The sequence below is a fragment of the Marmota monax genome, unplaced genomic scaffold, assembly GCF_021218885.2.
Source record: "Marmota monax isolate L192 unplaced genomic scaffold, Marmota_monax_Labrador192_F-V1.1 WCK01_AAM20220418_F8-fsc00015, whole genome shotgun sequence".
In the NCBI taxonomy this organism is placed as follows: Eukaryota; Metazoa; Chordata; class Mammalia; order Rodentia; family Sciuridae; genus Marmota; species Marmota monax.
In genome coordinates, this window is record NW_026692194.1 from 3,765,698 (window position 1) to 3,909,876 (window position 144,179).

The 144,179-nt window shown below is 40.8% G+C and overlaps 2 protein-coding genes, 1 long non-coding RNA gene and 1 pseudogene across 5 annotated transcripts; 3 read left to right on the forward strand and 1 right to left on the reverse strand.

Annotated features, from left to right (window-relative positions):
* Positions 1–13,630: 13,630 nt before the first annotated feature.
* On the forward strand, positions 13,631–15,788 carry LOC131423388 (uncharacterized). Its single transcript, XR_009224876.1, has 2 exons — positions 13,631–14,238; positions 14,589–15,788. It is a non-coding gene; the product is annotated as an uncharacterized LOC131423388 (long non-coding RNA).
* Positions 15,789–44,993: 29,205 nt separating this feature from the next.
* Positions 44,994–76,214, forward strand: Rab1a (RAB1A, member RAS oncogene family). Its single transcript, XM_046422843.2, is given in 7 exon segments — positions 44,994–45,234; positions 62,744–62,816; positions 65,860–65,955; positions 72,000–72,095; positions 73,987–74,118; positions 74,373–74,556; positions 74,559–76,214. Coding segments are annotated over 7 exon segments (648 nt in total). The 5' UTR covers positions 44,994–45,211; the 3' UTR covers positions 74,603–76,214.
* Positions 76,215–76,306: 92 nt separating this feature from the next.
* On the reverse strand, positions 76,307–105,991 carry Cep68 (centrosomal protein 68). Of its 3 annotated transcripts, none has more exons than XM_046422824.2 (7): positions 105,870–105,991; positions 95,432–95,804; positions 91,793–93,313; positions 89,901–90,023; positions 85,446–85,542; positions 79,769–79,942; positions 76,307–78,890 (listed from the first exon to the last, which is right to left on the reverse strand). In XM_046422824.2, exons 2-6 carry the CDS (start codon positions 95,759–95,761, stop codon positions 79,773–79,775), a joined length of 2,241 nt encoding a protein of 746 aa, XP_046278780.1. In that variant the 5' UTR covers positions 95,762–95,804; positions 105,870–105,991; the 3' UTR covers positions 76,307–78,890; positions 79,769–79,772. The 3 variants fall into 3 exon arrangements, with proteins under 3 accessions (XP_046278780.1, XP_046278787.1, XP_058428641.1); XM_046422831.2 differs by having other exon boundaries at positions 105,875–105,978; XM_058572658.1 differs by having other exon boundaries at positions 105,850–105,912.
* A 22,779-nt stretch (positions 105,992–128,770) lies between these two features.
* Positions 128,771–129,604, forward strand: LOC124077668 (ATP synthase subunit O, mitochondrial-like; annotated as a pseudogene).
* The last annotated feature ends 14,575 nt before the right edge of the window (positions 129,605–144,179 follow it).

The window sequence follows — 144,179 nt, forward strand, 5'->3', positions numbered from 1 at the left end:
AGGCTCTTTTATATACAGTCCCCTTTTAAGAACTGTTTGATTCTTTCCCTTTATTTATGAGTTTTCAGAATAATGAATTGGTTCTCTAGCATTCTCCAAAGATAACCAATGAATTTTTTTATTGGTACACTAAATTATACTCAATAGTGGGAATCATTAAGGCATTTTCTTTTTTTTTTCATTAAGGCATTTTCATATGTACACATAATTTGATCAGTCTCATTCCCTAGTATATTTAGTATATTCCCTTTCCCTTCCCTCTCTCTCCCTGATCTCTTTGTTTTACTCCACTGATATCCCTTCTGCTATTATTTTAATGAGTGCATTATAATTATATATGAAATCAGGATTCATTGTAGTATGTTCATATATAGACATAGCATAACTTGGTAGATTTCATTCCCCACTATTTCCCCATGCCCTCTCCTCCTTCCTCCTTCCTGACCCCCTTCCACTTCCACCCTACTCTATTGGTCTCCCTTCTATTTTCATGAGACCCCTTTCTTATTCCTTTTCTTTTTCTCTCCTTCTCTTCCCTCTATATATGAGATAAAACATTTGATGCTTGACTTTCTGAGTCTGGTTTATTTCACTTAGCATGATGCTCCTGATGAGATTTTTTTTTCAGGCACAATTTTGGGCTTAATATTTACACATACTAAATGCGTTTTAATTCATTATAGCTATTATTCTTATTGATGCTTAAATTGTCCCATCTTTGGCTAATGAGAACCCAATTTTCTCCTGAGTCATTCTGACATGACTTTGGAAACCTGTGATAAATTCATTGCTTTCTAGAATTCATCTTGGCTGGATACTGATGGTGCACACTGTTAACTCCAGCTAATTCAGGAGGCTGAGGCAGGAAGATTTCAAGTTCAAAGCCAGATTGGAAAATTTTATGAAACAGTCACAAAATAAAAAATTAAGGGCTGAGGATATAGCCCAGTTGGTAGAGTGCTTGCCTTGTATGCACAAGGCCCTGGGTTCAATCCCTAGCACCACAAAAATAAATAAATAGGGATGGGGATGTAGTTCAATGGTAGATTCCCATTGGGTTCAATTTCCATATTGAACTACAAAAAGGAAGGAAGGAGAGAGAAAGAAAGGATGGAGAAAAGAAAAAGAAATATTGTGGGTTGAGGGTATAGCTCAGTGGTAGAGCACTTGCCTAGCTGGTGAGAGGCCCTGAGTTCCATCCCTAGCACCAAAAGAATTATGATAGCTGCAGTGTCCATGATTACCAAAAGCTAGAAACTTCCCAAATTCCCATCAATGGTAGAAGGGATAATTCACGGCATGTGCACACGATGGAATGCTTTGTATCAATGAAAACAAACCAATGACAACTGCACACAACATGGATGAGCTTCACCCTTAAAGTTGAGAACTCAGATATCAAAATATATGATTCCTTTTATATAAAATTCCAAAATAGGCTAAATTGGGGCTTGGAATAAAGCTCAGTGATAGAGTGCTTGCCTAGAGACTCTGGGTGTGATCCCCAACACCACAGAAAAAGGCTGGGGATATAGTTCAATTGGTACAGTGTCTGCTTCACATGCACAAGGCCCTGGGTTCAATACCCAGCACCACACACATACACACACACACACACACACACCAAAAAAAAAAAAAGGAAAGAAAGAAAAGAAAAGGAGAAGATATGATTAACCTCAGGAGATTTTGTGACTGGTACAGATTCAGAGGGTTTCTGGGATTGGGATAATGTTCCATTTTATGATCTTGGAGCAGTACACTACAGTGTGTACTTGGTGGCAGTTCATTAAGCTGAACACCAATGATCTGTACAGTGCACTTCTCTGTATATACATAATACCTCAATCAACTGTCACTTTTAAAATGCCTTCAAATCTGAGATTCAATCTGACTTAAACGTTACCCAAATGCTATCTTGATTCTTTGGGTCACTTTTTCTTTTCAGGGTTATCAGAACAATCACAGCACTATCACGAAAGGAAATTCTCCTTCTCACTGAATGGTGAGAACATAATCTATATTTATATTCTAGAACAGTCTGGTGACAGAGCATTAAGCTACATCACCAGTGAGCAATAGCTTTGGAAAAATAGAATAAAATGCAGCTTGACAGTAGCAGATGGCTTTTACCCTGGTTAGATCAATCATTAACCCAGGAACTCTGCTGTACAAGGTATTTGACTAACCTTGTCAACCTAGTAGCCAGAGAGCAAAACTAAAGACTGTGACTGCCTTCTTTCCTGAAGGAACAAAAAAGGAGAATTTGGTGAGGAGTTCCAAGCTGCACGTGTCCCTAATCCAGCTTTTGGTTCTCCTCACTAAAAATATCTTTTCTCTGATCTATTTGAGAGAAAACACCTTCAAGAAACACTTTGGAGTGGCTGTAAAGAAAAATCCTTCCCCAACCTCCTTAGTTAACCTATAAGAATATTTCAGGGGATTGGAATGGGCTGTTGGTTTATCTACCAGCAAATGTTGAAAAAATAATCTAATGAACGTTCACATTTTATCCTTTTTCAAAATGAGTGTCCCCTCCTCCCTGCCATGGCTGACAGCAGCAATTTCTGCTCTTCTAGTCAGCTGCATTCTCAGCAGCTGCCAAGTAATAAAACAGAGCATTGTGAACAGAGCTTACTCAGCCAGAAGGAGGCTACTAGAAACAGCAACCCAAGACTCTCTGATATCTTGTTTCTATTCCATTTTTGACTGTCAGATTAAACTATCTGAAATAAGCTAGGGTGGGACTTCCTCAAAGACTATTTTTTGGGGCAGGAAGGGTGGTACTGGGGATTGAATCCAGGGGCACTTTATCACAGAGCTACATTTCAGCCCTTCTTATTTTTATTTCTTCCTGCCTTTTATTTCTGAGACAGGGTCTCATTAAGTTGCTTAGGGCCTAAGTTGCTGAGGCTGGCCTTGAATTTGCAATCTTCCTGCCTCAGGCTCCTGAGCCACTGGTATTACAGGCATGTGTCACTGTGTTCAGCCTCGAAGACTTTTAAGCATCTCTCCATCACTTTCTAAATTAAGTGCAAATTTCTTACTCTATAAATTCATGCTTAGCTCAAGATGACTGATTCAATTAAGGATGATGATGTATTTGATCTTTGTTGGAAAAGCCTGAAATAAGATACCATACATTGCAGGAGTGTGGGTAGTAGGAGCAACAACAACTTTTGTTTAGCAACCTCATGTCCTCCAATTTGTAGCTATTTACAAAAAGTGCAGGGCTGGGGATATGGCTCAAGAGGTAGCACGCTTGCCTGGCATGCGTGCGGCCCAGGTTCGATCCTCAGCACCACATACAAACAAAGATGTTGTGTCCGCCGAAAACTAAAAAATAAATATTAAAAAAGAAAAATTCTCTCTCTCTCTCTCTCTTTAAAAAAAAAAAAAAAAAGTGCAGTGCTCTTGAAGGAGGTTCTGATGAGAACAAAGCAAAGAGAGCTTTGCAACAAACACCAAAAATGGATTTTTCTCCTCCACCTCCTCCTGCTTTTCTTCTGTGTGTGTGGTGGTGGTGGGAGGGGTACTGGGGATCCAACCCAGGGCCTCTTGCATGTTATGTTAGGCAAGTGCTCTACCACAAGTCACACCCACAATCTTTTCAGTTTATTTTGATATAGGGTCTTGCTAAATTGCCCAGGTTGGCCTTGAATTTGTGATCTTCCTGCCTCAGCCTTCCTAGTCTCTGGAGATTGAACCATCACACTCAACCTCTTGTATTTTAATTTAAGCAATTATTTTCAGTATTCTCAACACTCATCCCTGAGTGTTGTCATTATCTGGAAAGAAACTAGAATATTTTCTAGGACTAATCACATTCTTTGAGTATCACTTGAAAAAAGAATTCATTTTACAAAATAGTTAATATTTTTGCATTTCCTGCTAACAAGATGTCAAATGGGCTAGCTGCTGGACTAATTATTTTTGTGGTATTCGTTTTTCTTTTTCATCAACTACACAGGAAAAGTTTGAAGACAAAACTGCCTCCAACTTATTTTCCAATTTCATCTTGTATAAATGGGAAAATCTCTCCCTATTCACTCCAGTGTATTCTTATGCATTCCAGGAAGTGTCTGATGTGGCACTTTGTGAATAAATCTAAACACAAAATAAAACATGGAAATAACATACAAGAGGAAATTTGCATATTGGGGGCATGGGGAGAGCTCCTTAAACAAGACAAAAACACAGAGAAGTTAAAGAAAAAAATAGGAGCTAAGGATGTAATTCAGTGTTAAAGCACTTTCCTAATGTGGGGGATCCTGTGTTCCATTCCCAATACCCACAACAAACAAACAAACAAAAAATAGAAATGTTTGACTACATTAAAATTTAAATTTTTTTGACAAAACGAAAGACACTACAAACAATGTGAAAAGAAAGAGTGGGGGAGGGGCTGGGGTTGTGGCTCAGTGGTAGATCACTCACCTAGCACATGTGAGGCGTTCCAGGCCTGGGTTCGATCCTCAGCACCACATAAAAATAAATACATAAAATAAAGATATTGTGTCAACTACAACTAAAAAAAAAGGAAAGAGTGAGGGAAAATATTTGCAATAAATATGAACAGAAATGTTTTGTAAATACCCTAATAAGTAATGCTTCTACAATTAATAAACAAACAACATCCAACAACAACAAAAAAACAGTACCATGACAAGAAAATTCTTAGAAGAGGAAATAGGAGAAGGTGCGCAGTCTCAAAGGGTAAGAAAAATGCAACAAATTCAACAAATACAAGTATTTTTATGTAAGGGTATGAAAACATACAATTTATGATTGGCTGAGAGGGTCTAAGGAAGGGTAATAGGACTGGGATTGGAAGGCAAAGGGGGTTTCAATTTCAACTGCAATGCTTTATTTTTTTATTAAAACATTTTAAGATTTAAAGTGAACATAAGATGGTTGAGAGTTCTCAAAGTTGAGTTGCATCTTTTAGTGAGCACATATTTGCATTTCTATGCAAGTTTTTAGGAGTAGAATTGCTAGGTCATAGAATATGCATATGTTCTAGTAATGTTCTGTTTCTTAATGTTAGGCTTCTAGATCAAGTGAGGTCCAAAGTTATTAAGTATCAGGAATTGTGATGCTGAGGCAGAAAATGGTAGTCAGGTTGGTAGGAAGGGAGCGAGGGTGAGAGAACTGCAATTCATGTTGGACCGAGTATTCCTGCAGGAAGGCTCACAAAATGCATGTGTGGGCTGGCTTTTACAAGAAACAGGTGTTGATGGGCAGAGTAGCACTTGCCTCTAATTCTAGCTACTTGGGAGACTGAGGCAGGAGGATTGCAAGCCTCAGCATTTTAACAAGACCATAAGAAACTTTTTTTTTTTTTTTTTTTTAAAGAAAGAGTGAGAGAGAGGGAGAGAATTTTAATATTTATTTTTTAGTATTTGGCGGACACAACATCTTTGTCTGTATGTGGTGCTGAGGATCGAACCCGGGCCGCACGCATGCCAGGCAAGCGCACCACCGCTTGAGCCACATCCCCAGCCCCCATAAGAAACTTAATGAGGCCCTGTCTTAAACAAAACAAAACAAAAAGTATGATGAAATGGTAAAAATTCAGGTTCAGATTGCCTGATTTCAACCTGGTTTTCCCACTTGCCATCTGAGTGAGCTCAAACAGGTCCTTTAATGTCTCTGTTCCTGTTTCCTCATCCACAAAATGAAGCAATGGTTATTTCATAAGGTTTTATTGTGAAAAATAAAGCAGTTAACATGGATAAAGCCCTTAAGCAGCATGTCACACATAAACAAACACCCTGTATGTTTGAGGAACCCTCTGCCACTGCTCCAGTCAGATAGGAATGCTTAATTCTCTCAGTTCCCTGCTGCAGCTCTGTGGGGAGCTACTGTGGGTAGCTCTTGGACAGAACTCAACATCCTCAATTTTCCAAGACTAACAATAATTCCTAATGACAACAGTTTAAGTTCAGATTAACTGGAAAAAGGAAGTTTGCGTCAAGGGAACAAATGTGCATAGGTTTCCCTGACCTGATTATAGATAATCTCTGAGGTCATTATACAAAGTGGTTCCATGCCTCTTTTCCAAACTTCCTGCTTCTAAGCTTGGCCTGGGGACCAACCGCTGCATAACAGAGCCCATTTCCGTGCCTTTCTTTTCAACAAGATATTTTTTGCTGGGCACAGCAGCACAAGTTTGTAATCCCAGCAAATCAGGTAGCTGAGGCAGAAGGATCTCAAGTTCAAAGCCAGCCTCAGCTATTAAGTGAAGCCCTAAGCAGTTTAGCGAGATCCTGTCTGAAAGAAATTGAAAAGGGTTGGAGATGTAGTTTCTGGTAAAGCATCCCTAGGTTCAATCTCTAGTATAAGAAAAACAGAAAAAAGATACATCCCTTGGTAATCCTCCTGGAATGTGGAATATTGCCCATTTTTATATAGGACAATTTTACTTTGGTCCTACTACATAAAGTGTGGGTATACTAAGTGGGAAAATAGTCATCATAATTAATTCTTCCATTTTCTTCCCTGTTGTCTGCTCCTTCTCTTTTCTTCTGGGTCTCATTTTTTTTTTCTACTTTTATTTATTTTTTCCCTCTGATGTTTAAAATACCTCCTTATGGCTCAGAATGGGGCTGATATTTTTCTGGATTTGATACTGTTCTGAAACTCATAGATTGAAGTCTGAAGTAGTCTTTTCTGAATTCTGTGCTTGGTTGAAAAATGAGACAGGAAAGGTTCTTGGCAGAAAACTAGAGGTATAGAGAGAAGCCCTGACTCCAGGAAAGGATTTAGAGACATCGCCCATTGGTGCTTTCCTGGAGCCTAACTCTGCTTCCCAGGAAGGGCCAGATTGTTTCTCTCAGAGTCAAATGAAATTCACAATTCACCCCAGCACCCTTTAGTCTTCAATCCAGAGTCTTTTATCTCTGGGTTTCTAGCTGTGGCCAATGTCAACTATTTTATTATTTATTATAAATAATACTGTTTGATTGTGACTGTTTGATCTTGGTTCCACACACGATTTATTTTGTTTGTTATTTCCTGATTCATGAAGGGAAGTGGCCCAATGTTCAGGAAGCCCAAGAAAGAATGAGATTTTCCTGACCACTTAGCAATCTCCAATGTAAAAGTTAATCTTTTCAGAATTAAGCCTAAAACCTAGTACAAGGTGTGAGTTTCCTTTATGGAATCCATGTCTTTGGGTTTATTAGGTTCACTTAAAACAATTTATAAGATAAGTACAGTGGTGCACACTTGTAATCCCAGTGACTGGGGAGATTAAGGCAGGAAGATCACAAGTTCCAGGCCAGCCTGAGAAATTTAAAGAGCCCCTGTCTCAAAATAAGAAATAAGTTTTTTAAAAAGCATTAGGGAGCCAGGCGCAGTGGCACACACCTGTAATCCCAGTGGCTCCGGAGGCTGAGGCAGGAGGATCACAAGAAACCCCTGGGTTTCATTTCCAGTGTTGGGGGCAGGGGGAAGAGTATTCAAGAATGAAGTAACAAGATGTTTCCAACTCTGAAATGGATCTGTTAAACCAACAAAGTAAAAGCATGCATAAATAGAAAAACATAGAGTTAATATGGCTAATTTTTGAATGGAGGTAGAAGATATATGTATAGGCTGGACATGGTGGTGTATGACTCTAGTTTTAGCCATCCAGAAGGCTGAGACAGAAGGATCACAAGTTCAAGGCCAGTCTGAGCAACCATAGTAAAATTCTCTCTCTCTTTTTTTTAACTAGGTGTTGACACCAAGGGTGCTTTACCAATAGTACCTTGCCCAGTACTTTTAATTTTTTTTACATTCCCAGTTCTTTTATTTTTTTATTTTGAGACAAGATCTTGCTAAGTTGCCCAGGCCAGCTTAGACCTTGAGATCCTCCTGCCTTAGCCTCCTGAGTCACTGACTGGGATTATACGAATGTACCACTGCACTCAGCATAAGGGGAAAAAAAAAAAAAAAATATATATATATATATATATATATATATATATATATAATGTTCATGCTGAGAGAATGATGATATATAAATATTATCCATATACTTACAACACCCAAACTGTGTCTCCTATCCCAAAATTCTTTTTTTTTTTTAAGAGAGAGAGAATTTTTAATATTTATTTTTTTTTGTTTTTGGTGGACAACATCTTTATTTTATTTTATTTTTTATGTGGTGCTGAGGATCGAACCCAGTGCCCCGCGCATGCCAGGAAAGCACGCTACCGCTTGAGCCACATTCCCCCGCCCCCCAGAATTCTTTCTTGAACTCCATACTCACACTTCAAACTGCCCACTGACTTCCCACTTGGATGTCAAAGTAATATATCCCCAACTCCTGACTCACCTCCTCTAAGCCCCTTTGGGAGCTCCCTCCCCTATGTTGATGACAACTCCACTTTTTGTAGTTGTTCAGGTAAAAACCTTGGGGTCACTCTCTTTCTCTCTCTTTTTTTTTTCCTCCAGACCCACATCTGATTTTTCTGGAAATCCTGTGCAGAACTCAACTGCTGGGAGCCATTAGCCAAGTAGGTATGACAATTTCCTTGCCAGCGTACCCCATGTTGCTGACATGTTGCAGTGACATTGAATGTACGTGACCTTGCTCAAGGACCAAGGCAGATTAGGGTGTTCCCGGTTTTAAGATAATCTTGTTTAGGGCATTCCCAGTTTAGGTTCCAGGTTTAAGGTTTAAGATTATTCCTGCTGGGAATAGGGCGTATCCTGCTGCCTGAGTTTCCCTTGAGTTCTCACGGGATTCAGACAATATATTTTGGAGATAGAAGCCCAGTGGAGGTGAATTTGGGAGAGAAGGTGGATTTGGGAAGAGAACGTGGATTTCCCCAGAACGTGATTGTAGACGGCTGGTGTGAGTTCGGGAATAAAGAGTTGCTGTTTGAATCTACAAGCTGTGTGGTGGCTCGTGACTGTGTGCCCAGCCAGACTGCGGCTTTTGTGCCCAGCCAGACTGCGGCATTTGGTGGCCCGTGCGGGGAACTTCTGAAGCTTAGAAGTAAGTGAAATTGCTCGCCCCTGAGGAAGAGCGAAAGAATGGGTGACCAACTCAAAAAACAATGTGTTATTGTTTTGATTTATCTTGTTTTTGTTTCAAGCTGCCTATCCCTAGAAATTTCTCAGGCAAACTGGAAAAAATGGTTGACTAAAGGTTTGAAGTTTGTCGGCCCTGAGGAAGAGAAAATTGATACAACGATTTTTTATTCCGTTTTTGTTTCATTCAGTTTCGGCTTTGTTTTGTGCTATCTTATTGGGTTGCGTTATCTTTATAGTAGATTAGAAATTAGTAAAAAACAAACCGAAAAGATGTTAAGTAAATTGTTAGAGGTTCAGACCATGGAGAAAGACATTTTAGATCAAGCAAAAGAGAAGGTCTCTCGAGCTAGTCAGACAGAGGAAGAAAATTTAAAGGAAAAGGGGTTGTTAGGAAAAAGGCCACAACAGGAGGCTGTTACTAACTCCATTTTATCACAAGAGGGCGTAATTCAACCAACAGCCCCACCGATGGAGACAGCTGAGTGGCCCTCAAACCCCGTAGTTGATAAATGGGATCCTGAGACAGGACCTCAAAGATTAGCATGCCCTGTACTTGAACAGGCAGGAGGGCAGCGAATTCACCGTGCTTTAGATTTTAAAACAGTGAAGCAGTTGAAGGAGGCTGTAACAACCTATGGTCCCCAAGCTCCCTTCACGGTAAGCATGGTTGAGTCCATTACTAACTTGGACATGACGCCAGCAGATTGGGCTAGCATGTGTAAATCTGTACTAAATGGAGGACAATATTTGTTATGGAAGGTTGCCAATGAGGAATTTTGCACGGAGACAGCTAGGCGAAATGCAGCAGCCGGTTACCCTCAAAGAAATCTAGATATGTTTTTAGGAAAAGGACCTTATGAGGGTCAACGGCAACAAATTGAATATGATCCTGCTATATATGCACAAATTGCTGCAGACGCAGTTAGGGCATGGAAGACTTTACAAGGACATGGAGATTTACAAGGTCAGCTATCTAAGGTAATACAGAGAGCTAATGAACCTTACGCTGACTTTGTAGATAGGCTAATTCAAACGGCTGCCAAAATTTTTGGGGATACAGAACAAGCAATGCCATTAATAAAACAACTGGCTTATGACCAAGCAAATCGTTGCTGCAGAGAGGTTATTAGACCATGGAGACATGAAGATTTAAACACATATATTAAATTATGTAGAGATATTAATGAACAAGGGCAAGTCTTGGCAGCTGCAGTACAACAGGCTTTAGATGCCAGGCCAAAAACATGCTATGATTGTGAACAAACAGGACATTTTAAAAGGAATTGCCCCATAGGAGGAGGGTTTAACAAAAGTAGGTATCAAAGGAATAGAATACCGGGTATTTGCCCACGATGCCGTAGAGGGAGACATTGGGCTAATGAATGCCGTTCTCAAACCACCATAGAAGGTACTCCCTTATCAAAAAACGGACAAAGACCAGGTATTTATCCAAGATATCGTGGAGAAAGGCATCAGGCTCCATTGCCAAAAAACGGACAGGGGGGCCCAATGCTCCGGGGCCCACAACCACAAATATACGGGGCAGTGGAGGATCCCAGCAACACCATGAGGGTAGTGCCCAGGACACATTGTCCATTAAATCCCTCATCAGACAAACCTGAGGGAGCGCAGGGTTGGACATCTGTGCCTCTGCCAGAGCAGTATTAACTCCAGAGATGGGAGTTCAAATCATTCCCACAGGAGTAAAAGGACCTCTTCCCCAAGGAACAGTAGGCTTATTATTGGGACGTAGTTCATCTACATTAAAAGGACTTATGATAAGTCCTGGGGTAATTGATCCTGATTATGTAGGTGAAATAAAAATTATAGCTAGTTCTCCAAGAGGTATATCAGTAATTTCACCTGGAGATAGAATAGCACAGTTGTTAATAATACCCAGCCTACATAATAAATTTCCTAGTCATAGTGTAGAAAGAGGTTCCAGGGGATTAGGCTCCACAGGTGTAGATTGGGCTATGTTGTCTTTAAATTTAGATTCTCGCCCAATGCTAAAACTAAATATTCAAGGTCATGAGTTTAATGGGCTACTGGACACAGGAGCTGACCTTAGCATCATATCTCGTCAAGAATGGCCAAAACATTGGCCATTACAACAAGCCACTCAAACGCTTCGAGGCCTAGGAGTGGCGACTAATCCCCATAGAAGTGCAATGGTATTAGATTGGAAGGATCCTGAAGGATGTGAAGGAACTATACAGCCATATGTATTGGATCATCTTCCTATAAATTTGTGGGGACGAGATGTCCTAGATCAATTAGGTTTGACGTTAACAAATAACATCAATCCTAATGCGCCCACTACTAGGGCTAGACAAGGCTTTAGGAAAGAAAAAAGATTAGGAAAACAAGGGCAAGGTATAGCAGCACCAGTACAAATAGATCAAGGAACAGACAGACATGGGTTGGATTTTCAGAAAGGGCCACTGAGACAATCAAAATTACTTGGAAATCAGAAAGACCAGTGTGGGTTCCTCAGTGGCCCCTGACTAAAGAAAAGATACAAGTAGCCCATGATCTGGTCAAACAACAATTAGTGGAAGGACATATACAACCTTCCATATCTCCCCATAATACTCCCATTTTTGTCATCAAAAAGAAATCTGGTAAATGGAGATTGTTGCAAGATTTAAGAGCCATTAATAATGAGATGGTTATTATGGGACCTGCTCAATCAGGGATTCCTCAATTGTCTGCTTTGCCAAAAACCTGGCATGTTTTAGCTATAGATATTAAAGATTGTTTTTTTTTCAATTCCAATTCATCCCGAGGATAGTCCACGTTTTGCATTTACTATCCCTGCATTAAATCATGAAGGTCCTGATCAGAGATATGAATGGAAAGTACTCCCTCAAGGGATGGCTAACAGTCCAACTATGTGTCAAATATATGTTAACAAAGCAATCCAGCCACTTAGAAATCAAAATCCTGAACTACAAATATTTCACTATATGGATGATGTATTATTGGCACATAAAGATAAAAACATATTGCTGGAATGTTATGCCACACTTACAAACTTATTAAAAAATTATAATCTAGAGATAGCAATAGATAAAGTACAATTAAATTTTCCAATTAATTATTTAGGAGTTCTATTATCCTCAACCATGGTCCGTCCACCAAAAATTCAAATACGAGTAGATCAACTCAAATCACTTAACGACTTTCAAAAGTTATTGGGAGACATAAATTGGATAAGGCCTTATCTAGGTATACCAACAGGAGAATTGGGACCTTTATTTGATATTCTAAAAGGTCCATCAGATCCAAATTCACCCCGCATGTTAACTCCTAAAGCAAGAAAGGCATTAAAAATTATTGAAACATATATGGAAAACATACATTTGGATAGAATTGATATAAGTTTGCCTTTATTATTTATTGTACTACCAACAAAAAATATTCCTACAGGAGTATTTTGGCAAGAAGGTCCATTATTGTGGATACATTTATCTTATTCTCCTAACACTATTCTTACTAGGTATCCTGAGGCTGTAGGACAATTAATACTCAAAGGAATAAAAGCAGCGAAGGGAGTGTTTGGAATTTCTCCCAATAAAATTATTACTCCATATACTATGGATCAAATTGATGAGTTAGCTAATGAGTTAAATACTTGGGCAATAATCATGTGTAAATCTAATGTTTCATTTGATAATCATTTACCATCTAATCCTTTGTTGTCTTTTTGGTCTAAGCATCCTGTAGTTTTTCCTAAAATGACAAGAAAAACACCTATCATGAATGCTCCAAATATATTCACTGATGGGTCAAATAATGGTACAGCAGCAGTAGTTACCCCTGATCAAACTTTTACATTTTTAGTACCCAAACAATCAGCTCAAAAGGTAGAGCTTAATGCAGTTTTACAAGCTTTTGTGATGTTTAAAGATTCTGTATTTAATTTATTTTCTGATAGTCAGTATGTAGTTAATGCTATAGTATCTCTTGAAGATGCTGGTAGGATTTCCCCTTCTTCTACTGTTTTCTCTTTGTTTTCCACTATACAAAGTCTAATCTGGGACAGAAAAGATCCATTCTTTATAGGACATATTAGGGCACATACAGGATTGCCTGGAGCCCTTAGTTTAGGCAATGATTTAGCAGATAAAACTACACATGACATACATATTTTCTCTACATTTGAAGAAGCTACAAATTTTCATAAAAGGTTTCATGTTAATGCTAATACTTTACAAAAGCGTTTTAAAATAACTAAGGAACAAGCCAGACATATAATAAAACAATGTCAAAATTGTGTGACATTTTTACCACAAGTTAATCTTGGAGTCAATCCTAGAGGACTGATACCTAACCATATTTGGCAGATGGACGTCACACACTTGCCAGAATTTGGAAAATTAAAATATTTACATGTTACAGTTGATACTTCTTCTGGATTTTTGATGGGCTCCCTTCATGCCGGAGAAAAAACTAAAGATGTTATAGCTCATTGCTTACAAAATTTTGCCACTGTGGGCGTTCCTAAACAGTTAAAAACCGATAATGGTCCTGGCTATACCTCTACCTCTTTTAAACAATTTTGCTCATCATTTGGTATTACTCATATAACAGGAATCCCATACAATCCACAGGGACAAGGCATAGTTGAAAGAGCTCATCAAACTATTAAAACATACTTATTAAAGCAAAATGAGGGAATTGGAAGGGGGTATATATCCCCCAAAGATAAACTTAAAATAACGCTTTTTACTCTAAACTTTTTAAATTTGGATTCATCAGGACTTAGTGCTGCGGAAAGGCATATGTATCCAAAAAATGTACATAAGCCTAAAGTACTTTGGAAAGATATTCTAACAGGAAAATGGAAAGGTCCTGACCCAGTGATTGTCTGGAGTCGGGGGTCTGTTTGTGTTTTTCCACAGGGAGAACAGCAGCCAATTTGGATTCCAGAGAGATTAACTAAAACAGTTTCTACAGATCGAAAAGAAGATGATTTGACTCAAATCCATAACAGTTGATATCCAGAACTCCAGCTTGGCCATTCTTACATCTGCGACAGTGATTAACCAGGATGCTTTTTTCAATAGCTATTTTATTATTGCATTTTTCCACATCATAAGGTTCTATTTTTATTTTTTGAGCTCATACAAACCTAGGTTAATGTTTTTCTGATCAGTTTTATTTTTTGACTGTGGAGTTTTTAAACATTGCAATGGAGATTTCACCCAGGTAAAGCTACAAGGCCTTTACTATTTTCTTATGTGTTGTACGTTTGTGTACACTCTTGTGTTTTGTGTTGTATGTCTGTATGTGCGTATGTCCATATTTCTTATATGAGGAGCGCTCATGAAAAAATGGATCCGAATTGTTATTATTTTTTTATTCACGTGATTTAAATGGTTTAATTTAAATTATGTAAACAGCTGTTAAGGATTGTTTTTAAGGGTGGTTAACAGATCTGTTTGTTTACTAGTTTAAATTAGGTAAAAGGCTGTTAAGCATTGTTTTTAAAGTAGGTTAACAGATCTGTTTGTTTACTTTCACCTTTCCTTTTCATTATATTTAATAATTCTTTTCAGGATAATGTCTCTTTAGCATCATTGCCAGAATTCCTATCTCCATCCCAGTGCCAGTGAAGAACTCAACAAGTAATGCTCAATCAAAGAGTCAACTTACTTTGGGAGGAAACGGATTTTGGGAGGAAATGGACATATTGATAGATTCCTCTGCTTTGAACTGCTTGCAGAACTTGCCTGGACTATGTAACTATCGTTTGGTGCAGCGAATTGTGGTAATGGTGGCATATCTTTGCTGATGGTGTCACCAGTGATGCAATTTTTCCCAAGGAGCCGTCAATTGGCTTGGTGTCGTGGCATTTCTGTATCCTCCTCCCTTCTGCTAGTGATGGTCTAAAATTTGGGGGCCAATGGCTTATGCTGGACCGGTAGTCAGTGACGGGTGTGATCCAATTGCAGTGGTATCAACCTAAGACAGGAGGCTGACGCCTAAAGGTCAGTTTTCCGATGACGGGTAAGAACCATATGTTGAATTGGACAACCTACCAGGCACGGTCCATAAGCCACATTAACCTCACTCCCCCACTGGCACCAAGGCCAAATTTGGGGGCCAACAGAGGTGAGGCAAAGAACCTCACCCCCCCACTGGTGCATAGACCTATCCACAAGTATGGCTGTATGCTGGACCGGTAGTCAGTGACGGGTATGATTCAATTGCAGTGGTATCAACCTAAGACAGGAGGCTGACGCCTAAAGGTCAGTTTTCCGATGACGGGTAAGAACCATATGTTGAATTGGACAACCTACCAGGCACGGTCCTTAAGCCACATTGCTTGTTGTTTAATTAATCAGAAGGGGGGAGATGCTGGGAGCCATTAGCCAAGTAGGTATGACAATTTCCTTGCCAGCGTACCCCATGTTGCTGACATGTTGCAGTGACATTGAATGTACGTGACCTTGCTCAAGGACCAAGGCAGATTAGGGTGTTCCCGGTTTTAAGATAATCTTGTTTAGGGCATTCCCAGTTTAGGTTCCAGGTTTAAGGTTTAAGATTATTCCTGCTGGGAATAGGGCGTATCCTGCTGCCTGAGTTCCCCTTGAGTTCTCACGGGATTCAGACAATATATTTTGGAGATAGAAGCCCAGTGGAGGTGAATTTGGGAGAGAAGGTGGATTTGGGAAGAGAACGTGGATTTCCCCAGAACGTGATTGTAGACGGCTGGTGTGAGTTCGGGAATAAAGAGTTGCTGTTTGAATCTACAAGCTGTGTGGTGGCTCGTGACTGTGTGCCCAGCCAGACTGCGGCTTTTGTGCCCAGCCAGACTGCGGCACTCAACCATAATGTGATCGATTTTCTCCACTGCCACTGTGCACCTGGCCTGAGTCACCTCCAGCCCTTGCTGGGATTATTGCAGTGGTCTCCCACTGGTCTCTGAGCTTTGTGGCCTTCAGTCTATTCTCAACAGAGAAGCCAAAAAGACTGTTTTAATATGAAAGTTAAATTGAATTTCTTCTCTGTTCAAAAGCAAAGTTTAGAATAAATAAGGAAAATGGAAGCAGAAACCTTGCAACAGCTCCAGGCCCTCTGAGATCTCCTTCCACTTCCCTCCTGGCCCACTATGCTCCTTTCACTCTTGGTCACCTTGATGTTTCTGGGAAAAGTCAAGATGTTCCTGCTTTCTTGGGACTCTGTACCAGCTGTTACCTCTTCCTGAAATGCTTTTCTCCCAAATATTCACATCTTTTTCAACTCTTCTTTTAAAGTCACTTCTCAAGGTAGGCATGATGGCAGACTCTTGTAATTCCAAGGAGATTGAGGTAGGAAGGAAGATCACAAGTTCAAAACCAGCCTTGGCAATGTAGTGAGACCTTGTCTCAAAAAATAAAGAGGGCTGGGGAGCTACTGGTACAGTGCTCCTGGGTTCAATTCCTAGTACCTAAACAAATAACTAATTTCTCATCAAAGCCTACCGTTTAAGATCCCAGCCTGCACCTCCACATATGCTGGATCCATCTAACTTTGCCCTTATGTCCCTATAGCAGTTACTGCCTTCTAACACATTACCTAACTTCTTTACGCATGATGTTTATCATCTAAATGTCAGCTGGGGTGAGGATAGGGATGTTTTGCTTGCTATTATATGCTACGTGTCTACAACAGTACCTTGCCCAGTATGACGTGTGCCATGCAATAAATATTTGTGCAATGAATAAACTGAATGGTCATACTCTGGTTGCATTTCTTCAGCAAAAGAAACTATGATGTGTGGGGTGCAATGGTGCACATCTGCAAGCCTAGCAACTTGGGAAGCTGTGGCAGGAGAATGGCAAGTTCGATCTCAGCTTCAGCAATTTAGCAAGACACTGTCTCAAAATTAAAAAAAAAAAAAAAGAAAATCTTTTAAAGGATTGGGGATGTAGATCAGTGGTAAAGCACCTTTGAGTTCAATCCCCAGTACTAAAACAAAACAAAACAGGAAAAAAAAAAAACCCTACAATGTGAATTCCATTAGGCCATAAATTAAAAATAATTAAAACCTCTTTTAAATAGAGAATCCTGAGTGACACTTTTTCTTTCTACTTCTGTTTTGTTCTGTTTCTTGCTGTATTAGGATGGAACCCAGGGTCTCATGCATGCTAAGCAAGTGCTCTATTACTGGGCTACACCCCCAGCCCTGTTCCTTATTTTCTTATTACAGTGGTACTAGGCTGTTTTTGAATGGCTTCTTCTATGAATGATTTCATTGTTCTCTATGTTGCAATTCTTGGAACTCATATCAATTCAGCTGTTTCATTGATTTCACTTTGCACTTCCCTTAAAGTGAAAAGAAATGACTCAAAAGACATGACTCAATACAGGACAATTGGTGTGGGTTAAAGTCAGTTTAAGAATAATCTCCTGCTGCGCACAGTGGTGTACTCCTGTAATCCCAGCTACTCAGGAGGCTGGGGCTAGCCCCAGCAATTTATTTTATTTATTTATTTATTTATTTAAATTTAGTTGTAGATGGACACTGTATCTTTATTTTATTTATTTATTTTTATGTGGTGCTGAGGATCGAACCGAGTGCCTCACGCCTTCACAGCAAGCGCTCTACCACTGAGCTACAACCCCAGCCCCTAGCCCCAGCAATTTAGTGAGACCCTATCTCAAAGTAAAAAATAAAAGGGACTAGGGACAGTGATAAATAAATAAATAGTTCAGTGATAAATAGCCCTTGGGTTCAATCACTGGTACCAAACAAACAAACAAACACCAAAAAAAAAATGGCTGCGGATGTGGCTTAGTGGTACAGGGCTTGTCTAGCATGAGCAAGGGCCTCTGTTCAATTCCCAGCACCAAAGCAAAGAAAACCCTTTTTGTCTTCAATCGTCTGGATTCTTTTTTTTTTTTAAACAATCATTTTTTAATTTTCTTTCTTTTTTCTTTTTTAATGGACACCATATCTTTATTTTACATTTATGTGGTGCTGAGGATGGAACCCAGTGCCTCGTGCGTGCCAGGTGAGCCCTCTACCACTAAGCCACAACCCCACCCCAATCATCTGGATTCTACTCCATTTCATCCCCAAACCCTATAACTTTTGATGGTTTACTCACTATAATAAAATAATACCAGCTTAAAAAAAATTGTTTAATTTTGAGAATTCAACTTCATATATAACACTCCTAAATTAATGCTATTCAACAAAATTAATTGCACCAAGTGGTGTTGAGCAGTGTGGTCAGTTTCTGCACAGCAGTTCTACTGTGCTTCACACTGTGGTCTAGCTGATTTATTTGTTGTCATGCATTTCACAATTATTTAAGAAATACTTGTTGATTATTATATGTAGGAGATGTGAGGTTGGAAGACTTGATCATCAGCACTACAGGGCAAAATCATGTGTTTTATTTTATGCTGTAGTTGTAGCAGATGACCCAGTTACTGTTTCCTGATTTTCAAGTTTTTTTTTTTTATTTTATTGAGTATTGAACCCAGGGGCTCTTAACCACTGATCCACATCCCCAGCTCTTTTTTTTTTTTTTTAATTTTTTAATTTCCCTAAGTTGCTGAAGGCCTTGATAAATTGTTGAGGCTGGCCTTGAACTTTTGATCCTCCTCCCTCAGCCTTCTGAGCTTCTGGAATTATGGCATGTACCACCACACCACCATATAGAGCTTTCAAAGTTTTAAAGTAATTATATGCTGGTATCAGAACTATTGTGATATCTACTTCTGGAAGTTCTATGAGGCAGAAGTTGTGGTGGACTTGGAGCTAGCATACTTGAATTCCAGTTTTCTTACTGGCTCAATTTTTCACATATTTTACACCAAAAAAAAAAAAAAAGCTAGATGACATTTAGGATTCCTCCCAGTTCCCAAATCTTCATATAAATACATGTATCTATATGGGGGGGGGTAGTGGGGATTGAACTCAGTAGTGCTCTGCCACTGAGCTATATCTCCAGCCCTTTTAAGTTTTTAATAAAAAATAAACTTAGGGGCTGGGGTTGTGGCTCAGTGGTAGAACCCTTGCCTTGCATAAGTAAGGCACTGGGTTCCATCCTCAGCACCACATAAAATAAACAAGTAAAACAAAGGTATTGTGTCCATGCTCAACTAAAAAAATAAAAATAAAAATAAACTTAGCCAGAGACAACTTAGCGAGACCCTGTCTCAAAATAAAAACTTAAAAAGGCTGAGATATAACTCATTGGCAGAGCTCCCCTGCATTCAATCCCCAGTGCCAGGCAGGGGAAAAAAAAAAAGATAAATGAAAAGGAAATGGAATTTGACTGATAATATAAAATGATGGTACAATAAGTAGTGATGGGGAAAAAATAGGGGATGAAGGAGCATTTATGGCTGCTGACGTTTTGGGAGGCTGACACTGACAATTAAACGCACCATGTTTTCACGAATGGCAGTTTATTCTGTTGCAACAGCATTTGGCTATTTTTATTATAGAATTTTTCAAAAGTCTGGGAAAAGATATGACCATAAAAAAAATCTGAACTCTTAAAGGGTTAGGGATGTACCTCAGTGATAGAGTGCTTGCTTAGCATGTGATCCCAGTACCGCAAAATAATAATGATGATGATGATGATGATAAAAAAATTTTACTCAAAATGAATTCTCCAAGCCAAAAAAATTAACAATAAAACCTCACATATATATTTCCTTGTAGTATTTTGTATGCCTTGCATATTTTTAAAAACTATAATTTCATTTCATTTATTTATTTATTTTCCAGAGGAGGTTTTTCTTCAGTCCTTAAGGATCCTTCCTGGAGGTCATGGGGCAGCACCAGCTGGTCTAAATCCAGTGGGGGCTGGGTCCTTCCAGGCTTCATGACCTGGATTCCTGGCCACCTTGCTGGGAATGGCACCTCTCATGCAGAAATGCAGCCTCACACCAAGCTTGGAAAGTATGTAGTAAGAGTCTAAAACATTCACTGTGACCTCTTTTAAGTTGCAAATGAAGAACTTCTTCATGGCCTTGTCCTTGGGCACAGGCACAGGGTGCACTGCACTGGGCACAGCTTGTGCAGAGACTAGGATGGCTGCACATGGCCTTTGTGGGTTTTTTTGGTACCAGGGATACTGGGGATTGAACCCAGGGGCCCTTAACTCCTGAGCCACATCCCCAGCTACCCCCCACGAGATAAGGTCTCACTGAATTGCTTAGGGCTGAAACTGGCTTTGAACTTGAGATCTTTCTGTCTCAGCCTCTGAAGCCACTAGGATTATAGGTATGCTCCAATACAGCCCTTTTTAGAATTATTATTATTATTTTTTTCAACTTGGAAGTGAGAACCTGAAACTGCCTTGCTATGTACAATTGCATATGATGATTACATTAATTAAAGAGATTAAAACTAGGAATTATTGCATTGTGTATATTTCCAGAAAAAAATCACTCGGTTGCCTCTGGCTTTCATTGAGTAGATTCCAATCAATTAAGAGTCTGAAGCTAATTTTTAATAAGTGTGGCAATATAAGATGCCCTATTATCCATCATAAGAAAATATAAGTTAATGAATAATTTAGGTAAGGTATCTTTCCTTTGTTTCTGTGGGCTTTGGTGTCAAGCTAACTTGGCTTCAGATGACAGCTTGGACAATTTCTGCTTTATTTTCTGAACCTGCTATTGAGTAGTTTTTACTTTTTGATTTCCAGGACTATTGTTGGAATACTGTTTTTTGTTTGTTTTTGGCTTTCCCACCAGTTGTACTCTGTTGTTATTTCATGGTTATTGATCGCCTTCTCCCTGTAGCGTCTCTGTTTCCTACACAATGTTTTCCCCCATTTACTTGTCCTGGTCCACATCGTTAAAAACTTCATTGATATTAGAAACTTCCCTCTGTTGATCCTTAGGTATCTGCTCTTATTTGATTGGGCTTTTTGTTGTTGATTTATAGTTTTTTACAAAAATCCTTGATATGGATGTTTCTCAGCTGATTTACAAATCTTTTCCCCATTTTGTAGGTTACCTTCTCACTTTTTTTTTGTGGGACTGAGAATTGAACCCCGGACCTTGGGAATGCTAGGTAAGCACTGAGCTATATTCCTAGCCCACCTTTTATATTAGTGTCCTTTAATATACAAAATATGTTAATTTGAAGACTGGGGTTGTAGCTCAGTGGCAGAGCGCTTGCCGAGAACATATGAGGCACTGTGTTTGATCCTTAGCGCCGCATAAAAATAAACAAATAAAATAAATACATGCTGTCCATCTACAACTAAAAAAAAAAAAAAAAGATTTAAAAAAAAAGATATTCATTTTGATGAAGTTCAATTTACCTGTTTTTTCTCTGATTGTGGTTTTGGTGTTTCTAATAAATCTGTGCCTAATCCATGGTCATAAAAACTTCCTTCAATGTTTTCTTCCATGAGTGTTATATTTTTAGCTCTTATATTTTGGCCTTTGACCTATTTTGAGTTTATCTTTGTATATGGTGTGAATTGTGTCCACATTCTTTTACATGTGGACACAGAGTTGTCCTATCACCATGTGTTAAGAGATTATTCTTTCTTTATTAAATAGTCTTGGGACTATTTTTGGAAATCATTTGAAACCCCTGTTGAAAATCAATTGTATAGGTTTATTTCTAGAACGATTCTATTCCATCAATCTATATGTCTGTCTTTATTGCTGTCTTATTAGTTTTGTAGAAATTTTTGAAACCGGAAGTGTGAGCGATTCTGTATGAGTTTTTGTATTAGCTTTTCCATTTGTGCAAAAAAGATTAGTGAGATTTTGATAGGGATTGCATTGAATTCTAGATCACTTTTGGTAGTATTGCCATCTTAATACTGTTTTCCAGTCCATAAACATAGAATGTCTCTTCATTTACTCAGATCTCCTTTAATTTCAAAAATATTTTCTAGAAAAAGATATTTTGTAGTTTTCAGTCTATAAATCTTGTACTTTCTTGGTTAAATTTATTCCTAAGCATTTTATTTTATTTTTTTCTGATTCTATTGTAAATATAATTGTTTTCTTAATCTTGGGATTGTTCCTTGCTAGCTTAGGGAAATACAACTCACACTTTTATGTTAGTTTTCTGTTGCTAGGACAAAATATCTGAGAAAAACAGGTAGAAGAGGAAGAATTTATTTGGACTCACGGTTTCAGAAGTTTCTGTCCATGGTTGCCTGACTCCATTGCTTTGGGCATGAGGTGAAGCAGAGCATCATAGTTAGATATAGTAGAGGACATAGTAGAGGAAAGTTGCTCACCTCACCAGTCAGGAAGCAGAGCAGAGAGAGAAAGGCCAAGGACATGATATACCCTGTCAGAGCACACCCCCAGTGACCTAATTTCTCCAAGTAGCCTCCCCTTTTTAGTTTCCACCACATTCCAGGATTGCCATCAAATTATTAATTTCTTGATGAGGTCAGAGTCCTTATGATCCAATCACTTCCCAAAAGCTCCACCTGTGAACATTGTTGCCTTGGGCACCAAGTCTTCAACACATGAGCCTTTGGGGAACATTTAGATTCAAACTGTAACAATCTGTGTTGATCTTATGTCATGATATTTTGTTAAATTCATTTATTAGCTCTGTGTGTGTGTGTGTGTGTGTGTGTGTTAGGATTTTCTATATATCAGTTATGTCATCTGCAAAAAAGATAATTTTACCCCTTTATTGCCACATAAATGCTTTATGTTTCTGTTTCTTTGTCTTACCTAATTGCTCTGGCTAAAACTTCCAGTACCACATTGATTAGAACTGGTATAAGTGGGTATCCTTATTTGATTCCTCATCTTATAATACTCATTTGAAAATGTGGTGTGGGGAGGCTAAAAATCTGATTTGAAGCTTTGGGTGCACATGCAGATCCTGCCTGAGAGTCTGTATTAATCTAATTAGGCTGTTTACCTGGGAGCCTTCTTTTGGGTTTATGCCTTTAAAAAAAGAAAAAACTCCCTTTACTTTATATACTGTTGTTTTAATGGACAAAACTATTTGCTATCTTTCCCAGAAATGCTAGGACTGAAATTAATAGCATTTTACCACTTGTTATTCATTGTTCCTAACTCAAATACTAAGTTCCATTAATAAAATATACTTTTCACTTCTCAAGACCTTCGGGATTTGGAATAGCATAAATTTTCTCTTTAGCTCTTTACTGACCCAGCCACATTATGAGCATGTCCTGAGGCCCTGCCATGTGCAGCGGGCATGCTCTCTCCTAGAGACTCCAGAGCTACCCAGCCGTATAGAAAGAGTTCATCCTCATTAGCCAGCGGGAGCCCAGGATGGCTTCCATTCTCACTCATTATTTCTTGTGTTCCTTTGCTGTGTTCTTCACCACAAAATAAATTCTAGGGCTGGGATTGTGGCTCAGCGGGCGGGACCCGGGTTCAATCCTCAGCACCACATAAAAATAAAGGCATTGTGTTGTGTCCATCTACACCTAAGAAATAAATATTTTTTAAAAAATGAAATAAAAAATAAATTCTAATTACAGAACTGCTTGTTAATTGGCCTTGTATCACATCAGGAAAAAGTCCTTTACTGATCTAGTTTATGGAACGCTGAGGCACCTGGTATCCACTTACAGAATTTTTACAGCATTTTGTAGAGCTATATTCAGACCTTTCACTTGGACCTAGGGACCACTGGTTTCACTGGTCTTAGGGTACAGGCTCTGAATCCTGATTGCATTTGAGAATTATCTACAGATACAAAAGAAAGAAAGAAACAACAATGATCCTCAGCCCTCACTTCACACCAATTAATTCAGAATAACTGGGGATGGAGCGCAGATTATGGTATTTTTAAGCTCCCCTGGTGATTCTCAAGTGTGCCAGAATCAAGAGCCCTGATTTAGAAGAGGTTCTGGAGGGAAGCACTTGGCTGAAGCTTTTGTTTCCTCTCTGGAGCTTGTTAAGGTAGCACATCTCTAGGTAGGACAAAACAGCCAGAACCTAGGCTGCCTCACATCAACTCCAAGAACCTGAAAATGAAGAAACAAAATCTACTGATATTTTTCCTTCTGAGGAAATTGACATATGCTTATATTTTAAGGACTTACCTTTTGAATGTGGCAAAGAATGCTCAGGAATTATGCAGCAGCACTGGCTTTATGCTTACAACCTTGAGCAGATGTGTAATATTGCAGCCTCAGTTTCCTCATCTATAAAGAAAGGGGATAAAGGCGGTGCACACCTGTAATCCCAGTGGCTTGGAAGGCTGAGACAGAATAGCGAGTTTAAAGCCAGCCTCAGTAACAGAGAGGCACTAAGCAACTCAGTGACACCCTGTCTCTAAATAAAATACAAAATAGCGCTAGGGTTGTTGCTCAGTGGTCGAGTGCCCCTGAGTTCAATTCCTGGATTAAAAAAGAAAGAAAGAAAGAAAGAAAGGAGATAAAAAGATTATAGTGGTCAATAAATAATAATTGAGGCCTAGGAATAGAAGCTCAGTAGTAGAATACTGGTCTTGTATGCACGAAGCCCTGAGTTTGATCCCCAAGTTTGACATAAATAAATATGAAATAAATAAATAAATAGCAGCTCTTCTAGTTTTTAAATAATAAAAATAAATTAAGAGGCAAAATAACCCTCTCCCCAGTCTATACCCAAAGGATTTTAAAACAGCATACTACAGGGACACAGCCATATCAATGTTTATAGCATCAAAATTCACAATAGCTAAATTGTGGAACCAACCTAGAAGCCCTTCAATAGATGAATGGGTAAAAAAAGGTGGTATATATACACAATGGAATATTACTCAGCAATAAAAGAGAATAAAATCATGGCATTTGCAAGTAAATGGATGGAGTTAGAGAAGATAATGCTAAGTGAAGTTAGCCAATCCCAAAAAAACAAATGCCGAATGTTTTCTCCGATATAAGGAGGCTGATTCATAGTGGGGTTGGGAGGGGGAGCATGGGAGGAATAGACAAACTCTAGATAGGGCAGGAGGGTGGGAGGGGAAGGGAGGGGGCATGGGGTTATAAATGATGGTGGAATGTGATGATCATTATTATCCAAAGTACATGTATAAAGATACGAATTGGTGTGAATATACTTTGTATACAACCAGAGAAATGAAAAATTGTGCTCTGTGTAATAAGATTATAATGCATTCCGCTGTCATATATTAATAAAAATTTTAAATTTTTTTTAAAGAGGCAAAATAAAGAGTCCCAAAACAGTGCTACCAAGGTAAGAATAAATAAATATAGAAGAGCTGCATGGTGACTAACAGGAGTGCAACACGAATGGCCTAGAATAACAGTGCTTCACAAACTTCAATGTTCCCATAATTCTCCTGGGATTGTGTTAGGATAAAGATTCTTTGTTTGATACTGGGGGTTGAACTCAGGGGTGCTTTACCACTAAGTTACATCCCCAACCTTTTTTAATTTTTACTTTGAGACAGGGTCTTGCTGAGTTGCCCAGGTCTCTCTAAGTTGCCCAGTTTGGCCTCAAATTTGCAATCCTCCTGCCTCCGCCTCCCAGGTAGCTGGGGTTACAATATGCACCTATGTTCGGTGAGAGTCTGTTTCTAATAAGCTCTTGGATGATGTCAGTGCTGCTGGTTCCAGGGACCACAATAAACAGCAAAGTACAGGCCACATCAACCACAGTACCTGCCTTACCCAATGACCCCTCTTAGCTAAACTAGCTGTCCTCCGCTCCTGTCATCCATGCAGGACTTTTTTAAGGAGGTGAGAGGAGAGGATATTGATAACTCATGAAGGAGAGATCATCCATAGGCTGGGGTTTGAAACACGAGGTTAGGGGAAGGTACATAGGGAACTGTGGTCCAGGAATTTAGGGGAAGGTACAAAGAGGACTGTGGTCCAGGAATTTGTATAAGCATAGGCCATGCTCCAAAGGAGGTGCCTTAACTCTCAAGAGGTCAGATAGGTTCTGTAGTTCCATTTTCTGGATGTCCAAAACACCGCTCCCCTTTTCTTCACATAGTCTGGCATTATAGTTAAAATATATATATATATTTGCAGATCTTAGTTGGCTTTATTTGTCATTCTTTAATCAGACAGCAGTGCAGACCCAAGATTGTGTAAAATGCTTCAACCCACCACATGGGCTCAGATAAAAGGAAGTGACATGGAGGAAAGAAAGTCAGATGCAGAAGCATCCTGATTGGTTGGAGCTCCATATGTCTTATTTGAATGCTTTGAACCCTTGGTCTCTTATGATTGGCTGAGACTCAGTTAACTTGTTGCAAGCATGAGTTACAGATTGTTTTTACACATCAAGTTGAAGGGCTCTCAGGGAGAGAAAGAAATCCTTACTAGATGGAGACCGAGATCTATGAGCATGACCAGCCATGCTTGTCTCTTTAGTCAGATGAACAAAACTCCAGCATATGCTTGAATCAGATCAACTAGAATAAAAACATAATCAACTTAAATGTTACCAGATTCAAAGACCTACACAATGGGCTCACAACTGATTTATGGCTAGACTGCTTAACCAAGAAGAAACATTCTAAACCTCAAATATCAAATGATTGACTGCAATTTGATTTTCACAAAAGCTTTCCTGGGAACCTGCACATTTCTTTTTCTTTTTTTCTTTTCTTTTTTTTTTTTTTTTTGGACATTTCTTCCGAGGAAAATAATTTATAGTCAGAGAGCTCAAACCTAGGTGCTCATCTTCTCTTCTGTGAGAGGCAAAGGGCATATACTTTGCTTTGCTCTCCTTTTAAAAATCTTTGCTTGTATTTTTATTTCAAGACATCCTGAAATTCTTTTCAGTGACACATAAATTGAGAACTCGTTCAGGCAGAATCGAAGTCCCACTGCCCCCTTGGAGGAACCTCCTCAGAACCCTGTCCCATGATGCACTTAGGTTACAATTCACTGTGTATGGAGAAACCTTTGAACTAACTCAAATTCTTATGTATGAAGGCAGCTTTAGGTCAAACTTACTGGATACATTCACTTATTTACTCATTCAACACCTACTCTACTCTGTTCCTATGGTTCTGGTGTCCAGATACATGGCAGAGTACAAAATAAGGGCCCTGACCTCCAGAAGTTTCCATTCTAGGGGTTTCTTTGTAACCAAATAGGCAGCTAAGTTAAACACAAAAGAGATCCCACTAGAGGGCGTCCAGGATCACTCTGCCATGTTCTGCTAAATAAACTCTTGCAATGTGTTAACCAAGTCAGAGGAATTTGTTCTGGAAGACATTGTGTAAGCCAGAAGTATCAGCATGTATCAGAAGGGTCAGACAAAATAACAAACCTTGAAATCTTTGCTTTTTTCTTTCTTTTTTTGTTGTGCTGGGGTTTGAGCCCAAGATCTCAATCATGCTAGGCAAGTGCTCAACCACTGATCTTCATCCCAATCCCATAACTGTCTTTTATGAGTTATATATACATCTATATTGCAAAGAAAGTGGTAGATATGGGTGGAAGTTTTTAATTTTTTTTTACAATTATACTTTAGAGAATGTCTATTTTTGCACGGCTTTATCTGAAAATGTTTGGAATTGTTTACTGACCCCCACTCTTATTATGACCCTTTTAAAAGTCACTATTGTAGCAAACAAAAGATGCTTAAGGTAATCTCAGTGACTCCAGAGACTGAGGCAGGAGAATGATAAGTTTGAGGCCACCTTTAGCAATTTACAGAGGCCTAAGCAACTTAGTGAGACCCTGTCTCAAAATAAAAAATAAAAAGAGCTGGGGATGTAGCTCAGTAGTAAAGCACCCCTGGGTTTGATTCCCAGTATGCAAAAAAAAAAAAAAAAAAAGAAAGAAAACCCCACAGATTTTAGAGTCAAATCTACTTTGGTTCTAATCCCAGCTTTGCCTCTTAGGACCCATGTAGCATTTGGAAAGTTATTTAACCTCTGTGAGCCTCAGTTTCCTTATCTATAAAATCAGAATAAAAATAATCCCACCTCTCAGAATTATTATAGGAGTTAATAAAACAACCTATGTGCCATTCAATATCTACATTTTATGCATTGCTGTACTCATAAAAAGAAACCCCTGGGGCTGGGGTTTGGCTCAGCGGTAGAGCGCTTACCTAGCATGTACAAGGCCCTGGGTTTGATCATTAGCACCACATATAAATAAATAAATTAAATAAAGATATTGTGTCCAACTACAACTAAAAAATAAATATTAAAAAAAAGAATAAAAATAAAAAGAGACTCCCATCCCCTACCTCAGAGTGACCCTGCAATACTATTGGGAGCAACCAAAGGTATGCTCTGATTGTGCCTGTCATGACGCCCCCGCTACCCACATCTTCTCCAGATCCCTTTGGTCCACAGCTGTTGACTGTGGCCTGATGGTGGTAACCCCTGATTCCTTATCCCTAAGCTAGAGTCTCTGGTCTCACAGTGCTTCCAGGTCTCAGAATCTGAGAATAGACTCTCCTTATTTAAATAAAAAACAAAAAATAGAGCTCAACATGATTTTGAAAAAATAAGAAGAAGCCAAGAACAGGTGGGGATCATCAAAAATGAAAGAACAGAGCTTCCTCTTCCTTCCCTGTTACTTATTTATTGTCAATAGACCTTCATTTAATTAATTAATTAATTTATATGTGTGCTGAGAATCGAACCCAGTGCCTCATACATGCTAAGTGAGTGCTTTACCACTGAGCCCAACCCATTCCTCCTCTGCTATTGACAGGTCTAAGATGGTCTTGAATAGCCCATCAATTTCTGCCTCTCACCCTCAATAATGAGCTCAAAACCAGTTCAAAGAATGAGGTAGATGCTGGAATCCTTTCTATCTCCTTCCTTTCTCCAATTCCTTAACCTCAGCCTCTCCCCCTTCCCCAGACTTCCTTTCTGCATTCTTAGTAACAAAATAAAAACTGACTTACATATAATCACATCCAGGCCAACTGATGGGGACCTGGGTTGGGGAGTGCAAGAAGATTGTCTACACTGTTTACAGTAACCAGACAAAAAATGCCCTATTTTATGAATGTTTAGATATTGGTTGCCCTTCATTGCACACATGACAACTTTTCCCCAACTTTTAATTTAATCAACTATCATAAATTTATTACGACATATTCTACTATAGACACTCAATTTTTTTCTATTATCAATAGAACAAGTCAATTTCAGAGATATAGTGTCAAATTTGTATTCATAGGGTTTTTTGCAAAGAAAAGGAACGGATGCTGAGGCTGGCTTTGAACTCCCAATCCTCCTGCCTCAGCTTCCTGAGCCACTGAGATTACAGGGAGTACCTAGCTCCCTTTTAATTTTTTTTCCAGACTCTTTTTTTTTAGATTATTTATTTATTCATTGGGATTAAACCCAGGGAGCTTAGCCACTTATCGACATCCCCAGCCCTTTTAATTTCATCGTTATTATTATTATTAATTTTTTGGGGTTTTTTTTTTTTTTTTGAGGCAGGTTTTCACTAAGTTGCTTAGGGCCTCGCTAAATTGCTGAAGCTGGCCTCAGATTTGCAATCCTCTTGCCTCAGCCTCCTGAGTTGCTGGGATTACAAATGGTCACTATTGGGCTGGGGATGTGGCTCAAGCGGTAGCGCCCTCGCCTGGCATGCGTGCGGCCCGGGTTCGATCCTCAGCACCACATACAAACAAAGATGTTGTGTCCGCCAAAAACTAAAAAATAAATATTTAAAAAAAAAAACAAAACAAATGGTCACTATTGCAAATGGCACTTCATCATCCCAGAAAGAGAAATTCTGGCTGGGTGACCTGGCACATGCCTGTAATCTCAGTGGATCAGGTGGCTGAGGGAGGAGGATTGCGAGTTCAAAGCCAGCCTCAGCAAAAGCGAGGCACTCATCAACTCAGTGAGACCCTGTCTCTAAATAAAATACAAAATAGGACTGGGGATGTGGCTCAATGGCCGAGGGCCTCTAAATTCAATCCCCAGGACCAAAAAAAAAAGGGGGGGGTGGTGGAGAGAGAGAGAGAAATTCTGTACCTATTAATTGAGAGAACCCTTCATTCCCCTCTCCCTCTGGCCCTTGGTAATCACCATTCAACTTAAGTCTCTATGAACTTCACTATTTCAGGTAATTCATGTAAGTGGAATCATCTGGACTCATACAATGTTTGTTCAATGTAACTGCTTTACTTCACTTGGCGTAAAGTCTTCAAGGTTCATTCATGTGACAGCATGTGGCAGAATTTCATTCCTCCTCGAGGGTGAATAATATTGTATCATATGTACAGACCATATCTTCTTTGTCCATTCGTCTGTTAGCTATACGCTCAGGTTGACCCTACTTCTGCCTATGGTGACTAATGCTGCTATGAAACATGAGCATAGGTCAAGCTCAAAAGGTACATTTCAGACTCATGGAGCACTTTTCAGTTGTCTAAGCACTTTGGAAATAACTTTTGTAAGAGGAAATGCAAAATAATTTAAATAAACTTCCCAAGATAATGTGGAGTTATTATAATTAAAGGAAAAAGTAAAGATGATATAACTCTAAAATAAACACAAGATATGTAAACCAGGCAGAGTGACATGTACCTGTTATCCCAGGTACTCAGGAGACTAAGACAGGAGTATCACAAGTTCAAGGCCAGCCTGAGCAACTTAAGGAGAACCTGTCTCAAAATAAAATAGAGGGAGGGGCTAGGGAGATGTAGCTCAGTGGTAGAGCTCTTGCCTAGCATGTATAAAGCTCTGAGTTCAATCCCCCATCCCATGAAAAAAGAAAGAAATTATTGGATGTGTTAGAAAAATATCAAGAAATGGATTATATGTATTATAAATTGTTAGATAATGTAAATCTGGCTGTACAGGTGGCACATACCTATAATCCATGTTACTTGGAATGCTGAGGCAGGAAAATACTAGTTCAAGGCCAGCCTGGCCAACTTAGTGGGGCCTCATCTCAAAATAAAAAAGGTTGGACTATAGCTCAGTGGTAGAGTTCATGTCTAGCATATGCGGGGCCCTGGGATTCAATCATTAGTAATGAAAAAAAAAATGCAAATATGTTGTTATGTCTATACATCATAAAATTCAAAGATGTCTGCTACTGGAACTTAGCTGATTTAATAATTCCATCTGTATCCAAAATTTTGTCAAAACGAACCTAGTAAACCAGTGTTTTCCATTTTGTTTCACAGGGTTTTTTTTTTTTTTTTGGTACTAGGGGGTTTAATCCATTGGCATTTTACTGCTAAGCTACATCCCCAGCGCTTTTTATTTCTATTTTGAAATGGTCTTGCTAAGTTGCTTAAGACCTTGCTAAATTGCTGAGGCTGACCTCAAACTTCTGATCCTTCCGTCTTAGCCTGCACAGTCAGTGGGATTACAGGCATGCTCCACCATGCCCAGCAAACCAGTGGTTTTTACCTGGAGAACTATCTGAAACATTTGGCCATGTCAGAAGACAGTTTTTGGTTGTCTCAACTAGGACAGTGCTACTGGCATCTAGTGCATAGAAGCCAGGATGCTGCTGAACATCTAATAATCTGTAGGACAGCACCTGCAAGAAAGATTTATTCAGGGGCTGGTGGTGTAGCCCAGTGGTAAAGAGCTTGCTTAGCTTGCAGGAGATCTGGTGTTCATATCCCTCACATGGCATACAGAAGAAGAAAAGAAAGAAGAGTTATTCAGCCCAAGATGTCAATAATGCTATTGTTGAAAAATGCAGAACTAAATGAGCAAATATACCAAACAAATATAACAACCCAGAAATGGTATTTGAGACAGAAGGACCACAATTTAGTGAAGCCCTAATTAACTTAGTGAGACTCTATCTCAAAATAAAAAGGAAAAGGCCTGGGGAGGTAGCTAAGTGGTAAAGTACTTCTGGGTTAAATCCCCGGTATCCCTGCCCCCTGTAAAAACAAAGAACAAAAAAAAATTGGTATTTAAAAACAGTTGATCACAATGAGGCTATACTTCCAGTGCTCATAAGGTGTGCATGAATATTGAATATTGATAGTGAGGCTCTACTATTTCTCTCTCCCATCCCCCCTTTTTTCTTTCTTTCTTTCCCTAAAATATATATATTTTAGATGTTGGTAGACCTTTATTTTATTTATTTATATGTAGTGCTGAGAATTGAACCCAGTGCCTTACACATGCCAGGCAAGTGCACTACTGCTGAGACCCAGCCCCAGCCCACCTTTTTTTTTTTTTTTCTTTTTCTTTTTTTTTTTTTTTTTTTTGATACTAGGGATTGAACCCAGTACCACTGAGCTACATCCCCAGTCCTTTTTATTTTTTATTCTGAGACTGGGTTTCCCTAAATTGCTTAGGGCTTCACTAAGTTGTTGAGGCTGGCCTCGACTTGTGATCTTCCTGCCTCAGCCTCCGGAGTTGCTGAGATTACAGGTGTGCACCACCACATCTGGCTGCTTTCTTTTTGTAGTGGCCTGAGGAAAAACTTCTTTACTCATTTGGAATTCCATCATTCTTTTAAAGTGGTTAAGGGCTGGGGGGGTGATTTCAGATTGGAAATCAGGTAGCCTGGAACCAGTCCTGCTTCCTTGAAGTAGAGAATATTGAGCATGCGACCTCAGGCATAGTTTTCCTGACCATCCATCTCCTCCTCCTACAAATGGGCAGGGCTAGTTTTTCTTGTGGGCTCCTCCCTTGCTTTACTGAGAGCTCAACACTGATTGGTTCATGCCTCATTGGCCTGGTGGGTGCCCCAGCCAAATATTTTATTATCGCCATAGAAAGTGGATGTAGCTCACTCCAAGGGGTTTGGAAGGATGTTGTACAGTAACTGAAAACACTTTCCAAAGAAAAACCACCACATACATGTAAGGGCTAAGGAAATGGAAGGATATGAAAATACTAAGGATGAAACTTTGGTAATCAAAATCCCAAAATGTGCATGGTCCCATCTGGGAGTTTATGGTAAGGTTATTTATATTTATATTTTATTTTTTTAAAGCTAAGTCTTTGTTTCTGTTTCCATGTAATTTCAGAGAAAACAAAGGCCATTATGGCCTTGCATTTTATCTCAGAGTAGTTCAAATCCTTTTCTGGTCACTGGAAAACAGATTATGACAAATAAGGGGAAAAAAATCTTCTAAATAATTGGGTCATTGTGGCTTAGATCCATGTGAGTTCTTTTGGGACAAGATTTAATCACTTCATAAATTACATATGGTGATTGTGTTATAAATAATAATCCTTTGTGTCTCATTAAGCCATAAATACACGTTCTGTGTGACACTCATTCCTTTTCTTGCCAGCTTGACTAGATGCATTGTCTCTGGAGTTCTCTTGAAAAACAGGTGCACCTGGTTCAATATTAGGCAGGTGACAGGTGTCACAAGAACAGTGAATTTATATGCTCATCAGTTTTGACAATCTACGTTCTAGATTAACTCTCAAGGCTTTTCTTCTTCTTCTTTTTTTCTCTCCTTAACTGTTGGATCCATTAATAAAAATTGCCAGTTAGAAAAAAATAATTTGGTTCCTGAGACTTGAGGCAGACTACCTTAGTCTAATAACTTAAGATACCTGTCCTAATTTATTCTACCCAAAACTACTTTTTTAAAAAAAAATTTTTGGAGTACTTGAGGTTGAACTCAGAGACAATTAACCACTGAATCATATCCCCAGCTCTATTTTGCATTTTATTTAGAGAGAGGGTCTCACTGAGTTGCTTAGTGCCTGGCTTTTGCTAAGGCTGGCTTTGAACTCTTGATCTTCCTGTCCCAGTCTCCTAAGCCACTAGGATTACAGGTGTATGCTGCCATACCTGGCCCCAAACCACTTTAAATGCACTTACTTATCATGAGCCAATCTTCTTCTTCTTATTATTATTATTAATGCAGCAATAGAAAATAAATCAAAGGCTGGGAGTGGTGGTGCATGCCTGTAGTCCCAGCGGCTAGGAAGGATTGAGTTCAAAGCCAGCTTCAGCAACAGCAAGGCACTAAGCAACTCAGCAAGACCCTGTCTCTAAATAAAATGGGGCTGGGGATGTGGCTCAGTGGTCGAGTGTCCCTGAGTTCAATCCCTGGTATTAAAAAAAAAAAAAAAGAAGAAGGAAGGAAGAAAATAAATCAAAGGAGATGGTTGCATTTTCTTTCTTTCTTTCTTTTCTTTTCTTTTCTTTTTGTACTAGGTATTGAACCCATGGGTGCTTTACTACTGAGCTACAACCCCAGCCCTTTTTATTTTTTATTTTGAGACATTGTCTCTCTAAATTGTTTAGGGCCTCACTAAGTTGGTGAGGCTGGCCTCCAATGTGCCCTTCTCCTGCACCTCTTCTAGTTTCCTTAATCCTTTCCAGATAGGACTCATTTCCTGCCATGATTTGCAACATAGAAGCATGCCCTGCCTAAGGCATTTGTGATATTTTGGCTGTGCCCCTGTGTGGATCAGTGTGCTGAGGAGTACCTTCCCCTTCTGGTGCCTCCACATTCATCCCTCCCATTCAAGGAGGCTTTAGTGTGTCACTATCATTCTTGCATCAGAGATGCCTTAGGTCCCTTGAGACCTAGGATAGGAGGTGACTTTCCTTCTTCACCGTGGGCCATAGTGGTTTTTTTTTTTTAATTTTGGAGGGGGGTACTGGGGATTAAACTCAGGGGCACTCAACCACAGAGCCACATCCCCAGCCTTGTTTTGTATTTTGCTTAGAAACAGGGTCTCACTGAGTTGTTTAGTGCCTCGATTTTGCTGAGGCTGACTTTGAACTTGTGATCCTCCTGTCTCAGCCACTGGGATTACAGGTGTGCACCACTGTGCCCAGTTCAGATTTTGTTTGTATTTAAAGAACTAACACATTGAGGCCTCTCTGGCCTCCAACTTCTCTCCTCTATTCCAAGATGCCTTTACTTTCATGAAACTGGCAGGTATACTTCCTGTCTCTGTTTTTGCACTTATTTTAACAAATGCTTAGGGCTGGGGGTGGGTAGCTCAGTGGCAGAGAACTTGCATATGGCCCTAGCTTTGATCCCCAACACTGAAACACACACACACACATACACATACACACACACAAATGCTCACGTAGCCAACCCACTATGTAGAGCAACCATTTCATTCCCTGATCCTACTACATTCCTCCTCACTCCCTCAGATGGCCAGAGCAACTTCACAGCAAAATCATAAGTCATCAGAGAATTTCCTCATCTTCTTATGACCCAACCTGCAAATTCACGTGTTCCACAACCTGCCTTTTTCCATCTCTCTCATTTGACCAAAGGAAATATCCCCCATGCTGTCAGATTATACCAGTTCCCTGGACTGGCCCTGCTCTTCACTACCTCGATTTAGCAATAATCTCTCTTCTGTCTTTCCAACTTCTCACTCTCTATGAACATCTTTATTCTGTTATCTTCAGTCTTAAAAAATATTATTCAAAACTGCATCTACCATATACAGGTCCTTTGCCCTTCCTTCACAGCTGAACTTTGTGAAAAAAATTCATTAAACTCATCTCTCCTGCATCTCCCACTTCTGCATTCTTCTCCTTTTGCTTTTTCTGAGCATTTGACATTACTAACCACACCATTCTTTTTTTTTTTTTTTTTTTTTTTGTCAGGGGTTATTGGAGATTGAACCCAGGGGCACTTTACTACTATTCTACATCCTCAATTCTTTTATTTATTTTTATTTTATTTTGAGACAGGGCCTCACTAAATTGCTGAGGCTGGCCTTGAACTTGTGAGCCTCCTGCCTCAGCCTCCCGAGCTGCTGCGATTACAGTCGTGTGACACCATGCCTGCCGTTTCTGAATTTTTGACTCATGCCATCTTAATGGGCATGAAGTAGTATTTTGTTGTAATTCATCATTCTTCTTGAATCTAAAGGATTCTTTTGGTGTCCATGAGGCTGCACTTCTAGGAACAATGTATAAGTTTCAAAAATGTTTCAAACCATAATTTATGCATATAAAATAACATGTCAAAGATTTCACTCACCTTATTTATAATGAGGAAAGCAATAAGGTGGTAAAGCTGGTATAAAGAACATTATTAGTCTATAATCCCAGTAGCTCAGAAGGTTGAGGCAGGAGAATTGCAAGTTCAAAGCTAGCCTCAGCAATTTATCAAGGTCCTAAGCAATTTAGCAAGACCCTGTGTCAAAATAAAATATAGAAAAGGGGCTGGGGATGTGGCTCAGTAGTCAACTTAGTGAGACCCTGTCTCAAAAGCAAAAAAGTTTGGAGGTGTGGCTCAGTAGTTATATGCCTTTGGGGGTCATATAACTGGTAAACCCCACCCCCCAAAAAAATGCCCTTGCCTGGCATGGGTGTGGCCCTGGATTCAACTCCCAGTTCCACAAAAATAACAACTCTTTTTCCTTAATTTAAGTTTATCTAGTTACTCTTGACTTTCTTTTGGGCATGGCCAGACCTCCAGACCAGAATCCAGACAACCTGTTTGACCACAAGTTTGAACTCATGTAGGAGGATATTCTGGAACTGGTTTGGCTGTTGTTGGGCAACAGTTTGAATCTGATTTGATTATGGCAGCTCGGAATGGAGGCTTGTTCATCATGGTTTTTAGGATTTGAAAATGTTGATTATGACTCTGAGAATACAATCTTTAGATCTCAGAGTATAAAGTGTTTTGTTCTGGCTTTGTCTCAAAAATGGTTACTGTGGAACACAGAAAGGGGCAGCAATGCTCTCCTCCTCTAACAACTACACAGTGTATCTCTTTCATTCTGTGCTGTAGCTTTGCTGATATTCAAGTCCTTAAGTATACTATGTTCCTTTCTGCCACAGGACCTTTGCAGGTACTCTCTCATCTTCCCATTTCTCCATTCCTTCATTTAGTCAAACATCATTTTGCCTTAGTTCTAACTCAAGTTACTTAAAAAAAAAAAAAAGCTTTTTTGTTTTTAAAAAATGGGTAGTGGGAACTGAATTCAGGGGCACTCAACCACTAAGCCACATCCCTAGCCTATTTTGTATTTTGTTTAGAGACAGGGTCTCACTGAGTTGCTTAGTGCCTCATGGTTGCCTAGGTTGGCTTTGAACTGGCGAGATCCTCCTGCTTCTTGAACTGCTGGGATTACAGGCTGCATCACCATGCCTGTCCAAGTGCCCCATTTATATGCTCCCAAAGCACTCTATATTTCTCCACAATGTTATAATTACATGGACTTAATTGGGTAATCATTTCTCTTAAACGCATTTTTACATGCTTTTGAGACCATCTTCACTGTTTGCTTTTTAAAAAAATTTTTAGTTGTTGATGGACCTTTATTTTATTCATTTATTTACATGTAGTGCTGAGAATGGAACCCAGTGCCTCAGACATGCTAGGCAAGTGCTCTACCACTTAGCCACAAACCCAGCTCCATAGTTTACTCTTAATAACATGATTCTTATTCTTCTGCCTTCATCAAGATAAATACTATTCCAGGAAACTCTTATCCAGAAAGACAAAAGTTGTAAATAAATTTATTGTTGATTACAGGAACTTTCAGGAAGATCTATAAACTATTCAAAATAAGGAAATATATATTACAAATTCTTAAATTCCTGAGTCCACTAATCCTAAACTACTCCCCTCATTAAAAGACCCACCTTAAACCAGACTTTTCAAGTCCAATGAATAGCCCAACCTTGGCCTTATCTGACTCTGAGATATTGCAAAGATTGTCTAGATAGCATTCTGTCTTTCCACGTAAGCAATAAACTGAATTGTATCTTAGTAACATGTTGCTTTGGAGATATTTTAGGGGAGGCTTTTTTTTTGGGGGGGGGGGTTACCAGGTATTGACTACAGGGGCACTTAACTACTGAGCCACTTCCCCAGCACTTTTTTGTATTTTATATTGAGACAGGGTCTCACTGAGTTACTAAGGGCCTCGCTGAATTGCTGAGGCTGGCTTTGAACTCATGAACCTCCAGGCTCAGCCTCCTGAGCTGCTGAGATTACAGACATGTGCCATGGTGCTCAGTCGGAGGCATTTTTGATACTAACATCCAATAAATGTGTATATTTAGTATTGTAGAACTTCTTTTCTTTCCTGAAAAGCTGTTATTAGCTAGGCATGGTGACGTACACCTGTAATCCCAGTAGTTTGGGAGGCGGAGGCAGGATGATTCCAAGTTTAAAGCCAGCTTCAGCTGGCTAAACAATTCAAGGAGACTCTGTCTCAAAAAATAAAAAAAAATGAAAGGGGCTGGGGATGTGACTCAGTGGTTATGCACCTCTGGCCTCAATCTCTGGTTCTAAAAATAGATAAATAAATAAAGGAAAGAAAGGAAGAAAGAAGGAAGGAAAGCTGTTATTAACAAACCTATGATGGAAATCAATGATGCTTTAGATTTTTAGATTTCAGGAAATAGTAGTAGTTGACTGACAGATCTCTCTCATGAGAATTTACATTCTCCATGAGGGCACACACCTGGTCTGCTTTGATCACAGATATATCTCCATGTGAGAGCAAAATAGGTGCTTAACATAATTACCGAATGAATAACCAATGAAAACCAACCAGATGAAAGACCAAGATGGATTTCATGGAATACGCAAAGACAACTCTTCCTGATAAGACTTCATGGGTGAGTGTTTTGTGGCAAAGTAAGTAGGAAAAAGTAACTCCACTTTCTCACACCTCTCACCCAATTCCAGGGAATATCACCCAGCTGTGAAGGATTTTCTGTTTTATTTTTATTTTAATTTTTTTTGTTGTTGTTTTTGCAACATGGATACTGAATCCAGGGCCTTGCACATGCATTCTTCCGCCTCTACCACTGAGCTACATCACCAGTCCTTTTTATCTTTTTAATTTGAAATAGGTTCTTACTACCTTTTCCAGTCTTGTTTTGAACTTGTGATCCTTCTGCCTCAGCCTCCTGAGTTGCTGGGATTGCAGGTGTGCACCACCATGCCCAGCATCTATGTAGGATTTTGTTTTTTCTTTTCCTTATTGATCCTGGCAGTTGAACACAGGGGGCTTTACCACTGAACTACATCCCCAGTCCTTTTTACTTTTTATTTTGACACAAGGTCTTTCTGAATTGCTGAGGTTTGGCCTTGAATTTGTGATCTTCCTGTCTTAGCCCTCAAGTCGCTGGGATTTGTAGCACCATGCCTGGGTATATAGAATTTTGTAGCGCCATGTAGCACCATGCCTGGCTATATAGAATTTTGTCTGAAGCTTTGATGGTGACTTCATATTGTTATGTAGCTGCTTATCTACTAGTTCTGAGATTTTGATTTGCCCAGCTTAGTTATGTGGTATGGCCATTAGGTCAAATGGAGCTTATCTACCGTTTGCCATTGTTTGAGAGGGAATAAATGAATTCGTTAAAGCACCTAAGGCCTTGGCATGAGTTAGCTGATTGAAAAACAAATGACACCTGAGTAACCCCATGGGAATGGCTATGGTGCCACACCCAGGGTCATCTCCCATAACTAAAGCCATTATTGAGGTTTACCAATCAATGGTTTGATTGATAAAATGTTGTTATTGGTTTATACATATTAGAATACAAGTGACCAGATGGCTGAGACTTGCTTTTATATAAGGTTTATCTAGAAATTTCACTCAGAAAGTTTGTGGTTAGAATTTTTTTTTCAGTCCTTTGATGGTTTCTTCTAGGACTTGAGAGTCTCATTTGAAATGTAAACAAATGTTCAAGGAGATAACTCTCTCCCTCTCACTCACAGCCCAGGGAACCTGCTCTAACTTGTGGGAAAAAGATGCAAAAAGTTTGCTTCTGCTCCAGGTAAACACCAATGAAAAAACCCAGATGGCCTACTAGTGCCAGGAACCAACATTCTTGAGCTTTCTTCAAAGCCTTTCCAGGAGCATACCTCTACCTTTAAAAAGTCTCAGGTCTTGGGTGTGGTGGTGCATGCCTGTAATCCCAGCAGCTTGGAAGGCTGAGGCAGGAAGATTGTGAGTTCCAAGCCAGCCTCAGGAACAGTGAGGTGTTAAGTAACTCAGTGAGTCCCTGTATCTAAATAAAATACAAAATAGGGCTGGGGAGGTGGTTCAATGGTTGAATGTCCACGAGTTTAATCCCTGCTACCCCTCCCCCCAAAAAAACTCCTGTATTTTGCTGTCCCCTACTCTCCTGAAATTGAGCTCAGTTCCCATTGGGACCTCTTCCCCATTGCAATGGTTTATTCCTGAATGAAATTTATCTTACCATTTTAGTGCCTGTTACTGAAAGCGTGGTCCTTGTCCCCAAAGCCAATCCAATAAGGAGGACATGGTTTTGAGAGAAAGGAAAAAGTTTTTGTTACTTTTCTAGCAAAGGAGAATCACAGGAGACTCCTGTCCCTGAGGCTGTGTTTCTGCCCAGGAAGGGGAACAGGGGACTTTTAAAGAGGGGATTCAGAAGAATCCTGTTTTTCAAGAATAGGAAGAGGAGACAAGGAAGGAGAAAACCAAGAAGATCGGGGAGGAGAGGGTCATGGAGGAGAAGGTCAGAAAGGAGAAGATCAGGAAGGAGAAGGTCAGTGGGGAGAAGGTCAAGAAAGAGGAAAAAAACAGTTTTAGAGCAGTAGGGACATATTCGAAGCATAAAGTGGACCATGGTTACATAACCGTTTACCTTTGACAGATTTGAGTGTGTGTGTGTGTGTGTGTGTGCTCACACGCATGTGCGTGCGTACAAGCCAATTCAGAACAGTTTCTGGTAGTCGTGCCTCACCAGGGCAGCTCTATGTCTCACTTCCAATCACACCACTGGCCTGTCTTCTTCAATCTCGGCTCCACTGCATACATCCTCACCCAATTCTCTGACTAGTTCCTGCTGGTAGGTAAACTGGATATTTCTGAGTTGACATTAGTACCTCTCTTCTCTCCATGGCTTCAGATTCTATCTGTTCCTTTCTGGAATCTCCCTTCTTTTGCATTTTGATGCAACTGGCCTAGGCCAGGATATATCAGCTTTTGCCCAAAGGAATATAATTACCTTTTACTAATCTCCCTACCTCCAGGCTGCAAATAGCTCCAAAGTATTCCTAAAACACTGAGCTGCTCAGTTCACTTTTCTTGACATTTCACTCAAACCCAGGGCCTTTCACCTGCTAGGCAAGCACTACCACTGAGCCACATTCCTAGCCATGTTGCTGAAAGCTCTGTCCCTTGTTCCTGATGCCAATTCAATAACGAGGACATGGTTTTGACAAAAAGGAAAAAGAAGGTTTTTTGCTTTGCTAGCAAAGGAGAAACACAGGAGACTCCTGTCCCAAAGGCTGTGATTCTGACCATCATCAGGAACAGGGGAATTTTAAAGAAGTGACTCAAAGGCTACATTCCACATCTTTTCCTTCTAAAGTTGTAATTCACTTGTTAATTTGGGAGATAGTCATTTCTAAGATCTTCTGGTACCATCCCCAAAATCTGGATTACTTCCTTCCTATGTGTTTTTGGTGGGTATAGGGACAGATAACTCAGCCTAGGATGGGGAAGAAAGGTAATCCTGTTTCCCTGAGATTAGGGATGGGGAGAGATTAGAAAAAGAAACATGTCCATTTAAAAAATAAGTTGCAGTGGCAGAGCAGCAAGGGCTATATTCAAAGCATAAAGTGGACCACTGTTAGAGGCAGAGTCTAATTTTTTTTTTTTTTTTTGGTCCTGGGGATTGAAGCTTTACCACTGAGTTACATCCCCAGCCCTTTTCATTTTTTTTCTTTTAAGGCAGGGTTTTGCTAAATTGCTTAAGGCCTCACACTTGCAATCCTCTTGCCTTCCAAATCGCTGGGATTACAGGAGTGCACTACTTCGATAACCTAAATATTTTAACAGGCATCTGGGGATCCAGCAAGGTCTCACCTTAACCCAAACACCTTATCTCTTAAGGACCCTATGATCATATGTTGATCACTATTCCTTAAACTCATGTGCGTTTTCATACTTCCATGGCTTTGCTCACAGTCTCTTATTCTGGAATAAATGGATCCCTCCCTCCCATTTCTGTCAGTGATCAAAATTTTAATGGTTGTCAATTTTAATTAAATTGCCTAATTTCAATACCACCTCTTTCATAGAAATGTCCCCAGTTGTTTGACTTTGAATTGTTTCCTTCCTTTTATTTTCACTGCTTATTGTTTTAAAAATACATGGTTCATAATAGGTATAATTTATATACAATTAAAATTACTCCTGTACTTGAGTTTTTGGTTTTGAGGTACTGGGGATTGAACCCAGGGGCGCTCTACCACTGAACTACATCCCCTGTCTTTTAAATTTTTTGAGACAAGGTTTCACTAAGTTTCCCAGGTTGGTCTTGTGACCTTCCTACCTTAGCTTTCAAGTTGCTGAGAGAACAGGCTGTGTTCCACTGTGCTTTGCAGGACTGTAAGTTTTGACAAGCACATACAATTGAGTAATTATCACCACAATGAAGGTGTGTAATATTTCCATTAAATCAAAGAGTTCCTGTGCAACTTTTTGAAGCAATTCTCTCTTCCTTTTCCTAGTTCCTGGAAATCACTGATCTGATTTCTGTCCCTATACAGTTTATATTATTTTAACCTATTTTTGTATTATGCTCTTATAGATTTTGCCTGTGTTCTTTCTCTCTGGATGGTAATCTTGAAGACAGCTGTAATCATCTATCTTTGTATTGCTCAAAGATATTCAAACTTGGGCTGGGGATGTGGCTCAAGCGGTAGCGCGCTCGCCTGCCATGCGTGCGGCCTGGGTTCGATCCTCAGCACCACATACAAATAAAGATGTTGTGTCTGCCGAAAATTAAAAAATAAATATTAAAAAAAAGGATCTTTAAAAAAAAAAGATATTCAAACTGAAGTTCCAAATACATTTATCATGTGTCAAGTCATAAATACATGATGAAAGAAAGAGAGGAAAAGAAGGAAAAAAAGAAAAAGAAAGCCAACAAATGTTCAAATGTCTGAATGGCCCCAGGAAAAGGTCCTAGAAGAGTTTTGTTGCTGTTGTTGTCATTTTGTGGTGATTGAATTCAGGGCCTTGCTTTTGCTAAGCAAGTATTCTACCACCAAGCATACAATCCCAGCCCCCAGAAAGGTTCTGGTTCAACAGTGGGGTGGCCAGCAGAGCTCATGTTAGTTTAATAAATTATTCTTGGTATGAATCTGAACTATAAAAATGTAGTTGTTCCTAAACACCTAAACATGAAATATATTAAAGTCTGAATAAGCAAAACTTGTTAAAAATATGAGTTTAAGATACTTTGCTAGGGAGAGATGCACATTTGTAATTGAAGCTATTTAGGAGGCTGGGGCAGGAGTGCCACAAATTCGAGGACAGCCTCAGCAATTTACCACCATTTTGCCTCAAAATAAAAAAATAAAAAGGACTGGGGATGTACCTCAGTGGTAGAGAGCCCTCCCTTCAGTTCCCAGTAGGAGGGGAAAAAGGTCATCATGATGTAAAAGAACTGTTGTGTACTGTTTGATGTGGTTTTCAACTAAGGCATATGGAGGACTTGAAGGTAAGGGTATAGCTGGTATATTAGTAGAAATGAAAACCCATATTTTCCCCATATTTTGGTGTCATAGAAAACAATTTATTTTGGTACTAGGGATTAAACCCAGGGGCTCTCTATTGCTGAACTACAACACCAGTTCTTTTTGAGACAGGGTCTTGCTAAATTGCTGAGGCTAGCCCTCAAACTTGCAATCCTCCTGCCTCAGCCTTCTAAATTTTTCTACTTCAGCCTCCCCAGTTGCTGGAATTATATGCCTATGTCACTGCATCAGGCTTTATTTTTTACTTTGAGATTGGGTTTCATTAAACTGCCCAAATTGTCCTACAATTTGGTACTGCTGCTTCAGCCTACCTTATGGGTGGGATTACAGTCTAGAGCCACCACACCTGGTGTCTCAGAAATTTTAAGTGATTTTGTGATCAGTCTCAGGAGATAATTTTCTTGGTTCTTAGAGCAACTTGTAAGATAAACTTTGGACAAAGTATTATACTATGCCCTTTGTAATTTAATAACCCAAGATAATATGTTAAAGTTTAGTGGAGATTTAAATTCCTGAGCTGATTAGTTAAGACCATACTGCTTACAAATAAGGTGTTAATGTTACTTCTGGAGTTTGTAGGTCTATAACGTGATGAATTGCATGTTTTTATCACTTATTACTTTTCAAATTTCAGAACTAGAAAATAAGTAATAACTAACAAAAAAGCTGTACAATTCAACTTGAAGGCTAGTGCCAGAGCAGGAAGAGTGGAAATTTAGGATGACTCAGGACTGTGTCCCATCCAGAGTATGGAACCAGGGAAGGTTGTGGGGTTGTGATAGTGGTGGTTTCAGGGAAGATAAATCTGGCTACGTGTGCAAATGGGGTGGGGTGGAGAAGAGATAGAGGCAGAGTCCACTTGGTGGCTACTGCAATACGAAAGGTAAGAGAAAAAAAAAAAGTGTGTGAGGCCTTCACTGGAGATGATCCAACCTAGTAGGGGTCGAGTGAAAGAAAGGCTTCAAGCAGTCCAGAGAGCCAGAGTCTTTGGCAGAGGCCCCTTGACTTTCCTTCCGTCCTTTGATCCGACATTCTCAGATTAGCCGGGAGGGGCAGGCCTCAAGCTGGTCAAGCCAGCAGAAGCCGCACCAGTCAAGCTTGTCTCGGAGCCCCCTTCCCTCCCCGCCCCCACACTCGGGTCGTCCCTCTGGCTCTGACCCCCTCCCTCCTTTCCTCTCAGGTAGCCCATCTCCCCCCCACCCCCATCCTCTATCGCGGCGGGCACCGCCCTCCGCCCCTCCCTACCCCCCCCCCCCCCCCCCGGGTCCGGCACTGACTCGCCCGGCTGCCACGTCTCACTGATGACATCACCAGGGCCGCTCGGCCTTAGCCAATCCGCTAGGGGGAGTCCGAGCGGAGTCCTAGCCAGCGAGTCAGCGGGGAGGGGAGTAGGGAGGGGAGGAGATTAGTGGGTGAGGGAGTGGGGAATGGGGTGGGCTACAAGCCCTCAAAGTGCGCATGCGCCAGAACCGCAGGGCTTGGCGGGAAGCTGAGTGCTGATCGCGGAGTCGCACCGTCGGTCCTCAGCAAGCATAGGCGCGCTCTCGACTCTATTTCCCGGCGTGCCACTCGGTGCGGCCGCCCTCTGGGCTGTGTAAAGGCCCTTTGGTCTAAGGCTTCCCTATTTCCTGGTTCGCCGGCGGCCATTTTGGGTGGAAGCGATAGCTGAGTGGCGGCGGCTGCTGATTGTGTTCTAAGGGGACGGAGTGGGGGAAGACGTTTGCTCTCCCGGAACAACCTATCTCATTCCTTTCCTTCAATTACCCGTGGCGCGGAGAGTCAGGGCGGCGGCTGCAGCAGCAAGGGCGGCGGTGGCGGCGGCGGCAGCTGCAGTGACATGTCCAGCATGAATCCCGAATAGTGAGTGCTGGAGAGCACCGTTCGGCTGGGTCTTGGGCCAGCTTGGGGAAGCTTTTAAGCGGGCGAAGAGGTCTGGGGCCGGAGTGGGGCACTGGCCGGGGTGAGGAGAGGGTGTTGGGGCGGGAGAGGCTGGCGTCCGGGAGTCGGGCCCCATTGTCTGACGGCGGAGGGGCGGCCGGGGGGAGGGGTCGGGCCGGGCCGGAGGGGTGAGCCTCCCGGGCCTGGCCGGGGTCAGGTTGGAGGGCCTGGGTGCGCGGCCGCTGCGGAGGAACGGTGTACTGCGGGGTCGAGGCGTTTGGGCGTCGGGTGGAGGGCTGTCTGAAGGGGTAGCCTCTCCCGGAGGGCAGTGACTTTGGAAGAAGGACTTGTTTTTAAGGGGCGCGGGCAGGGTGGGGGCGCTTTCCTAGAGGGCACTGGCAGACCCTCCGCACGCACTCTGAGGAGCTGTCAGGATCGTCAGGGTGGAAACCAGCTTTACTTGTAAATCCTGAGCTTGTTGGCTCTCTCTTCTTCCACCCTCCCCGCCAGGTTTCAGGTAATATGGATGTTTCTCGGGACTGCGTGGGATTGAGGGGAATGAGTAGATGGTGAGGAGCGATTTAAAATGTTTAGTTCTCTTTTTGAGTTGTTTCTTGGAAGAGTTCGCGAAGAACTCGCCGGTCCATTGCCCTCCTAAACACCTGGGCATTTGTGAATTTTTTTTTTTTCCTGTTGTAGAGGACACTTAAGTCATTTTATTTTCTGTAGGTCAGCAACAACAACAAAACAACTGAAGCCAAGGAATGTCTTTCTGATACTACCAAATTAAAAGGAAGAGGTTGCTGTCAAGTTCAAAGTGGGGACCTATATAGATCTGTAGGTTTTAGATTACCTATTTGAATGCTTGCAGATAGGGAAAGAGGTTCCATGACGTGTCATGAAAAGTTAATGTATTCTTTTTTCTTGCTTACTCAAGAAGTCACCACAACAGATGTGACATACCTGGCACATTTCATGGGAACTGGTATTCACTTTCCTTTGGAAAGACTTTGTTAGGGGCTCCTCAATGACTCTTAAAATAAATCTTCCAGTTTACATAGGTATAAATTAATGAATAACTAGAGGAGATTTAGTTGGTATTTCTTTTTAGCCAGAAGCCTTTAGGGGTTAGGGGAAGTTTTTTAAAAGCACAAATCAGTATTTGTCTTGAAAGTTGAATTGTCCTTTAGTCAATTACTGCTAAAGATTTCCCCCTAAAAGGTCCACCCATTAGTTTAGCTGACTGTCATGTGTCTGTCACATGGCTCTTGCAAAATACATTCTGATTTCAAGTTTTGTAATACAGTGGTTTGATGCTGAAATGTCCCCTTTTGCACTCAACAGAAGTCATAGTATTTTATTGGAATTCTGTATACTTTAAGAAGTTGAGGATAGTGTTTTTACAGTGACATATTTGCTATGTTGGCAGTTTTTTTCTTTCTTTATCAAGGGCTCCAAGGACAGTGGGTTTGGCATGGTAGAGCGGAGAAGAACTTGGGGTTCCTAATTAGTAGTTTTCCCGGTAGTCAGAGGTATGGATTGACCATTTTATGGAGGTTTGTAAACCTCCGTTGTTTCTTGTACTTGTGAAATATATTGTACTTGTGAAATATATTTAGTACTCTAAATAAATCTTGAAGGTTAATTAGTTGAATAAAAATTTGATAAGTTACTCAGTTTCTGAATGTTTCTCTTTTTGTAAAATAGCATAGGACTCATTCCTATTAAGGTAGTGGTGAGATTTGAAAGTATGTAAACACATTTTGTTTTCCGTATTGAACTCAGGGACCACTGAGCCAAGTTCCCAGCCCTATTTTTGTATTTTATTTAGAGACAGGGTCTCACTGAGTTGCTTAGCACCTCAAGATTGCTGAGGCTGGCTTTGAGCTCATGATCCTCCTGAGCCCCTCATGCCACCGCATCCCACAAATACTCTTTAGGTGGTATAAATCATTCTATTAGTGCTAGGATTTAAGAATATGATTCTTAACTTCAAGGAGCTTGTAATGCAGTATGGAAAATAGATTTTATTCTTGTTAAATACCTATAAACCCATGAAGTTCCAGATGCTTGGGATATATCAGAGCAATAAAATTTCAGAAGAGGATAGTGGGTTGTGGTTGGCTGTTGAGTTTTGGAAAACTATAGAAAAGACACCTGTAAGAGAATTATTAGCAATTACATTTGTAGGAGATTAAGGAGAATTTTCCAAGACGGGGGAAGAAGAGAAACAACTAATAAATGGCAAGGACAATAATTCTTAAATATATGACTGTGCCAAATTATTCTTTTTTTTGAGGTCTCTAGTTTAATAATCTCAGTAGAATCAAACCCAGAAATTTTCAATTTTTTGGTTTTTTTTTTTTTTTTTTTTTTTTTTTTTTTTTTGAGGGTACAGGGGCTTAAACTCAGGAGCACCTTACCACTGAGCTAAATCCCTAGCTCTTTTTATTTTTATTTTATTTTTTTGAGACAGTATCTTGCTAGGTTGCACAGGCTTAGCCTGAAACCTCCTTCCTCAGCCTCCTGAGTTGTTGAGAGTATGGCCATGTACTACTGAGCCTGGCTCCAGGAATGGTGGTTATATTTTTTTTCCTAGAATTAAGTATTCTAATATTTGGCTTACTCTGTTGGTATTCTAGATTGCCTAATAAAATAATCCAGGAGTTTGGGAAAACCTTTGCAAAAGTGTTAATGAAAATTGCTTAAGGTGATATGAGGTGATGGATATTTTATAAGGTAACATCACTAGGAGAACAAGCCTTTTAACAACCTGTCTTCACCTGTTTTTTGTCTTTGAAATTTGTTTACCAATTTGGAAAACGAGAAAAGTTAATTTTAAGAGTTTTATTTATTTTTGTACTGGGGATTGAACTCAGGGGTCCTTAACCACTAAACCACATCCCCATATCTTTATTTTTTTGAGAGAGTCTCTCATTAAATTGCTGAGGCTGGACACCAACTGATGATCCTCATCCTTTAGCCTCCTGAGTAGCTGGAATTATAGGCATGCACCACTGTGCCTGGCTGTTATTAGGTTTTATCACCCAGATAGAAGTCTGTTTTCTTTACTATCTTATCTGAACTTTAAAATCTTTTCTTAAATTAAACTCTTGGTTGGAGCAGGGGCTTTTCCTGATTTCAGAATTTTGATTTAGTAACTAATGAATGGAGTAGTAGCTAATGCTTACAATTGTATCCCAAGTGTTCCTTTACTTGCTTTAGTTTATCAGCTAATAATTTGTCTCATTCTTTTTAGAAACTTAAAGGTGTACCGTATGGGTGCTGCTACGAATTTTGTGAGAAAATAGGATGTTGACAAAAGAAAAAATTTTCTTTAAGGAGGAGTAGGATTGTAGATTTATATTGGTTGACATGAGATTACTTCTTGCTAGTTTTATTACTGAATGCTCTTACTTTTATTATCCTTAAGTTGTAAGCTTTTGGTTTAGGGGTGAGGAGGAAAAAAATGTTGATGATAGAATTTTATTCTGGTACATGTCTATGATCCTAGCTGCTCAGGAGGCTGAGGCAGGAAGATTGCAAATTCAAGATCAGTCTGACCAGTTTAGGGAGACTTTGTCTCAAAATAAAAAAGGACTGGGATGTTGCTCGGTGGTGAAACATCCCTGAGTTCCGTCACCATTACTTAGCCCCAAAATAATGGTTGTATTTAATCTGTCCCTTTGACTGCTTTCTGTTTTATTAGATTGATTTGGGGATAAATTACAATCCAGGGTTGTCTTTAAGGTAGAAATTAAAGGTGATGACTGGCTTGTTAGCAATTTCAACTGCAAATAAGAAAAGCAACTGGAAGTGTAATCCTAACAGTGGAAAAGTAGGCAGAAAGGGTCAAAACTTTCCTTTTTCTTGAGGAAAAAAAATTTTGATTTTTCGAACCAGGTGATGAAGCAGTCAGTGATTATTTCAGTACACTAGTTAAGAAGTACTTCAAATTATTTTCATACCAGAAACATTTTTCATATTGCTTCTAGTGAATTTTTTTAGTGTCAAGAAAATAATTTTGTCTTAAAGAATATATTAGATACGTCTTAATAAATGTATTGAAAATAAAACGCGTGGACCCATCTTGGATGTATCAGTGAACTATAGTAGAAAAGTAGTAGTCTACTTCTATTGTAGTTTATTTTTAATTTTGGTTCTGGGATTGAACCCAGGTGTACTTAACCACTGAATCCCATCCTTACTCCTTTTTTTTTTTTTAATTTTATTTGTTTGTGATAGGATCTTGCTAAGTTGTTTAGAGCCTCACTAATTGCTGAGGCTGACTTTGAACTCAAGATCCTCCTGGCAGCCTCTTGAGCTGCTGGGATTACAGATGTGTGCTCTTGGGCCTGATTTATTTATTTTTTATTTTTTAAAGAGAGAGTGAGAGACAGAGAGAGAGATAGTGAGAGAGAATTTTTTTTTTTTAAATATTTTTTTTAGTTTTCGGCGGGCACAACATCCCCGTTTGTATGTGGTGCTAAGGATCGAACCCGGGCCGCACGCATGCCAGGCGAGCGCGCTACGCTTGAGCCACATCCCCAGCCCCTGATTTATTTATTTTTTAAATGGTAGTTTTTAAATACAGATTTTAAAGGGATTACTTTGTCTTTAGCTTTTCTTTTCCTCTTTAAAAATATGTCTCTGTCTCAATTTTGTCAGTTTTTCATTTGCTTTTCTGCAATGGTGGATTCAAGGAACATTTGACCTTTTTTTTTTTTTTAAACCAAACCTATTTCAAATAAGTCTTGTTTTTATTTTTTGCAGTACAGGGGGATTGAACCAGATCCTTGGGCTTGGTAGGCAAGTACTCTACCATTGAGCTACATTCCCAGCCCTCACATTATTTCCTTTAAGTATTTGAAAGTAAAAAGGAGGTCAGTTTTGTTATCTGACAGTATGATTTCATTAGTAATATTCCTGGCTTTTATACAGTTTTTTTTGTTAGTGATTTTTCATTTATTTATTTGTTTATTTTTGTGATGCTGGGGGATCAAACCCACAACTTGAACATGGTAGATAAAGCACTGTACCACTGAGCTATACACCTCTCCCCTCCAAAAAGTTTAAAGAAGAAAAATAACTATATTCTTTTTTAATAAAGTCATTTTTATAAGTTTATTTCATTTTTTTTTTTTTTTTTAATGTGGTGCTGAGGATCAAATCCAGTGCCTCACATGTGCTAGGCAAACGCTTTACCACTGAGCCACAATCACAGCCCAATAACTGTATTTTTATGGTCCAGAATATGATTTTTAAGTGTCAGCAAAGAATCAAATCTGTAATTCTTTGGGTTTATAATTCTATAAGTTTATAAGATCTCCACAAAATGTACTCACATTTTTTTTGTGTGTTTGTGAATGGGATGATCTTATGGGATCATTTATAGATAAGAACTGAAATCTTACATTTAAAAATTTACTTTTTGCTGGATGTGGTGATGCACACCTGTAATCCCAGCTACTCAGGAGGCTAAAGCAGGAGGATTGCAAATTCAAAGCCAGCCTTGGCAATTTAGCAAAACCGAGCCTCAAAATAAAAAGGGCTGGGAATGTTGCCCAGTGGTTAAGTGTCCCTGGGTTAAATCTCGGGTTCCAAATTTTTTTTTCTTTTTTATCATAATTAACTTAAAATAGGAAAGTTGACAGTTTTGTGCCATAAAATTTGTATATTAATTTTTTTTTGTTTTTGTTTTGTTTTGGTGGTGGTGGGAATTGAACCAGGCCAGGGCCTGGAGCATTCTACCGCTGAACCACAACCCCACACCCAATTAGCAGAAAAAGGGTTGCTTTAAAGATGAAAGAGCTTTGAAATAAAGTGTTACTATGGTAGTTTTCTAGTTTGGTGGTACTAAGGATTGAACCTTAGTGGATTTACCACTAAGCTGCATCCCCAGTGCTTTTTATTTTATTTTATTTTTAAAGATAGGGTTTCCATCAAACTTAGGATCCTTTTATCTCAGCCACCTGAGTAGCTGGGACTACAGCTTGTGCCAGCTAAATTCGATTCATTGATTGATTGATTGGATACTGGGGTTTGAACCCAGGGGCGCTTAACTCCACTGAGCCACATCTCCAGTGCTTTTATATTTATATTTTATTTAGAGACAAGGTCTTGCTGAGTTGCTTAGGACCTCACTAAATTGTTGAGGCTGGCTCTGAACTCTTTCTTTCTGCCTTAGCCTCCTGAGCTGCTAAGTTTTATTTCCAGTAGTAAAGAATAATTTCTTTTTGCAAATGCAGTCTACTTTTCCTTCTCTTCTGATAATTTGAAGATGTTTAGAGTAAAATAAAAGACTTTTTAAGGTGTTGAGATTTTTAAAGATTTGCTAATAATCAACTTAGAATGTCTTAAACCAAAATTGAGACTAGGGTTGCTAATGCATAAGATATTTTAGACATATAACTTATCAGCTTTTTATCATTCTTTGTCTAATTTCACTTAGGAGTTTTAGTAAGAGATTTGGGCAAAATGCCCAGATTTTTTTTTTTTCCCCCTCATTAGAGGGAGAGACTGGTCAGACTATTACTCTGTTTTCCTGTAGAAGGTGGGGCTGAGATTGCTGCTTTGATGTCAGGAATAGAATTTAGGGAAGAAAACCTAGGTCTTGGTTTTTCTTTGGCACCACCCTGGGAATGTTTCAAATTATAAAAGGATAATGGTGGAATGATATATGTAGATGGTGGTGGTGGGGTTCTGAGCCCCTGAGGAGCCAGAGAACAAAGTGTTTCTTGGTTTGTTGGCCAACTAAAGCATAAGAAATAGGGTTTGGAAGGAAAACTAGGAAATGAAGTTTTCCTTGTTACTTTGTGACTGGTTGGCTCAGTTGGCCAGAACATCCTGCCTTATTTAAATCTTAAGATTATGATAAAGTCCAATTAAGTTTATTTTGTTGTGTTTGCAGATTCTTAATTCTGACAAGTAATTATGTTGCATTTGCTCAGAGGTAAAACATCACCTTTTTAATTTTTTTTGGTAAAGAGATTCAGAGATTGAACCCAGGGACGCTTAATCACTGAGCCACATCCCCAGCCCTTTTTATTTTTTATTTTGAGATAGGGTCTCTCAAAGTTGGCCTAAAGGCTGGCCTCGAACTTGTGATTCTCCTGCCTCAGTCTCCCATGTGTGCGCCACATGTGTGTGCCACCATGCCCGGCCACCATCACTTTTTAATGACAAGTATTGTTTAAGAAGTATCCACTACTCTTTGTGCCAGCCACTTGACTAGGGTTGTTTTTTTCCTTCTTTTTTTGGTACTGGGGTTTGAACCCAGAGGCGCTCAACCACTGAGACACATCTCCAGCCCTGTTGTGTATTTTATTTAGAGACAGGGTCTCACTGAGTTGCTTAGGGCCTTGCTGTCGCTGAGGCTGGCTTTGAACTTGCCATCCTTCTGTCTCAGCCTCCTGAGCTGCTGGGATTACAGGTGTGTGCCACCACACCTGGCTGACTAGGGTTTTTATACAGGGCATTTAAGAGGGTCAGCCTCTCAAATTTACTTTAAAAATGAAACTGAGTGAATTATATAATTGAATTTTTCCAAGCACAAGAATCCATTTAACTTTTCTGAATGTGTTTCCTTGCATAATAATGGTACTTAAGTAGAAATATTTATTTTTTTCCTACTTTGCCTATAGATATTTTCCATTTTCTTGATTTTCGGACACATATTCTTGACCCATTTATAGATATGTACTCCTGTGACCTCTAGGAACATTTAAAAATACATATTTTACTTTTTTATGGTGTTGGTGAGCTATATTCCCGGTCCTCATTTGAGTTTTAAAATGTGGTGTTTGGGGGCATGATTTTATTTTGATGATCTGGTCCTCCCTTTCTCTGTCAAAAAAAAAAAAAAAAAAACTGGTTCTGTCCATATTTACTTATTTTCCTGACACTAGGGAATCAAACCCAGGGCCTTGTGAATGCCAGGCAAACGCTCTACCACAGGGCTACACCCCCTGTAACAGCCAACAAGTTAAATACTGTGATAAATTTAAAGAATAGGATAGTGAAATAGTGCAAAAAATTTGTAGAAGGGGCCCGAGAATTCTGTTATTACAGGAAGTTTGTTTTAAGTGGAGAGGAGCTCAACATTGAGGATTCTCTAGAAACCTTGATATGCTAGTTTTGGGGTGGAGACAATTTGAAAAAAAAATTGAGTTTCCTCCACTAGCCAGAAACTTTAAATATATACATTATTTCCTTTATCCTCATAATAAATTCTTTCAAAAAGTGTCCTAGGAGGGTTTTTGTATGGTTGTTTTGTGCTAGGGAATAAACCCCCTGGCCTCACAACATTCTAAGTAAGCATTTGCTCTACCATTCTGCTACACCTAGCCTTCATATTGTCCTAGTTTTAAAGATGAAGAAACAAAGATCAGACTAAAGAGTTAAAAAGACTTGCCCAGGGCATTTGGAGTTGTCAGCAGAATTGGAATTTTAATTTAAGGGCCTGTGATTTTAGTCCTGGTATGCGGTTTCTACTTTCCTACAGATGGTTACTTTTAGGAATTCAGTGTGTGTGTGTGTGTGTGTGTGTGTGTGTGTGTGTGTTTGTGTGTTGGGGTGGGTAGTCCTGGGGATTGAACCCAGGGCCTTTAGATGCTCAACCACTGAACTGTATCCCCAGCCCTGGGAAATTAAAATCCAAGTCAGGTAATTAGGCTCCTGCCATTTTTGTGGACTCTTGTTTTTTTTTTTTTTCAGGGGCACTCAACTACTGAGTCACATCCCCATCCTTTTTTTGTATTTTTATTTAGAGAGAGGGTCTCACTGAGTTGCTTAGGGCCTTGCAAAGTTGCTGAGGCTGGCTTTGAACTCGCAATTCTCCTGCCTTAGCCTCCCAAGCCACTGGGATTACAGGGATGCACCAACATGCCCAGTTTGTGGACTCTCTTTTTGGGATGAGGGGGCACGGTACCAGGGATTGAATCCAGGGGCACTCGGCTACTGAGCCACATCCCCAGCCCTATTTTGTATTTTATTTTGAAATAGGGTCTCACTGAGTTGTTTAGGGCCTTGCTAAGTTGCTGAGTCTGGCTTTGATTTTGAGATTTCCTGTCTCAGCTACCCTGCTCCTGGGATTACAGGCATGTACCACAGTGGCTGGTCCAGTTTGTGGACTTTTTTTTTTTTTTGGTGTGTGTGTGTGTGTGTGTGTATGTGTGTGTGTGTGTTGCTGGGGCTAGAACCCAGGGCCTGGTGCATACAAGGCAAGCACTTTACAAACTGAGCTATATCCCATATTCCCAGCCCAAGTTTGTGGCTCTTAATTTAAGAATTTATGATTAACTTTTTTGAATGTTTCCTCATATAACAACACTACAATAGAGAGGTCTCTTTAGAAATGTTAAGGGATGCCCAGCGCTGCTGTAATCCTAGCAATTTGGGAGGCTCAGGCACCGGTGATAACAAAAATCATATCCAGCTTCAACAGTTTAGCAAGGCCCTAAGCAACTTAGTAAGACCCTGTCTCAAAATAAAAATGTGAAGAAAGGGCTGGGGTTGTAGCTCAGTAATAAAGTACCCCTGGGTTCAGTCCTTAATTTGATTACCTAATTACCCCCCTCCTCCCACCCTTAAGGGTTCATTAGGAGAATACATGTTAGGTTTGAATGGACCTTTGACTTTGTCCTTCAAGTCTTGTGTTGGTTGATAATTATAATTTCTCCAGGGTTAAAGTTATTTGTATCCATTTTCATTTTTTTTGTGTGTGTGTGTGTGTGTGTGTGCTCTTGAGTGCTCTTGGATATTTATACTTGGGGTCCTTAGAAGTCATGGAAGTCTTTGTGATTAAAAAAGCAAGTGAGGGCTGGGGATGTGGCTCAAGTGGTAGCGTACTTGCCTGGCATGCGTGCGGCCTGGGTTTGATCCTCAGCACCACATACAAACAAAGATGTTGTCTCTGCCAAAAACTAAAATGTAAATAAAATATAAAAAAAAAAAAAAAAAGTGAGGCAGAGAACTGTCTTGTAGATGGCACATTTGCTGTAGACCATGTTAGTATTTTATGTTACTAGGCTTTGATAGTTATGCCTGATATGGTCTTACTACTTATATAACTATTAGCTAGTGATTTTTAAATTTTCCCTTTAAATTGGAAGACTCCTGTGATTGTTTTTCATTCTTCATTCATCTGAATAGAAGCTTTGAATAAAATAGCCTTAAAGTTTTTGTCTGTACCTTTGAAAGTTTTTAGTAAGTTACCTTGTGTTTCAGAGGGAGGAAGGAAAAATACTTGAGTACTTACTGTGCTCCTATCATGTGACAGACATTGTGATAAATGTTTTAGAGACCTTTTTTTTTCTTTTTTCATGGTACTGGGGATTGAACCCAGGTGTGCTTTACTACTGAGCTATATACCTAGTCCTTTTTATTTTTTATTTTGAGACAGTCTTGCTAAGTTGCCCAAACTAGCCTCAAACTTGATATCCTTCTGCCTCAACCTCCCAAGTAGCTAATATTACAGGTGTGTGTCACTATGCTGATCAGAGACCTTATTCCTAATCTTGATAAACCTAATTTGGGTGGTGGTGGGTGTTAATCAAACTTTTGAGTAACTTGTATTGGATAGAAACTGAATCCAATAAAGGTGTTTCTAGCTTCAAAACCCATGCAAGCTTTGAGAGGTAAGGTGGTAGATCATGGTTACATCCATTCATTCCCTCATTGGTGTTTTTCAGCAAATGTTTGTTGAATATGTATTGTAAAACTGTCTAATCTTTTGTTCTCTTGTATCACTGAGCACTTCCTTCTGCCTTACCAAAGCTTCCTTCATTTTCAGAATTCAGCTTTGAATTTTTGAAATATTCTAAACACAACTAAAATAAAACGTGGAAGATTAAGCTATTGTCTCTAACAAAGAAAAACAAGTAATTTTAGTGGTTGATCATAGGAACAGGGATTTATTTATTTATGTGTGTGTTGTGTATGTATACATACACAACACACACACACAGAGAGACATACATTCACTAGGAATTGAGCCCAGGGCCCTGTGCATGCTAGGCAAGTGTTCTACCACTGAGCAGTACCCCCAGCCTAGAAGCTTCATTTCTATATTTAGTTCTTCTGGCTTTTTGCTTGTGCCTTTGACACTTTTGCATTGATTATCTGTTCTGCAGTAAGAAAAATATGCTTGGATTTATCACGGACACTTTTAACACATGGAACTACTATAGGCCTGGCTGGCATGTTTTTTATTTTAGGCAATCTCATAAGAACTTAAGGTCTCACAGCACCCTTGGAAGCATGGGCAAGTGTCACATATGGATTTTGTTGTTTTTTCAACCTCCTTGGTATGAAGGTAAAGAATTCTATCATTAGAAGTTCGGGACAGCCTATTTTTAATTTTTAATTTTTATTTTTTGAATTTTTCTTCTTTTGTGGTTCTGGGAATTGAACCCAAGGTCTTGTGCGTGCTAGGCAATGCTGTGCCACTGGGCTACATCCCCTAACAAACTAGGTTGTTTTTAGAGGCTGTATTGTGAGAAAATGCTATGTCAAACTGTTCTTGTTTGTCGAGGTGGTACACACCTGTAGTCCTGGCTACTTGGGAGGATCACTTGAGCTCAGGAATTCAAGGCCAGGACAGACAACATAGTGAGATCCAGTTTCAATTAAAAAACAAAAAACAAAAGTTGGGAGGCTTGAGTGTAGCTCAGTGATAGACTATGGGCTTAGCATGTGCAAGACCCTGGTTTTGATTCCATTACTACAAAAGAAAACAAGAAGTGTTTCTGAGATCTCCTTGCTCCTGTAAGTTTTAAGATGGTGACATAACAGGAGTAGAGGTAAGGCTATATAGGCTGCTTAAAAAAGATATACAAAAGAAATGTCAATTGTTATTGTCTATGATACTCAGTCATTCAATTGTGAAAAGCCTACCGATTTCCCTCAGTCTCCTCCTTTTCATTCAGCCTTAAGTGATGCCATTCCTACCTGCATGTTTTAATTTTCTCATTGAATGATCTCTATTTTTTTGTGGTGTCTGGTTGGAACCAGAGTCTTCAAGCATTACTAATAAGCAGGTGCCTTAGTACTGAGCCACATCCCTAACCCCTGTCCTCTGAATTTGATACTTAAATTTAATGTCATTGCTCATGGTAATATAAATTCAAGCAGTTGAAAATTCCTTAATGTGCCTCAAAAGCCACTTTTAAAAGTGATTTTACAAATTCACGATTTATGATTTGATTACAAAATGGAAAACACAAAGTATCTCATGTAAGTGTGTGTGTGTGTGTGTGTGTATAAAAATAAATAAAATCAGGAGCTAACTTTATTTTTTTCCCCCTCAGTACTGGGGTTGAATCTAGATGTATGCTTCCACTGAGCTACATCCTTAACCCTTTTTTAATTTTTTATTTTGAGACAGGTTGTCCCTTAGTTGCCCAGGGTGGCCTGGAAATTGCAGTCCTCTTGCTTCAGCCCCCTGAATTGCTGGGATTACATGGGTGTGCCACTGTGCCCAGCAGGAGCTGCTTTTTGAAGGGATTGTTGTTAGTACCTATTTTGTTCATTTCTTCATCATTGTTAGTGGTTCTTTAAATGTTTTATTTTGAACTAAATTTAGATTCATCAAAGAGTTGCAGAAACAATGTAGAGAGTTCCTGTGTGTTATTCTTCATCCAACTTTCCACAATATTAACATCTTGTGTACATGGCTCATTTGTCAAATTAAGAAATTAACCTTGGTTCATTGCTCCCTAAAATGTAGACTTTATACTAATTTCTTCAGTTTTCTACTTTTACTATGCTAGGATCTAATTCAGAATACCATGTTGTATTTAGGTGTTTTGTCATGTTAGTCACCTTCAATCTGAATTTCTTAGTCTCTCCTATTTTCATGATCTTAACTCTTCTTTTCCCCCACATTTTTTTATTGGTGGATAATAGTTGTACATAAAGATGGGATTTGTTGTTACATATCTGTACATGCACACAATATAAAAATGATCTTGACCCTTTTTTTTTTTTTTTTTTTGTACTGAGGATTAAACCCAGAGGTGCTGTACCACTGAGCCATATCCCTAGCCCCCTTCAAATCTTTATTTTGAGACAGGGTCTTGCTAAATTGCTGAGGACCTTGCTAAATTGCTGAGGCTAGTCTGCAACTTAAGATCCTCCTGCCTCAGCCTCTCAAGTTGCTGATCTTGACACTTTTGAAGAGTGCTAATAAGCACTGGATTTTATAGAATGTCCATCATTTTGTGTTTGTTTTCACGTGATTAGATGGGGTTTATAGATTTTTTTGGAAAATAACACAGGAACCACAGAAGTCTGTTCATATTACATCAGAAGACATGTGATATCAATATGATATAATTGCTGGTCATACTGATGATATTCTCATTACTGGAAAATTATTTCTGGTCTTATTACTGGAACATTACTGGTGATTACCTTCACCACATACTTTTTTTTAAAAAGAGAGAGAGAATTTTAATATTTATGTTTTAGTTTTCGGCGGACACAACATTTGTTTATATGTGGTGCTGAGGATCGAACCCGGGCCTCACGCATGCCAGGCGAGCACACTACCGCTTGAGCCACATCCCCAGCCCCACCTTCACCACATACTTAAAGCAATGTCAGGTTTCTCCACAGTGAAGTTACTATTTTCTTCTTTTAATATTTTTTAGTTGAGATGAACACAATATCTTCTTTTTTTTTTTTTTTAAGAGAGAGAATTTTTTAATATTTATTTTTTAGTTTTCGGCGGACACAAGATCTTTGTTTTTGTATGTGGTGCTGAGGATCGAACCCTGGCCGCATGCATGCCATGCTAGCTCGATACTGCTTGAGCCACATCCCCAGCCCACAATATCTTTATTTTTATTATTATGTGGTGCTGAGGATTGAACCCAGTGCCTCACATGTGCCAGGCAAGCGCTCTAGCTCTACCACTGAGCTATGGCCCCAGCCCCAATTTTCTCCTTTTGATAACACTTTATTAGAAATCAATCAAGTATTGTACAGTTCACTCCTCCTTGTGGGAGGAATAGTCAAATAACTTGTGGGATATGTTAAAGCCACCAGAAATAAACACTTTGGGGGACATTCTTTGCTATGCAAATATCCTGTTTCTCCTTTAAGGTTTATTTTTGTGGTACTGGGGATTGATTGACCCCAGGGCCTTAAGTGTGCTAGGCTAGTGCTGTGCCACTGAGTCACATCCCCAACCCTTTTAAAAATTTTTGAAATAGGATTTCACTATGTTGCCCAAACTGGTCTTGAATGTGCAGTCCTCCTGCCTCAGTTTCCTGAGTAGCTGGGATTACACACATCCACCATTGTATCTTGCTTCTCCTTCTAAATTTTATCCACTAATTAAAGCGCTTGGCAGTAGATCGCCCACACAGCAGTTAATAATGTGGAGATCTGTTGATCTATTTCTCTTATTTCTTCTACATGTATTATGGGAATTTTCCTATTAGGGAAGATTTGTCTCCTCCCATTTAAAAAAATTTTATTTAAAAAATATCTTTATTTTTATGTGGTGCTGAGGATTGAACCCAGTGCCTTACACATGTGAGGCAAGTGCTCTACCACTGAGTTACAGCCACAGCCCCCTCTTCTCCCATTTATTTAATTTATACTAGTGTAGATTCAAGGATATTTGTTCTTTGAGTTGCAATCCAGCAATACATGGTTGTTTACTTTGTGGTTCAAATTATCATTGTTGATGTTATTATTTTGGTACCAGGGATTGAACCCATGGGTGCTTAACTACTGAGACACATCCCCAACCCTTTTTATGTTTTATTTTGAGACGGTCTCCCCTAAATTGTTTACGGCCTCACTACGTTGTTCAAGTTGGCTTCGAACTTTTAATCCTCCTGCCTCATTCTCCCGGGCTGCTGGGATTATAGGCATGTGCCACCATATCTGGTTGTGGCTCAAAATTATTTTGGCTTATTCATTGAGCGAATTTTCAGGTTGGTTCCTGTGTGGTTTATTGTGGGGGGAGGGTATAGTAAAGATTGAACACAAGGGCGCTTTACCTTTGAGGTACACCCTAACCTTTTTTTTTGTGTGTGGGGGGTACCGACAGTTGAATTCAGGGGCACTCAACCACTGAGCCACCTTTTTTGTATTTTATTTAGAGATAGGGTCTCACAGAGTTGCTTAGCACCTTGCTTTTGCTTAGGCTGGCTTTGAACTCTCCTGTCTCAGCCTCCATAGCCACCCTTTTTAGTTTTTATTTTGAGACAAGGTCTCACTAAGTACTAAGTTGCTGAGGTTGGCCTTGAGCTTGGTGATCCTCATGCCTCAGGCTCCCAGGTCTCTGCTGCTGTTACAGGCATGTGTCACTGGACCTAGCTTACTAGGTTTGTATATTTTCTATGACAGTTTTACTGTTGTTTTGTAAATTATAGTTACAGAAATGTCTAAAACTCAAATATCTCGAATAAAATTACTGTTTTTAAAACTTTAATATTAACTGAAAAAAGTGACTTAAAGATTTTTACTCTTTTTCTTTCTTTCCTCCTTCCTTTCACTTTCCCTTTTTGTATTACTGGGGATCATACCTGGGGCTTCCTGCATACTAGGCAAGCACTCTACCACTGCAGTACATTCCTAGCCCTTTTAAAAAATTTTATTTTGCGATACTGTCTAAGTTGCCCAGGCAGGCCTTGAATTTACAATCCTCTTGCTTTATAGCCTCCTAGGTCGCTGGGGTTGTAGGCATGCACCATTGCTTAAGACTAAAATCCAAGTTTTAGAAGCTTTGTTACTTGTAACAATTAGGAAGTATTCATGTTTTTTCCAGCCTTATGGTTGCTCTGAAAGTAGAGAATTTGATCTTTAAGGTACCATACCTTAGACATCATCTGTGGCCTAATGCAGTCCTTTTATTGCCTTGGGGTTCAGTACAGATGACTCAGGTTGTTTATTCAAATAATCTAAAATTGAAAGGATTTTAATTATTTAGTTCATACTATGATTCATTCTGTTCTTGTTTTAATTTTTGTAGCATTAGGGATTGAATGCAGGGCCCTCACAAGTACTAGGCAAGCACTGTAACATTGAGCTACAATGCTTCTGATTTACTAAGCTTTTTTTTTTTTTTTCTGATTTACTAAGCTCTTTATTTTTTAGTTTTAGGTGGGCACAATATCTTTATTACTAAGCTTTTAATACCCTTTTGTATGTCTATTTTGCTACTGCTAGAACTTTTTTTTTAATTCTTCAATTATAGTTAGGAACAATAAGTATATCATAATTTGGTAAAACCAAATTGATATTTAAAATAATGCATTATTACTCTAAACCTAGGTAACGTTCTGTGAATATTCACAGATAATCAGTTCTAAAAGTTTTACATTTTATGTAAATAATGCTAATATAACCTAATTTAAATTTTGTGACTTTTGTTTTTCACCTTTAAGTAGATACTAGCTTTTAAAACTAAAATGAGAAAATTTGAAAAAAAAATGAGAAAACTAAAATTTTCTCATTTTTGACACAAATGAGAAAATTGAAAACCATATACACTTTGTAAATAAAAAAGAATTTGTAAATTCTTGATCTGTTGTCCTTTTGAATGTTTCTTAAACTTTTTTTTAATTGTTGATGGACCTTTATTTATATGTGGCCTTGAGAATTGACCTCAGTGCTTCACACATGTAGGCAAGTGCTGTACCACTGAGCTAAGACCCCTGCTCTTTTTTAATTCGCTGAGAACATATGGAAGTTGTCTGAGTTGGTAATGATTTATGAAAGATTTCTTGGGAGTCCTAATCTATTGTTGTGTTCAGGTCCCAGGAGGAATTCTTGGGGGCTGGTTTTTGAGTTAGATCTGGCAATAATAGAGGACATAGGCAGAGTCTAGCTTTCAGTGTTTTTGAAGGATAGTTGAATACAAGCTTAGAATGTTGGTAAAGTTCTGAGCTTGAATAAATCACCTTTGGTTTTATCACATTTCTAACATAAAATGTTTATAATATTGTCTTTCAGAAATGATCTGTTTTTTGAGGGATAATTCCAGGTGGGATGCTGGGAAAGGATCATAAAATCCCTTTCATTGGAGGAATGTCATGAAATAATGATTTGGTTTTGGAATTTGAAGGAAACCCTAATACATTCATTGGTTGGAACAATAGACATTTAACTTTCTCTTCTAATTCTGTAGAGGAGCTGGAATTTGTTTGGGCTCTTCAGGAATGTGTATCACATATTTCCTTTCATTCTTTCCTTGGAAGAGGAAGTTCAGGGGTCTCAGTGACATGGGTTTTATTGACTATCTTCCTTTTATGTAATTCTGTCATGTTTAGTAAGAGTTGCTTTTGGTTCTAGTTTTGGCTTCTTTTAAGCCACCCATGGGTTTTTCAGGAGCTATAGTCCTCACAGTGAGCTGTTAATATTATCCATGTGTTGTTGTTTTTAAAATTTTTAAAAACCATGTTCTTATCATTATGGAAATTACAATGCAATATACTTTTTATTAATGTGATTTTTTTTTTTTTTCTTTTTGCAGTGATTATTTATTCAAGTTACTTCTGATTGGCGACTCCGGGGTTGGAAAGTCTTGCCTCCTTCTTAGGTTTGCAGTAAGTTGAATTTAAAATGCTTTATAATAATACAGTTAATGCTGTATTTTCTATGTAGACAAAAAGGTTTTTATTCTGAGTAAATTTATTTCTTCCAGAATTAATATACATTTAAAACTGCAGTTGTACATCCCTAGTGGTATACTGGGATTGTTAAATAAATGTTGCCCTTTAAAGAAATATACCAAAATGTGGTTATAAAATCAGAGTGTCTGATATTTTGGTAGAAGTCACACAGTCATTCATTCTAATAGGTGTTAAGGGGAAATAGTTGGCTTGTGTTGAAATTGACATGAAAAGAAACCTTCAAGTTAAATTTTAATAGAACAAAGAGAAAAAGTAGGGCCTAGTAGAAACTTTGTTGGACAGTGAATGGCATGGCGTTCTGTATGCAGAAACTCACAGAAATATGACTTTTGGCATAATACAATCCACAGTCTCCTTAATTTTTAATTATTAAAAACTACTTTTAATTTAGCATGTTTCCCTTCTCACTGTATAGATCTTTGGTTCTTAAAATATGGACTAAAGACTGCTAGGGGTTATCAAGACCCTCTCAGGGTCTTTGTAGTAGTATTCTAATGTTAGATTTGTTTTTTATGGTGCTGGGAATCAAACTCAGGGCCTCATGCATGCTAGGCAATCTCTTTTATCACTGAGCTACACCCCTAAATCGTAAGTAAATATTTAATTAGGAACTATACCAACGAAAAACATTTACCTTTTTCACTGTGCTGATATTTGCTGTGATGGTGCAAAAGTATTGGTGGCTAAAACTGCTGCTGGCATCTTGGGTACACATTAAGGTAGTTTTAAAAACCAAACTGTACTCACAGTCATGATATTCTTCACCTTTGTGCATTGATATGCACCCCCACCCTGAAAAGCCATTTTCACCTAAGAATGTCCTTAACAAAAATAGTAAAAATAATTAATTTTTTAAAAAAATTTGATTCTTAAAGACCCGTGTGAAGAAATAGGAAGTACACATAAAGCACTTCACTGCATACTAGGGTGTGTTGGTTGTCTCAGAAAAGTATTAGAGTAGTTGATTTGAGTTGAATTAGATTTTTTTTGTTGTTGGGTTTTTCCCTCTATACATTAAAGAACCAGTTGACAGATAAACTGTAGTTACGCAGAATTGGGTAGCTGGCAGACATTTTTTCAAATGGAGTGAGATTGTCTTTTCTTCATTTGGGAGTATTGGGCATTGAATCCAGGGGTGCTTGACTACTGAGCTATATCCTCAGACCTTTTTTATTTTTTATTTTGAGACAGGGTTTCACTGAGATGCTCAGACTGACCTCAAACTTGAGATATTCCTGCCTGAGCCTCCTGAGTCTCTGGGATTACAGGTGTACACCACTGTACTCAGTTTTAGACGTTTTCTTATATACTCTACTACTGAGCTACATTCCCAACCCTTTTAATTTTTATTTTAAGACAGGGTCTTGCTGGGTTGTCCAAGCTGACCTCAAGCTTACGATCCTCCTTCCTCAGCCTCCTGAGTTGCTGGAATATAAGCATGATGTACCACCTTACCTGGCTTCACAAAATACTTTTTTTTCCTTCCCCCACTTAAAAGTGTTTTCATTCTGAGTAAAATGTTATGACTTTAGAGAAACAGGTGCAAATTTAAAAGTTTAACATTGGGTTAAAAAATTGACAAATAATGTGTTCACACGAAAACTGGTATACATAAATTCATAGTAGCATTATTCACAATAAGCAAAAAGTGGAAACAACCCAGATATCTAAGAGTGGTTAAACAAAATGTGTTGTATTCATACAATCGAATGCTATTCATCCATAAAAATGAAGTACTGATATATATTACGATATGGACTAAGCTTGAAAACATGCTAAGTAAAAGAAACTAGACACAAAACACCATATATTATGTGATTCCATTTATGTGAAATGTCCATAATGTTCAAGTCTACAGAGACAAAGTAGAAATAGGGAGGAGCTGTGGGGCTGTTAATGAGTATAGGGTTCCTTTTGGGGTCATAAAATATTATGAAATTAAATACTGGTGACAATTATGCAAACTTGTTTATATACTAAAGTCCAGTTGTATACTTTAGAAGGGTGAGTCTTTTGCGCCTTACATATCAATTTAAAGAATCATAGTAATTCAGTGGTAGAGAGCTTGCCCAGTACAATGTGTTCAATCTCTAGTGCAGCCAAAAGAAACCCCACCATAACTATGGTGCACACTAGTAATTCAGCTGCTTAGCAGACTAAGGCAGGAGGATCTGAATTTTTTGGCCAACCTGGGCAACTTGGCAAGACCTTGTCTTAAAAAATGAAAAGGTTGAGGATGTGGCTCAGTAGTAGACCACCTCTGGGTACAGTCCCCAGTACTGGGGGAAAAATCATAACTAGCAAATACAGTTGATTTGTTTAAAACAAAAAAATCCAGGAGGGAGTGAAGTGTAATCATACTTTGTGATGAATAAATTGGGTGGGTGGGGAGCAAGAGTTTTGCTGGATAGCAATTAGAGAAGGTATTTATATTGGGCATGCATCTGTGGTCCCAGCATTTGGGAGGCTGAGGTTGGGGGGATCATTTGAGCTCAAGAGACTAGTGTGAGCAGTGTTGCAAGATCCTATCTCAGAAATGTAGGTAGGTGGATGTATGGATGGAATAAATAGAAAAATCATTTATAATCACACTTATAAAATATTTTTATTTATGATATGTGTAAGGAATTGGTAAAAAGGTGTTTGGGAACAAAATGATTTGCTATTGAAAAAAATCTTAAGGACAAAAGAAACTACTCTTAACTAGTCAACACTTTGTATTCAGAACATGAAGTGAGTACTAGAGCAGGGTAGAGGGCTCTTGTCAACATTTTATAAACTTTATTAACTTCAGAGTTAGGAATGAAGCTCCATGGTAGAGTGCTTGCTTAGCATGTGTGAGGTTTATCTCTAGCACCACAAAAAACAAAAACAGAATAAACTTTGACTATAGGTAAAAGTAAACATTTAAAAATTTACTGAACAATGTTCATTATTAACTTTTTTCCCACTGCAGGATGACACATATACAGAAAGCTACATCAGCACAATTGGTGTGGATTTCAAAATAAGAACTATAGAGTTAGATGGGAAAACAATCAAGCTTCAAATAGTAAGTGGCTTTCAGCTGGAAATTCCTTTGGAAAAATTTTTGGTAAATTTAGAATGTACTATTTTATACATGTATATTTAATATGCTAACAAAATTGAACAGAAAAGTATTTTAAGTCATGCATTTATGATAAGTGTGGTACAATAATTGTTTATACTTATAATTTCCTAGGATTAGTTTTCTCATTGACATTTTTCTCTCCCTTCTTATCCTTTCTTCCTCCCTCCTTGTTTGTTCAGACCTTTGTGCTGGGGACTGAACTCGGGGCCTCTCAATACTGACAAAATTGGATTCAAAATATCGTAAGAATCATGCACCTGTGATAGGATGGTAGAATAATTGTTTAGACTAAAAATAATTTCCAAGAATTAGGATTTTTATAAGGCAGAGAATTTCACATTTTAGAGTCAAACTTGGTCTTAGTTTCACTTTCTTTTCATTGGTGGAGAGCTAAGTTACTTTGTCTATGGTGAAAGTGTTACTGAGCATTTTCTGTATGACTTTGTAAGAGTGCTGTGGAACATTAAAAGAAACCTAGGAGAGGCACTTCATAGGTAGTTTAGTGGAAAAGAAGTATTTATTTAGGGGCTGGGGATATGGCTCAAGTAGTAGCGCGCTCGCCTGGCAAGCGGGAGGCACTGGGTTCGATCCTCAGCACCACATAAAAATAAAATAAAGATATATAAATAAATAAATAAAATTATTTTTTAAAGAAGTATCTATTTAGTTCTGTTGTACTTTTTTAGATAGTATGCACCAATTTTATAGAAACATAAAATTTGGTTGGAAGGAAACAGACTAAAATGACCATGAAATTAACATGGTCATTTTATTCTAAGAAAATGGATGCTGAGAGATTTAATGATTGGCTAAAGTTACTGGCAGAACCAAGTGACCTATATCTCTGTCTTCAGTATGTTGTGTTCCCAGGTTATCCTAACCCCCATATCAATCCCCAACCTCCAATTAAATGCAGGCAGTTGTAAGTTTACTTGTATTTCTTTAATATGGATCTGGGTGCTGCCATTGTGGACATATATGTGAACTTAAAAAAATAAATGCCAGTATCTTTTAGAGTTGACTATTAGTATGAGATAAACTAGAAAACCAGTAACTTCTTTTCTTGGAGCTGATGCCACAGTGAACTGGAAGCAGTCTTGAATTTTGAATAAGAGTTTATATTTATTGTCTCGGTTCTGGTAGTTATGTTAGTTGTGGGTTTAACTTATTTCCCTTGATAATTCAGTTTCCTCTCTAAAATGAGTCTGATGAGTTGGGCACTGTGGCACATACTTTTAATCCCGGAGATGACTCCTGAGAGAGAAGGATCACAAATTCAAGATTCAAGACTTTAGTAACTTAGTGAGACCCTGTCTTAAAAAGCCGGGAGGTGGAGGCTGGGAATGTAGCTCATTAGTAGAGCAGCCCTGAGTTCAATATGCAGTACCTCTAAAAAAAAAAAAAAAATTAGGTATCATCAGACTTTTTTATCAATTTATAAGATAGCTGTGAGAATCAAATGTAGTAGCTCTGTAGGTGCATATGAGAGATGTGAATGCCTGTTTTGAACTTTTGTGTAGTATTTAGATGTTACTGATGCATGTTCAGATAAATGGATGTTTGATAGGTTTTTATTATTTTATTTATTTTTATTATTATTTTTGTATTGAGGAAAGGAAGGTACATGGGAAAAGATCTGTTGATTTTGGTACAAGTGAATACAAAGTGGCACATGTCTGTAGTCCCAGATACTGATATTGATACTCTAAGGATATAGTTATCAGAAATAGCTTTTGAAATGTTTTGAACCAATGAATAGGTTACCTTCCATATTGATTTTTCACATTATAGCTAGAGTATGTGCCATTGTAGAGAATACTGCAAAAAGACCTGCCTAAGCCTATAAGCTAAGGATTATTATGAGTGTGATGATATCATCATAAGATTTGAGTGTATGTTTGTGAAACATTCACATTTTGTTTACTTGACAGTGGCTGGAAAGGATTTTTTTTTTTTTTTTTTTTTTTTTGTGGTGCTGGGGATTGAACCAGGGCCTTGTGTATACGAGGCAAGTACTATACCAACTGAGCTATATATCCCCAGCCTGGAAAGGATCTTATAGGTCACTCATTCTGCCTTTCATTTTCATTAGGAATTTCCTTCCCATATCTGGTACTACGTTTTTTTGTTTTGTTTTTAAATTTTTGGGAAATTCATCATTTTTCAAAGCATCTACTCCTATTTATAACCTAATTTTTAATTCTACTGAGCTAAAGCCAGTTTCCTTTATCTTATTTCTCTGCCTTTTGAAGCTATCTGAATCAGACTGATTCCTGTCTGCTGGTGCAGGCTGCCATGTAGATTGAGCTTATCACACAACCTTTCTGTCTCTAAAGCTGGTCAGCCATTCCTTGTTGGAACATATGTTTTTAAAACCTGTAACTCAAGATTACAGTTTTCTTTCTGGCCTTTAGGGGCTCATGTCCCTCCTCATCATTAATCCCCTGGAGGAGATAAAAAGAAAGTTAGTTTACTTTTGCTGTCCAATAGCCATACTACCCTAGTAATGCAGATCTTAAAATTTTGGTTTGCTTGTTTTTAGTTAAAAAAAAAAAAATAGAGCTGGGTGTGGTGGCACATGTCTGTAGTCCCAGCAGCTGGGGAGGCTGAGGCAGGAGATTTCGAGTTCAAAGCCAGCCTCAGCAACAGTGAGGTGCTAAGCAGCTCAGTGGGACCGTATCTCTAACTAAAATACAAAATAGAGTTAGGGATGTCGCTTAGTGGTTGAGTACCCTTAAGTTCAGTCCCCAGTACCAACAAAGAAAAAGGTTTTATCTTATATTTCTGTGACTAGTGCTTTTAAAATCTGCATGCAGAATTTTACTTTTAACTCTGTTACATTTCATCTTGTTTGGCTTCATTTATCTTTCCAGGTATTCTTCTAGGTCTTTCACACTCTTGATTCTGTTGACTTATATTTTAATTATGTTTTCATTTCAGCTTTTCTTATTCAATTGTGACATCTAGGTCTTTAATGAAATTATTTTTTTTTTTTTTAGCTGGGCATGGGTAGTACACACCTGTAACCCAGAGACTCCTAAGGCAGGAAGATAACAAGTTCAAGGACAGTCTCAGTAATTAGGTGAGGCTGTAAACAACTTATTGAGACCCTGACTCAAAATAAAATTAAGGTTTGGGGATGTGGCTTAGTGATATAAAGTGCCTCTGGGTTCAACACCCCCCTCCCCAAACCTCCCTAAAGAAACATTTTACAAAACATTGGGTAGGATAGGATAGGTGTGGAGTCTAGTCATAGAAAGGCTTCTTTCTGTAATTTTTCATTCATTCATGGAACATAACATGGAAACGCCTACATTTATACCAGGCATTGGATAGTTGAAGTTACAGAGAAAAACAGCCATAAGATCATGTTTCAGTTGAAGAGAAAAAAACAGTTACCCTGTGATAAGAGAGGGTACTATTAGTGCTGTTGGTATACTGAGTCAGGAAGATCTTCAGGGTAGCAAAGAGTCATCAGAAATAGTACTCTTTAGATGCCATTTCTTATTTTAGTTAGCTATGATTCCTTGTTAACTTTTAGTCAGAAAACTTTCTTTTCTTATACTGTCTTGTGAAAGGAGTCTTTGGGCATGGAAGGGAAAGAAATATTAATATTTTACTGAATAGCTTCTATAGTCAGGCAAACCTTGCCATGCATTTTAAAAACATTAGTTAAACTTCAGCAGTTGCATGAGATGAGTGGCATCTTTGATTTACAGCTGAAGAAACTGGTAAATGATTCTTTGGTGTTAACAGGAACCATGAAATTGGATTTGATTTTTTTGTAGTCAGGTTGGCTCGACTTCAGAGGTCATGCTTTTCCAGTGATATTCTTAAAAACTTTGAGGCTCCTTATTGATAACAATAGCTCAAATTAGTCTTCTGAGCTCTCAGACTTAGTAATTTGGATAGAAAAAGAAATGAAGCCTCATGTTTTTGGTTTTAGATAATGACTGTTAATCTTTTCGATTATTTGCTTCATTATATGCATTTTTTTTTCTTCTGACAATTGAGTATATTAAAATAAATTACAAGCCAGGTGTGGTCACCACCTTGTATGCCTGTGATCCCAGTGACTTGGGAGGAGGAGGAGGCAGGAAAATTTCAGGTTCAAGACTGGTCTTAGAGAGGCTGGGGATGTGGCTCACGTGGTAGCGCGCTCGCCTGGCATGCGTGCGGCCCGGGTTCGATCCTCAGCACCACATACAAACAAAGATGTTGTGTCTACCGAAACTAAAAAACAAATATTAAAAAATTCTCTCTCAAAAAAAAAAAAAAAAAAAAAAAAAGACTGGTCTCAGCAACTTAGTGAGGCCCTATTTTCAAATTAAAAAAAAAAAAAAATCATAAAAATGGCTTGGGGTAACCGGGCACGGTGGCATAAAAGTGGCTTGAGATAACTGGGCATGGTGGCACATGCCTGTAATCCCAATGGCTTGGGAGGCTGAGACAGGAGGATTGCACGTTCAAAGCCAGCCTCAGCAAAAGTGAGGCACTAAGCAACTCAGTGAGACCCTTTCTCTAAATAAAATACAAAATAGGGCTGGGGATGTGGCTGAGTAGTTGAGTGCCCCCGAGTTCAATCCCTGGTATTTAAAAAAAAAACTCTTGGGATACAGCTTAGTGGTAGGTGCCCCTGGGCTCTATACCCATACCATGCCCTGCCCCCCAAATTTAAAGACATTGTGATTTTTTTCTTTGCTCCAGAATGCAACTGTCTTTTACTTTATTACTATTTTTTAAAATCACATTTAACATAGTTAACACTTATGTGTTAATATCCAGCTGGTCTTCAAATTTTACCAGAATTACAGGGGTCTTTTTATGTGCTCAAGATCAAACCCTGGGGGGTTTTGTGGCATGTTAGAATACAGAGGTACTTCCCCAGCCCTATCAGTAACTTATGGTAGAGTAACTATTCTAATTATATACTCTTGGGTACTGGCGATTGAACCCACGGGCACTATACCACTGAGCTACATTGCTAGTCCTTATTTTTTATTTTGAGACAGGGTTTCACTAAAATTGCTGAGGCTGACTTTGAACTTGTGATTCTCCTGCCTTAGTATCCTAAACTGCTGGGATTACAGGCATGGGCCACGGTGCCTGGTTAATTATACACTTTTTAAAGAGGAGGCCATTGTTTAGGAGCGAACAAAATGCCCATCATCCTGTTACAAACAGGGCCTTTTTTTCCCCTCCTTTTTTTCTAGACATGCACACATTTTTATTTTGGAAAGCACCAACACATTCAAAGGAGAATGTAGGCTATCTCTAGAAGGAGAAACAGCAACCCCTTGTTCATGGATGTTGATGTTTATAGAGAGACAGTAATGGGGGCTGAATTAGAACCAGGGTATAATTTACACAATTTTGTGCTTGTTTCCCTGAGCTTGCATAAAAACCAAGGCTTTGTAAATTTAAAAATTGAGTTTTCTTCTTGGTATTTTTCAAAATAGTTTTTTTAAATTCACAGTATTAATGTTGTAATGTAAGTGTCTTTGATACATTACTTTTTCTAGGATTAAGATAGTACCTGGCTGCAGTGGTTAAAATGCTATTTTGATGAGTAGTTACCTGAAGTAGATCCTTTTCTTTCTTTCTATGATGATAAAACATGCTAGCCATTAACTCTGCCTCATGAGGGTGTATTTCTGTTCATGGGGCTTTGGGCCCCTTTCCTAACCAAGTCAACCTGTGTGCCTAGCATAGTGTTAAGCGCTATACAGAATATGAATAGCGTAACATGGTTTGTGCTCACGAAGAGCTTATAATTTTGATAGCATTACCACGGGATAAATTGCAGGCATTACTTTCTTTTCTGGACTTCCATGTATTAGGCAGTGCAGTTTAATATGAATATTAAGGACTATTGTTTCCATATCACATCCTGATAATCTGTACAGCTAGATTGTTTTCCCTTCTGAACCTTCCCCAACTCTGTTTTAATGGAACTGTTTGGTTTCTTGATTGTTTTGTAATAGTGGGACACAGCAGGCCAAGAAAGATTTCGAACAATCACCTCCAGTTATTACAGAGGAGCCCATGGCATCATAGTTGTGTATGATGTGACAGATCAGGTAAGTTCCAAGAGAAGATGGTGTTACAGTGACAAAGCATGAAGTTACTATTTGACTAATGTCAGATTCTTTTACTTTAATATAAGACATCAATATTATTTTTATGGCAGAAGATTTTCCTCACTTTGGCACAGTAGTGCATGTTTGTTAATCCCAGTTGCCTAAGCAACTTTGTGAGTCCTGTCTCAAAAAATAAAAGGCTGGAGATGTGGCTCAGTGGCTAAGTACTTCTGGGTTCAATCCCTGATATTTAAAAAGGCCACAACTCTCTTCAAATAAAACTGTGAATCATGGACTGGGATATAGCTCTGTGGGAGAGCTCTTATCTAGCATGCTCAAGGTCCTGGTTTGATTCCTAGTACTGCCCTGTCTCCCCCAATGAATCATTTAGATATTTATTTACCTTTAGTAAATAGACAATTTAGTAATTATTTTTACATTTACTTTCAAGAGACTCTGGCAGTCATTATCAACTATAAATAAATGATCTAAGGTGAGAATTTTAGGGAATTATGGCTTGTATGGTTTCTTGTATTGCAATCTTCATTTTATATATTAACCAGAATACCTGGGGCTGGGGTTGGGACTCAGTGGCAAGTGCTTGCCTCGCACATGTGAGGCACTGGTTTGATCCTCAGCACCACATAAAAATAAATAAAATAAAGGTATCATGTCTGTCTACAACTAAAAGAATATTTAAAAAACAAAGAAACAATAATATACCTGGTGATTAGACTCTTCCTATCAGAATTGCCAAAAGTGAGATGTGTTGGTTATGGTTCAGAATTTGAATGGAATATGCTATAGGAGGATTTTAGTAGAGTGAATGTCTGAAAGAAATCAGGAAGATGTGGGGAGAATGTGGTCCACGGGCCATTAAGTTTTCTTTTGATCAGAAACTTAGCAGATTTCAGGATCACTTTTTTTTTTTCCCCTATGAGAAAGAATAAAAACCTAATAAAATTGGAGTTCATTTTCCTTTATTTGTGGCAGGCCCTTGTGCATGCTAGGCAAGCATTCCACTACTGAGCTAGTTACATTCCCAGCCCTGGAATTCATTTTTCTTGTAGCAAATGCTAAATCTTAAAATCTCATCTCAGCTATGAATTAAGGAGATATTTTACACTTAGATTCAGATTCAGTGCCATTAGAAGCATAGAGAAAAAATGTTATGTGGCACAGCACCCACCTGCAGTCACAGATACTAGGAGGGGTTAAAGTGGGAGGTCAATAATTTGGGGACAGCCTGAGCAACATAGCAAGATTCTATCTCCAGAAAACCTGGGGAAGAGTGCTAAGTTCGAAAGTCTCTTCAAATTACTGAGATGTTTAAAAAAAAAAAAAAAGAATATTTTTTGCTGGAGATCAAACCCAGGACCTCATATGTTAGGCAAGCCCTCTATCACTGAACTACAGTCCCAGCCCAAATAATTATTTTGGGGGTACTGGGAATTGAACTCAGGAGCACCACACCACTGAGCTTCATACCCAGCCCTTTTTATTTGGGTATTGAACTCAGGGCCCTCTTTTGTATTTTATTTAGAGACAGGATCTGAGTTGCATAGCCTCTCACAGTTGAGGCTGGCTTTGAACTTGTGATCTTCTTGTCTCAGCCTCCCAAGCTGAGATTATAGGTGTGCGCCACTGCACTGGCCCAAATAGCATCTTTTGATGCATCTGGGAGTAATACTTAACACTTATTCATAAATCAAAACTTTATATTGAATTTCAAAAACTATGCTTTATAGTACATTCGATTTGCACATCTCAAAAACAATTTGGGTTTGCTAGTTTAAATGTTAAGCTGTATTTTCCTCTATTAATATTTTTATATTTAAGCCTGTCCAGAATTGTATGTATGATCATTCTTAAAAATATCTGTCTGTTTTAGGAGTCCTTCAATAATGTTAAACAGTGGCTGCAGGAAATAGATCGTTACGCTAGTGAAAATGTCAACAAGTTGTTGGTAGGGAACAAATGTGATCTGACCACAAAGAAAGTAGTAGACTACACAACAGCAAAGGTATGTTTAAAGTTTGATTTTCAAATTGAATTTGAAGTTGAATTTTAATTATGAATGGATATGAAGTCACATGATGGCCATACAGCCAACCACCTTAATGCTTAAAAATGTGTACTAGGATACTGACAACAATTGTACATGTAGTGTCTTTGGATCCAGTGAAATTTTAGACTCTCCTCACTCCCATTTTATATGGCAGAAATGGACTGAGTGAAAAAGGTTTTTCAGTGTTCATTGTGTCTAATTTCTCTTAGGAATTTGCTGATTCCCTTGGAATCCCATTTTTGGAAACCAGTGCTAAGAACGCAACGAATGTAGAACAGTCTTTCATGACGATGGCAGCCGAGATTAAAAAGCGAATGGGCCCTGGAGCAACAGCTGGTGGCGCAGAGAAGTCCAATGTTAAAATTCAGAGCACTCCAGTCAAGCAGTCAGGTGGAGGTTGCTGCTAAAATTTGCCTCCGTCTTTTTCTCACAGCAATGAATTTGCAATCTGAACCCAAGTGAAAAAACAAAATTGCCTGAATTGTACTGTATGTAGCTGCACTACAACAGATTCTTACCGTCTCCACAAAGGTCAGAGATTGTAAATGGTCAATACTGACTTTTTTTTTATTCCCTTGACTCAAGACAGCTAACTTCATTTTCAGAACTGTTTTAAACCTTTGTGTGCTGGTTTATAAAATAATGTGTGTAATCCTTGTTGCTTTCCTGATACCAGACTGTTTCCCGTGGTTGGTTAGAATATATTTTGTTTTGATGTTTATATTGGCATGTTTAGATGTCGGGTTTAGTCTTCTGAAGATGAAGTTCAGCCATTTTGTATCAAACAGCACAACCAGTGTCTGTCACTTTCCATGCATAAAGTTTAGTGAGATGTTCTATGTAAGATCTGATTTGCTAGTTCTTCCTTGTAGAGTTATAAATGGAAAGATTACACTATCTGATTAATAGTTTCTTCATACTCTGCATATAATTTGTGGCTGCAGAATATTGTAATTTGTTGCACACTATGTAACAAAACAACTGAAGATATGTTTAATAAATATTGTACTTATTGGAAGTAATATCAAACTGTATGGTGATAAGTATTGTTTTAATTCTTATGGTTAAAGGGAAATAGAGCCTTGCATTATACTGAAAACAGCCATTTGTGTGTGCAACCAGGGCATTGTAGACCTACCTGTAGCGCAGCATCCAGTTGTTTGCTTTCTAGATTATAGACCTGATAAATGACCTAGGGCAGCTTCTGTGCTGTGTAGGGATTTAATCAATTTTAGTGGTTCAAGAAGCTCAAATTGTATGGAAAACAAGTTTAGAATGTATGCTGTCTAGCCCCACCATCTCTGATGCTTCTCTAAATAATCATTTGAAATGGCTCCACTGATCAAGAGTTTGTTAATTCATCTGTGGTAGCAGTGAAGAGCGGCACACCCTTCGTAATTGGCAAATGATCAGATAATGTGTGCTGAAGTTTCTTCCATGCTCTGAGTCAGATGTCAACTATTTTGTCCTTCACAATTGTATAACTCATGTTGGAGAGTTTAAGCATTAAAGGAGAAAGCAGGAAACTTGAGTGCCCTAATTTTAGAAATTATATCCCTAAAAATTAACTGAAAACATAAATGCTGGGTGGGAATTATAAATGAGAAAAATATATTTATTTCAGTGAAATTTTGCATGTGTGAAAATTTTGTTAAATAGGACCTTCAAGATTCTAGGGTTTGTTTTTATTTTTATTGTGGAAACCAAGTCTTTTGCTGACACTACCATTTTAAGGTGACAGAAGTCAAGGACTATTTCTTTAGGTTGAAGCAACAGCCAAAACATTCTTCACATACGGGCTTGGGATGTGGCTGTTGGCAACACATTTTATTGTGGGGTCTTTAATGAGAAAACTTAAGTTAAAAACAAGCCAAAAATTATAGTTTTTTTTTTTTAAATTTTTATTTTTCACTTAAACAGGCAATTGAAATACATGGTACAAAAATAAGTGGTAAGATTATTGTAAAAATGAAATGGACAGAATAAATATTCAATTTAATTTTCCATCTATGAGAATTTCACAATAAAATCATAGTTTACTTTGTATTATAGACGTGCTTGTTGGATCTATTCATCCTTACATAAGGCAACTGACAAAATTCCTGAAGTCACCAATAGTTATTTGGGTGAATATCTTGTTTTTAATGCTTAAAAAAAAAAAGTTTCTTTTGCCTTATCAATACAGTATAAAGTTCAGAAAATATTTTCTAAAATAGCTAAATGATACAAAACTGATACTAGACAATGTGATGCCATGCACTTTAGTTTCATACAGCAAAAGATGTTTAAATGGTCAGCTTATTCTTGGTGAGTTAGCAGAAAAACATTACATGAATTTACTTTAATATGTAAGCATATCTACAGACTTAGTTTGGGAGAACTGTAGTGTTCTTCCCCCCATGGCAGTCAAAAATTGGGACTACAACATATTTCAGCATGCTGCACTCTTTGCTTTTATGTATATACCAATAATTATGGTTTTGAGGAAAACAAATTCCCATTTCTAACCCTATTTCAAGTACAAACATTTCAAGGTTACTATGGGCCTGTTCACAAATAAAGGGAATTATCACTTGCTATGTTTTAAATATAACTGGCTGCCATAAATTAGCTTAGGTAATGAAGAGTGAGTGTTCCGAGCTGTGGCACACTCTGGGAAGTCATTACAGAGTAATAGTGATTATGGTCTGAGCAGTTAACTCGCTGTCTGCCCTTTGAATAGGAAGAAATCTTCTTTAGCATGTACATTACTTTTGCACTGTATCTCACATAAACCCTTCATGCTCATGTTTAAGTTTTAGAACAGCCCTGTATTGTAACAGTCTCTCATTTATTAGCACTTCACCCTGGATGCACAACAAAAACCCATTCCACCCTTTAGTTTTGCAACTCCACTGTGGATTCAAATTCCATTCATCATTAAGGGATGGCTACTTGAATCTAACCTGGCCAGCATCTTCCTAGGTTGAAACAATTTGTTTTTGAGTTGTAAAAGGAGGTCTCAAACTGAAGGTAAAATTAACAGTTATATTGATATTCCTCAGTGGCTAGAGCCAGGTTCAGAAAGTTTGCACCTTATTTCACACCTTATTTCAAAGAGGATGAACAAATCTATCACTTAAAACTAAGGCACCATTTTCTTGGGAAGTAGGAATTTTCAGATTCTGTTATTTTGGAATATCCTGTCAGCTGAAGCTGATGTTATTACACTGAGAATGCCACAATATGAATTCAATTGATATACTGGCCAGTTTGTTTTTATAAGGTTATCCCAACTTTTTAATGCTAATACAGACTGATTTAAGTGGCTGGGTTTAATTCATTAACAGCAACATACTCAGTGAAAGGCATGTTCCACTTTATAGCTACATTAACTAAAAGGTAAAATATGTCAGTGTATTTAAAAGTGGAGTCCACTGGGCATACCTACCTTTTTAAGAACTTATTTTTTGTGAAGCTACTATTGATTAGTGTTTTTAAAAATAGTTTTTTAGTTGTAGATGGACACAGTACCTTTGTTTAATTTTATGTGGTGCTGAGGATTAAACCCAGTGCTTCACAGGTGCAAGGTGAGTGCTCTACCACTGAGCCACAACCCCAGCCCTGAATAGTTAGTTAATTTTGAATGGTTCACTTTTCATTATTAGAACTTACAGCTATTTTCCAGTGACTGTAAAGTCTGAGAAATGTAGAAGCAGAAGCAGAAAAGTCACATTGAATAGGATCCTATTAAGGTTGTTTCTTTGATATTCATTCAATGTCAAAATAGAAACTTTTTAAGTGCCTTTTTTTTTTTTTTAAAGAATCTGCAGTCACTAGCAAAACACTGCTTTGCTTCAAAAAGCTAAAGATAATGCTTCAAATATATTTATATCCATGCATATTTTTCCCTTTTCTGACAAGGTACTTAACAGGCCAACTCCCAAGCAACAAAGAATTCCCTTTTTTCCTTTATTGACAGTTTTAGTTTCTGTAGTGAAACAGGCTGTGTGATCCTATCCATTCACTTCCCTGACCTTGCACTAGTCTTCCAAGGGAGTAGGAGTGGAGGGACAGGATCCTCCTCCCAGAGATACCCTAAGTTTGATCCTTAGCTCCTTAGCCATGCTGAAGCACAATGGCAGTTCTCTAATTCCCAGACACATTTTCTTTTACGATACTAGGCCAGGAAGGTGGAGACCCAAGCCCTGAAGATGGCAAAAGATGTCACAATTGCCCGAAGTAATCTGTAGAAGTTCTATTCATTTACCCCTTTTCTTCTGCAGACTGAGGGCTAAAATTTTCAAAAAGGAACTTACTAAGCCTCACTAGATCCCTTTTTGTGTCTGAGAATACCAAGTATTTGGAACCTTCTTTCTCAAAGCAGCCTTCTGTGAATAATCTCAGCAGGAAGAAGAGTTTAGGAGCTTTGTCTTTTTTTTTTTTTTTAAACTGGACATAGGGGAGGCAAGGCCTGTAACTGTAAATCTTATTTTAACAAAAGTTGCAAAGCCACATGCTTTCTGTGGAAAAGCACCAAAAAGAATATAGTTTGGAAGGATTCTTTGTAAATAAAACCAGTAATTTAATAGCCCTTACTTCAGAGAAGAGAGGCATTTAAAGCTAAAAATATATTAACATTTTTCCCTTGACTTAACTGTTAAATGGCTCTTGCAAGTACTTCTTGACAGTTTCCTTCCCAAGAGTCAGCTTTTGGCTGACAATTTCATCTCTGCCTGAGAAGATGCCTGAAAGAGAAAGCAGCATTTGTTACAGGCATAATGTTGCAGGAAGAAATAACAGCAATCACATGTATCCATTTCAGAACTAAGATAATTACTAAAATTGCTTTGATGTAAAAATGCAGGGACTCCCTGCTCTTGACATAGCTACAGTGAATTCACATCTAGAAAATCATTTTGTAGGAGAGGAAATTTCAGAAAAAAAGTTGTGAAATTACGATGTTCTGGGCAGTGCAAACCCACGGTTGGTACCAGTTAGCCCCTCTTTTGTTTTATCTCCTTTCCTCTTTCCCTATTTGAGTTTTCAAGGGATAAAAAGAAAGTTGTACTATGTAAGTCTCCAAGATGTGTTTTATTCTGTCCCCCAGCCCTTTTGGAAGGAGTAGTGTGGGAAATTTGCAGAAACCCTTTGAGGCAAGGGGGTTGGGACATTGGGAGAGGTAGCAGTAACTCTAGGTTTCCATGGGCACTTAGTGCTGTCAGCGATGCTTAAAGATGCAGCATCAAATAAGATGGTGAGAAGAACCTGAGGGCAGAGGCAACCTGGCCACAGCCTCATAACAGAGAGGCGTTCATGTGCAGAAACAAAGTTAAGTATGGACAATTTTGCTGCTGGGGGCTAGGACTGGGGAAGGTAATGCAATAAAGATGGGTGCACAGAGCACTTTTGTTCTCAGCCAGCAGCAGGAGTGAAACCAGGTAAGGAGGACACCAAAATGGGCTTTCGTTGCTACAGGAAAACTCACACCCTCCTTCCGGGCTGTGTTAGTGACCCCTATTTCAGCACCACAGGCAGCCTTCCTCCAGTACTATTTCAGCAGCTCTCATCCCTAATCAGCACCGGGGCTGCAGGGCAGACTTTCTCCTTGGGCTCCTCTACTTACCGGGTTAAATTCCTTCACATGGACGCTCCTTTGCTGTCACTGGCTTACTGTCAGGGATAAGGGTGCAGCCAGCCAGCATGTCCACAGAGGCCAAGATAGAGTCATAAAGGCGATCTGCATGGCTCTCCAGCTCCCCAGATTGCTTTGCGATCCTCCCAAGGACATCCTTTAAAACTAACAATGAAGTTATACAAAGATACAGCATTCTGCTTGAAATAGGGCTGTAGCAGTAGTTTCAGAATGCCCACCCATTTTATTTTTTAAAACAGTGATGTTCCAAGGACTTCTGCAGCACTGTTAATTTTTAATGAGGGTCTGTTAATGTTTGTTGTGTTGTTTTGTCGTTGCAGTATTGGATAATTAACTACCTCTGAGTACTTCCTCAACCCTTTTTATTATTTTGAGATAGGGTCTTGCTAAGTTGCCTAGACTGACCTGGAATTTGGAATCCTCCTGCCTCAGCTTACCATGTAGCTAAGATTACAAGTGTGTACCACAACACCTGGCTATATTATTAACTTTCAGTTAAAGCTAGTAGTTTACCAGCTGTACTTTGGAATTACATAATTGACAATAGGGCACACAGATATGGCTTTCTGTTAGATAGTATAATTTAACTTTAGAGATGAGATCAGGCACATAAAGCTTAAATATAAAAACATGCCAAGATAAAAATGCTGATGCTACCAGCTCCTATCAACTTCTGTTGGCTTGAAGACTGACATTTCATATATGAGTGATTTGGTAATGTATTAGGGGATGCTTATGAACCCTTCTGTGGGTCCTAAGTGAACAGACTTAAAAAGAAAATGATCTGAGAGTAGGCTAGGACAAAATCATTAGGCTGGGCTTCACTCCTACAGCGGTGCTGTGGATGGGCTTTATATATAGCCAGAGTATTTAATGCACAGCAGAATTTTTCCTTCAAAAGATAAAAAAAAATTTAAGCACAAAGGCTGCCTTAGCTTCCGGTGCCTTTATCAGCTGTGTTAACATGCTTTCTGGTTTCCTGCCACAGCTACAACATCTGCCAACAGAGGAAGGGAAAGGGGAAGCTGCATGCCTTCAGACATTGCTGACTGGATGGGCAGAAGGAGGAATATAGAGTGGCTGTGTTGAGATCTTTCCCTGGGGAAGCCGCAGAGTGCCATGTCATCAGGGCAATGAGCTGTTCTGACAACTCTAGAGAGCTGGCGTGGCGGAGATGTGCAGTAAAGCTTGGTCATAAAGGTGGCTGAGCTGGGTGTTTCCCCTCCACCTTCAGACTTTGCTCAGCCTTCCTGCGTGCTGTCAGTGGAATTCAGGGGAACTTTTTGATTATTATTTAATCTTTGACTATAGGGGCCAAGGAAAAGAGAAGCTAGAAAGGGAAATGAAGTACAGAATAATTTCCCAGTAGGATTTTTTTTTTTTTCAGTATTGGGGATAGAATCCCGGGGTATTCTACTACTGAGCTGCATCCCCACCCTTTTATTTTGTATTTTGAGATAGAGTCATGCTGGTCTTGAACTTGTGATCCTCCTTCCTCAGCCTCCTGGGACATTGGGATCACAAGGCATGTGCCAACACACTCACCTCTAACTTTTGTGTTTTAACTGAATACAAACAGGGGCCTTGTACAGCTTAACATTAACAGGTTCCAGTCATTTGACCAGTTATAAGGGTTGAGATGCAAGACAGAACTGTCAATCTGTACAAGTAACTGGGTAAAAATGTGGAGGCCTTTGGCAGGAGGCTTAGATGGGCAACTCTTTAAGGGAAAATCTCTTGGGTTATACTTGGAGTCAAGTAAGAAAGTGGGCTGTGAAGCTGGGTGGGAGTGGGCATGTGCTGGCCTCTGCTCACTCTGATAAGGTGCTCCTGGAGGAAGAAAAGTGTGAAGTGTTTGTGATTTTCACAAAACAGCCAAGCGTTCTGATTATTCCAGGCAGAGGACAGGGAGGGGCATTGTACCAATCTGAAAGAGCCTGGATACATATCCAAGAACCATAGATTCTAACTGAAAGCCTCCTCTTCTGGCCAATACTACCCCAGGATCCCTTCTGAGAGCAGGGTCAAGTTCTTATTAGAGGGGTGTTCTTATTAGAGGCTAGCTACTGAAAACTACTGGAAAACTCTTTAAAGCGAAGGTCATTCACTTTACAGAGGCCTACTTTCACATGTGGCCTCTGAAAAGAGGCTCCTGCATTTGAGCTTTCCCTGCTCAGGCCTCACACCTCCAGACACTGACAGCAGTATAGAGTCAGCACATCGGGGCTGCCTGAGGCAAATTCACAATTCTGTAAGGTAATAATAGCATCTATCTCACAGAGCTGTGATTAAATGAGGGGAAAAAAAAGATATGACAACTGTTTCAGCCCATGCTAAGTGTTCAGTAAAATGCTGGTGTAGTTACAGCAGCAAAGGAGCTTGGCATGCTTTTGTGCTCCAATATAAAACCTAAAGATCCTAGTTTAAGGGAACCAGGGAAGAGCCAAAGGCCTTAAAGGGGCAGAGAATTGCAAAGGGTTCACATAACTCACAAGAGATAATCATTTTCCTATGTAAACCCTTTAAGGGTCACGGTCCATCAGAACCCCTCTGCTGATTCACAGGTACTTCCCAGGGTACCACTGAATATCTGCAAGTGCTGCCAGTTGTCACACTGTGGGAGTAGAAGGGCTTACTGGTAGTTAGTGGGGTCAGGGATGCTGCGAAACATCCTGCAATTGCATAGGGAAAACCCTCTATAACATACAGCAACTGTGCTGGGGTTGAGAACCTAGGTCTACACTACCTCCCTAGTCTACACCCACTACTCTGTTAAAAGTGCCTTAAAAAAAAAGTGCCTTCTCAAGCTCCTGGGGTCTTGCTCAGCTTTTCGTACTCTTGGATTCCAGTATAAATCTCATCTCACTCCAAAGCTCAAGCAAAAAATAGATGAGATCTTAAAGCAATTGTTTGTACATAGTTTTACAGGAAATTAGGGACTACTTTGTGGAGTTCCCTCAGTTCAAGGTTTTAACCTCCATATCACACCTCTTCCCCTATAAGGACAAAGATGTGTGTAAAACTGTAGGCACCTGGTACACTCAGACCTTCTCTTCTTTTTTGGCACTGGGGATTGAACCCAGGAGTGCTTTACCACTGAACTATATCCTCATCCCTTTTTGAGACAGGGTCTTGCTAAGTTGCTGAGGCTGGCTCTGGACTTGTGATCCTCCTGAATCGCAGGAGTGCACCATCACGCCCAGCTAGGAGTCCTCTTAGTCTCTGATTCTCACAACACCAGTTGGGAACTCATCCTGCAAAATGGGTTTGAGCTTGGTTTGCATGCCACTGCCACCCCATTCCCTTTCATCAGTTTAATTCTTCATTCAGTCTAATCCATGAGAATAGATTATTCTCAAGTCCTTTTGGTCAAGGATTTCTGGAACAATTCCTTCCCTAAAGTAGAAAATAAGGCAGAAAAACCAGAATTCAACCTGAGCTGAGTAAAGTGGGGAACCCCTGAGTGTTACCCACTGAATACTCCAGCCACAAATTAAGGATTGTTAAGAATACAACCACGATTCCCATCCAGAACACTACCAAGAAACTATATAAGCAAATGAGCACCATTCTTGCAAACTTAAGCTGGTTTTCTGACAGATTTACTTTTAATGACAACTGCCTCAACCTGGGTTTGCATGGCAATGATGACATAAAGAGCTGGCAGAAGTCCCCATGTGACTCTTAAGGCGGGTGGGGGTGGTTCCTGCAACATTGTATTCTCACCAGGCTGCTGCTGAGAGGGATTAAGCTCTAGCTAAATTAAAAGCTCAAGCAATAAACTGGGCACAGATGCACATGCCTACAATCCCAGCTATTCTGGATGCTGAGGCAGGTGGATTTCAAATTTGAAGCCAGCCTGGCCAACTTTGAGCCCTGCCAAATTAAAATGAAAGGACCGAAGATATAGATCAGTGGCAGAATGTTTGCCTAGCATGTGTGAGACCCTGGGTTTAATCCTTAAGACTGTAAACAAAATAGAAAAAAAAAATCATTAAAAAAAAAAAAAACCTCAAGCACAAAAACATACTCATAGACCCAATGGAACAGAATTGGGAACTCAGAAATCTACACATAGATCTACAGTCAATTTTTGACAAAGGCAGCAAGAATACTGGTGAAAGTCTCCTCAATTGGTACTGGGAAAACTGCAAATCCACATGCAGAATACTAAAACACAACCCTTGTTACAAAAATCAACCCCAAATAGATCAAAGACTTAAACATAGACCTAACACTATGAAACTACTAGAATAAAACATGAGAAAAGGCTTCAGGACATTGGTCTGGGCAAACAATTTTTGGATATGACCCTAAAAGCCTAGGCAATAAAAGCAAAAACTGACAAACAGGATTACATTGACTGAAAAGTTTCTGCACAGTGAAGGAAAAAACAGAATGAAGAGACCTACAGAATGGAGAAGGTATTTGTAAACTAGTCATCTGACAAGGGATTAACTCACAAGTATAAAAGGAATTCAAATAATGACAACAAAAAACCCAAATAATCTGATTTAAAAATGGGTAAATGACTGAGTGTTGACATTTTTAAAAAAGATACACAAATGGCAAGAAATATACAAAAAAATGCTCAATATCACTTATCATGAGGGAGATACAAATCATAACCACCATAAAATAAAATTTCACTGTAGTTAAATGACCATTATCAAAAAGACAAAAAAATTAAAGGTGAATATTTGGAAAAGGGGGAATACTCAGATAATGCTGGGTAGGAAATGTAAATCAGCAGAGCCACTATGGAAAATAGTATGGAAGTTCTCAAAAATCTAGAAACAGAACTGCCATGTGATTCAGCAACCCTACTACTGTGTATACACATCCAAAGGAAAGGAAATCAGCAGGTCAGAGACACCTGCACTCACATGTTCACGTTCATCACATTCATAATACCCAAGATATGGAATCAACCTAGGTGTCCACTGGTGGATGAATGGGTAAGGAAAGTACATTTATAGAGTGGAATATTGAAAGCATAAAAAAGAACAAAAGTCTGTCATTTTATATTCATGGATAGAATATTAAGTGAAATAAGTCAGATGCAGACAAATTCTGGGGGCTGGGGTTGTGGCTCAGTTTTAGGGAGCTTTCCCAGAGTTTATGACACCCTGGATTGGATCCCCAGCTCCACAAACACAAAGAAAACAAAAACAACCAAACAACAAAAACCTGATTCTGCATGTTCTCATTATGTAGAAGTTAAAAGGCAGATCTTACAGAAAGAGAGGTATCTCTAATCATAGAATGATTAATAGTTCTGGAGTGCGGCTGGATAGGAGAAATAATTTCTCCGGTTTTGCAGTGCCAAGAATTAAACCTAGAGCTTTGCTGTGCCACTAGGCTATATATCCCCAGCCCCACTTCAGAAGTGTTCTATAGCACAGAAAGATAACAATGGTTGACAATAATTAACTGTTTATTTCCAAATAGCTTGTACAGAGGATTTTAAATGTTCCTAACACTAAGAAATGATAAATGAGATAACCAATATACCAATCCTGATCTGGTCATTCCACATTGTACACATGTACTGAAATGTCACACTGTATCTGATAAACAGGTACAACTGTATGTCAATCAAAAATAAAAAAAAATAGGTTAAACAATAATCTCTCAAGCATCTCACCTGGTGTGTTCTCCAATAGGCACTGAAGAAGAATCTCCCCCTTCTGTAAGACACTGTCTGTCAGGAACTGATGTTCATCTATATCATTCTTAAATTGCTTAAGACATATAGGAAAAGAAAAGGGAAAACAAAACTTCACTACTAATGTTTTATAAAACTTAAATGAACACCATGCAAAGTGGCTTGAGTCATCTAACATGGAAGATATCACTTGGTCTGCAGAATTCCTCAAGTAAAGAGTGTACTAGTTTAAGTTCATCTTCCTTGAGCCTAATTTTTTTTTTATTCTGTTTAGTTTGACAAGAGTTTTCCCTGACTGAGGCTGGCTCATGAACAGATTTATTGTTGTGCCCTATTTTATGGGGTTCTCATCAACTCACAATAGTATGGGTTTCCCAAAATAAACTCTTCTCTACTGGACCTGATAAGTAAGAATAAGCAATGTGGCTAGTGACCTCTGGCAGCTTCGGCGTCCACCTCAGGGTAACTGCCTCGACCAGGGAAGTGGCAAGTTTCCCAAGCAGCTCATCTGTTTTGCCCTCACAGCTACCAAACTTTGTAGTCAATTGTTTTAATCTTTTTTTAGTTGCTAAGAAATGTTAGGTCAAAACTATGACCACCTTTAATCCATGGGACATAATTCGGTGCTTAGTTTTGTTTTTCTTTTTTTTCCCCTTAGGTACTACAGATTAAGTCCAGGGGCTCTTAACCACTGAGCCACAACCCCAGCCCTTTTTATTTTTTAAGACAGAATCTCACTAGATTGTTGGGGCTGGTCCTGAACTTGTGATTCTCTTGCCTCAGCCTCCGAAATTGCTGGGATTATAAGCATAAGCCTCCATGCTCAGCTTGGTGCTTAACTTTTTTTTTTTTTTTTAATATTTTTTAGTTATAGTTGGACACAATATCTTTATTTATTTTTACGTGGTGCTGAGGATCGAACCCAGGGCCTCACACGTGCTAGGCGAGCACTCTACAGTTGAGCCACAATCCCAGCCCCTGGTGCTTAACTTTTCGAGCCATAATTTCACTCTTGGATTTACTTTTTTCCTGGTTTCAGTCTTCTTCTACCCTGATATCCACTGAGTTAAGATAGGCAGAGTATGGGAAAGGCCTAAGTTAAAATATGGGAACACAGAACTGGGTGTGGTGGCTCCTGTCTGCAATTCCAGTGATTTAGGAGGTTGAGGCAGGAGGATTACAAGTTTGAGGTCAGCCTGGGCAACTTGGCAGGACCCTGTCTCAAAATAAAAAAAATAAAAGGGCTGGGCCACTTCATACAAACCTAAATGTCAACAAAATTTGTTTCTGTGACATACTGAAGAAACGTGACCTGCAAGCACATACAGGGTCTGGGATCCCAGACTCTTTTAATGAACTTGGCAAGTGTTCAGATTTATTCTGTCAACATGGAGAATCTGTGAAGTACTAGGGGAAATATTCTTGGCTTTACTCAAGAACACACTAATGACTGTATATTCCAATGTCCTCTTTCTGCCTCAAGAACTCAATGGGCTTATTTGTCACATCACACAAAATTCTATGGTAATTGTAATTGTAAAAATAAAATAAAAGGGATGGGGACATAGCTCAGTGAGAAAGCATCACTGAATTCAATCCCCAACAGGGCTCTCCCCCTCAAAAAGCCATACCCACAGCTGCCACCTTAAAAATAAGTAAATCAAATATGTGAACATGCACACTTGCTTATAATAGTTGGAATTTTTTTTTAATACTGGGATTTAACCAGGGGTGTTTTATCACCTAACTACATCCCCAGCCCTTTTTATTTTTTGTTTTGAGGCAGAGTCTTGCTAAGTTACCCAGGCTGGCCTCAAACTTATGGTCCTCCTGCCTTAGCATTACATCTGGATTACAGGCATGTGCCACCATGTTGGTTTGGCCTCCAACTTTTCAAGGCCTCAGCCTCAGAGTAGCTAAAATTATAGGTGAGCACCACCTTGCCCCTTTTATACTAAGTCTTTTTTTTTTTTTTTTTTAGAATTTTTTAATATTTTATTTTTTAGTTTTCGGCGGACACAACATCTTTGTTTGTATGTGGTGCTGAGGATCGAACCCGGGCCGCACGCATGCCAGGCGAGCGCGCTACCGCTTGAGCCACATCCCCAGCCCCTATACTAAGTCTTGATTTAAGCAGGAGCCAAGGTTAACTCATACATATATGTGAGCCACACAGTATTCTGTGTGGGGAAGGGGTTCAGTGCAATCTCACTTTGTGACAGTTGTGTGACACAGGCTTAGGCCTCACTGACTTGCAGGAGTAACTCCTAGCTCAGATCTCAACTGTACTCACAAAGCAAGATAGTTGCTGGAAGTGAGGTGCAGAGAATGGCATGAGGGATAAAATGAAGGGAATGGGGTTAGCCTAAATGCACCTGTTAATGACAGGCTAGGAAAGACCATTGAGGTAAGTCTAACAGGGCATTTCCTCTTCTCTACAGATATATGCAACGTGGGGTCATGGAGTCGGCTTACAGAGGACCCTGAGACTCAGCCTTCTTCAAGCTCTTTCTGGAACTCAGGCTACCTCTCTCCACAGTGCAGTAAATAACATTCCTGAGGGTGGAGCAGCTGGCCTGCTTGCCAGATTTTGGTTGGCTCAGAGATAGAAAACAAAGGTCCTCCCTTCAGCCTGGGTGTGGTCCCAGCCAGGCTCTGAGTCAGGGTGGTGCAGCCTGAGGAACTTGTAAATCACGCCCTCTTCTGTCGAAGTTAATGTCAGGTTTTAAGGTTGTACAGATTTAGAGAAGACCCCTTCTAGATTGCCATCAGACTCAGAACACAAATGCTGTCTCTGCCCCTCAGGAAGAAGTTACGAAGGCTTGGCCAACCAGAGATTAAATGTATTAGCTGCTTAACAGAACATTCTGGGAGGCTTGCTTATTTATTTATTTATTTTAACCAAAGTATTTCCACAAAATTTTTTTGTTTTGTTCTTGGAGTACTTCTTACTCTCTACTGTATCTGAATCTATTTCTTTAGAAAGAGAGGTCTTTAATCTCTCTTTCTAAAGAAAGCCCTCTATGATCCCTCTCCCTCCCTCAGTTAAAAAGGTAATAGGTTTGTCTAAAAAGATGGAGATGCTGGCCCCAGGAGGTAGAGGTTCCCTTTGATGTAACAGTGACTCAGATAAGAAAGGCCAGGTTGTTTAGAAGAGGGGGAAATCCCGAAATCTCTGACCTTTGTCCTACTGTATCCCTTTCCCCTCTCATAAAAGCTTTCCATTCTCCAAAGATGGTCTTTTTTTTTTTTTGAATATTTATTTTTTAGTTTTAGGTGGACACAATATCTTTATTTTACATTTATGTGCTGGTGAGGATGGAACCCAGTGCCTCATGCATGCTGGGTGAGCACAATACCACTGAGCCACAACCCCAGCCCCCCAAAGATGGTCTTTGAGACAGAAAGGTCTTCTCTACCCTCATCTTCTTTATCCTACTCAAAACTGGTTTAGAATAAAACCTGCTTTTCCCTCACCAACCTTCCCCCTGAGTTTTAGTGGAGCCTGATTAGCAGTAAAGTCTTTTCTCCCTGGCTTCAGGATAAAAATTACATAATTTCAATATGCTTAATCCCATTCAATATGCTTACCCTAGGATCAAGTTAACTGGATCTCACAAAGAGGTATTTTTAAAAGAATGGAATCTTAATGAAAAGGAGGTAACCTCCCCCCCAAAAAAAGCCAAACCCAAGCCCAAAGACACACAGAAGCAAACTGATATCAGATTTTTGTTTAAATCTGCTTTATCTGAATGCCCTGTTAACATTCTGAAGTCAGGAAAATTTCAACTCAGATACTTAAAAATAATAAAGCCCATCAGAACTTCTGAGATGGAATGTTCTGTATCTGTACTGTTTGGAGTGGTAGCCACCAGCACTGGGAATGCAGCTAATGCAAGTGAAAAATCTTAATTTCAACAGTCATCCGTGATTGGTGGCTCTGTAACAGTGCAGGCCAATAATTATAAACCCTGAGATATTTGGAAAATTATAATGCAGAACACCCTGAAGTATTTACAGTGTATATTTTCTTAATTCTATTTGGCCTGGGAATCAATTCATTTATTTTAAAAAGTTTTTTTTTTTTTTTTTTTTTTTTTTTGTACTGGGGATTGATCTCAGGGACATTTGACCACTGAGCCACATCCCCAGCCCTTTTTTGAATTTTATTTAGAGAATGTGAATTGCTTAGTCCCTCGCTGCTGCTAAAGCAGCAGATCCTCCTGCCTCAGCCTCCGGAGCTGCTGGGATTACAGTCCAGCTCATTTTACAAAGTTTTACACTTAGAATTTGAAAAGCCCCTCTGATTAGTTTCAGCTATAATTGAGCTACAACATATTAGGCATCAGTTATTTGAGACTTTATTTTGTGATTAAGTGCTTTTGCAATCACTCTTAGAAAGTAAAAAGGCCAGAAGCCAGGACCACACATTACCCGGTAAAGCTGCAGGGAAGACTTGAGACCTGTAAGACTAGACCTGGATGGAGACCCAAGGTTAATGACATCTGAGACATCATATAGCCAGCGGATCAGCTCTTCCAGCTGACAGCAAAACGCCTGCAGAGACAAATAAATGAACACACGGTATTAGTGACTGAACTCCTATTTGTAATCAAAAGGCTAAAAATATCAGGATGGCTCTGGGAATGGTGTGCACCTCTCAGAGCTTTCCTTCAGGCTCCTCTCTCTCCGTCCCCTGCCTGTTCCCATCCCATGATGCCAGACCTTCCTCTGCCAGAGCAATGAGAAGCCCCTCTTGATTCTGTCTCCCTTTAGTCAGATGTGACACCAAATGAGAGACTAAGAAAAGCCAGCCCCTGCAATGGGAGTGAACTGTAAAGGCAATGGATTGGACAGCCGAGAAGAGCAGGTCTGTCCTGGAAACCAATTCTTGGGATAGCACCATTACTATCAAACCGTTTCTAAGGGAACAAATCTTGACCAACGTGAACCCATTGCTGAAAACAACTTTTACCTCATGCTATCTCCATCTTTTACCACAAAAGATAACATGTCCAATAACCTTGGTCCTACCTGCTACCCAGGACAAAGAAAATAACACATGTGACTTCAGGCAGGTTAAAACCCTCCACGAGTGCTAGGACATGTGGGTAGCATGGGCTCACAGGCCGAGGGCCACGCTGCAGGCAAGCATCCTTCTGCCACCTGGTGGGGAAGGAGGGCAGAGGGATGCCCAGGGAGTGGGGAAAGGAACATTCCTGAACCTTTCCCGGGTGTCGGTAACTGCACAAAGTCCTGATGTGAATTATTTAATTTAATCCACACAATATCCCAAAGAGGCAGGGCTCCACATTTCCCAAAAAAGCAAACTCAAGGGACTGAGCCAAAATCCCAGAGGCAGCAATGCCATGATTTACAGTCCAGATCTGCCTGACCATTAGCAATCTATTCCATCCGGTATTGATCACATCTTCAGTTTTTTTTTTGTGTGTGTGTGTGGTACTGGGGATTGAACCCAGGGCCTTGAGCATGCAAGGCAAGTACTCTACCAACTCAGCTCCATCTCCAGCCCCACATCTTCAGATTCTAACAGGCAGCCAATGAAAGGTTCAGTGGCCGAGAAGTCTAGGACATGGGACATCTAACACCCCTTACTTTGTGGAGTACACCACTGTGGCAGAGGAAGCGCTGAGAAGTCCTGCAGTTGAGAGAGCTGCTACCTTTGTAAAGCCCAGGGTTTCCTAAGGGCACCTGCACAGGAACCCTTTGTGCAGGATACCTGAGAGGAAAAGCAGCCAGGGCTAGTGGTTTGGAGTCAGGATCTGCAGGGTCCACCTGGGTCTGATTCCTGGCATTAGTCCTACACACTCTGCCTTCTTCTCCAAACACCAAAATGATAACAGTACTTATGGGGTAAGAGTTTTTTTAAAAATATTTTTTAGTTGTAGATGAACACACAGTATCTTTATTTATTTTTATGTGGTTCTGAGGATAGAACTCAGTGCCTCCCACATGCGAGGCAAGCGCTCTACCACTGAGCTACAGCCTCAGCCCAAGAATTTTTTCGAAACACACACACAAAAAAATTTTTTTTTTTTAGTTGTGGTTAGACACAATACCTTTATTTTATTTATTTATTTTTATGTGGTGCTGAGGATTGAACCCAGTGGCTCGCATGTGCTAGGCGAGCGCTCTACCGCTGAGCCACAACCCCAGCCCCAGGAATTGTAAGAACTAAATAAGGTGCAGCACAGTGCCGGGAACGTGAAAAGTACCAGTCATTGTCAGCAAGTTTTATTGTGAAGTCTGTGGACTGGGGAAGAAGACAAGAAACCCTCCGTCCCCGCCCTGCCCCAGGTCCTTACCTGCACACACTGCACCAGGGAGGCTTTCCTCTGCTCTTTTCTGGGATCCTGCCTTTCAGCATCTGGGTCTGAGAATGGCCACCTGTCCAACAAAGCTGGCAAGGAGGGGTGTGTTTTCAGCAGTCTAGAGGAGACCCCAAGCATCCGGCTGCTCACCAGATTGCCTTCCCCTGCCGAGTCTCGGGCCTGGACAAAGTTGTGCAGGCAGCAGTGGTTCTGTCCCTTGGGGCATCCAGGTCCTTGGACAATAGTGCCAGAAGGAAGCTGGCTCTGGCTGGAGTCCGATGGAAGGGAAGCTGGCCCATCAGTGTCTGAAACTTCCAGGGAACTCTGTCCCTCAGTGACTCCAGAGGGCAGGCTCACCAAGGTGGGAATGGCATCTAGATAGGAAACCAAACTAGAAACCTGTGTCAGCCGAGTGGGCAGGGCAAGAAACTCGTCATCATTCTCCACCTCTTCTTCTGATTTCCATCTAGACTCCATGTAGGCAGGGCGCCGGACACTGTGGCAGGCCCTCTTCTCTCTCTCTGGCCTGGGTGAAGGACACCTTCTGTCCCTTGTCCTCAGCTGTGGAGAACCGCCCACCTCGAGGTGTTCACCCACAGGAAGCCGATTCTTCACGCCCCTCAGGGCTGTCTCTCTGCTCTCCCAAGAGGCATCTCTACTTCCTGGGACTTTAGGGGTGGATGCAAGTTGGCTCCAAGATGCCAGGCTCATGCTGCACTGCTTCTGGGACACTTCAGAGGGCCACTGCTTAAGGCTTGGCTCTCTGGGCCCAGAAAATGGCAAGGTAGGGGCCTGTGCTGGTGGGCAGTTGGGGGAGACATTAGTGGGTGATTTTAGAGTACTTGCTGGAGAGACAGAGAAGCTATCCAGGTCTATACCTGAGTCCTGCAGGACAGGGTCAGCTGGCACATGGCTATCAAGTTGCTTTGGGAGCTGAGGCCCAGGCCTCAGGGGGTAAGTATAGTCCAGCAGGTCTTCGTACTCTCTATTTGGGTTCCAGAGCGGGGAGTGGCGATCAGGGGAAGGAGGCAAGGAATCTGGAAGCACACAGGCCCAGTACTCAGCCTGGAAGGAGAGGTGCCTCCGGCCCAAGCCAGCAGCATCATACCCAGAAGCTGCAGACTGTGATGACCACTGGAGCTGAGGCCCTGACCCCACCAGAGAAGGGGGATTCTGAGGGACAGCCAGCTCCAGGGAGGAGGGGATCTTGGTAAGGGAGCCATTCTGGGTTTCCACCTTCTCTTGCTGATTCTGGAGACTGCTGCCTGAGGAGGAGGCAGAGACACTGCAGCTGGATAGTTGAGGAGCAGCAGCCCCTGGGCTTATGACAGACTTCCACGGTGATGGGAAAGGGAAACGTGAGATTTGAGGCTGTTGGCTGAGCACCCAGGGGGAACCAACTGGGGAAGGGTCATCTTCAGTATCAGCCTCATGTCCTGAGCAAAGAGCTGTAGTTCTGGGCATGTCAACACTCTGAGGTAGCTCCTGGGAGGTAGAAGGCTTGGTCTCCTCCATCTGCAACAGTAAAGGACAAAGAAGCACTCGGGTGAAAATAATCAAACCCAATTTCTTTTCCCACGACAACGCAGGGAGGGAAAATATCAAAATGTAAAAGTCTGTGGCCTAAGGCAAGAAGCAGAGTGATTCAGGCTGCCCCAGCAGTCCCCCACAGCAGAGATCCCTGTCCCCAGTCCTTTCAGAAGTTCTTCCTCCATGGATGGCCAGTTTGTGAGCAAGCAAAACCCAGCTCTGTCATGCTGCAGCTAGAGAGCACTGCCCATTCTTTGAGAAGCAAGTCCTAGGTGGGCTACCTTTGATCATTATGTGGCTGACAGGAGATCCAAACCCAGCAGGCCCCACCAGGCTGCATCCTGCTCAGCTTGCTCCCCAGTGGTAGGTGAACTCTAGCAACATAGTCCCTCACCTCAGCCTCTTCACTTTGAATTTTTTTTTTTTGATTATCATTATTATTATTATTATTTTTTTTTTGGAATTTTTAATCAGCTCAGTGAAAAACTCAGCCCCCACAGAGGCAGGACAGCACAACTGTTAAGGGATGGGCTTTGGAACCCAGACCTGAACCAGTCAACTCCTAAGCTCCGCCACCTTCCAGAGCTAAGATTGAGCCTCACTTTGCTGGTGTGTAGAGTGGGGAGGGTAACAGCACTGCCCCTTCAAGAAGAAAGGGTCACTGAACTCTTGGAGCAAAGCACTTGGGAAGAGCCCAGGTACTACCTCGATAAGCAAACTCACTCAGTGAAGTGCCCAATTCTGTGCTGGCTGACTTACCACCAGCCCCACCACATCAGCTCAGGTGCCTGTGTGTCCCAGCCCCTTGCTCCTAGTCACACTCAAGAGTCTCCCCACAGGATGGGGCCCATGGGGAAGCAAGCAGCAGCCAAGGTCACAATGACACCAAGAACATCAAAGCGGGTTGGGGATATAGCTCAGTTGGGCGAGTCTTGCCTCCCAAGTATAAGGCCCTGGGTTCAATTCCCAGCACCACAATAATAAAAAAAAAAAAAAACCAAACAAACCCAAAGCCATTCCCAGGAAAGGTTTGGCAAGCAGAATATAGAATGTCTGAACTGGAAGGGACAGATCATTAGGGTCACCCTCCAATTATAAAAAGGCCTTGAAAGATGCAGTGACGTGGCCACATTCTCAGAACCTAGTAGGATTCCCTCACTGGGTCCCTTGCAGTCAGATGCTCAAGAAATTCTCCTTAGCCATAGACAGTGCTGTCCTCCACAGGGGCTCTGACAGGTCTCCTGGTCCCAAGGGTGTGGAGAGCCATTCTCACACGTGACTGGACAACTCCTGGTTTGGGTCTGAGGCGCTCTGGCTAATCTGTGTCGGAGCTTTCCCGGCCCTCTCCTGATGAGAGAGCCTGTCCGTGTGGGGGTGTGACTGACCACTGACCCCGGGGGCCAATCACTGACCCTGACTTTGGTGTGTGGCCCCCCTCAACCTTCATTGGATGGAATTCTCCCCTGAATTTCTTGTTCCCCAATAAAAGGCTACTCCCTGGCGTGCTCCCTCTCTTTCTCTCCTGCTAGCCCTGAGTAATCCTTGCTGCCCTACCGGGTGGTTCGAGGTGGGAACCAGAGAGGGGAGCCGTCTCGGACCTGGTCATAGAAAAAGGTAGCTGAGTCTGTACGTTTTATTTTGATCTCGCTAGCTAACTTTTATGCCAAGAACCTCATTAATGAAACCAGTGCACTGGTCGCATGGTGGACAAGGGAATTCAAGTCTCAGGGCCCTCAGAAGCCCAAAATGTCCCCAGGATCCTCTTGAATCTTTCAAATCACCAACTCAGAAGAAACACAATAGGGCTCCAGTTGTCAAAGGTTCCCTGGTCTAGCCCCCTGGGCAGCAGGCTCTTGGCCATACCAGTCCTCAAAGTCAACAGTTATGCTTTTGAGGAACAGGAGATATCATGGACAGAGTGCCCTCCTGGCCTGGAGGCCTACCTCTCCAAGTGAGTTTGAGTCAGAAATCCTCATTCCCAGGCTCCTCCAACCCTCCAACCTGCACCATGGCAGGGAAAGGATGTCAGCCAGTGAGGAAATGTCCACACCCCCAAAGGATAGCACTGTGTCAACCCACAGTCCTGCTTGCCTTCCTACCTACCTGGCTTTCCACAGAGTGCAAGAGGTCTCCAGTTCCCACGCTGGCAGGAGGAAGCAGGTCACTGGGGGCAGGCCTAGACCTAACAGCTGCTCTGCTGGCAGCGTTGGCCTGTGGCAGATAAGCTCTGCAGGTGCCGGCAGGGGTAGGTAGCCCCTCCGCCCCCCACACAGGAGAGGCCGGCCCTCCTTCAGCCTCTAGGCATTGGGGCTGCTCCTGGTTCATGGACCCGGGCACATCCACCTTTTGCTCCCCACGGCTCCATCTCCCACAGGACTGGGCCTTTGCATCTGCAGATACTTCCAGCTCTGCCTTTTCTTCACCCAGGGCCATCAAGCTGTCCCTAGGTCAGGGCTCCCCTGAAGCCTTCCACTCCCTACAGAACAGGAGAAAAAAAACAAGATTTTTTTCTGTTTTTTTTTTTTTTAATCTGTGTTCAAGAAACCTTGTTTTTTGTTGTTCTTTTGTTTTTTAAAAATATTTTTTAGTTGTAAATGGATCTTTTGTTTTATTTATATGCAGTGCTGAGGATCAAACCCAGGGCCTCACACATGCCAGGCAAGTGCCGAACCACTAAGACACAACTCAACCCCAATTTCTTTTTCTTTAATTTAAAATTTAGAAATTTTTAAAATTTTAAGTTTTAGTTGTAGTTGAACACAATACCTTTATTTATTTATTTTTATGTGGTGATGAGGATCGAATCCAGGGCCTCGCACATGCTAGGTGAGTATTCTACTGCTGAGCTACAACCCCAGCCCTGGAAACCTTGGTTTTTAATGTTTAAGACAAAGATTTTGGCCAAAAGGAAAAAGAAACAGCGACCATGTCCACAGGGAGTGCTAAGGTCCAGGTTTTCCCCGGCTTCAGAACTTTCAGAGGGGACACATTTTGTCCTCTGTTTTTATGGTAGCTGATTCTGTCCCCAGCAGGGTCAGTACAGGTGTTAAGGTGCAAAAGGCTTGTTGGGCCTGCAGTACAAAGCACGGGCCTAGTGGAGGAGCAGGGCGGTGGCAGAGAAGGAACTCTATGGTGGTGAGCTAGCTAGGACCCTTCTGTCCTAAAGTGTCACACTCCTGTGAGGCTGAGTTAGGGGCAACTTATATAGGAGATGGAGGATGGTAGGCCTTCTGACAGGTGGAGGTTTGTGGCCAAAAGACACAATCCTGATCCTAATCACTAGGTGTTTCTTCAGTTCTGCAACTTGAAGAACAAAGATCAAAGGTTTTTATTTCCTTAGGCTGTTTTTGTCACTGCTTGGTTTGCCCCCATGCAGTTCCTGACATCTTACACAATGGACAGGATAGAGGGGGCAGCTGCCCCAGGCCCTCTTGCTGAGCACCAAACTCACAGCAATGAAAGAAAACACACTTCACCTAATGACTGTGGAAGAAGAGGGTCAGATAAGGTTCAATAGGGAGTCTGGGGGAAATAGTGCCTCAGCGCTCAGCTTCTCAAGTCCCAGTCAGAGTCAAGGTTAGGGTCCTGCCTATGTCACCTTTTCATACAGTCCCTCTGACCCAACCCCACTGAACCAGAGGCCCAGCTGGGCCCTCTTTGGGCACAGCCTACAGTGGTTCTGTGTCACAACAGCCTGTCTGCCCGTTGGCAGGTGATTGGGCCTATCTCTATCCCTTCTACCCTGGCGAATAGCAAGTCAGGGTATGCCATGCCTCCCACTGGGCCCAAGAAAGGATACTTCTTATGGGACTTGGCTTTGCCTGGCAGAGGAGGCAGGGCCCTCTCAGCACATAGAACCATATGCCAAGGCTGTGGATGAGGCTGGGCCTCTCATTCTAAGGATGGTCGTCAGAGACCTAAAGGAGAGATCAGTAACCTTTTCAGGCTAACCTGGCTTTTAAAAAATTATTTTTATTTTTTTAATTGTCAATGGATCTAACCTGGCCTTTTTTTTTTTTTTTTTTGGTCATTGTTACTAGGGATTAAATCCAGCACTTTACCACTGAGCTATATCTTCAGACCTTTTTATTTTTAGATCAGGACTGGCTAAGATACTAAAGGTCTTGCTAAGTTGCTGAGACTGGCCTCAAACTTGTTGTCCTTCTGCCTCAGCCTCCCAAATCACTGGGATTACAGGTGTGTACTCACTGTGCCTGTCGCTAGCCTGAGCTTATGCTGATGTTGATGGCTGAGGGAAGCTGTGGAAACCAGGTGGGTAATGGTGGGACTGGAGTTAGTCCATGTGAGAGGGAGAGCCAGGTAGGCAGAAGAACACAAGGTGGGCACTCAGAGAAGAGGAAAAGAATTTGAGATGGACCTGCAAATGGGAAGAGATCTAGGACAAGCCTGGGCCTGAGCTGGTCAGCCAGGGCTGCTGCTAGGGCAGGATGGTGCTGGGCTAAAGAGCTGACAGAAGAGCAGCTCTGGGAGGGCTTGGGAGGAGGTAAGGCAACTATGAATGCCCAGGATGTCGGCAGCCACCTGCAGTGACTCAGGCCAACCCCAAAGCTCAAATGTGGACAGAAATAGCCTTGTTTCCTCAGAGACTGGAGGCAAAGCATGAAAGAACAGGCGCTGCTGGCAGCAGGGGAGGCTGCCAAGGGGGAGGAGGCCGCAGCTGCATGCTCCTCACACTTGGCACACATGTCAGGAAACACAACCAGGGAGAGAACCACATACACCTGAGACCACTCTATCCCAGAATACTAGAGTCCTCACTGTGTCCTTCCTAGGCACATGAGGCTCCACCCTGCTTTAGGGGTGACCCTTCAGAAGAGCATGCACTTTACCAGCATGCTCATTTAATTCTCGCAAGCACCAGATAGGGCAGGAGTTAATCAGAAAAACAAGTTTTGGACAGGTAATATATAGCTCAAATACAAAATGCACGACAGATGTGAAAGTCTCCCTCTGTCCATGTCCCCTGTTCCTCCAATAAATGAGCCAGTGCATGCAGAACATTTCAAACAGTGGCTGGCACAGCACATGCACTAAGCATCAACTATTAATAATAGTGTCATGGGGGCACTGACAGAATCAGTGTTAACAGGTCACCTTACAAGGAAGGAACAAAGGAGTCACACAGGAGAAACAGCAGTCAACCTTTCATATAAATCAAAATGTTTACCACCAGATACTCCCACAAACACAGGTAAGCAGCCTTAGTAGTTTTTATGGATGACTCCTGCATCCCAATGTGTACACAAACATGATTATCTATTTTAGCTGCTATTTTAAAACAAAATACCTTGGAAACTGTTCCTTACCAATGCACAGATTTCCTTTTTCTTTTTCATCACCAGTCGCTTATATTAATGGATATTTGGGTTATTTCCAATCTTTGCTTCTACAAATAATACTCTGATGAACAGCAGCACATCATCTGCACGCATGCCAGCATCCTGAGGTGCAGAGGACCTGCACATGTTGCCAGGAGCCTCTGGGTGCTGACAATCCAGACTCCCACGGGCATGTGCCAGTGTGGCATCCCACTGCTCACTTCAGATGGGGAAACCACAGCTCGGGAGTCAAGTCCAAGGGTTGTCTGACTCTAGAACCCAAGCTCTTTATGGATCAAGCAGGGAACCAGCGACAGAAGAAAAGCACAGAGTAGAAGGAGAAGACTGGTGGAGAAGACGGATGGAAGGACAGAGTGACCAAGTCCTGCTGAGAGGGATTTTCATGAAGCCACATCCTCACCTTGTGGCTCTTTAAGAAACTGCATATGAAGACATTTGCGGGTAAGTTGTGATTTCACAACTGTGGGAACAAGCTGAGCCCACGAGCTGGAGAAATCAGGGTGAAGGCCGAATCTAACCCACAACCCCTGATTGCTCCTTCTTGCTCCAGTCCTAAAAACTCTCTCAATGGCCAGAGTTCCCTATGCCCCTCACTAAGGAGTGTGAGTCAGTGCTGGAGTGAGATGAAGTCAGGGAAGACAAGTGAAAACATTTTGCTTTGAGGATGCGTTGTCTTATCTGGACTTCATTATTCTTATCCTGGGGAAGGGAGTGTGGAGAACTACAGTAACTATTCTATGCTGTTCAGGAGACACCCTTAAGTAATTCACAAGGGCACACACAAACCTAATCTAGGTTTACCAGCGTGACCAGAGGCCCTTCATTAAACGAGTAAGGAGGTCTGAAAACCAATAATTTTCATGGAAACAATACTTACAAAAAGACAGAATACAGGGGGCTGGGGTTGTGGCTCAGTGGTAGAGCACTTGCCTAGCACATGCGAAGTGCTGGGTTTGACCCTCAGCACCACATAAATAAACAAATAAATAAATAAATAGAATAAAGGTATTGTGTCCAACTACAGCTAAAAATATATATATTAAAAAAAAACCAGAATACAGGTGGTTAAGCAGTCCCTTCACAATCTTATTTTATTGATCTGCCTAATAAATCATGTCCTTCCCCTACACTGCATAATTTCTGAGAATTAGACAAATGTGAAAGAAAAGAATAAAAGCAATTATGCCTTCCAAATCTTACATGAAATGATACTAAATACAAAGAAAGGGAGAAATTGACAGGGATAGAGATAACGAGGGAAAAATCCCTGATGTAGTAACTATTGCTTGAGGGTGGGGTGCCTGCTTGGACCTTCCTTCTTGAGACAGTGTGTCCCTCTCAGAACAGCCAAAAGGACTGTTCACACTGAAGAGCATCACTTGCTATGCTGGCTCATCAGCTTTAGCTGCTGCACTACAGCGGCCTATGATGGCCTCCTTAGCTGGCCTCCTTCCTTGTAGGGAAGCATCAGAAGATGGCACTGAGTGAAAGGAGGCATCAGAACATAGACAATGAGGGGCTGGGGTTGTGGCTCAGTGGTAGAGTGCTCACCTAGCATGCACGAGGCACTGATAAATGTAAATCCTCAGCACCACATAAATGTAAAATAAAGATATTGTATACCTAAAACTAAAAAATATTAAAAAAAAAAAAAAGAATATAAACAATGAGCAATGAAATACATCACTGCCTGAGAATGTCTGAACCCACTAACTACAACTGCTTGGTCCCTGTCCAAACCAAGAGACAGGCCACATAAGCTTTGCATATTCTAGGGACCACCTGGACTATGCTATTAAAATCCTCCATAGTTTCCAGGACCCACAAAGGCTGTATGATCTACAAGATATAATTAGGAGTGAGGTAGGCTTGGCTTACTCTTGTCCTACAGTAAAAATATGCTTAGCACCACGTATGTGGTAACGTTAACTCTACAAGCCTGGCCACCTGACCCTCCTGCTATCTGCTTATCACTCAAAGGCAGTCCTGTCACAGCTGCCAGGCTTGCTCCCACTCATTCCTGTCCGGGACAGAGAAAAGAGGAATGGGAAAGGGGGATGGAGGCTGTCCACTCTTGACTAAATCATTCAAATAGAAAAATGATCCAGTAGGGAGCATACAGATTCTTTCATCATGAATTCTCTTTATAACAATCCCTTTTATCCCAACTGTGTCCAGGAAGTTCCGTTCTGGCAGGGGCCTGGTCCCTGCATCCGAGTCTACAGATGCCACCTTTGCTGGCACAGGGGCCAGGTGCTGCTTCACAGAGTAAGCCTTACCAGTTCTAGGCCCTATGGGTGAAATCTGTTTTCACAGGAGTCATAGGCATAGAGATAAATGCACACAGAGATGAATACAGTGGCAGAATGTGGCCAATGAGCCATATGAAGCGGCTCTGCCTGCTTCTCCTCCTCCACAAGTATGAACCAAGGCAAGGGGAAAGGTGGGAGGGTAGGACCCACAGGGCAGGTGACTGTGTTCAAGACTCCTGGGGGAACTGGATTTATAGGAGAAAAGAATGTCAAGGCAAAGGCCAATCCAGGCAAGGTGGCTGCATGAAAGTGGGAAAAGATACATATTGGGGTGGCCCACAAAGGGGACATCGAGAGGTGACTTTGAGGCCCACCTCAGAGCAGGGTTGGTGCAGGGAAAAACTGTGACTGCAGGCCAATGGCCCAGAGCAACTGCTGTTCACCTGCTGTTTCCCTGGCTGCAGAAGGCTGCCTGGAGTCCCTCAGTCCTCAGGACCACCAGCCAATCCTTCCCTGCAGGTGAAATCAAAGCACAGTGAAAATGAAGACCAGGCTCAAAGCTACAGAAGGGTAGAGTAAGGCCTTTCCTGAACGCTTAGGCATTGATATCCTTCTTCTCTTCCTCCCTTGGGCTGCTTCTTAAAGTTCTGCTTTGGTTCCACAGAACAGGAGGAGTCCCCACAGCTATGGGAGGAGACAGTGGGTTCCTGTAGATCATTATGCTGGGGAGTGCATGAGCCAGGCTAACAGTCCCCTCGCTTTCTCACCCACTCACCTCTTGGCTGACTGACTAGTACGAGAACCACCAGCCAACCTCACAGCAAAGCCAAGGTCTGTAAATGGCTTTAGAGACATGCAACTGCCACATCTACAAGGAACATGGCTGAGTCCAGTCACCCCTCCCATCATCCCAAGTTCTTGGGCCTCCTCCCCAGTCAGTAGAGTTTTCGCATCAAAGTTCAAAGAACAAGGATGTTGAGGACTAAATATGAAATAAATGTGTTCAAATTAATTTTTCCCACCAAAGAGCCAAGCAGAAAAATAGTTTTCCTGGAACACAAGTTGCTCCTACTGTCAGAGGAAGCTGTATTGGCTCCACATGGCTGCATTTCACAGGCCACTGGGTTTACTATACTGACAGTTTTCTGGGAGGCCATCAGGCTACACACATAAAGACTGATAAGAATCTTACCAATTTTCTCAAAAGATACTATGAAGAATGCTACTTAGTACACTACAATGTCCTCTTTGGAGAACCCATGAAAGAAGAATTCTATGGTCTCACTAACAGAAAGAGCTGCTTCTACTGAGCAACCCGTTTTTACTTTATAGGTATTAGCAAAACTTATAAAACTTCCCTCTGTGCTTTGGCTGCTAAGAAGGCCAGAGCTAGAAAAGCAGTCCCATATAACTAAAATGTACAGGGTAGAGGCATACCACTTTTGTGCTAATCTCACCCTTGATTTCTTCTTTTCTTTCAACCTACCTGCCTCAATTGCTTTTATTAAAAATCTTGTTACAATACAAGCACCTCAGATTCCTCAAATCACTTAACAAGATAATGGACTTGCTAAGAACAGAATAAAGAGAAAAAATTCCTAAATATAAGATTTTATTCCAATACCATAAGAAAATAAAATATGATGGGTTGCGGGTGTAGCTTGATGGCAGGGTGCATGCTTCACAGGGTGCATGCACCAGGCCCTGGGTTTGATCCTCAGTACCAAATCACCACCATCACCACCGGCACTAACACCACATCAACAGAACCTTCTAAAAGGTAAGCACAGAAGAAACACTTATTTTATTTTATGGAAGGAAATGTTGCCCAATTCTAGAATTACAAAAATCAAATCAATCTTTAAACACAAGAAAAAGGCAAAAAGATACTTAGGTTAGTACTTCACTATTCAAAAATGTGATCCAGGACCAGCAGCATCCATATCCCCTAAGAGCTTTTTGGAAATACAGACACTCAGGTCTCTCCTATAGCCTTGGAAGCAGAACCTGCATTTTAGCAGAATCTCCTAATGACTTGCTAGGCACACTAATGTTTCAGAAAACACCAGGCTGGTAAGTAGGATGGTCTTGTCCCATGGCTTTATGATCACTGAGCAAGCAAGCGCACACATGCCAGGCACACATAAGAAATTTATGGTCCTTGTCCAGAAAGCTTCTGCAATAAGATACTTGAAAAAGCTCACATCTTGTGGCAATTTTTTAATGGCTAATTATGAAATGTCACAGCTATAAGGATGTTCCCAGAAAGAATAGTACTGTGGCTATACTAAAAACATAATCACGTATTTGAATTTCTCCTGTGAGTAAGAAAGTAAGAAAGGGAACGAAGATACTTGTTTTGGAGACATGAAATAATTTAAAGAGAAGCTGACATGCCAAGGGGGGGTTACAGTTGGAAGGAAATACACATTTCAGTCTGTTTCCTGCAACAGATGAGGTACAGGAAAACCTGGAAGAGAGGTAGTAACCCCCATGGGTTGCATGTGGCACCCCTAGGTCAGCAAACAGTCCAAAGACAACAGGAAGACTTCTTCTACTTTTCACATGTCTAGAAACAAATTTAAAGACAGGAAGCAGTTTCTTCATGAGAATAGATTTAGTTCTAAGGAGAAAAGCCACTCAAAGTTCACCTGTACAAACTCTGTCTTTTGCCAAAGACTTTTTTTTGCTGGAGGTGGTGGCACATTCTTATAATCCCAGCAGCTAAGGTGGCTGAGGCAGAAAAATGGCAAGTTCAATGCCAGCCTCAGCAATTTATCAAGGACCTACAGAATTTAGTGAGATCCTGTCTCAAAAATAAAAAAAAAAGACCTTTTCTGTCTCTCATCCTAAATATTTTTTGGCAGTCACATCAGGCACCATCTATTTCATGCCTCTGCCACATGACCAATCTGAGTAACACATCACATTAAAAGTCTACAGTGGCTAGACATGGTGGTGCACCTGCAATCCCAGCAACTCTGGAGGCAGAAGAGACCAGGAGACCAGGTTCAACTCTGGAGACCAGGCTCAGCAACTTAGTGAGAACTTGTCTCAAAATAGTTCAGTGGTCAAGCCCTGTTGGGTTCAATCCCCCATACCTAAAAAATAACAATAATCATAAAAATAAAATTCTTTTAGAGCTGGGGTTGTGGCTCAGAGGTACAGCGCTTGCCTAGCAAGCAATGAGTTCGATCCTCAGCACCACATAAAAAATAAAATAGAGAAATTGTGTCCATCTACAATTAAAAAATAAATGCTAAAAAAAATAAAATAAATAAAATTCTACTGTGATACTTGGTCAAACTGTTATTTGGCACCCAATCTCTAATAGGTGGTAAGACTGTAGAAACATAAACAGATAATCTATGGAATATTTTTCACCATGGGAAGAGAATCAGGAAAGGTTTAAGGGATTTTCTTTTCTTTTTTAAAATTAAGGATCATATAAAGACTAAAAAGCAAGAGTCTGAAGGGTCAAGTACTCTACAGAAAGTTAGTATTGGTGAGTCTGTTCAAGTATCTGTTTATTTTTATCCTAACAACTGCTGACAGCTACTAAATATTTTCTTTGTGCCAGGAACTATCTTAGGCATTTTATTATCAGTATTTTATTCAATCCTCAAAACCCACGGAATAGATACTATTACTAACTCTACTTCACAAATGAGGAAACTGTGGCTCAGAGAAGTTAATTTACAGAGTTTTTAACTCAGCAGAGTTTTAGTCTGATTTGACTTAGCCTAAGCTCAGCTGTGAGAATTAATTGGCCCAACAAGTTAAAAGTATAAAAGCTCCTGTTTTTTCAACTTTTGGCCCCACTACTGCTTTTTGTTTTCTTCCGGCTTCCTTCCATCACTGAGTGCCTTCATCAGGCTAGGGGCTGGGGAAAACACAACACAGGGCGGTGTGTAAAAACAGTGGTTATTGAAAGCAGCCCAAAAGAGGGCAGTGATCATCAGTTTTAGAATGGGGAAGAACTTTAAAAAAAAGCTTCCTAGAAGAGGTGAAACCGAGTCCCTTGCTCTTTTCTGTACTGAGTGGAACAGAATTTACCCAGATGTTGAAGAAAGGGCCTGGAGGGAACAAGGTGAGAAATAGTGACTTGCATTTCTTTTAATCAATCCCAAAGCAAACTGATACAAAACCCTTTGTCGTGCCCTTTAACAAGATCCCTTACACCCCAGATCTGAGAGCTGATGGGGTATATGCCAAAGCTAGCTCCCTTGTGCCCTCGCCACCTCGGACACAGTGAAGTCCAGTCTGCCCTGGCTCTGGCAGGTTTCCGCTCATTTTATTACAAACAATACACTGAACACAACCTAGTAATTATAAAGGGTCTGGAATAGGTTTTGGACAAGCGCCCCTGGGCTGCTAGGAACCATTCTAGTGATGACAGCTGGAAAGGATAGCTCTTCTGGGTTAAAAAATGAGTCATTTTGCTTTTCTTCCTCTGCTACGGTCACAGCGATAGGACAGCGTTCTTCCTAGCCCCGGCATCAATATCCAGAAAGCGAGCAGAGAATCGTTCGTCTCGATCTTTCCAGTGGGAATGACCCTGGGCTGCGTTCGCCCGGATCGAGAAGCAGGGTTCCCCCGCGTGGAGGCAGACGCGCGGCGCAGCTGCGGGGCCGCCAGATGTGTGGACACGCGCTCCCTCCGCAGGCCCTTGCCGCTCCCAGCCGTTCTTCAGTCCTTCTCCCGCCCCTCACCTCGGCCCGGTTCGGTATGCAAGATGGAGGCGAAGGCACGAGGCGCCCCCACCCCCAGGAAGCCTTTGTGCCCTCCAGCCCGCAGGGCCCCGGGCCTCGCAGGCCGCCCAGGAGAGATCGCGGAGCGGAGGGAGCCGCACCGCAAGCGCGGGGCTGCCCAGGACGCTATTCCCAACACCCGGCACCCCGACACGTACGTCAGATACTGCCTACTCACCGCACCTCGAACCTTCGCACGTCCTGGACAGCCCCGCAGTCCCATGCGGCAGCCCGAGCCCGGGATCCCAGGCAACAACCGTGGCCCTCCCGCTGGCGCCCGGAACGCTGGGGCGGGACCGAGCACCGGCCACGCCCCTCGGCCCTCCCTCTCTCCTTCCACGCCGGGAGGCCGGAGCAGCCAATCTGAGCCCTCAGTGTGGAGACTCCACCAATACACAGCCCGCTTCTACGAAAAGACCCCGCCCCTTACATCGCCTTGGCCTATGGGAGACCGGATCTGCTTTGGCCGACCGCATCCTCGCCTTAGGCAGTCCCGGTTCGGGTTCACTTTTTCGCGGGTAGCGGGGTCGTGGGAGGGCGCGTGGTCCAGGGGCTGGCACCGGAGAACTGCCCGGAGCTTCGAGGCAGGAGGCGCGTTCTCCTAGTTGTCGGCGGGGCGGCGAGTCAGGCGTTCATTCATTTGTTTTGCTCTGGGCGCGCGGACGTGCTCTGGACACGCCGCTGCCGGGGAGGCGGGCTCTGTCTTGCTTTGAGCGTCTGTTTACTTTGGCGTCTAAACCTGGTGGCCTGACGCAGGCGACAACAGGTGCTAGCTAGGGTTTGTCAGAAGCAGGAGCCGCTGGACGATCGCTCAGCCCGGCGATTGGTATCAGCATTAAGGAAGAGGTGGGACGCAGGCTGGTTCGGGAGGGAGAGAAGGGATAAATGAACCAGGAGCTGCTTAGTGGCACTCTGAGCAGCCTGGTCAAATGGGGAGTTGGTGATAGAGTCCGAGAGGAAGTGGGAGCCAAGAGGCCTAGGAGCCTAATTACCGCCGAGTAGAATACTGAAGCATAGAGGGTTTGTTTTTGTATTTTGGGGGGGTACTAGGGATTGAACCCAGGGGCTCAGGCATGCTAGGCAAAAAAGTTTTACCACTGAGCCCCTGAATCATTGAGGAACTATTACCTGGCAGTCATGGGGAAGGGAGACACTTTGTAACCTATCTCAGACCCTCCCTTATGATTTTCTCTCAACAACATTTTTCTGATTTCCACAAAATGTCCCCCCAGTTCATTAAAAACAGTCTGTAAATGAGAACCGTGAGCAGGATTTGAATTCCTTTGCATCTCCTTGACCCCTATTGCAGTTAGGAGATAAGGTTTTCCTGAACCTGTCAGGACAGCCGCAGTTAGTCCTCAGATGGTTTTGTTTGCTTTTTGGTTTTTAGTACTATAGATTGAACCCTGTGATGCTTAACCACTGAACCACATCTCAACCCTTTTTATTTTTTATTTTGAGACAGAGTCTAAGTTGCTTAGAGACTCACTAAGTTGCTGAAGCTGGATTTGAACTTGCAAACCTTTTTTTTTTTTTTTTGGTACCAGGGATTGAACTCAACCACTGAGCCACATCTCCAGCCCTATTTTGTATTTTATTTAGAGATAGGGTCTCACTAAGTTGCTTAGTGCTTCGCTTTTGCTGAGGCTGGCTTTGAACTTGCAATCCTCCTGCCTCAGCCTCCTGAGCTGCTGGGATTACAGGCCTGTGCCACCATGCCCAGCTGATTTTGTTTTTAAATAAGAATTTATTAGCCTATGGGAGGCTCTGGGTTCATTTCCCAACACCAAATAAATGAATCCACAAGTACCACTTGTATGTTAAGTAGTAGCCAGAGATTTCACGTATTATTGTTACTTACCTGACATCTGAAGGCATTTGTGTTTGTGGCCCTTGATTGTTTCAGTACTCATAGGAGACCTCCAGATGAGTCACTTAATCCCACAAACTTGAGATTTGGGACTTTTCCAACATAGCTGAACACAGAACTGGAACAAGTCCAAACAGGCAGCCAGGTCTGGCCAGCAGAGAGTTGGGGCACTAGATCAAGTGAAGGGAACTTGAAAGAGAATCAAAGCCAAGTGAGTAAGTACTCAGAAAAGCTAAGGAAGTTATGGGTGTTGGAACTTGAGATAAACAGACCAGAAAGGAAGTTAGTAATTCTACTGTAAGCATAAGACAAGCATGTTATACTCTATGTATGTCAGGACCCAGGTCAAATCTCCCCACCTTCATCAGCCCTCCTTGAGATCCTCAGCCAAAGGTATTTTCTCCTTTGGCCCCCCGGGTAGTCATCTGTTTTTTTCTATGACCTTTGTCATTTTGTACCCTGTATGATTTTCTCACCTCTGAGAGGGGAATAGAATAGATGAGTTCCATCTTCCTTTTTGCTCTGAAATTCTGAAATATTGTGAGCATCTTTTGTTTTTGCCTGACAGTAATCTTTCCTTTGAGGAATTGTCTGCATTCAGTTAATCAGATGGTTCTTTTGTACCACAATTCTTTGAGATGGTGTGGAGAAACGGCAGCATGGAGCCCAGGCTTAGCCAACTATAATCCCTCTCCTCTTGTTCTCAAAGGTTTCCCAAGGGATGGGTATATGAGCCTACCTGACGTGGTCTGACCCCTTGTCAGGGATATCAGAGAATGAGGAAGGGAGAGAGAGGCTCGCTCTTTCCTCTGGTACTTGTAAGTGCAGGTAAAGTAAGCCTGGAGGCTGTGCATGGTTATACTCTTTGCACCAGAAAAGCTAGAGAACCAGACCTAGAAATAAAATTCTGATCCAGTAGCAAGTTACTTAGCCAAACCATTTGCTCCAACCTTGATTAGGGTGCATGCCTGCACCTTGGTGTGGCCATGAATTATATTTTACCTTTTCTGTGAAATTATGCCTTCACTCAGGATTCATATTTTGGAAAGGACCATTTGCTGGGTCTAGTCTAGTTATATGCTTGTGTTCTAACTGCCAATAGGGAAGGGGCATTCTGGTTTCTACTGTGGCTTCTATTCAACCTGTTGGCTTCTAGTGTGGGGAGGAGGGGCCCAACTTAATTAAGACTCACCCTCCAACTAGAAGACTAGTTAGATCCTAGGTAGCCAAAAATAACCCCACTATAGTTTAGCCCTTAGGCTGCCCAATAGTCACAGACAAGCTTCACCCTATGCTTTCAATTTTAAATAAAAATACTCCCTTACAACATAATCAACCATCTCTCCTACAACAGCAAAATGTACTTATCACTTTCCTGAGTAGGATCTCTCAAAGTCTTATCATTTATTGTATTTGACCTAAGTGCAACATCTGTAGGTGGTGGTGTATTCTTCCTCTAAGTTTCAACATCATCCCATCTTAATGTTGTAATGTGTAGACTAAATTTTAAAGTTAATCATCATGATACACTTTATTTTGGTACTGGGGATTGAACTCAGGGCATACACTCTATCACTGAGATACACACCTGGAGCATTGTTCTGTTTAGCTATGGTGTTTGGAGATTTATTTTTTTCAGCAATAGATAATTAATCACTAATAGCTATGTACATACTAAGGCTATCTACATTGCACTCTTTCAACTTTTCTTTAGGTTTGCAGCTTTTCTCATGACAAGAATAGTCTGGCTGGCCACTGCAGCCATCCAGGCCGCTACCCCTGTGTTGGGCCGGGTGCCTGAAGTTTCGGAGATGTTCCACTAGGTCAAGTACTGTGAGGTGGGTGATATTGAACCACAGGTTCAGCTTCTTCAGGCTGGAAAAGCCAAGGAGGACTCTTACAATGCCCTAGCCTCACACATAATTTCAGAGGATGGGATAATCCCCTGGTTGGAGAAGCTTGAGAAGTCTTTGACTTCCCTGTCCTAAAGGCTTTGTGGGTAATTTTGTTTGTATAGTGTGGAGCTCTTCTGCCAGTAAAATTTTTCTCCAGAGTCATGTCTGATTTTTTTTTTTTTAATCACTGCCTGCCTTTCTCAGGTGTCATCTGAAGACAAAAATACCCTGGGGTCTTTGCTTACATTCCATGTTGGTGGTTGCCAGCTGAACCTCAATAAGAATGCACACCCTTGATCATCTCAGAGCCAAAGGGATACTGGGATTGAACCCAAAGCCTAGTGCATGTTAGGCAAACACTCTACCACTGAGCTACTCCCCAGCCCTGGATGTGATATATATTTTAAAGTACTTATTGACTAACTTTTTTAAGTATAACTATAAGTGAAATGAAAAAAAAATTTATTTGGAGGAAATCCATATCTAAGATTTTATGTGTATTTCTAGTGTGGGATTTTATTCATCTCAGCAAAGAGGCACTTTACACAGATCTTTTTATTTGACTAAAGTGTGCATGTGAATGAAACAATAAATGTGCTACTATAATTATTTTTAGAGAAAGCAAATACTCTGTATTTTAAAGGATTGGTAATACTTAAAATATTATATGTATACATGCACTATACATGTATCCAGGGATTGTCTTTATTAAAGTCTGTAATAGAATTATTAAAAAAAACAAACAGTATGGCTAGCATACTGTTGTTAGCTCCATGGCCACTACACACCAAATACTGCCACTGTTTACATTTGATGCTGCTGCAGTAAAGTTTTTCTCAATGGACTTTGAGTCTCTGATTCGGTAGCACAATCATCATGTGCTGAAGCTCCAACTTCCAGGATGTGGGGCTGGAAAGTACCTGACCCTGTCAGCTTCTGTTTGTGGGATTTATGGCCTTCCCTTCTGCCAAGACTCACGGGCAGTAGGAAGGGAGGAAGGAAGGAAGTATAGAGAAAAACATCTATACTTCCTTCTATTCCCCAACCACTGGAACGCTTACCTGCTATAGGAGTGAATGAGAACAACAGAGTTCCTGATGACCTGATTGACTTTATCTATGAGACCCATTATAGTACCTAAACTACCATCTCTTTCTACCTCTGCTTTTACCCTCCTGCAATACCAACACCTATGTGTCTTTAAAGCCCCTGAGAAATGATCAGATTGTTCAGCTGGTCACTAGTTAATGGAAGGTGGACTTGCTGGTCAGAACTTTCACTCCAAGCTACTTCAGAAGGTCTGGTTGGCCAATAGCATGGCCATGCTTGGGACTGGGGCTCATTGCAATCCATTCATCTAAATGGTAGTAGCAAGTGGCAACTTCTGTAGAGGAAGTTCTTCTGTATAGGACACTTCCACCAGGGGATGTTGAAGAAGAATGAATTTGCTCAGACCTTCCCTCCTGTTTCACTGACAAAAAGTGAAATGTGTGCACAGGAGGCTGACCTGAGTGAAGACTGTGTGGACTTGGGGTGTGAAGTGAAAGTGAGATGTGCAGAATGAAGTTGGGAAGCCAGGGCCACAGAGGGAGAAGGGTTGGTTTGAGGTGGAAAGTTAAGGATATGGAGAGAACACTTGAGTCTCTACAGGAAAAATATCCCTGTTCAAATCCAGAACAAACAACTCCTAAACAACTTGTGAGCCAGACAAAGAAGCCGAAGGGACAGAAAAGGATCAAAATGTAAGAATGCACTGAACATTTTGTAACTCTTTAGTTCCCTATAAGTTTTCCGGAATGGAGCGAAACAGGAACAAGACCTCATTAGAAAGATACCATTAACCTCTTGGCTAATATTAGTTGGACCATTGAAAGACCCTCAGAGTCCCTGTCCAAAGTGAACCACATGAAACACTGGCTGCAAAAGCAAGAGGCAAGTTTATTAATACACAGGCGCCTGCGGGTGCTCAGCAACACCTCAGCTGGAGCTTAGGTGAACTGGCACACCGGGCTTTGGGGTACAGATCTTTTATAGGGTACAGTGGTCAGTTTCCCTCCTAGCATAGTAACAGGTATCTCATTGGCTCTTTTGAATCCAGCATATAGGTCACTTAAAGGGTAAACTTGTTTTTCACTATAGGTTCCTGGAAAACCACACAAAAACCACTTATTTTTCACTGTATGCTTCCATTTGCTCAACCGTGCCGGTTCTTTCCCAACCATCCTGTTCTTTCCTAATCGGTTACACTTAACTGATTATCTGAAAAACACATCTGACGCCTGTGCAGGTGCAAAAGCAAGCCTTGATGATTTTGTAACTGGGCCTAAAGTTATTGGGCTGGGGTCTCTCACCATGACCCTCTGACCCAATCACCCTAATGACCACCGAGCCACCACAGACATTGATGTTAGCTGAAATCTATGTATCAGGCCCCCTAATGGGGAAAGGTGATCTTAATATTTCCCAATTCTGAGGAAAGTCCAGCCCCTTTGGATCATACATAGTCCACCTAATGATGTACTCCAGTAGCCATAAGCCTTGGTGGAACATCTCACCCTCCCCCCTTTTTTTACATACTGAGGATTGAAGCCAAGGGTGCTCATCCACTGAGAGTTACCTCACTAGTCCTTTTTATTTTGTATTTTCACACAAGGTCTCTCTAAGTTGCTGAGGCTGGCTTTGAACTTGCAAATCCTCCTGCCTCAGCCTCCCGAGTTGCCAGGATTACAGGTGTGCACCACCACAGCGGGCCAGCACCATGCTCTTGAGCTTGCCCACATTCTGTTCTGAAAGCATGCACCTTTGCTTTTCATTTCTAGTAAAGCTCTTCCTCACTTTACTAAAACCTGAGTCACCCTTAAATTCTTTCCTACAATGGAGTCAAGGACCTGGAAAGTTCAAATACAGATCTCCTCCAGACCTTCTCAGACTCCCCTCACAGCGACAGATCAATCCTGTCGATGTAATAGATTAAATAACAGGAAAGAGATTTCCTAGGTGTGGAAGGGAGTGTAAAGCTGGAAAGCCCGGGGCAGTCGCTGTAATAATATCTATTCATTCAGTCATTTTCACCAAAACTTTGGAAATGCACAACTAAAATAAACAATTTTGCTCATTGATAGTGCCAGACTGTGTCAGCATCCATGTGTGACCCACAGACTTCATGTCTCAACTCATGTTTTATGAAATTGTATCATCCTGGGGCTTCTTTAAGTATGGTAATTTTTTGAGCTATGAACGTGGGATTCCCCCACTGTGTTTTCCCATTCCTTTCCCTTCCTCAAGCAGGTAGCAGGCTTTGTTTGGCTTTCCTTGGGGGTGCTTTGTGGCAGGCTGAAAGCAAAAGCTGCCAGCAAAACACCTCCCTTCCTGGCTTTGTTTTCAGAAGTCTAACCCCCTGAGTGCTTGGAGAGAGAGAGATGGGGGGGGGGGGGGAAGGGCTCCAGGGGAAGCCGGACAGGCTGCTGTGGTAGATTCTGCCCAGGCTAAAACACTGCTTCAAGGGGAGGTAGTGGTTCCAGTGTTCTGCAAAGCTGAGGCCCGTGTCCGGCTTTCTGACAATACCCCAGGGGGTGGCCAGACCTCAGAGAGAAACAGCTGTCTCCACAGCTGTTTCCTGACTCACCAATAGCCATGTTTCTCAAGGGTGGCACTAAAACTAATGGGCTATTAGAACTGAGGGAACCAGGTAAATTGGGACACGGATGACCTTGTCAGTGACAGATGAATGACCCATAATTGCAGGGCCTTCTGAGGACTTCCCAAGCATAGCCTGAGGTGGAAAATCCTGTTGTTTTGGAGTTGAAATTGTTGATTTAAATAATTTATTCTATGTAGAATATTTAGAAAGTTATAAAGGATGGATGTATTGTGTCAGTAATACCCCTTGACCATCTTTGTGCATATAGCACAAACAGTCTGTTTAATTGCTGACTGAAAGGGTGTAACCATTCTTTTTAAAAAATATTTTTGTCAATGGATCTTTATTTTATTTATTTATATGTGGTTCTGAGAATAGAACCCAATGTCTCACACAGGCCAGGCAAGTGAGCTACCACCACTAGCCACAACCCCAGCTTGCAGAGTGTATCCATTTTTAAAGCTCTTGATACTCCTGGCCTAAATGTCCTCTGAATGGACGGTGCCTTCGGGTTTGGATATTTGTTTACTTATTTCTTGTAGCTCTAGGGATTGAATCTAGGACCTCATGTATTCTAGGTAGGCACTCCACCACTGAACTATAACCCCCGCCCTTGTTATAATTTTTTATTTTGAGACAGGGTCTTGCTAAGTTGCAGTGTCTGGTCTCAAACTTGCAGTCCTCCTGCTTCATCTGTCTGAGTTGCTGGGACTGCAGGTGTGCCCCACTGAGCTTGACTCCTCTCTTCAATGGAGCAGGATTGGGGAGCCATAGAAACCTGTGGGGAGGCTATTGCAGTATTTCATATGCAATGTAATAGCTGAAGTAAGATTAAGGCTTTAGGGAAAGGGAGGAAAGCACAGATTCCAGTATCATTCAGGAGGTGATATCAAGAAACCGTTTCTGCATATGGGTAGAGGAAGCAATGATCAAGATACCTTTACTGTTAGGAAAACTATACCATTCACAATAGACTTGAAAAAACAATATTTGGGAATCAATCTAACAAAAGAGTTGAAAGACCTCTACAATGAAAACTACAGAAAACTAAAGAAAGAAATTGAAGGAAGACCTTAGAAGATGGAAAGATCTCCCATGTTTTTGGATAGGCAGAGTAAATATTGTCAAAATGGCCATACTACCAAAAGCACTATATAGATTTAATGCAATTCTCATTAAAATTTCAATGACTTCTTCATAGAAATAGAAAAGGCAGTCATGGAAAAGTAAGAGGCCTAGAATAGCCAAAGCAATCCTCAGTAAGATAAATGAAGCAGAAGGCATTACAATACTAGATCTTAAATTATACTACAGAGCTACAGTAACAAAAATGGCATAGTATGGAACCAAAACAGACTCGTAGACCACTGGTATGGAATAAAAGATACAGAGGACACAGAGACAAACCCACATAAATACAGTTATTTCATTCTAGACAAAGGCTCCATAAATATACATTGGAGAAAAGACAGCTTCTTCAACAAATGGTGCTGGGAAAACTGAAAATCCATATGCGGCGAATTGAAATTGAACCCCTCTCACCCTGCACAAAGATCAACACAAAGTAGATCAAGGACCAGGCATTAGACCAGAGACTCTGTGCCTAAATCTCCATCCTGTCAGCTTAGGAACTGAATTCCTCAACAAGACTTCTAAAGCCCAAGAAGTAAAATCAAGAAACAATAAATGGGATGATACCAAACTAAAAACCTTCTTCACAGCAGAGGAAACAATCGAGAATGCAAAGAGATAGCCTACAGAATGGGAAAAAATATTTGCCACCTTCACCTCAGATAGAGCATTAATCTCTAGGATAAAGAACTCAAAAAACTTAATACTGAAAAGCCTAATAATCCAATCAATAAATGGGCAAAGGAACTGAACAGATTCTTCATAGAAGAAGAAATATGATTGCTCAACAGATATATGAAAAAATGTTCAACATCACCAGCAATTACAGAAATGCAAATTAAAACTACACTGAGATTTCATCTAACTTCAATCAGAATGACAATTATCAAGAATACAAGTATGGGCTGGGGTTGTGGCTCAGAGGTAGACTGCTTGCCTAGCATGCATGAGGCACTGGATTGGATTCTCAGCACTACATAAGAATAAAATAAAGGTACTAAGTTCACCTACAACTAAAAAATAAATGTTAAAAAAAAAGAAAAGAATACAAGTACCAAGGCTGGTAGTGGTGATGTACACCTGTAATCCCAGCAGCTGAGGAGGCTGAGGCAAGAGGATCAAAGCCAACCTCAGCAAAAGTAAGGTGCTAAGCAACTCAGTGAGACCCTGTCTCTAAATAAAATACAAAATAGGGGTGAGGATAAGGGTCATGTGCCCTTGAGTTCAATCCTGATATTTTCCCACCAAAAGAGAATACAAGCAACAATAAATGTTGGCAAGGATGTGGGTAAAAAGGTACATTCATACATTGCTGGTGGAACCACAAATTGGTGCAACTACTCTGAAAAGCAGTATGGAGAGTCCTCAGAAAACTTGGAATGGAACCACCATTTGATCCAGTTATCCCTCTCCTTGGCATATACCCAGAGCACTTAAAATCAGCATACAGCCACATCAGAGTTTATAGCAGCTCAATTCACAATAGCTAAGCTCTGGAATCAGCCTATGTGTCCTTTAACAGATGAATTAATAAAGAAAATGTGTTATATATACACAATGATATATTACTCAGCCACTAAATGGATGGAACTGAACGGGAGACCACCATGCTAAGTGAAATAAGCCAATACCAAAACAAAACAAAACAAACAAACAAAAAAAACAACAAAGGCTGAATGTTCTCTCTGATATCTGGATGCTAACATACAATGGTGGTGGCGGGGAGCAGAGAATAGAAGTTCACTAGATTAGGCAAAGGGGAATGAAGGGAAGGGAGGAGAGATGGGAATAGGAAAGAGAGTAGAATGAATTGGACATAACGTTCCTGTGTTTATATATAAATACTCAACCAGTGTACCCACATCATGTACAACCACAAGGAAAGCTATACTTCATATATGTACAATATGTCAAAATACATTCTACTGTCATGTATAATAAAAGAACAAATTTTAAAAATCCAACTTTAGCCAGACATGGTGGCGCACACCTTTAATCCTAGCAGCTTGGGAGCCTGAGGCAAGAGGATCGTGAGTTCAAAGCCAGCCTCAGCAATGGCAAGGCCCTAAGCAACTCAGTGAGACCCTGTCTCTAATAAAATACAAAAGAGGGTTAGGATGTGACTCAAATTTCGACTTCTCCCAAAATTAAGATGTGTGACCCTGGGTAAGTTCTTGAAACTCACTGACCCTGCAGGCCTAAATTTCCTCATTTGTGAAATGAGGTTAGTAACATTTGTGTCTCCCAGATACTGTAAGGATTTAGTGTGAAAATGTGTTTACCTACCTGACCCATGTGGCTTTGAAGACATCAATGAAAACATAATATTGATCGAAGAGGATGTACAAGAAATATATATATTTGTTTTTAGGTCAATTATGTTTAAGATGAATGAGGTCCCATTAAATAGATTTTATCTTGGTATATTTTTATTTTTTTAATGAGACCTAAAGAGGGACCAGGAAAGAGTGGGTGGTGACCATGGGTAGGACCATGGACAACAGTGGTGCAGTTCCCCAGTATGACCACAAGGTGGAGTCTATTGTGCCCTAAAGAGTTGCAGACTGGAGACCTCCTCCTGCATGTTAGGCCGGTTCTTTACCACCAAGTTACATCCCAGGGCCTTTTTATTCCAAGACTCTGCTCTCACTAAATTGCCCAGGCTGGCCTTGAACTTGCAATCTCTTGCCTCCTGAGTAACTGGGATTACAGGTTTGTATCACCAAACCCTGTTTACGGGCACATTTAACAAGGACAAAGCTGACAGAAGGCACAAATTTTTGCAGAGTGTTGGGGGACAGTAACTAGAGAGAAAAATAAGATGCTTTATTAACAGAAATTACACAACTATCAGCATTATTAATCCAAGTGCATGTTGAACAAGCAGGATTTATGAATTATAATCCTAACTTTAGTTTAAATCCTCTCACCTTTGGGGGAGGGGCAATAATTCTTCCTCTTGGCCTGCATTAAACTCAGCAAGTCCCATTATTTTTTTGGTTACTTTTAAGAAGTCATCACTTAAAGTCATCAACACAGTCTCAATTCAGCCCTTTTGTCAGTTCTAAGTAATCAGAATCCCTAACTTAATTTCAAGCCTTCTCCCCTCTCCCTACAGGGGCCTGCTATGAGATGTGGGGATGAGGGGAAAGGTGAAATTATTTTCTGTCCCCAGCTCAAGTCTACCCACCTCGGGGTGCTCTCCCACTAAGCTACATCCCCAGCCTTTTTTGTATTTTATTTTGCAACAGGGTCTCTCTAGGCTGGCCTCAAACTTGCAATCCTCCTGCCTCAGCCTCCCAAGTCACCTGGTTTCTATCCCAATTTTCTAATCCTTCAGGATTGTACCCTGAGGAGGTAAAAATGGGATGGGGCCCAGGAACTTTTTTACCTGAGTAATACTATTGTAAGATGGCATTGTATTCCCCAAGTTTGGAGGTGTTAAAAAATTCGATTTTCTCTTGGGGTTTTCTTTTGAGAAGCTAAACACTGCTGGTCCCACCTGAATTCCCTTGACTCGCACTCCAGCCATTTCTTTGCTCCCTCCACAGTACCTAGGAATCAACTCCAGACTCCTTTTGACAGAGAGTGCATGGCTCCTCTATCTGGCCCTGGTTGGCTTAGATAACCCACTGGCTCCATCTCTGTCACCTGTCGTCCTCGAATGTGGCTTGAATTGGGTCTGTGAGCTACTCTCACTTCTTGTGACCTTAGAATCTGGGAGTGCAGGTCCATCCCAATGTGCCAACAGTTCTTCCCGCTCCTCCCTGAGCAGCTCATCAGCTCACCTCTGACCTCTGAAGTTCCCCAGTGGGGACAAGACACTCGTCTGCTCTGTCCCAATAACTGTAGGGGATACATATCAAGTTCATTAAGGGCTCTAGTGAATTACTGAGTTAAACGGAACTTCCTGAGACCAGTTAAACTTCATAGAGTTTATTTGAACAAAACCAAAACCAAAGACAACTCACAAATTAGGCAGTTCCCAGAACTGGAGCAGGGTTTGAAAATCCCCACCAACCATGTGTTCAGACAGCATTTATAGAAAAATAGGAAGTGAAGCATAGAAAATTCCTTAGTTTGCAATAGCCTGGTCAGTAAACCAGTCCACTGGTTAAACTTTAACTATTTGTTCATAGTCAACTGCAACAAGCCAAAGCTGTGACTAAGATAAAACTACAGTGGTTTGGTCTGTTGGGCCCAGGGCAGGGCAGGTGCCCAGTCCAAATCCAGGGTCTCCAATAAATCTTTCTTTCCTTTTGAGACCATCTCATTATTGTTGCCCCTGGCTGGCCTTGAACTCCTGGGCTTGATTTATCCTTCTGCCTCAGCCTCCCGAGTAGCTGAGACTGTAGGCGTGGACCACCATGTCTGGCTTCTTACAAAATCTTGACACTCCTCTCAGTTAGGCTGGGTGAAGGTGGGCACTACCCATTCTATCATTCAGAAGCCATAGGAAACAGAAATCACATAAATTATTTTAACTGAGAATTTAACATAAAAAGTCATTAACTAGGCATTGAAGAACTAAAAGGGGAAAAAAAAATTCCACTAAGTTGCCATTGACATAGTACCTGCAGGGAGCAAGGGCATCCCCTAGGGCTGCAATGACAAACACAGAAGCTTGTGGTCTGGTCTGCAGAGCTGACACCCAGACCTGGGGGGATGGGAGTGCCAGCTATGGGTCCTGGCTGCCCTGCAGATGTGATTAGGTTGGATCAGTGAGAGGTGGGAAAACTGTAAATTGGAATCAACTGCTGCTACCATAACCAATGGCTCCTGCCAAAGAGGAGCAGGAGAGGAGCATGTTTGCTAGGGTGATGGTGGCCCTGTGGTGAAGCAGACAGTCCTGTCATATCCCTCTATTGTCCCCAGTTGGCAAAGAAAAAATGTGGCTGGTGGAGTCCCCATAGAGACGAGTATAGAGGGTGGATTTGAAGCTGAGCGTTCAATGACAAGCACGCCCCTTGTTTATTTCTCCAAAGAAATGCTCCAGTGATTCCCCCTTTTTTGTTTCAGGCAGCCAGTGCTCTCAGATTCTTAATCTAGATAATTTGCTAACAGAACTCATCCCTCTGCTATGAAAAGCCTACAGTAGGATTCACAGCTCACAGTAGTATCCACAGTCTATTGCACCCAGGTGCTTCAGTTAAAACTTCAAATACTCATTACAGTAGCAATAGATAACATTTAACAGACACTTAATATGTACCAGGCAGAATGAGCAATTTACATGTTAATAAGTCTCAGTTAATCTCACCAATGATTTTATTATTATCATAAAACAATATTGACATTCATGTGCTTTTATTATCCCCACTTCACAGACAAAGAAACTGACACAGAGGTTAAGTGACTTGCCTAAGGCCACTAAAGTGATGGAACTAAGTGATATATATATTCCCTCCGACCCCCCAGTGCTAGGGATTGAACCCAGGGCCCATTCATGCACGCTAGGCAAACAGTCTACCACTGAGATACTTCCCCAGCCCTACAAACTGCATCCTGAACTACATTACACTGAAAGTACATCTTTCATATATATATATATATATATATATATATATATATATATATATATATATATATATATATCTCCCTAACTCCCAGTGTGGCTATATTTAGAGTAATGAAATTAAGCAAAATTAAATGAGGTCATTAGGGTGAGATCATGAGCTGACAGGATTATTGTCCTTTTAAGAAGACACCAAAGAGTTCTCTCCCTGCAACCCCTCCTCACACACTGAGGACAGGCCATGAAAGTACAGACAGAAGATAGCCATCTGCCACCCTCAAGGGGAAGATCCTTCCCAGACATCAGCCCTGCTGACACCTTGATCTTGAACTTCCTAACTTCCAGAACAGTGAGGAAATAAACTTCTGGTGTTTCCAAAATACATTTCTTGTATTTGGTTATTTTAGCCTGGGAAGGCTAACAAAGACTGATGTTTTTATTATATAATTGACTTGTTTGGTTTCTAAGGGGTTGGTTGTTCTGGAAATAGTGCATCAATGGTAGTAGCTTCCAACTAATTTTCTCTTATATTTTGAGAGTCAGAATATTTCCTCTCAATCCTGGAAGTAGGTAGTAAGTTGCTATTGGGAGAGGGAGTGTAAAACAGGGTTAGATGGGAACTTCGTGACTATTCACTTTCTCAGCAGTAGGGGCAGCCTTGGTGTGTTATGGTTACATTGGCCTTTACCCTCAGGGGGCAACTTTTTTTTTTTTCCTTGTGGAAGGACATGTTAAATGGGAATGGCTTACCCTGGGCAGAAGAGGGGCTTATCAGGGTTCAGTATCAGATTCCCAAGGCAGCCTCAGAGCCCTTGGTCTAGATCTGCAGGTGAGTCTGTCTAACCTTGTCCTCTTGCCTTGTGACTTACTTTTCATCTTATCAATTACTATTACATATACCAGCTTGCCTACCCGCTAAGAGTCTGAAAGAGCCATAAAGAAGATAACAATTATAACACATTGAAGTTTTCATGACTCCCTGTTGCCAATACAGGAGCTCCCTACCCTAGGACCTGGCAGTGCTAGGCCGACACTCCACAGACCCAACCAAGCCTTCCGGTGTCTTCTCTCAGTGCTTTTGTGCTTGGGCTGTGTGTCCTAGTGGGCTGATTACTCATCAATCTCTGGACATATCTCTCTTTTTCCTACCTTTGCCTTTGCTTGATCTGTGCTCCCTTTTTCTGGAAAGTTCTTTTCCCACTTCTGCTTGTTAAAATCTCAGTCACACTCTAAGATTCATTACATGCATGAATGTCCTTTACGTTTCAAGGGACACTTGATAAAGGGACTCTATTAACTGAAAAATATCTAGCTTCAGGTGATGGCTGAGCTAGCAGTTCAGGCAGCACAAGTGACATGGTTTTGCTCCACCTTTCTGTCCTTGTGATCAAGCTTGTCTTCACACAGGCTCCTGTTGGCTCCCTCGCCCTCTCCTGGCAGTGGTAGGTGTGTTCCACGTCTTCTCTTTGCCTCTTTATGTTTTTCCATTCTTCCACCCTGCGCAGTGTCTTTGGAGGCTGACCTGTCTTGCCCATGACCCACGTAGGCGATGGAAATGGGGTTCCCCTGGGTGAAATGGGCTGGTTGTGAAATAAAGGCTAAGAAAGATAAAATGATGAAAAAAACCATAGAACACAGGAAATATTTTTAGAAAGCAGGAGCAGGACGGGCTAGCCAATCTTAGGGATGGAGCTTCCACACTGGAAAAAGCAAAATGGAGCCCTTATATTGGGGACATCAAAGGTAGGGATAAGGTTTCAAGGGCAGAGTCTTGCTTCAAGGTGTCTTGGAGTCAGCAGGTTGATTGACATTTTGGCAGGACACACCCATCTCAGGTGCTGCGTGGCATCTCTGGCAGAGCTTGAGGGGGAAATTCACCTGCATCAGGAGATCAATCCCTCTGGGGAGTGCCACAGGAGGCCCCCAATGCCACACTTATCCCTTCATTAGGTTACTAAGCACCTTATAATCCACACACAGAGCCCTCGGACGGCTTGTGACAGACCTGGATGATATTCATGGGCTCCCTTGCCCTCTGCCTTCCACTGGGGTTTGGCCAGTGAGGAGAATGAGCTCAGCAGAGGCTGGGGTACTTATTAACCCCTCTGTCTTCCACGAGGCACAACATAGCCGCCCTCGTGGATGGCTCTCCTGGGAGGCGACCATATCAATAAGGCTCTGTCTCTGGATTCCAGAAACTGCCCCCTGTAAGCCAAGGGCAGTAATAGCCCTAAGATACTTAACTATTCCTTGAGTTTTCCCTACTCCTGGATCCCATCTTTGTAAAGACTCCATTTATTAATTGCTTCTTTAATTGCCCAATTTGACTGTGTCTTCTATTTCCTTCTGGGACCTTGACTGATGTAGCTGTTCTAGAGCATACACCTTCACACCACAGAGCTTAGGGGAAGGAGAGGTGCTCTTGCTATGACCTGTGCAGCCATTAATTCAGGAAACCAGTGAGGGGTGATGGGGGATTAGAAAAGATAAACAGACAAAGAGAGAAAAAGCTGAGACCAGGTGGATCATTTGTACTCTGATGGAGAGTAGAGCTAGCTTGGCATGTTTATTATATAGGTTTTAACATCAAAGTTGTTGTGTTTTTTATTTTATTTTATTTTATTTGGGGGGGGGGTTTCTTCAAAGCATGCAGGATGAAGGAAGAAGTTCTGGGCAGCCCCAATTGTAATTATCAACTTGCACTCATAATTCTTTACCCCTGGCAGGTGGTATCTGAATTCAGGGTCAAGACTGATAGTGTTGTGCCATGCACAGAACCTCCAGTGTCACCAGAGCAACTGAGAAGTCTCAACTTATGCCTTTGTACAAGGAGTTCCTAGCGCAGGCATACTCCTGTCGAATGACAGAGACTGTGATCACCACTCCCAACTCTCCCCCACTTTGATGATGAGCTATGATAAGGAGTTGTCGGATTTCTTCTCGGAAGATGAGGCATCCTAATGTTATAACACAAAAGAGTATCAGTAGCAAACACATAATTCCAAAATGTACCATATTGGATATTTTAACATATTCCAAGGATTAAAATCCTTTAAATCATTAAGTATTTGTTCAGCAAGTCATGCGGGATCCACAAGATCATTCCTGCTCTCCTGAATATCATGGATGTGATGTAACTCCATAAGGTCTAGACTGTCATTATTTTTTTGCCAAATGCCCACTAAATGATTTTTAACTTTCTCCCAGTCCCATTGAGAAATGTTGTATCTTGCCGCTGTAATACAAACAGATTGGTAGCCAATATGGCAACAAAGCCACTGTCTGAATTTAAGAGCAGCAAGTTCATTTCCCGTATTTATCACTGTAGCTTCCAGGGCATTTAATTTAGTTTTTATCATCAATCATCATTTACTTTTTTCATCAATATTTACCTGATTTTGTAGGGACTTACAAGTATTTTGATCCAAATCATAGAAAATGTGCATTTTGAATGCTTTTGGATAAGGATAGGGTGGATGTCATGGCAGGGACCAAAACAGATATCAAAATGACTACTCCAAATGCAATAATACCAAGAGCACACTGGTGTCTATTCAGCTAGATGGGAATCTGCTGTAGGATTGCACTCCAGCATGAGAGTACTAGGGCTTTGAAATGTTGGCTGGGATTAAAACAAAGGAGGGTTGGAGTAACACAAGCACTCCTTGTCCTCTATTATACCTAGTAATGCAATCAGTCAGATTGCAACTTGGACAAGTTACATAGTACTTTTCTCCAGTTCTATTTACTTTTATATTCCCAGAAATTAAAACGTAAGGAGATTGTACGCAGGCCCACAGGCAGTAACAGGGAACCACTTTACAGCTCTTGTCCACAAGATCAGTTAGGGAGCTGCCAGGATAATAGATGAAATCTAAGGCAGCTATCAAATGCCACAGATCTCTTTGTATGCCATCACCACTGAGGTCAGAACATTAATAACAAATCCTCTAGGAGTCAAAATTCCTGATGTGGGTGCATCTTATCAAATCTATGAGACCAGTCCAAAATATATCCACTAGTGCCCGAGACATTATGTCACAGTGGCAAAATATTGGCACGCCCCACGCATTTAGAAAAGACTCCCGATTCTGTTGTAGTGTGATTAGGGCAATAAGGTATTGGGGGATGTTCTGTGGGGAACATGGTTTTGACATTGGGGAGTCTCATTTTTCTAACTGGAAATACACTTTAAAATCCCAGGGACCAATGACAATGGCTACCTTGGCTTCCCCATATTCTGACTTCTCTGGGGTCACATTTAAATAGTAATATCATTGTAGGACTAACATATAGGTAGACTCCCACTATATCCAGTATAATTAAATCCAATTGTATGAACAAGGACCATATGTTTATCTGAAAAACCTCCCGTTCTGTTTGTATCATTAGTAAATCCTAGAATGGATTCTCCAGTCCACACTGCTGGGTGCACTAAACGTGGATCTGGGAAATAAGTCCAATAAGTTGCCCCATGAACCCTACTTATCTGACAGCTCAACAAAGACAGCATAGCCACAATCATGGTGGCTAAAGATTTAGTACCCCCCTGCTATTTGATGATTTACTCAGCTTGATGTGTCAGGTTCTTCAGTTTTCTGAATGGTGGCTTGAGATCCTCCATGGTGTTGACAAACAACACACTCAGGTAGCCAGATAGGATTAGCTGTACCTTCTGGAAAGACACAGCATGGCTTCTACCTCACATCATTACCAGATCTGGGCCATTCCATTGTTCTGTTTGTAAGTCTGTCCATCAGATTAGGCCTGAGGGCCTCCTGCAGTGGGAGGTACATTGTGTCACTCTGAGCAGTGAGACCCTTAGCATCACAATTAAAAAAATCTTAAAACAAAGATAGCATGATTCAAACTATTTTGTGGGGTTCTTTTTTAGAAGTAGTTGGACACAATACCTTTATTTTGATTATTTTTATGTGGTGCTGAGGATTGAACCCAGGGCCTCGCACATGCTAGACGAGAGCTCTACCACTGAGCCACAACCCCAGCCCCCAATTTTGTGGGGTTCTATCTTTCCCTTTTTGTTTTTGTAATTGTGACTTAAGGGACAAGTGAGCCTGTTCTACAATGGCCTGGCCTTGCGGATTATAAGGGATACCAGTTTGGTGATCAATATGATACTGATCACAAAACGGTTGAAAAGAAGAATTGCTATCAGTGAGAGTATTATCAGTTTTAGTTGATGGCCCAGCACTGGAGAAGTAGCCAAACACTGAGAAATGACTTGATGTGTATTTTCTACTTGGCCAGGAAAATTAGCAAAAGTCACCTGTCAAGCAGGTGAGGAATTGTCAAAGCCAATGTTGTTGTTGAACTGAAGAGGGTATCACAATGAAAGAAGGCTCAGCTTTCACAATTGTACAACTCAACTTATGCCTTTTATAATAAGATGAGCAATAAAATTTTGAAATGGGGTCATTAAGTACTGGAAGTCAGCCTCACACCTTGTTTGTCCTATAGGTGATGGCCTAATTATCTCAAATTCACTTAGGTTGTTATACTAGAAGTTATACTTCTGAAAGGCACTAAGAAAACAATAGTTATAGAGTTTACAAGGAAAATATGAGATTAACAAGAGCAAAAACATATTTAGTTTGTATCATAGCTAGGAACCAAGAAATATAATTTTTGTAATTTCAAATCTTTACTTAGTTATATATTTCCTGTTCAAGATTACAGTAATCCTTATAACTAAATCTATCTTTTGAACCTAATTTTAAATGAACTTGAATGATTATCTTAACATAGAATAAAGTGAGAGACAGAGTCTTAATTCGGGTGAGATGGCCTCTTGACAAAGCTTAGGTAAGGTGTTTTATTTCTGAAACTGGTCTTTGTCTCTCTCTCAAATATTATTTTATAAAGTTTTTACATATCATTTTCTGAGTCAATATGAATCAGTTAACATAATTCAACATTAACATAATTCAACATATGAAACATGAATCAAACAAGTTAAAAGAGCTTTTAACCCCCTTCTGTGAGAAAGTGGCAAGATGTCTTTCTATCCCAAATTGTCAACCTTTAAATAAGCCAGGCTATCCTATCACCTTTCAAAAATGTATTCAAATTCCCATCATGGTGTAAAGATTAACACAAAATTTTATAACTTATGACAAATTATTTTATCTAATTACAAGATATTAAATGGCATAAATAAATTCCCAACTAAATTTGTTATTTTTATATAAGTCTGTAAGAGTCCACTGTTATGAAGAACTTTAGTTTTGAGAACACAAGCTCTGTTAAATGTTCTTTTAAATCTTATACTTTAGGGGCTGGGGTTGTGGCTCAGTGGTAGAGCGCTCGCCGAGAGCACATGTGAGGCCCTAGGTTCGATCCTCAGCACCCCATATAAATAAATAAATTAAAGGTAAAAAAAAAATCTTATACTCTAAAGGCTTGTACATTTGGAAAATACAAATACATCCAGTATACAAAGAAGCTAGTAATAACATCACAATTACACTGATGTTATTATACTAATGAAATTTTGCTTTTGAAGAAAAACTTAAGACTCTGGAATGTAGTGGAATATTCTAAAATAATACTTGTTGTTTAACCAGAGTTAGACAAACAATAATTCCTTTAAGATTAGTTTTTCTAAATTACAAAACTTAACAGACATAAGAAATTAACTTGAGAAGTAAGAACAGATTAAAGTTTTAAGAAATCCTTATTACTTTAATACATAGAGAGTCAAACTTTGGTTTGTATCAGTATATTTGACTTGTGTCTGGAGAAAGGGTCAGTTCCCCTCCAGTCTCTCAGCCCTTTTTCAGGAAGCCTATTAACCCATGGGTCCCTACATATTGGATTGTAAATAACTGTCCTAGGAGTCTGACCACTCCCTCCTGAAATGTATCAGATGTCTTTGAAAAGAGCCCTTTCTTTTCATCTGTTTCTGTAAGCATGCTCCATGTCAGAGACACCCTTCCCCCTTCATAAACCTTTAGCCTTGTAGATTAGAAATTTTCTTTTAAGAGGAAAAAGTCTCGGGGGGGGGTATAGTTCAGTTGGTAAAGTGCTTGCCTCACATGTATAAAGCCTTGAGTTAAATCTCTGACACTATAAAAAAAGAAAAAAAAAAGCCTTATGTAACTTTAGCTAATTGTGTTAATTATATATAACCAATTTAGTTACACACAAACTTTTTGAAATTTACCCTCCATAAACCTTCTATAACTTATTTAGACATTTTACAACCTTTTCCTTTACCAGGCAAAAGACTTTTTCATCCAAAAAAATGTCTTTTACTTTCTATATTAAAATATATATTTCATACCTAAAACCGTTTCATCTCTTTTTTAGCTGTTGACCTCCTTTTAAATTCACATTCTAAAACAATCCTTATGAAATTTCTGAATTTGGACAAGTTTCTCTACTTTAGTAAGATGAATTTCTTTTGTTTTTATAGTTCAAAGCCCCAGTTCAAAGCCAGTCTCAGCAACTCAGTGAGGCCCTAAGCAACTCATCAAGACCCTGTCTCTAAATGAAATATTAAAAAGGACTGGGGATGTGGCTCAGTGGTTAAGCACCCCTGGGTTCAATTGCCAGCACATAAATAAATAAATAAATAGGAGAAACCAGGCATATAAGCAATTATAATACAAAGCATTATAATAAGGCCTGGAATAGATGCTATTTGGCTTCGTATCCTAGCCCTCTAGCCTTTCCCTCTCTCTAGAACGTTTCTATCTCCCCTGAGTGGAAAGCTGATGACTGAAAGAGATCCTGCTATATATAAAAAGACACAACAAAAAAAGAACAACAAAATAAGGAAAGAGATGGAGCATGTCAGTAGACATGTCCCTGTGTCTGTGCCCCAAGAATTTACACCCTGTCAATGATTTCTGTGACATTGTGCTTACTTTAATTTTTCATTTATTCCAAGTCATCTCATCCTTTGTATAGTTAATCGAGGCTGCTTTTATTCACATACTAGAATAGCTTTTAAAAGTGGTTTTCAAACTACCTTCTGTGTCTATTTAAATGTTCTGTTTGCTCTGTAAGCCATCTGAATCCATGGAAACTTCTTCAGGAATCTTTGTGATCAGGCATAGCTTCTGAGTATTCTGGGACACTGATGTCTACTAATTGTATGCTAGTGTAAATTTCCTTTAACTAAAGATAAGGAAATATATGAAAAATGAAGATGTAAAATTTATCCAATTTTTTCCTTTTTTTTTTTTTTTTTTTTTGTTGGCACCAGGGATTGAACCTAGGGGCACTTAACCACTGAGCCACATCCCCAGCCCTTTTCATGTTTTATTTTGAGACAAGGTCTTGCTAAGTTGCTCTTGCTGAGGCTGGCTTTGACCTTGTGATCCTCCTGCCTCAGCCTCCCGAGTTGCTAGGATTACAGATGTGTGCCACCCTGCCTGTCCCATTTTTTTCTCCTTCTATCTTAAAGATGATTCATTGCTTTTCAGTTGGGCCCCTTTGGACATTATTACTCAACCTTCAATTTCCTATTTGAAAAATGGCAATTATAATAGTTTCAATCTCACTAGGTTGTTAGGAAAATTAAGTGGGATAATTTGTATAAACCATTTGAAACAATGCTGGCACAGGGTACAACAAACACTCAATCACAGTTGGCAGCTGTCTACATAAAAATACATGAAGAATATCTCTAAATATCACCATGGACTGATCTCTAAGGTATATTGTGAAGTAAAAAAAGCAAGATAGAGAAAAATGCAGAGAATATGCAATTGTGTTTTAAAAATACACACATACAGCTGGATGTGTTGGCAGATGTCTATAATCCCAGTGACTCAGGAGTGAGGCAGGAGGATTGCAAATCAGAGACCAGCCTCAGCAATTTACTGAGGCCCTAAGTCACTTAGTGAGACCCTGTCTCAAAGAATAAAAAGTTCTGGAGATGTAGCTCAGTGGAAAAGTGCCCTGGGTTAAATCCCCAGGACAGAAAAACAAAACAAAACACATTTTTAAAAACCAAATGATCAGGAGAGAAGATGGCTGACCGGGCTCTTGAGGCAGGTGATGCTTCCGCACATCTGTGGTCAGACCATTTACCAAGCTTGAGAGACCTCCTGTTCAGATATACGGCTTTGAAGGCCACTATGCTACTGCTTTTTGTTCTACTGCATCTAAACAGAATAAAAGGAATAAGTAGAAAAGGAGTTGTTGAGAGTAGCACGACTCATGAAGGAACCCAATGTGGCGGCTTCTATTCTGAATCCCTATATTAAGTGTTCCATCAAAATGAAAAACTTAGGCTGGGCGTGGTTGGCACATGCCTGTAATCCCAGCAATTCTGGAGGCTGAGGCAGGAGGATCCAGAGTTCAAAGCCAACCTCGGCAATTTAGCAAGGCGCTAAGCAACTCAGTGAGATCCTGTCTCTAAATAAAATACAAAATAGGGCTGGGATGTGGCTCAGTGGTCAAGTGCCTTTGAGTTCAATCCCCGGCACACCCGCCCCCCCCCCAAAATACCCCCCACATAAACGTATATGACATGACAACAAAAGAGAGGTTTTCCCCATCAGGTCTAACCTGATGGACTTTCTTGCTAAAAACAATTGCCTAGGCAATGCCCGTGGCTTCAATTCTGCCTTTTCTACCATTGTGAGCGTGTACCTCGGAGAAGTACCTTGCACAGTGACCACTGCATCTCCTTTACCTGAAGCTGTTTTCTCTGAATTAAGGACAGTCCTGAAGAGCTTTCTAAGTCAAGGCCAAGTATTGAAATTGGAGGTTAAGACTGATTGTGGCAATCATGGGTTAAATGATTGTTCATATTGGAGAGAAATATGTTGATAGGTCTGCAAAGAACAAGATTCAGAAGCTGAGCTGGGCTATGCAGGAGAGCATCTAAAAGTGTTGATTTTCTATCATCAGTGACAATTCTTAAACATGGAGCAACAAAAAAATGTTTCCTGAAAAGACAAAAACAAACAAATAAACAAACAAAAAACAAACAAACAAAAAACCCCACAAAAACCAAATGATCATATTTTTGTTTTCAGAAATGTTGTTATGTGATTATGAAATTTTATTGCTGTGTGATAAATTGTTCAACCCCCCCCCCCCCAAGGCTGTAAACATCCCAAGCATACGGAGAGGTTTTGGATATTTTATTATTGCCGGGGCCAGGCCACAATGGAGGGCCCCGCAGTGTCTACAAGCCGGGAGAACATATAGAACAGGTCTCATGCCCACTACGCAGGGGGCTTTCTTCAGATGTTTTGAGTACATTGCTTTACTTCACAACCAAGGTCACTTTGTTCAGATCCTCTCCTAAGGATTAAAGGGGAATGCCAGCTTCCCTTCTCCATTTCCCTCATTATCACATTCTTTTATTTATTTATTTATTGAGCTGAGGGGTGCTGTATCTCTGAGCCACATCCCCAGCCCTTTTTATTTTTATTTTTTTTTTTAAGACAGGGTTTTGCTAAGTTGTTTAGGACCTCACTAAGTTGCTGAGGCTAGCTTTGAATTTGTGATCCTCCTATCTCAGGCCTCCAGAGTAGCTGGGATTAGGTGTATACCACCATGCCTGGCTTACCACATTCTTTTAAAGACTTTAAAATTCTCACTGCAAGCTTTCCTAGGCACTGATTAATGTTTAGCCCAATGGTAACACATTATTGTGACCTTATAATTCTGTTGTTCTAAGAGACAATGAAAACTAGAAGTTTCAGAGTAGGAGAAAGAAGATATGGATGTAAGATAGAGGGGTCAAGTCAAAACCCTATAGTGGTGCTTCTAAATGGGGACCATCAGTGTGAGTTCAGAATGTATCTCCTGGCCCTGTCTGCAAAAGACCTAGAAGCAATGACCCAGCCTATAGCACTGAGCACCCCTAACCTCCAGATTATGGGATCAAATGATTATTTCCCACCAAAAGAAACCAGGATGCCTGGGAGAAATCTTTGGGTCCATGTCTTTAGCAGGAAATTATGAAATGAGACTGGAAGATCTTTTCATACTGGAGAGTATGGAAACATTCAAAGATGACTTGGGTCATGCCAAAAGAATTCAGAAGCCAACTGAAAGCCTCCACTGGCTAAAGGCAGGATGAATTCAACATCAGTGAGGATAAAAACTGCAAGGAATTAAAACACATCAAATAGAGTTGAAGCTACGGTTAATGATATTCCTAAGAAGAAATAAATTGTTCCCTGTTGAAGACGATAGAAAGCCAACCCATTTATTTTGAAAACTGGTTGATAAAGAAAAAGATTCAGGAATGAGATGGACATCATTACCTTAAGTACATGTGTGAAGACCTGAATGGTGTGACTCTACTTTGTGTACAACCAGAGATATGAAAAATTGTACTCTATATGTGTAATATGAATTATAATACATTCTGCTGTCATATATAACAAATTAAAAGAAAAAAAGAAAAAGATTCAATCATTTATCCTGTTTTTCTGTATGAACTGTATCATTGGGGAACCAATCTCTCTCCACTCCCTCTCCTTTTTTTTTGTACTGGGGATCCCACACAGGGCCTTATGCATGGTAGGCAAGTATCCCACCACTGAGTTGCATCCCCAGCCCCTTTCCTCTGTAAGTGCTGTTATAAGGACTTGGTATTAGACTATCACTGTGTTATAACCCTGTCTGTATTTCAGGACCTAGGTACTGAGCCCCATGATCCTTTTGTTTTGTGATAACAAAAAGAGAGAGCACCAGACATGAAAAGCCTCCTGCTAGAATAACACATCACCACCCACAAAAGAGTCTTGCAAAAACACTGAACCTGAATCAAAAAGAGCCACTAATTCCAACCAGCAATTCATAGGTGCTCAAAGGAGAGGAGAGAGGAACACATTAAGGTGAGGCTGTCGTGGAACTGTAATCAGCAAAATCCAGACTGTGCGGATTCTCCAGGCCAAAGGCCCTGATGAGTTCAACCAATTAATTCCAGTGAAAAAAAATTTTTAAGGGCTGGGGGGAACCAGGGGACTAAGTCTCAATGGCAGAGTCTGATTCTTATAGAAAGTTATTACCTGTCACAAGCCAAAATAAACCTCTTTTTTAATAGCTTAATTTATTAAGCAATTGGAAATCTGAGCTCAGTATAGATTTGATCAGATTAAAGAATTTTCATTAGCCACTGGGAATGTAGCTTAGTGGGAGTGTTGTAGGGACAAACGAGGCAAGACACCAAAGACAGCAGGAAACAGTTTTATTTGGCTGCAGTCAGGTTCAGAGGGCACAGCTTTTGTTGTAATCAATCAATCTCAGCGCATGTAAGAGGAGGGGCTCAGAAGTTCACAGACTGCAGAAGTTCACATAAAAGCAGCTTTTTCTTTCACTATTCTGGGCAAGTTAACCCTTCAAGGACAACACCTGAGAAGGGGAGAGCTTCTTCTCCCCTTTCTTTCCTCCTCCTGCCAGCTGTTACCACTGAGCCCAACTGGTAACTTCTCTTATCTCAGAAATGTAGACATCTCTGTGAAGCTCCAGCTCAAGGCCAGAGGCCTTGTTTACACATTTTTACAAACTACTATGCTGGATAAATGTTTGTGAGAAACTGGTAAGGGGGTGTCCAGCACCTGGAGTGCTGATTTCTTCCCAGCCAGTGACCAAGTAAAAACAGGGCAACATGAAAATTGGAAGTTTATATACATTGAACTCTTTTATAGAGACTCTTGCTGACATTCCTAAAATCAGCGATGGTGAAGATTTCTGTAAAAGCCCAATTAAGACTTTTCTGTGGAGAAAGGGGGTGCCACTACAGGAGAGTCCTTGCCTAGCATGTTCAAAGTCCTGCGTTCAATCCCTGTACTGAAAAAATATTAATTATTTAGATATAATAATGGAATTTGAGGGATTTTCAAAAAAATGACTCTTTAGTTGCTAAACAATACACAGTGAAATATTTATGGACAAAAATATATGATGTCTGAAATTTGCTTCAAAATAATTCAGGAAAGGGATCTGGATGAGTCTAGATGAGATAGAGTGACCAGTGGGTGATGAATATATAAAGCTTCTTTATGCTATTTTGCTTACTTTTGTGTATATTTTTAAATTTTCCCAATAAAAACCAAAAGAAGACAAAGAGAAGGAAAAAAGGAAGAGGAGAGAATTCAAGGGGAGGAAAGGCCTAGCAATTATTCTTTCTCTTTCCAACCCCTCATCTCTAGGATAACCCATTCGTATAAAAAGATCCAAAGACTAGGGGTCTATTTGGCCAGTCAAAATTCAATTTTCAAATTCTTTCTTTATAGAAACTTCTGTGCACATTTATAATAACATCATATTAATTCTCATGGAAATGAGATAGTTTGAATTTAATTAATCATCGAGACAACTAAAAATGACTCCTTTAGCTGGGCATGGTGGCACAAACCTGTAATCCTAGTGACTCCAGTGGCTGAGGCAGGAGGGTTGCAAGTTCGAGGGCAGCCTCAGCCTTGAACTTGTAACCTTTAGTGAGGCCCAAAGCCAGAGTGAGACCGTGTCTAAAAATAAAGAACAAAAAGGGCTGGGGATGTAGTTCACTGACAGAACATCTCTGAATTCAATCCCTAGTAAACCAAAATAAAAAAATAAACAAAAAAGCCTTTAAGTGAAGTGCTAATTGTTTTGATTATTTTTTTTTCTAAAATGTCTTATATATTTGCCTACAGTTACTAACATCTTCATTTTCTTTTTCTTTTTCCTTTTTAAAATTTGATGGGCTATTATTATATAATTTAGGCATTGTATTATGTTGTATTGTGTAATTTAGGCTATAATCCAGCTGAGGGGCTATTTAATTGTCTTGTATTATCAGTGATAATTAAGAAGCTCAGGGAGTTTTGTCCTCTTCTAGATTGGGACCTTCCTTTTTCCTCACTGCTGGCTGCAGTTGGTGGTCATCTGCTGTCTTCTCCCTTTCTATTTGTCATTACAGTATGACCGTGCCCTGTACACAGTAAGCACTCAATGACCACGGACTGAATTAGATTCAACCTGGGGAAGTCTGGGTGGTTGCCAGGGAAAACCAAATAATGAAACTTGTTAAATCATTAACCTTAATTTTAGATGCATCCCTTAAGCTATTGAGTGTGGCTTGGAGGGTTTTTTTTTTGTTGTTGTTTTGTTTTTGGTCCTGGTGAATTTAGGGGCGCTTAACCACTGAGCAAAACAGCCACATCCCCAGCCCTTTTTTTGTATTTTATTTAGAGATAGGGTCTTGCTGAATTGCTTAGGGCCTCACTAAAGTTGCTGAGGCTGGCTTTGAACTCGAGATCCTCCTGCCTCAGCCTCCTAAGCAGCTGGGACTATAGGTGAGCACCACCATGCCCAACTTTGAGTGTGGCTTGGGAATTCATGCCTGAGCTCCAAAAGGTGGAGGTTGTCAGGAATCTGGCTGCTAAGAGGCAGTAGGTATCCGCTATATATTAAAATATATGTTTGCCGGCATGCATAATCGATGCTAATTGGTACAGCAGGAAGAATAAAGTAGCAAGCTGATAAAGGAATCCTATTTTTCTATCTAAAATGAAGAATACCTATAGATTACCTTCAGTATAGCCCCTACCTTCATCAGGTGTCGGTGTACAAAAGTACTGCCTGAAATTCAGCAATCTTTAGTTCAAACACCTTTTCAGAAAAGAAGATGAACTATTGTTTGAAACAAAAACAAAGAATTAGGTAAATAGCGTGGAACTCCCAAACGACCCATAGTCTTGAACCCAGGAACACTTAACCACTGAACTACATCCTCAACCCTTTGTATTTTTTATTTTGAGACAGGGTCTTGCCAAGTTGCTCAGGGCCTCAATGACTTGCTGAGGCTGGTTTTGAACTTTCGGTCTTCCTGCCTCAGCCTACTGAGTGGCTGGACTACAGACATTCATCACTGCACCTGGCCCATAATCTTAATTTCATTGTTTTTTTTCTTTCTTACTAAAACATTTTAACTATGTTCATAAACTACTAAGTTTCGAGATACATTGTAAGTGTATCCCTGGTGGGTGTCTCATTATCCTTCCTAAATATAGTTTTGGTTAGGCTCAAAGCATTGGTGTCATTGTGGACTCCTCTTGGTCTCATCTCCTATCCAATTTACACGTAAGACCAGTTAGCTCTATCTTCAAAATCTACACAGAATTCAGCCGTCTCCGTGCTTCCAGGCTAGGCCCAGGCCAAGTTCTCAGCTTTGTGTGGGCCTCTCTCTGGCCTCCTGCTCCACCGCTGGCTGTTCTCTCTGCAGTAGCTGGACTGGTTATTTATAGCAGGACAGTCATATCATATCCACTCCCTGGTCAGTACCATCCAGTGCCCCGTGAAGCACAAGTCCTCATCATGCTCTCCTTGTATGCACAACCTGGCCCCTGCCTGCCTCTCAGAACTCATTTCCTCTGCTCTCTCCCCTAGCTGCTTTTCTCTAATCACACAGGCCTTCCAGCTGAGCACAGAACACGTTTGTTAAAAGAACGGTTCCGGGAGCCATCCATGAACAGTGTGTGAACTAAAGTGATGTGGAAGCCATCAGGCAGGAAAGCCTGGTATCAGGAACTCCCAGTAGCAACCCTCCTGGTTTGGGAATGCCTGGTTCATGTGGGGTCCTGCCTCACTCCAATCAAATTCAGCCAGCACCAGAGATGGGGTGACCTGCTGGATCCACACAATCTCTTGGAGATGCCAAAATGCCAATCAACCTGTTTCCTGCAAGACCTCTGCCACACCTAGAAGCAAGCCCGGAACCAAGACTCCTCCCCCTGAAATCTTATCCCTGCCTTTGATGTACTACCCCTGAAATAAAGAATAAGGGGCCCTTTTCCCCTTGTTCAGTTCCAGCTCCTATCAGGACTGGAAGACCTATCTGGTGCTCCTCTTTGAATCTAATTTCTGGCTCTGTCTTATTTCTTTTTCTTTTCTTTTTTAAAAAATTTTATTTATTTATTGGTATGTGGTGCTGAGAATCGAACCCAGTGCCTCACACATGCTAGGCAAGTGCTCTACCACAGAGCCACAACCCCAGCTCTCTGTCTTATTTCTTATAGATTATTTCAGACTTTTTATTTCCAAGGCGGCTCATACCTCCTGAGCAGAAACCTATCCTGTTGGGGTACAGATCCTCCTGCAATAGAATGAAATACAATAGTTGCTGAATGAACAAATTCTACAATAATTACAATCAATTTCATTTAATTCTGGGCTGTTATGCTAGTCCAGAGCAAAAGATTCTGGTCTAAACTGGTGGTCCTCAGTCTTAACCTGGCACCTGGAGGGCTTGTTAAAACTCAGGTGGTTGGGATCCATTCCAGAGCATCTGATTGAGTAGGTGTGAGGTGAGGTCCAGGAATGTACTTTGGCCTAATGATTATAGTCTACAAAGCTAACTGACCATTCTAAGCAGAAAATTTGAAAAATTTGGCTTAGTGTTCCTGTTTGCCTCTTTGGGTGAAAAGATTATTAGTAGCCTGTCATCCTCAAGGGATGTGTTTTAAGACCTCCAGTGAAGACCCAAAACTGCAGATAGTATCTTACCTATATATAGTATGTTTTTTCCTGTACAAACATACTTATGATAAAGTTTAATTTATCAATTAGGCTCAGTAAGAGGTTAACAATAACTAATAATAAAATAGAACAATTATAACAATATAATCTAATAAAAAGTTAGTTAAAACTTATATATTTGCCAGGTATAGTGTCACACCCCTGTAATCTCAGTGATCAGGGAAGCTGAGGCAGGAGGAACGCAAGTTTGAGGCCAGCTTCAGCAACTTGGTGAGACTCTGTGTCAAAATAGAAATTAAAAAGGGTTGGGGATGTAGCTCAGTGATAGAGTGCCCCTGGGTTCAATCCCTAGTACTGGAACAAATAAACAAAAATATAAATTATTTATTTCTGGAATTTTCCATTTAATCATTTTGCACAGTGCTTGACCTCAGGTAACTGAAACCTGGGAAAGCAAAACCAGGGATAATGGGGAACTACTCTAACTGCAGAATTGCAAAGGATGAAGAAAAGCCCAGACCTCCTTTTTTAACACTTAACCACAGGGTGGCCCTCTAGCTCCAGTAATTATTCCATTGGGCTTCAATTAAAACATCTTTTGTGATTTGGGGAAGTTCCAAGCCATTTCTCTTAAAAAAAAATAGTGAATTTAGTCTAAGTTCAGCAATTTATTGTTCACAGGTCAGCAGCCTTATGGGACATGCTTGTGTTGCCCTTAGCAATGTGGGTCTGTGCTCTGCTGAAAGTCACTACTTTCACACAGATGGAAATGACATGTTTGTAAGTATAGGATATTCTATCAGAAAATGAAGTATTTAATTTTAGCCACCTAAGAAGGAGCCATGCACAGGTCAAATACCCACCCCCAAGTAGTGCCTGGTGCCCTACAATGGATACTACCCAAGCACTGCTCAGCTCACCTGGAAGGTTCCTCCAAATCTCTTCTCACTGTGGCAAAGATGTCTTCTCCCTTCTACTTCCAGCTGTTCTCAGTGTCTTCATTTCATTGCCAGCCAGACCAGGGGGTCAGGATGAGCAGGAATGAGCAACAGGCAGAAGACCAAGGGCCTGGGATGTCCCCTTCCTAGACTGTTGGGCCAGGCAGGGTCTTGGTACTAAGAACGGAAAACTGGGCTGGTAGCTGATGGGCCAAGGTGATGGGTGCTGGGGGCTGTCTCAGGTGACCAACAGGAGAGGACCCAACTTGCGGGTCCTTCTTCATCCCCTTCCACTGCTCTTCTCCTCTCTGTAGAGGGAAGCCCTGTCTCATACATTGATGGAGTCTGGAAAATGCATCCAAGTAAAGATGGGCAAAACTGCAAAACAGTCTTCCATATTATAAGGGGAGGGGTCCTCTCCTAGAAAGACTACAAAATCCTTAAAGACACTTTGTCCACAAGCCATGTTCTCTATTCACACAGTCTTAGCAGTAGAAATGTACTCTTGACATGTGAAGAAATTGTTCATTCCAATGAAAAATCTTATTGAGGCTTTGGGTACTACTGGTATTTTTTTTTTTTTCAGTACCAGGGATTAAATCCAGGCTTTCATGCATGCTAGGCAAAGGCTCTACCACTGAGCTACATCCACAATCCTTCTTCATTTTATTTTGAGACAGGGTCTTGCTAAATTGCTGAGGCTGGCCTCAAACTTGTGATCTCCTGCCTCAGCCTCCTGAGTTGCTGGGATTACAGTGTGGGCCACCATGCCTGATTCTACTGGTAATTTTTTTTTTGGTACCAGGGATTGAACCCAGGGGTGCTTAATCACTGAGCCACACATGCAGCCTTTTTTAAATATTTTATTTAGAGACAGGGTCTAAATGAGTTGCTTAGGGCCTCACAAGTTGCTGAGGCTGGCTTTGAACTTGTGATCCTCCTGCCTCAGCCTCCTGGGCCGTTGGGATTATAAGCGTGCACCACTGTGACAGGCGTCTACTGGTAATTTTAATCTTTATCTCCATTTTATTGAATTTATGGGACCTATGCTTCTTATTACAAATATAATTACTTTCATTTCTCTGTTTGCCACTCGAGGGGGGGGGAGAGAACAAGGGCAAGTACAATAAAACACTCAAAGAGCTATGAAACAAATATTGCTCAACAAACATGGTGACAATGCAGAAATAGATCCATTGGCTGGTGGGCAGGAGCACCATGAGAGGATTTGAAGTAATCATTTACAAAAGTCTGCATTTGTCATCTAAGAGGCATTCAGAGGAGTCCAGACCTTGTCCAGAAGAGAGGGATGTGCCCTGTCAATAGGAATGGTGGCGGACACTGCAGGTCTGCTACTCAAAGCCACTCCAGGTCCCATCAGGTGTGCTTCCTGAGCTAGAAAGGCTGAAACCAGGACATTGCTTTCCCAGAATTCCCAGCAGTTTTGTCAAGCAGTGGCTCCTGTGTGAAGGTGCACCTGGGAAGGTGGCCGTGAGCATTATGGAGTGGGGCTACCCTGGAAAAATCCCACTGGGGTAGCTTTCGGAGGGGGTGTCACAGGTGTGGAGTGGTGGGCTGTGGCAGCCGTGGAACTGGCGTTAGAGCAGCTCTTCTAGAAGTCAGGGCTCTTAACTGCATTGTTTCAGACTGTTAGTGACCCACCTGTTTTCCTGTCCCTCCGGGAAGTTCTGTATGCTCCTAAGTAATGCCCTGTCATTAATGCTGTTGTGCTTTTTGTAATTAGTGGATTCCGTTGTTTGCCATTTGAATCCCTTACCAGAGAGCGCTTTATTCAAGGCAGATACACTTGACCTCAAGACAGACTTGGGCATGAGACCAAGGAAATGTGTCTTGACATCATTCTCCCCTAATCTCAAATTGTGACAGTTGTCCTGTTACCTTGTCTTCTAATCTTGTTCACAGTTTTGACCTCTGTTCTGGCTGCCCTGATGTTTCTTGATGGGAGGGCTCCTTGTACCCCCTAGTTGTTGATTTTTATCTTCAGTTTCCTCATTCAGTTCTTTGTGTTCATTTTGATATCCACCTGATATACTTCCTCGGCACTTTTATGGCTCCTTTGCCACCTTTGTCATTTGCATGTTTTTTGACGGCTATTACATCTGGGGAATGAAACACGTCTTACTTGCATAATTCAAAACAAAAGAACCGAGGACAAGTGCACATTGATTAGAGCTCACCCCACTGCACGGAGTGCCACCAGAGCTCTTGTTGGTGACATGCATAGGATAATGCTTGTTGTACCGGCTGGTGGTATTGTGAAAAAGTCAAGCCAAGTCTGTTCTTCAGGACTGTCATCTCTCGTGTGAACATACCGTCAGTTTTGCATACAACAATACCGCGTGTGGCACCCTTTAATTGTACAAAAGGGCAAATGGCAGGAAATGTGAATATAGGAAAATGGAACACCATCTGGAGCTTTTCATATAAATAGCACTGACTAGACAGTGAGAGAAAGTACCTGGGTCAGGAAGGGTGGTAACATATCTAGCCCTTGGTTTGCAGCCTTGACTGCCCATTAGAATCACCTGGACTTTTTTTAAATCGTACTTGGAATTGAACCCAAGGGTGCTCTACCACTGAGCTCTACCCCAGGCTATTTTTATTTAATTTAATTCATTTTTAGCTTTTTTTTTTTTTTGTGTGTGTGTGTGCTAAATTGCCCTCAGTCTGACCTCAAACTTGTGATTCTCCTGCCTCATTTCCTGAGTCACTGGGATTACAGGTAAATGCCATCATGCCTGTCTCACCTGAACTTTTTGTAAAATATCAATATCCATGTGCAAGCCTAGACCAATTGAATGAGAATCTTTGTGGGTGGGGCACTGGCAAGTTTTTGAATCTGGGTGATCCTAATGAGCCTTCGAGGTTGAGAACCAGGGGTAGAGTTTGTCGGCTCTGCCCTATATAGCCCTGTGAATGTGGCTTTTTCTCCCCTCTTCACAGGTGTCCTTTGAGGTTTTAAGACTGAGTAACCACATGGGTTTTCCTAGTTAGCAGCATCTGTGGCTAAAGGACAACTTTTCATTTGCACTGGTTTACTTTTTAATTTTTTTTAGTTTTGGTATCAGATATTAAACCCAAGGGTGCTTAACCATTGAGCAACATCTCTAGCCCTTTTTATTGTATTTTATTTTTTTAAATTTTGAGACAGGGTTTTGCCAAGTTGCTTAGGTCCTAAGTTGCTGAGACTGGTCTTGAACTTGTGATCCTCCTGCCTCAGCCTCCTGAGTCTCTGGGGTTATTGACGTGTGCCCCCATACCTGGCAGCTCTTTCATTCATTTTTTTTTTTAATTTACTCAATTATGGAAAAATACATAAAACGTTAAGTGTGAATGTAATGAATTATCACAAAGCAAACACTCATCCAGGTCTGGAAATAGAACACTGCTAGCACTTCCAGTGGGCCCTCTTGTCACTTTCCAATCACTACCCTCTTCCTTCACCCATAGGATGCTGCTCATCAGACTCCTGACTCTATAGATCAGTTCTGTTGGATTTTGACCTGGAATAAATGGAATAAAACCAAAGATGCTATTGCACTCTTTGACACATGGCCTCTCTCAGTCCTGGCCGTTACTGTGCTGTGTTTCTGAGAAGACTGAATGAAACAGTCTACCAGTCTTGAGATCTTGGGACTATCTTTTGTCATGAGATTGGTCTTAAAGGGGCTTGGCTGGAGGTAAGGAACACCTGGGAGCAATCCAGCCAGGCAGCCAGGTGCTCAGAGAACAGAGAGATAAAAGGTATGTTGATGCTCTAAGTGCCTAGCAACGAAACTGGATGCCTTGTTATAGGAACACACATGCAAATGGAAAGTCAATATGACCTGCAGCTGGTTAAGGAAGTTCCTCTTTTTTTTTTTTTTTTTTGTACCGGGAATTGAAACCAGGGACGCTCAACTAATGAGCTACATCCCCAGCCCTTTTCAGTTTTTATTTTGAGACAGGGTCTCTCCAAGTTGGTTAGGGACTTGCTAAGTTGTTGAGGTTGTCTTCAAACTTGTGATCTTCCTGCCTTAGCCTTACCTCCCAAAAGCAGGTGGGATTACAGGAGTGGGCCACTGTGTCTGGCAAGGAAGTTCCTCTTAACCACAACCCCTTTGCCTTGGAGACTCATTAGCCCATACTTCTTAAAAGGAAAAACAAGAACAACAACAACACCATTTTTATAGAGCATACATATTCAACATGCTTTGTGTTTGAATGTGAGTCAAATCTTTCTTTTTTCTTTTGTGGCATTGGGGATTGAGCTCAGGGATGTTCTACCAATGAATTACATCTTCAGGCCTTTCTACTTTTTAATTTTGACACAGGGTCTTACTAGGTTGCTGAGTGCTGGCCTTAAAATTGTGATCCTCCTGCCTCAGCCTCCTGAGTTACTGGGATTACAGGTGTGTACCACTGTGGTCAGCTGAGTCAAACTTTTAAATTATAGCTGCCCTCTAGAGTCCAGGGCTATCATGTGCACACAGGAAGTCTTCACACTGCACAACTGTGAGCATCATTCACCCAGAATGCAATGTGAATTATACCCCCATGGTACTACTCAGTATGGCAGCTCTGCCAGTGTTAACAGAATCAGTTGCCTGGATGCAGACCACACTTTAACTTAGCATGTGGTTCAGATACAGAGACCAACATCTGTTATACATATTTGGGCAAAAGAATCTTCTCAGTTAAGTGTTCTGGTTAATACATTAACCAGAAATCTTCACCTCCCCCATCACCCCCCCCACACACACACTTTTTGGGTCTAACTCCCGATAAAAAAAAATTCTTCTGAATAGATGGAGAACAAGTGAAAATGGCTGAACCTTTAGTGGATCTTCTCTTGTAAGGCCTCCTTTGAATGTGTGGGGAGAGGGCTCTAGTGAGTGGGAAGGTGGGCAGTGGTTCCTTCCGAACATCAATTCTCTTTACCTATAAAAGGAAGAGATGTTATGATCCCACATATATGAAATGTATAGAATAGGCAAATTCACAAGAGAGAAAGTAGATTTTACTTTTATTTCTAGGGGTCCAGGGTTTCTTCTTGGGGTGATGAAAACTTTCTGGAATTAAATTATGGTGATAATTGCACAATTCTGTTAATATACTAAAAACCATGGCATTGCTCATTTTACAAGAGTAAATTTTATGGTATGTGGATTATATCCCTATTATTAAAAAAAAATGGGGGCTGAGGATATAGTTCAGTGATAGAGCTTGCCTAGCATGTGTGAGAGGCCCTAGGTTCAATCTCCAGCATGGAAAAAAAAAAAAAGAGAGAGAGAGAGAGATGCGGAATCTTACTGATCTACTAACTTTAGGACATCCCTGGAGCTATTTTTTTCAAAGAAGGAACACTTCTGAACTTCATGCATGGTTTTCTCTTGCCCTTAAAGGCAGATATTGGGCATGATGTGCCCTTGGTCCTGGAACAAATTTACCTGTTATAAATCACCCTAAGAATCCCAAGATCACATCTTGCTCCAAATAATCTTATATTTGCTAACAATCCAGCCCAATGTTCTTTTTGTTTTATTTTGTTCTTAAAACATTTTTAGTTGTAGATGGACTTAATATATATATATATATATATATATATATATATATATATATATTTTTATGTGGTGCTGAGGATCGAACCCAGCGCCTCTCACGTGCTAGGCAAGTGCTCCACCACTGAGCTACAACCCCAGCCCCCAATGTTCTTCTATGTCTTGCTCCTGCTGTGGTTGAGATGCAGTTTGGGTGTGACTCCTAAGGGTTCATGTGTTGAATATAATCCCCACTGAGAGGTATGAAGATGCTGGTAACTTAATCCAGTGATGGGTGTTTCTCAGAGGTGAGGGCTTTAGGAGATATTAGGACTAGGTAAGGCCATTAGGACAGAGCTCTCATGATGGAATCCTTGTGGCTTTATAAGAGGGAGGCACACCAGAAGACGTACACGTTACACGTACATACACATACATGTGATGTGTACTCCCTGTCTGGGCCATATGATGTCTTGCACCACATCAGGACTCTTCCAGCAAGAAGGTCATCATTATTTGGGCCTTTGACCTTGGATCTCTAGAACCATGAGCCAAAATAAGCCATTTTTCTTTTAACTCAGTCTGTGGCATTGTGGGATTAGCAACAGGAAACAGGCTAAAAATATAGCTCCTATAACAAATAATTCAGAGAAATTTTGAAACACTAAACTACAATTCTCAATATAGTTAAAAACCCATGAGAGCTCATGACTGTTTTCCTTTGTGAGGGGAAATTTTATTTAAATCACTTCCCTCTTGATACGTGCTGCCTCATTCATCGAGATCCCCAAGCTAGGGGCCTGCAGATCAAGAGCCCTGAGATTGGCAGGCAGATCGGAACCCAACACCCACGCCTGTCTTTCCCTTCCCTGAGTCCCTCCGTGATGGTTAAGGGGCTAAGCGCTGGCCAAGATTGCAAATCCCTGTCTGGAAGACAGCGTGTTGCTGGGAGCTGTCTGCATTCTGGGTTGCGACTTGGAAGAACATAATTGAAGAGAGGAAATGGTGAATGAACACTTCTTTTGTGAAGAGGAGACATCCAAGTGCATCCTAACAAGGCCCAGTTCCTTTAAAGCAGATGTCCAAATGCTGTTAGAACAAAATGTTAGACTCATCCTTGTATTGCACAGGGGTGGATGAGCCGAGAGGCCTACGAGCTGGGCAGATTTTCCTCTCCATCTCTCCAAAGGGAAAAGGGTCAAATGCACACATGCAGAGCTGGGTGTGGTGGCGCATGCCTGTGATCCCAGTGGCTCAGGAGGCTCAGGCAGGAGGATGGCAAGTTCAAAGCCAGCCTCAGCAATTTAGCGAGGCCCTAAGCAACTTACTGAGACCCTGTCTCAAAATAAAACATAAAAAGGACTGGGGATGTGACTCAGTGGTTAAGCGCCCTTGGGTTCAATCCCTGGTACCCCCGCCACCCCACCCCCCCAAAAAAAAAATGCACACATGCTTTTTGTTGGGCCCAGGCACCAAGGGACACAGGCTGGTTGGGAACCTT

Bases quoted from the DNA above. Each gene is read 5' to 3' on its own strand.
- Cep68 (XM_046422824.2), bottom strand. From the start codon at position 95,761: ATGGCCCTGGGTGAAGAAAAGGCAGAGCTGGAAGTATCTGCAGATGCA. The intron at 93,314-95,431 runs GTAGGTAGGAAG...TTACTGTTGCAG, and splicing joins TGCACTCTGTGGAAAGCCAG to ATGGAGGAGACCAAGCCTTC. The intron at 85,543-89,900 runs GTAATGTGTGGT...ATATGTCTTAAG, and splicing joins CTTCCCTGCAGCTTTACCGG to CAATTTAAGAATGATATAGA.